The sequence below is a fragment of the Ostrinia nubilalis genome, chromosome 8 (genome assembly GCF_963855985.1).
Source record: "Ostrinia nubilalis chromosome 8, ilOstNubi1.1, whole genome shotgun sequence".
Lineage (NCBI taxonomy): Eukaryota > Metazoa > Arthropoda > Insecta > Lepidoptera > Crambidae > Ostrinia > Ostrinia nubilalis.
The window spans coordinates 1401551-1545729 of NC_087095.1; the positions used below are offsets into that span (position 1 = coordinate 1401551).

Sequence of the window (144179 nt, forward strand, 5' to 3'; positions counted from 1 at the left end):
CCCCAGTCGATGAAGCACATGATGTCATGCCCTGCATGCCCAAACAAATGCACGCAGGAAGGTTTAATGAATGCTACTGACAACGCCACTCTAGTAGCGGAGTTTTGGGCAGATATAGGTTTGTTGTCGACACGGCAAGAAGAAGAACTTCGGCCTGTACCTCTAGCATGAACAACTTTTGTCTTCGAATCGTTTGCGTATTCGATAAAATTCGATACTCAACTTTCGAATTAAACGATAACGTGACAATTTTGATTCTCACAATAAGTTTCGTGCAACCATTTCTCACACTAAGTTCACTTTACGACACGTTCACAAGGGCGCTGTTGTAGTTTTCGTACTAAACCTTTTGATAGCGATTCGAGTACGCAAACGATTTGAACTCGAAAGATTTTCGTGCTATCCGTACTGATTATCACTTTCCTTCAGGTGGGATGCAGACCAAGAGCCTTCATCTTTGGAGATAACAAAACAGATAAAAGGACAATGACCAAAAGTGGTCCAAATGTCCACCACTAATGAGACCTATATTGGCTTATGGTCCATTAAATAGAGATTATCTTTCAGTATGGGACGAAAAAAAAATAAACTGTCAGTAAAAAGTTATGACTGTATGAAAAATTGTAGTAGTTTACGCGCTAATCTCAGGAACTACTGGTCCGATTTGAAAAGTTATTTTTGTTATGGATAGCCCATTTATCAAGGATGGTTTTAGGTTATATAACATCACCCTACAACCAATAGGGGCGGAGCAGCGACCACCCGACCATAATTCCAATATTGTTGTCTTTCTTCTGAGTTTATTTTTTTTTCTTTTAGCGAGCATCTAACGGAAAACGCAGCGTGGGACGTCCACCCACAAGGTGGACCGATGACCTGATAAAGGTAGCGGGAGGGCGCTGGATGCAGGCCGCTACCAACCGTGCGATGTGGAAGTCATTGGGGGAGGCCTATGTTCAGCAGTGGACGTCCTGTGGCTGAAATGATGATGATGATGATGAGCATCTAACACGGCACACTAAGCGACATGACATAACATGCATAGATTAATCCAAAATGTGCGATGGATAGAATGATATCAAGAACATTTTTCAGATGAAAAGGTAAAAAACATGACTTTTCATTCAGTCATAACTTTTTACTGACAGCATATTTTTGATTGCGGTTTGGTTATAATGAATCAGTATTTAGTAGACTATTTTACAACATAGGTCTCGTTAGTGGTGGACATTTGGACCACACTCCATACATTTTTGGTCATTGTCCTTTTTTCATGACACGTTTTTTTTCGTGAATTCGCAATTCGTTTATCACAGTTAAAAATAACAAGAGCGTTTTATCAGTGGTATCTTTGCACAAAATATTCCTCCTGGCGCAGTCGGGTAAAAACAAAAATCCAGTGACTTCAATAGTCCGTTATCGCATCCGTAACATTTCACCCGCGGCGCAGTGGTTGACCCCACTTTCTGTGAACTCTGTCTCTTTTAACTGTTGAACCGATGGTCGGTTTGTCTGTTTGTAATTGTTTTTTATTTTGATAGTGATCTCAAATATTTTTCTTTTTTAACAAGCGTTATATTCACTTCGCTTGTTATTACTATTTATTTAACTTCATATTTAGAAGTAGACGTCATTTGGCTGTAACGAACGAAATGTATTTAACGTTTGTTATTTATCAAAACCATAGCAAAATGGGATCACTATTTTTTTAATCTAAAGTCTAAAGATTTACGAAGAAGCCCCCCGATTTGGAGGTCCTGGATTTTATTGGATGAAAAAAAAGCGATTTGGTCAGTAAAACTTGTTTTACTAGGGTTGAACCATCTTACTTTAACTTTGACCAACGTCAAACAGCTGTCAAACCCCATACAAAATACACCGGTCATCGTTAAAGTTACGGTCAAAGTTAGGTCGTGCAACTCAGCCTAAGTTACTTTAATGTCAGTAAGAACTAAACGACTCGTTTCGTTATAGAATTTAGATGTAGTTACAGATCTCATGTGTAAGAAATGTATTTTGGTATAACAAATCAATTACATAGAATGTTTTATGCTATGCAAAATCAATGTAGAGCAGCCAACCATTAGTCGTAACTGAGTATGTTCCTGATAGCATGTTCCTTATAATAGAAAATTTGTAACTACACTCGACATCAAATAAATCGCACCTCCCGCGACAAGCATTTTCAAACGTATGCATCCCCACTTCCCACCAATATTGGCACCATTTAAAAGCCTAGTTCTAACCTTCATTTCATTAAAGGAAAGGTTTTTACCTCAAAAATGTGTCTTTAGAAGGATCCAGAGTCACTTCTTCAAAAAATAGGTAGTTACGCTAAAGCCAACTTTTATAGCTATAAAACTGTTAAGTTGGGATTAATCGCTATCCATCTGTTAAAGAGGACACGTGAGATCATTATTTGGTTTTATAACCATAAAAATTGGTCTAATTGATCCCATAGGTGGGCCCAAAGTGAGGTATTTTTTCAAGTCACATTTATGGTATATGTTAATCATTTATTAAGAAATTAAATGTGTTTTTCTTTAAGAATATTTATTGGGCTTTCAAATAACACCAATATTGTTGGGGCACCATGATTGTGTCAGAAGAAAATTGTTAAAGTTCGCGTCGCGGAAGGTGCGGTTTATTTGATGTTGAGTATATGTACAGACCACGTCAAAACTAGCATCTTAACCTGTTGCAATAAGACATATTTTGCAACAAACCTGTATAGTCTGATGTGCCTCTGTTGTCAATTCCAGCCGCCAGATAGCCCGTGATTGACTGGGAGTGATTGACACCAGCTCGTGACGTACAAACATGGAGAAATATGATATTGCACCAGCTGTAGTTTAGGGATAAGTGTATAGGGAAACGGAATTTACCCAGAAGTAAATACAGTATCCTTTTGTAAAATTACAGGAAAATTGTCTCTAGTTCTCTACATTTCAGACTTTACCCGATTAGGCATAGTCATACCGTTCGTCTACTTACATATACATATAATTACCTAAACCAATCATATATTGAAATAATGAAACAATTTAGTCATAGATGAAATCTAAGATCTAAAAGATCGTTGTTACTAAATGAAATAGGCATAGAATTCAGTTATTAAATAAAATTAAAATAGATTTAACAATGTCTATAATAGTCTATAATAGGTAAAGATTAAATAGGAGTAAAGAATCCAAAGAAGTTCATTGCTGGACAAAGATCTCCCCCAAGGATTCCCATAACAACCGGTCCTACGCTTAAAAATGTACAAAAATAGGTTTAAGAAAAAATAAAATAATGCCCGTTTTCACCATCAATCCCTAATTTTTAAGGGACCTCTATGGTAACACATAACAGGAATTTTGTTTTCATAGGGGTCACTAAAAATTAGGGATTGATGGTGAAAACGAGCATAAGTCTCTCAAAAAGCTGTGTAAAACTCAAAACTATTTTCACTGGCCAAACATACTGGCATGATTTCATTGTATGTTACTAAATCAAACGACTAACAAAACTAAAGGGAGCTTTCAAACGTTCAAAATAAGAGATGTATTCCATTGTTTTGTGTATAATCAGCACTTCATATTAATGATATGGACATTTTAAGTAGATTCAGATAGCCTCTTCACACAGTAGCCGGGTGTACAGTATAATGGTGGTGTCAGAAGGAATGTGATTGCGCGAAAAATTTGACAGCTTTTCGAATCTGAAAATGGAACTAAGTTTTTTTTAAACGGCCAGCATCTATAGTGGATACTTCTCTTTTATATTTTTTTGTGAAAATGTTAAGGTTGCCAGTGCTTTGTTTAGTGGTTTTGAGCGCAGTTATAGTGTGGGAAGTGACGGCTTTGAAGGCCGGTGACGTTGGAGTATGCATGACCAAAATAAGGTGCGTGCGTACTAACGATTGGTTTTGTTATCCTTGAGCTACAAATACAATGCATTGTGAGGAAGAGTGTCACAAGTATTTAAGTACTTAAAGTATTATTCTTGGACTTTATGCTACGAGTTTTAGGTTTTTATTAGAGTTAAGATAGTCCCTTAATTTTTATTGACTACATACTTATTATCCTTATTAGCTTAACATTATGGCTCCTGTTGGAAACCAACATGAAGGTTGCAATACTTTTTACTTAATAAAACAAAAAAATAGTAATATAAAATACAAAACATAATCGACACTCTTTTGTTTGACACCTTAATATATTAATTTTAATAACAATACCTGAAATTAAAGTTCAATAGACCTTTAAAATAAAAACAAAATTTAAAATTAAATGACTTATTTTTGATCAATAGAAGCTTTGAATATAAAATGGAAAACTTTCAAGAAGAGAGAGTCGAATTTTCCGTAATTAGAGATCAATCAGAACTTGGAAAATATTTAAAAAAATATGGTTTCAATGAAATCTATTTATTACTGACTTCAAATATAACAATTACGTACACAATTACGTAATTATTCTCTGCCTTTTGGTGCACTTTTTTGGGGTAGGGTTTTTTTATCTGTATGTTAGTGCAATGCCATCAAAATACTTTAAAAAACGCAGGAAGTTTTAATGAATGTCACTCTTGTAGCAGAGTTTTGGGCTGACACTGTGTAGGTTTGTTGTCGACACGAGGAGAAGAAGAAAATTTTCAAAATACTTCATTTTCCATAGCTCCCGGACGAGCAAAAGGGTGACGTTCACGAAGCTCAGCAACAAATGGTGCGGCAAGAGAAAGTGCGTCGTACGGGTGGCCAGGATACAGGTTAGTTTAGTTACGATTACCAATTACAAAATGTAGAGCTTTAAAATTGCAGTTAATTTAATGTGTCAAACTGTTATTGAGATAAAGGTTTTTTAGATTGTTTTATAAACAAATTTTAAACTATAATATAGAATGGCCGATTTTTTCTTGAATATTTGCGAGTTAAAACTTTTAGGTTGAGTTGCACCACCTAACTTTGACCGTAACTACGAGTATAACGATAACCACCTAACATTGAATGTAACTTTAACGATAACCGGTGCTTTTTGTATGGAGTTTGACAGATTTTTTAAGCTTGTCAAAGTTAAAGTAAGATGATGCAACCCAGCCTTGGTTATTTAAACCGTTTCTGTTTTTTTTTTAAATATTTTGATCATTTTCGTGCTATGGGAAGAAACTGTTCTGTAGGAATATTTTAGAAAAATAGTGTTTATTATTATTTTCAACCGACTTCAAAAAAGGAGGAGGTTCTCAATTCGACCCGTATGTTTTTTTTTCTATGTTTGTTACGCGACAACTCCGCCAATTATGAACCGATTTGAACAAATCTTTTTTCGGCGTATAGGTAATAGCTCAAGGGTGGTCCCATTTAAATTTAATAATAGAAAAAACAACCCCCAAGGGTGGAAAAATGGGGATGAACTTTTTTATACGCAATATCTCCGCCGATTATAAATCAATTTGAACGATTATTTTTTTGTTGAATAGGTATTATCAAAAGGGTGGTTTCATGCGAATTTGAAGAAAATATTTCACCCCCAAGGGTGGAAAATTGGGGATGAACTTTTTTATACGCAATATTTTAAATTTTTAGTTTTTTTTTGTGTTCACGCATTTAAAGTCGGTTTTATTTTTTTAAAAAGTTAATTATTTTAATTTTTAGCCAGTAGTGGAGGTGCACGATCGACTGATATGCTGCAGTGGCTTCCAATACCAAGCCGAGAGCGATGACTGCGCGCCGCTGTGCACCACGGGCTGCCTCGGCGGCCGCTGCGTGGCCCCCGACGTCTGCCAGTGCGACCCACCGGCTTACCTCGACCCTGGACACCAGAACACCTGTGTCCACCCCGTCTGCGACCCCCCCTGCCTCAATGCAGACTGCACGTCCAACAACACCTGCACCTGCCACCAAAACTTCCAACCTTTCAACTCTACCCACTGCCACAACTGTGGACCAGGGTACTCAGTCGCCCCCAACTTGAATTGCAACCCCATTTGCGACCCTGAATGCGACGGGGAATGCACTGGACCCAACGTCTGCTCCTGTTCCCCTGGGTACATTGCTGCTGGACACAAGTGCGAGCCAGTGTGTGACCCAGTGTGTGTAAACTCGAAATGCGTAGCTCCTAACTCGTGCTCCTGCTTCGACGGCTACTCTGCATCGAACAGCTCTTACTGCGCACCTGTGTGCGAGCGTTGCGACGCGAAATGTACCGCTCCGAACGTGTGTGAGTGCTTCGAAGGCTATGAGCACATCGACGGGACTTGCAAGCCGATCTGCAAATCCAGTTGTGAGAACGGCTACTGTTCCGGCCCGAACGAATGCTCATGCAACGAGGGGTACAAGAAGAATGAAACCTTGGGCGTGTGCTCTAAACCTTGCGAAAAGCATTGTCCTGGCACATGTACTGTACATGGAGAGTGCCGCTGTGCTGTTCAATCAACGTGAGTATTGTAATTCTAATCTTTACTAGTATGTATTTCTATTTTATTTCCTTTAACCTTAATTGATTAAGCAAGAGGAAACTGACATGAATTTAATAATGACCAGTCCAGTCGCAGCTTTGCCCGCGTTTAAGGTTTGTCCCACAAGTACCGGGACAAAAACTATCTCTTGTTTTTCCCTGGGTTTCAAACTTCCTTTTATCAACCTTTGATCTAAATCAGTTTAGTGGTTTATGCGTGAAAAAGCAACAGGCAGATAGAGTTAGAGAGTAAACAGAGTTTTTTTTTGGCATTTGTAAAATTAATATCCATATCAGTTGTCATAAAAATTACTTGAATTATCGAAAGCCGCCGGGCGGGCTTGGTGTATAGAGTCTTTAAGTAATCTGCTAGCAATTACAATACAATGTAATTATGCGGCGTAAGATCAGGTGTCTCATCGCCAGCGTATGGCACCGCGCGCAGGAAGCCAAGATGCGCCCGCGCATGCCAAATCGTGCGCATTGTCGCCCATTACGCATATCCTGCGCGTACAGCCAGCGCCAAATAGTTTGTGACACCCAAAAGGGCCAAGAAGTAGATAACACAACATTATTCCAATGGACAATTTGACACCATTCTCCAATAATTCTAAATCACAACTTTTCTAAAAATACACTACATTCTGGTCTTAAAAACTTAATTCATTTTAAATTACCTGTAAATTACGATTTTTGGTCGCATTGTAATTGAAAAAAGTAGTTTATTTGAGTTCACAAAATAGTGACGTCATTTGCTGGTAATGCCATACAAAATCTATGGGAGAGTTTCGTTTTGACAGTTTTAAAAAGTACGTCAATTGATTGGTGGTGTCAACATGTCTATTGTAACAAAGCGCGAACATTTTGGCTACTTTGGGTGTCACGAACTATTTGACGCTGAATATACAGTGCTTCCATGCATTAGGTCACCGGCGCACAGCAAAGCTATGTTTTTGCCAAAGACATTGTTCTTACCCAAATCCGTTAGTGAAATAATTAATTTAAATAAATTTCCATAAGAAAAAATATTTCAAAATTCAATCCAGTGACTTGGACCGTGGACCAAGCTAAAAGTCGGCCAAGTCGCTGGAAGGCTCACAGAAGATAACACCTTGACACAGTGATAACCTGTCGTCAACGACTTTGAAACGTCAAGTGGCAAAAATCAAAAACTAATAACCCAGTATTAATAGTAGAGCCCTCCTGTATACAGGCTGGCCAAAACAGTGAGGTCTAAAAGAAAAATTTAGATTCCTTACATCAAGGTATGTTATACGATTTTGCTTAGTGTAGGAGATAGAGGTAATTTTGTGATATTTTAAAATTCTATGACCTAGTTAGTAGGCTTTAATTTTTTTTATCTTTTTTTGGGATCTAGAAATAAACTAAGCAAAATCGTATAACATATTACATGGGGGTGATTTAGAATTTAGATACACCTTGAATCTAAATTTTTCTTTTAGAACTAACTGTTTTGATCACCCTGTATGTCATAATTATATTAATAAGGTTGTCCAACGTGGCAATAATAGAAACTAATGATCAGTGTTGATAGTAGCGCCCTCCTGACAATGAAGGTTCAGTGTGGGACATCTACGAGTATCAATTGGTCATTGGTAAATTGCCAATGTATTTTATTTATTTACATCACGGAGGCTCACTCTGTTGATGAAACTTTGGCGAATAAAGATAATGATATTTAATAATTCCAAACATTTCCCAGAGATGGCGTCTGAAGTTTCGAATTGATGCCTTAGTTAGAGGAAAACATTAGCTATACAATTAATATACCAATAATCAATAATTAAAATATACAAATTTTATTTAAAAAAAACAATTTTGACATAAAACTGAGTTAGGTACTTTTCAATTTGTTGTATACTTTTAAATCAACACATTGTTAGTCAATTGAGTTCTCGAATTAAATGACTTTATAATCAGGTTTCCCATACAAAATCTAAAGGAATAAAAAAGTATGTCAATCAAGCGTACTAACTACCCTTATTCAAAAACTTTGAAGATTTAAAATTTAAAGGAATATGAATTGGAGCTCGAAAATATATTAAATGTAGTTCTGATCGTCTGCAAGAGATGGCGTTAGGAGTAACGAAATATGTCATTAAACCGGTAGTTAGTCGTGATTCATAATGAGGATCAGTACTGTTGTAGAAAATGCAATAAAACTAGTATCTACGTTAATCTTTAAGACATAAGAAAGATATATCTTTTTGAATTATCCAAATCGGACCATTACTTACGAAGATATTAAGTAATAAACATAGGCCGTTTTTGCCGCTAAAAGTCAACGTACACAGGGCCGCGTGACGTCACTATATCCGAATCGAGCGCAGCCGGCGTACTGCGTGGATAGAAAATATTTTTTTCTAGCTAAACTATCAGTTTTAGAAAAAAACTTTTAATAACATTTATTCATCAAAATAAAGTAACCTATCGACCAGTAATTTTTAAAAATAAAAATTGTGAAAAATAAGTATCGCTATGTCCAAAAACCACATTTTTATAGGATTCGATGGAATGCGGAGACGCGGTTGGGGTGAGTGTAACTTTATGATTATTTGTATTGAACATAATAATACTCGTACATAATATGAGTGCTTATACCCAGTTTCTGGCCTAGAGGGGGGGGGGATAAGTCATACCCAGCTTAAAGCCTGGGGGGAGGGGCAAGCCTTACCCAGCTTCTTGCCTTGGTAAGAGGGGGGGAGAGGCAAGTCATACCCAGTTTCTGGCCTGGGGGGGGTTAGTCATACCCAGCTTCTGGCCGAGGGGCCTAGCTTATGCTTATGGGCTTATGGACTGGGGGGAGAGGCTAGCCTTACCCAGTTTCTGGCCTGCGGGAAGAGGGGGGGGGGGTCAAGTCATAACCAGTTTCTGGTTCTGGCCTAGGGGGGGGGGGGGGGTAAGTCATACCCAGCTTTTGACCTAGGGGAGGGGCAAGCCTTACCCAGCTTCTGGCCTGGGGGGAAGGGGAGGGGTCAACCAGTTTCTGGCCTGAGGGGGGGGGGGGGTAAATCACACCCGACTTCTGGCCCGCCCATGGGAACGGCGAATAGATAGGTAGGTTTAACTCAGAAAAACTAAATAACAGGTAGGTATTGCGTGTACATCGAAATGATCTTCATAGCAATGTCTTGTAGCCTAGGCAGAGTGTATCTGCCTCAGCTATACTTATTGTTAGAAGTAAATAAATTAATACTTAGACATTTTTATACTTTAATTGGACGAAGATATGACTCAACAACACTTATGAACACTTTATTTGCATAAATCGCCAAATATACCACCGCGGAGACCCTAATCGCGTCTCCGCGTTCCATTGAATCGTATGAGCGTATGGATTTTTTGCGATATTTTTCACAATTTCTATTTAAAAAAAATACCTATCGATAGCTTACTTTATTCTGATGAATAAATGTCATAACAAGTTTTTCTCTAAAACTGATAGTATGGCTAGAAAAAAATATTTTCTATCCACGCAGTACGCCGGCAGCGTTCGGATCGGATATAATGACGTCATCGGTCCCGCGCCGGGCGGTCAGTGAACTTTTTTAGTAATTTGGCCATAACTTTGTCAATTTTTGTCGTAGAACAAAAATTTTTGGACTGTATATTAAGGATTTCTTAGACCTATAAATCTGCATTCACAGCTAAAAATCGAAATGATCCTCATTGAACCTAAAAGCTCACTGATGATACTTTGGTTGGTGGTTTACTTTGTAAACATTAATGATTAACTTCATATGAAGTTTTACATAAAAATGAAAAATAAAATAGATGCAGAATTGAAACTTTGTTAAACCCTAATAATATAATAGGTACCTACTAGTAGTTAAACTACACTCGGCATCAAATAAATCGCACCTCCCGCAACAAGCACTTCTCAAACGTATGCATCCCCACTTCCCACCAACATTGGTAGGTACCATTTGAAAGCCTAGTCCTAAACTTCATTTCATTAAAGAAAAGGTTTTTATCCCAAAAATGTGTTTTTAGAAGGATCCAGAGTCACTTATTCAAAAAATAGGTACCTAGTTACGCTTGAGCCAAATTTTATGGCTATAAAACTATAAAATTGAGATTAATCGCTATCCATCTGTTAAAAAGGACACGTAAGATCATTATTTGGTTTTATAACCACAAAAATTCCCAGAGGTGAACCAAAAGTGAGGCCTTTTTTTAAGTCACATTTATGATACCTGTTAAGTGTTTATAAAAAAAATAAATGTGTTTGTCTTTAAGTTTATTTATTGGGCTTTCAAATAACACCAATATTGTTCGGGCACCATGATTATGTCAGAAGAAAATCTTTAAAGTTCGCGTCGCGGAAGGTGCGATTTATTTGATGTTGAGTATATGTTTTCCTAGTACAGATAGGTCTTATCTAGCTTTGTGCTATTTACTCAATTGATAGCTGGCTGAATAATATAATTGTTTGGAAAAAACAAAATAAATGTTGTCGTATAAGCCTAGGCGCGCCGCAGACCACCGATTTTTAGTTGGCCGATAGTTGGGCCCGATTTTAATTTGAATGAAGGATCGCCCGATACCAAATCGGTGTAATGTGCGCACTTTCATACATGCCCATACTGATTAAACTAAATTAAATTACTGAAATAAATATTTTTGTACAATTTTAACATTAAGTGTAACTGAAAGCTCCTCTGCTACTTCTACGAGATGATCATCATTTAACACGTTGAGTGCGAAACCAGGTCTATAGACCTTGTGTACGTCTCGTTTACCGTGCGGCTAAGAAAATTATAGTCTTCCTTGTCGTGCGAAAGGCATAACTTCAATTGGGTCCGGTGTAGGAAAGTGATGAATATATATCTATGATGTATTCTTAAAATAGAATCCAATGATGTACCTACCTTAATACCAGGTTTTTAGACCTGGTACCGCACGGAAGTAATAAAATGTCTTCACAATGCGAAACCAGGTCGAAGCACCTTGTACCCTGCGCACCTGGTACCGCACCCCACGCTAGCTTCGTGCAGCCAGTGTTGCCTCACATTCGTAAGAAACGCACATGTCGACATGGCATCAAGAGAAACAAACAAAATCAAAACTGCAAATTGATTATAATTTAATTTGCTACACGATTTATTGCTAATTTAAATAGTTTTTCGTGACAAACATTTGAAGTTGTAACTAAATGTTATTAAATAATATGTTTTCTTTAAATATAGCTTATTTAAGTATTTATGCACGTATGTCTTATTTGTAAAATATTTAGACTAAATTATTAAAACATCTTTGTCTGTTACTTTTATAAATTTTTATTAAAACTTAATTAAAACTATCGATATTTGTATTTCACATCCCTAGAATACCCACCAGACTTCCCTACTTCAGTGCGGCACAGGGTGCATAAGCCTTGTATTTTGAATATAGCTATAATTTTTATACTAAACAAGTTATTCACGAACGCCTTCAGGTGTATGTCAATAAATGCATTATTATTAACATTCAAAGAAAAAAAACACAATATCTATTAACATGAAGCCAAAAATAAAATTAATATATCTTAAATATTACAAGGTCTTTAAGCCTTGTGCCGCCACAATGTAAGTTTTAATACCAGGTTTAATGACCTTGTACCGAAGGAATGGAAAGTATTAGAAAGTTACTGCCGCAGCAAAGGTGTTAACTCGCAGTATACCTACCAGATAAATTGTTGGAAGGACACAATATCGGCACAACGGTGTACTTTAGTTGCCAGATTCAAAATAATGCATGTAAATACATATACGTACATGTGATGCAGTCATGTTAGTTACATTGCATAACTTTGTAATTAGTCCAGTAGAATTAGCTTTTAAATCGGAAATAATTCCTACAAAAGATTTTATTGTTTTAATGGCTTCATTGGTTGCCCATTAAGACTCTCCTAAGTTTTCGACTTCGACGGAGTTGTGCTTAAGTGGTGGGGGCCCCCGAAAGGGGCATTTTCTCGGTTTTCCGGTTATACCGCGTAAAGGGCTTATCCTATCAAAAAGTGGTCTTCATGACGGTTGAAGGGCACTTAATCCTGCATTGAATAAGACCAATTTCATATGTTTTGGACAAACCGTTCTCGCGCTAAAGTTCGGCAAAGTAGAAAATATACGTATAATTAATGACCCTCTTCATGTCCAATGGTTTGTTACCCACAGGCTTCCAAGTCTTGAAAAGGGCCACCTCAACCAGTGTAACCCTATCAAGGCTTACGAGCTTGATGCGCCTATCCTTGTTCGTCCCAGCCGTTCCTTAACTGCGGTTGCTGCACCTCTTCCTGGCACTCACCTGAACGACTCTGTGTTACCTACTGTGGCTGCCCCTCTTCCTTGTATCCTCCTGCATGACTACGTTGCCTAGCCGTATGCCTGGTCTAAGGTTCGACGCCAAAAATCAACAACAACAAGTTCATATTAAAACGCTGAAGAGTTTTTTGTTTGTTTGTTTGAACGCGCTAATCTTAAGAATTACTAGTTTGATTGAAATCATTATTTTTGTGTTGAATAGCTCATACATTGAGGAAGGCTATAGGATATATACAATCACTCTACGACTAATAGAGGCGAAGCAGTAAAGAAAAATGTTGCAAGCACGGGAAATACTATTTAAACTATTTTCACTCATACGAAGTTGATTTTGTGGCGTCGAACCTTGGACCAGGCATATGGCTAAGCAATGAAATCGTACAGTAGGGTACAAGGAAGAGGGGCAGCCACATTAGGTAACACAGAGTCGTTCAGGAGAGTGCCAGGAAGAGGTGCAGCAACCGCAGTTAAGGAACGGCTGGGACGAACAAGGATAAGCGAATCAAACTCGTGAGCCTTGTTAGGGTTACACTGGTTAAGGCGACCCTTTACAAGGCTTGGAAGCATGTGGGTAACAAGCCATTGGACGTGGAGAGGGTCATTAATTATACGTATATTTTCTACTTTGCCGAACTTTAGCGCGAGAACGGTTTGTCCAAAACATATGAAATTGGTCTTATTCAATGCAGGATTAAGTGCCCTTCAACCGTCATGAAGACCACTTTTTGATAGGATAAGCCCTTTACGCGGTATAACCGGAAAACCGAGAAAATGCCCCTTTCGGGGGCCCCCACCACTTAAGCACAACTCCGTCGAAGTCGAAAACTTAGGAGAGTCTTAATGGGCAACCAATGAAGCCATTAAAGCAAAAAAATCTTTTGTAGGAATTATTTCCGATTTAATCAATTTTTGTGTTTAATTCTACTGGCCTAAATAGTTACAGGATGTTTCAAGATTAGGAAGCTTTCAGGTATACAATATTTAGAAAAGAAATGTCACTCTCTACTAGTATATATAAGTCATATAAAAGGCAGTGGGCGGGGCACATGGCTCGCAGAGTTGATGGCCACTGGGGCATAAAAGTTCTCGAATGGCGACCACGAGCTGAAAGACGTAGTGGTGGACAGGCCCCCTAGGTGGACCGACGATCTGGTGAGGGTCGAGGTGCCTGGATTCGGGCGGCGCAGGACCGGTTTTGTGAAAATCCTTGGGTGAGGCCTTTATCCAGCAGTTGACGTCATTTGGCTGAAACGAAAGAACGAAAAAAAATTAAATTAAATCAACTCTCCCATAAAACAGGGTAAATGGCTCTTTAGCGTCACTGATCCATTACCCCGGTCCAAGGACGTGTGCGTTGTTAATTAAACAGTTATCCTGTCAACAAGCTATCGCACCCATTAAAGCTTATCAAATAGGAAAAATACATAACACGTGTTTTGTTGCGGGCGACATAGCAGCTATGGTGTGTCTATGTATTCATAACCGAGTCTATGTTTTAATGCTAGTTTTGGTTTGTATAATAAAATTAGCAATGTTTCTTTCTATCGCAAATAGACTCGGAAAATGAGGGCTATCGTTTTTATACATAACAGTAAGTGGCATGTGACAGACAGGACCTTACTACCAAACTGCTTAACAATTTCAGTTTTTTTTTAAACATATTTGTTTTTGAGAAATGTAGAGATTCACCTAGTAAATTATACACAATAGTAATAATTTGGACTACAATGTTACTAATTCATGCTGTTTTGATTTGTGTATCGATATTTTTTAAATTAAAAAATATTTTAAGACAGACACCGGTGAGTGGATCGCTGAATCATGCAAAACAACTGATGATAAAATTACAACGTCCCGCATCCGGCAAAAATGTATAACTGGTTGGAGGGAATATGTTCAGATGATTAATTAAAAGTTAGGTTTTATTGTATCGGAAACAATGTAGCATACCATTACAATGAAGTGACTAATATTTGCTAGAGCAAAGGTTCCTTCCTGAATTATTGTTTCTCATGGCCGGGCCATAATTTTCTAACAAAACCATAAGTTTTCTAATATTGGACAAAATAACGAAAATTTAATCTATACTAATATTATAAAGCTGAAGAGTTTGTTTGTTTGTTTACTTGAACGCGCTAATCTCAGGAACTACCGGTCCGATTTGAAAAATTCTTTCAGTGTTAGATAGCCCATTTATTGAGGAAGGCTTATAGGCTATGAACTATAAACCATCACACTACGAGTAATAGGTGCAGAGCAAAAATGAAAAATTTTGCGAAAACGGATTTTCACGCGTACGAAGTCGCGGGCACAGCTAGTAATTTTATAAAACTTAAAGTTGAAAGATATGTTCTATAGCTATGGTCTATGGGGTTTTCAAATATATAAAGTGTGCACATTAAAAAAAAATGAAATCCCCATAGAACATTTAACTATTTGTAAGACTCTTTTATGAATATTCCTATAACCGTCTATTTATTCCTATTATTATCGCAAACTTTGACGTCATTAGTGCAGCAACACTATTCAATTATAAATGCATAACCCACAATAGGTTATTTTAATTATATTCGGTTTTAATTTCAATAATTGCAGTTCCCTTAGAACATTTTCAAAATGATGACCATGTAGGTAGTATACTCGTACATATAAGTTTATCCTTCAGTTGTCTCTATTTTCGCTCGTTTCAGCCTAAAGACGTCCACTGCTGGACAAAGGCCTCCCCCAAGGATTTCCACAAAGACCGGTCGCATCCAGGCACCTCTCGCGACCTTCACCAGATCGTCGGTCCACCTAGTGGGAGGTCTGCCCGCTATGTCTTCCGGCTCGTGGTCGCCACTCAAGAACTTTGTCTCTATTTATTTACTCTAGTAAATTAGAAAGGGTCGTGTCTCTTCAGCGGATACTAATCTGATGATGATGACGTGTACCTACTTATGAGATTGTAGTTAAAAAAATATTTGCTAACCGGAAATTCCTGTTAAGTTACAAAATAGTACAAAGTAATATTTTCTCCTTTGTCCAATTTATGTCTAATTCCATATTGTAGTCACGCTTAGATTTTAAGTCTAGTCTATAAATTATCGTCACATTTTAATTCAGGTCTCATACGCAACGCGCAAATTCAAATTTCGCTAATCGTTTTAGTGTATGCTAATGATTGTGGGTCGTAAAACTCCCGCAAACAAGCGTTGCGGCCATAAGCCCGCCTTGTGAGGATCGATTTCGCATAACGGATCGATTGCTTAGCGATCGTCTGTCCGAGTAAATCCGTAAGAGATATAATGCTACGGTTGTGCTGCACTTTTTGAAAGGAAGTCGTGCTTAGGGTTGCTATTTTCAGGAATTAAGTCTGACTCATTCAAATATCATTTACTTTGATAATTTACATCATGAAAATCCAAGAAAGGTTCAAAGTAACTTAGTTACCATCATATCGGGATATATCAGCTGGTGCTGAGAAGCCAATGCAATGGGACCCCACTCTGCAATATGTTGTGACCCACGATGAGAAGGCCACGACACTGGTTTTACTTGGCCATGGGAACATAATTCCTTGGATCGAGAGTAGAGTCCCTTTTTGCTGGATCCAGCTGAAGTCACGGGGAATGCGATTGAGATCGCACATTTTTAGTTGTAGCCAAACGTAAATAGGCTTTTAAAAAGCGCTTTTATATGTCCCATCCAGTATAATATTAACTCTACCACTGCTCAGGACAATGCTGGCCCAGTGCTGATAAGATACAGTACAAGAAGCTCAGTGGCAAAAGATACAGAAGTCAGACCGTAATTTAAAGTCAATAACACGAAAAGGCATCTCTTTATTATGAATAATATAATTAAAAATAAAAACTTTATAAACACCACCCAAAATAAGAAAATAAGAATATACAAAAGATGAAGAAGTCAGTAATTTGTATGGGTTTTTTACTATAATAATTGTTTCCAGTGGCATCCCTCGTGCATTTCAAGAGTGCCGCGGCGCCGGGAAACGCGGCAATAAAAGACATGCAAAATGTCATTGTACGCAAACGACTCGATGCGCCTGCGCTGAAACCCAATCGCGGCACGTATCAGGGCTAGTACTACGAAACGCTGTTTACGTAGTATCGACTCTATCTGTCACTGTCGCTCATGCTGGCTTCTCGCTGTGCGTGAGAGGGATGGTACTATTCGAAACTTCAGATTAACCCCCCAGAGTAACCCCCCAGTTCAAGAGTTTGCATGCGAAACGCAGTTCAAGGCGCATTCACGCGAGTCGATGCCGATATATGAGAACAACGTTGTTGTATGTGAAAACAGAAGAAGTGTTCTTACGCGGTACCTCACACTTTTATCATAGATCATTTCAATATTGCACATCCTACAAACTATATTATGCTAATGAAATGGACTTTGATCCGGGCTCTTTGTAAAATATATACTTACGGTAACTAGTACGGAACGTCTGTGTCAGGAGTCACAGGGCTTAAACTCATTATTAGTGTATGATACTATCATACTACTACGACAGTCATTTAAAATTTAAAGTATTAACTAATATTATAAAGCTGAAGAGCTTGTTTACTTGAACGGCTAATCTCAGGAAAATTAGCGATCCGATTTGAACAATTAATTTTGTGGTGGGTTTCCCATTTATTGAGGAAGACTTTAGGCTATAATAATCAAACTTCCGAAGTTCAATAAACTGTGCTGTGAGCACATTATTAGGTTCGTTCGTTCGTTCGTTCGTTTCAGCCAAATGACGTCCACTGCTGGACAAAGGCCTCCCCCAAGGTTTTCCACAATGAACGGTCCTGCGCTGCCCGCATCCAGGCTCTTCCCGCGACCTTTACCAGATCGTCGGTCCACCTAGTAGGAGGCCTGCCCACGCTACGTCTTCCAGCCCGTGGTCGCCACTCGAGAACTTTCCTGCCCCAACGGCCATCGTCATCGTCACATTATTAGGTACTTTAACTAAAATCACAAAAGTGCCGAAGACAGAAAAACATACAGCCAATAGGCGAGTAATGAAAAACGGGAAATATTGTTGAAACTACATATATTCATGCGCACGAAGTCGCAGTCACAGCTAGTGCCAAATAAAATAATCATTACCAGTTTCATTTCGAAATTCAGGGCACATTCAATCTAAATAACATTCAAGATGTTTGTAATTTTTATGTTCAGTTTTATTTCATAAATAATGGTTTTCTTATTTATTGATTAAATGACCATAAGTCCTGTATTTAACGTCCTGTTTTTCCTGTTAAGATAAGATGTGGCCAATGCCAAATATAGAGACATTTGTTCAGTATCATGACACATAACATCGAATATAATATGAAAAATGCGCTCGGTTTGACGACCGCGATGCATGTTGGCCACACTCGCAAACATTGGCCGCAGTTGATTTGCGAGTTTGTGTATTTGACAAAATCCATTCGCTGTAGTAGCACGGCCGGTGCGCAAGCGACCCCGGTCAGTTTGCGTTTCGGTGGTTTGGTGTTGTTGACGGATCGACAAAGTGGGAAATGATCTTGGTGATAACGAGTGATATCTTGTGAAAAGTGAAGTGATATTTTTGTCTATCGGAAACAAAACAGAAAAGGACAATTTGGATCCACTTAATTTTAAAACTGAACTTTAACTTTACTCGTAGTAGTAAATTGATGTCCTTCAGTCTACGCTTATGCTTAATTATCTTAAAAGACTTCCTATTTTTAGAGAATTGATAACACATTAGGTATCAGTCTTTAGATTAAAAATAATAACATAACCTCAATTTAACTGATAAGTTTTTATTATTGAAGTTTAAGTTCAAAATTGCATTGGTGAATTTTAAACATCATAATATTTAACTAAGTATTATTTGTATTTGTATTTTGTATTAAACAGCCTATACATAGATGATTATGTTTAATGCTTAACTGAGACGATACTATTTAAGTATATGTTATGTATGATAGATTATTCAAGCTATAATCACTGATATGGTTTATAGTTGTGTTAAATGCGATTTGGAACAAAAATGTGACGATGATGTGTATGTGTGCTCACGATACTGTACAGAATACAATAATATAATATTTTGAAACAACCCAAATTATTTCACATGTAGAGGCAATAAACAACTGAAATAATATTTCGTTGATAACGTATCGTCACAGCTCCATGACCGTTTTAATGAATCGCCTTTATCGCTTCAGAGGTCCAGTGGTTAGAGGTGGGCTCTATTGATCCGAAGGACCTGGGTTCTATTCCTGGGCGAAACAAAGTGAATTTTATTGTTCAAAGTTTGGTTATGGTAGGTTGGAGAAACTGGGGACACTTGATCCCCCTTTTGTTTTTTAGCCATTATTTCGTAAATATTGATCCAATTTGAAAAATCTTGGTACTGAAATAGGTTCAGCCAATTAAATTCCACGTACTGGAATTTAATTGGCTGTACTAAGTATAATAGCTATTTAGTAGTATATTTTTCACACGAAGGAAAATCATTAAAATGCTTTTTTCAATTTTGAACTGACTTTTTGCTATTTCCTGGCGTAATTTTATTAATTATTATTATAAACATTAGTATAGAAATACTTTGTTTTGACCGCAACTACAATTGAGTGGTTTAATATGACCCAAATCAACATTGTTTATTGTGCGCTTCTAGATCTAAAAACACTGTCGTAGAATCTAAACTATTAAGAACAAGTTTTTAACATAAATGCATATGAACTTTAATACCTTTACCATGAAAAGACACGAGTTCCCATAAAAAAATACTCCATGTATCCATTTATACCAAAACACTTTAGAGATAGGTTACTAGAGAGAAGGGTTACTCCTAACGCAACAAATTAATCTTACTTATCAATGAATTTCGTTTCTGCGTACAAAGACAATGCATTAATTTTATAAATATATTTGAATCGTGTGGATTGTTTCAAATTGCTGCTCAATATAAAGACTTATTGTAATGTGGTTGTGGGAACATTGCAGGAAATGATAACATATCTACGCTCCAATACATTCTAGCGAACAGTAGCAAACTGGACATGGAGGCTACTGCAGTCTATTATTAATTAATTACATGAATACACGTGTTTATATTTATTTATTTCGGACTTATAAAATAACACTATGAAGTTAAATGTGGTGGTACTTTTAATCATGTGCTGTGTTGTGCCAGTGTTGAGTGACAAACTGAAGAAAGGTGACCCGCACACTTGTCAGGAGAACTTGGTGTAAGTTTAAGAAATTCGACACACGGCTTGAAAGTATTTTGAAATAACTTCTTTGTGCTTTCATTCTAATACTCGTAATAGAAGGACGGATTTAACTTGATCATCTTTATCAGATCATTTTCTCAGAGGCAAACGCAAGTTATACTTCCCACGCCAATCGGGTTGGGGATCTAGGGATGATGTTCAAATATTTTTTTTAATCGATCGACAGTTTAAAGGCTAAATTCGACTTCTAAGAATATGTTTTTATTATTATAAAATATCTCGTATTTGGTGAGAGATTTTTTCTGTATGAAGAATTTCTGTTCAAGATCACTTACTTAGAATGTCAATTTAAAATACTTATTAATAATATTTATTATTATAGCGAGTAGTCATGCTCATGTTAACAGTTTAAAACAACTAACTACATTTTTCACGCGTAAACTACTGAACGCATTTTGATTAAGTTAATTGGCCGATTTACAACGAAAGGTGTCAAGAAGGTAATACGTTCTTTCAGTGACACACTGAATTACAGCCTTCAGGGAAGTGAAGACATGAGCCACAACTATCAGTAATAAAATTAAATATCATAAGAAGTGAGAGAATTCAACACTCGTGGGTTCTCTTTCGACCTGAGGATTCGGTTCCCCAGTAGAGGTTGTTTGGTTAGGACACAATAAAGCTGATTATTTCATGAGACTGCATTGGATATTGAAGCGAACTCTGTTTTGGTGGACATTTCGAAACTGACATAACTAAGGCTGGATTGCACCACCTAACTTTAACGATAACCGGTACATTTTGTATGGAGTTTGACAGATTTTTAACTTTTGTCAGAGTTAAAGTAAGATGGTGCATCCCAGCCTTAGTGTTCGACGTCCACTGCTGGACAAAAGCCTCTCCCAAGGATTTCCACAACTTACTACTTATAACAATAAAAAACTTAAAGCTGCGTCATTTCAAATTAATTAAATAAATAAAAAATGTATTTATTGCCTTCGAACGAATAAACAATTAACGTTTTGTTCTTTACAGTGACTTAGTTCCCAAGAAAGTGCAATATAAATGCGGCCCGAGAAAGATATGTACTACAATGAAAAAAGAGGTAATAGTCACTTTTTCCTCCAATTTCATACAAGAAGTACTTCTTCTTCTTCTTCTCCTCTATGGCTACTGTGTTTCCACGTTTGATACACAAGAAGTAAGAAACGTATAATTTTCGTAATCTTTTAACTGTATTTTTTGTAATGTTTTCAGAAAGTGACAAAAACATCGTATATTTGCTGCGACGGATGGACCTACCTTGATGGCAAATGTGTTGCTAAATGTGATCAGGTATGCCTCAACGCGCAGTGCACGGATACCAACAAATGCACCTGTGACTCCGGCTTTGTGCCTCTCAACGAGACCCTCTGCGTCCCTCCGTGCCCTCCCGACCAGTACAACGACCTCTCAGTCCCAGAATTCCCATGCAGGTCCAAATGCACTCAACCTTGCTCTAACGGCACCTGCGTAGACTTCAACAAATGCTCATGCAATTCCGGCTTTAAACAAAAAGACCAGTTTACCTGTGAGCCTAAATGTGGTGCATGTGAACATGGCGTTTGTGAAGCACCTGAGTATGAATGCACCTGCTTATCAGGATATGAAAAAGGTGAAGATGGACGCTGCGAACCGATATGTGAAGGCTGTGAACAAGGAAAATGTGTTGCTCCTAACGACTGTCAGTGTCATGACGGATATAGACGAGAAAATAATAAATGTGAGCCTGTATGCCACAACTGCGAACATGGAAGTTGCAAAGCTCCCAACGACTGCCAGTGCCATGACGGATATAGAAAAGAAAATAACACATGCGAGCCTATATGCTATGACTGCGAACATGGCAGATGCGTGGCTCCCAGCGATTGTCAGTGTAATGACGGATATAGGCGAGAAGAAAACAAATGTAAACCAGTATGTGATGACTGTGAATATGGAAAATGCGTAGCTCCCAACGATTGTAAGTGTCAGACCGGGTACAGACGAAAAAACAACAAATGCGAACCCGTCTGTGATGAAACGTGCCAGAATGGTCTTTGCACGGCACCTAATGAATGCACATGCAAGCGTAATCACTCTCACGATGCAACAAACAAATTCAAATGTAACCCCATTTGCGATAATGCGTGTGTGAACTCTACTTGCATTGCTCCTAATACGTGCATGTGCATCGACGGGTTTGAATCTTCTGGCAACAATTGGACCTGTCGACCGAGCTGCAAGTCTTGCGACAATGGACAATGTTTGGCACCCAACGAGTGTGTATGTAACAAAGGATATGAAAAAAATGATAAAGATACATGTGTTCCTGTTTGCAAATTACCATGCACTCACGGGGTTTGCACACAACCAGATTTATGTGTATGCAATCCGGGATACAAGATGGATGATATCTCGAAGACTTGTAAGCCAACCTGCGACCAAAGTTGTGTGAATGGCACTTGCGTTGCGGTTAACGAATGCGAATGTTTTTCTGGCTACGAGAAGACCGACGTCGGAAACATTTGCAAGCCAATCTGCGCACACACTTCTTGTGTGAACGGAGATTGCGTTGCGCCCGATGTTTGTCAGTGTCGCGACGGATATGAGTTCGTTAATGGAACATGTGGGCCTGTGCCGTTGTGAGTATATTACTTTTCACTTCTTAGATAACAAAAAAAAAGATCGCTTACCTATCTGTTTACATTAAAGGAACCTTAATGCACCTGCGCTACAACTCCTGTGTGACTCTGTAGTAGGTCCTGGCTACACAGGAGTTGCAGCGGTGGGAACGAGAGGTGGGAATAGTCCCGTTACATCTATTTGGTTGACAGCTTGTCACAGTGAATTTTTTGAATTATTTTTACCCAAAAAATTACTCACTGTGTGAAGTATAGGAAACTACGAGGACAGTAAATGGACACAAATCTACAATACTACGTCTCAACGAGTGTTCATACTGATTCCAGGATGAACTGCAAGGACTGCGAGGGATTGTGCAAGGACGGCGTCTGCGCGTGTCCCAACGGCTCTCTGTGCCACCAGGCCGAGTCCGCTTCTACTGACGTGGAGTCTACCCCTACGTGAGTTTGTATTTTCTGTAGTACCTTAGATTAATAACGCCTAGATGGATAGTCTTCCTTCATACAGGCGCTTCATCTTAAATGAGGCAAAAATCATACTATTAGATTAGAATAATTAACAACAGTGTTGTAACAGTGCCGAAATATCGAATGCTCGTAAATTAAAAGGAACATGGCAATCCCGTAAATAATAATTATTCTAATGTTAATGACCATGAAAGTTGAAATCAAACATCTATGTCATATTCACTAGTGTTTGACTTTGAATGTAGATCCACAGTGGTAGAGGTCCCGTTTGGTCTTTGACTTTAACAACTGTCAGAATGTATGGAAGAACTAAGCCAGCCGTTTTGTTTGAAATGCGTCACTTTTATTTATTTATCAAAGATGCAAAACAGATTACAATTAAGATTTCACAAAAAAATTATATAGCACGTAAACTTATGGGCAAAAACCTAAAACTCGGTTTCTAGGTGTTATAACTAATTCTATGGCCGATGCAACTCGGTTCAACATTGATTTTGCGTTTAACTTTTGCGTAGCAGAATAAATAGGTACTGGATTTGTAACACAACTAAATTTTTGAGTAAATATTAAAATTTCTTTTATATTTATTACTAATCCGTCGGGCTATGTCAGCGACTTTGGTTCGTTTACGGATCTCCTCATTTCTGATTCGATCTCGCAAAGAAACACCAAGCATAGCCCTCTCCATAGCACGCTGTGCAACTTTGAGCTTCTGTATAAGGCCTATAGTGAGAGGCCAGAGCGTGGGACGTCCACCTACAAGGTGGACCGACGACATCGTAAAGGTAGCAGGGAAGCGCTGGACGCAGACCGCTGCCAATCGATCAACATGGAAAGCATTGGGGGAGGCCTATGTTCAGCAGTGGACGTCCTATGGCTGAAATGATGATGATGATGATTTATTACTAAGTCATTTTATATTCTTTTAAAAAATCGTAATAAATAATGTTCTGAAGTTTTTTTTATGCATAACATTTTAACGGCACATTACGTTCTCCTACCTTATTATGGACGTGAAGAAGGTTCTTTCCCCACTGAATAGACGACGTCAAGAAGAGAGTTGGCATTTACTGGATAAAAAATCGGAAGATCGTGTTTTTTGATGGTCCTTGAGCAAGTAATAATCATTATTTTGTCCTTGCTTCAAACTTTTATCGACCGCAGGCCGATAGACCCAGCAGTTGTTTTATATCGACTGAATGATAATGATGTTAAATGTATAAGGTCGCGCAACCAGTGTTGAGGCCATTATAACATAAGCAAAGATTAGTATCTTATACGCTGTCTGTTTCTGTCTCGCTTGCAGACATTTACGAGAGCTTGGTAGCTAGTATATTTGATTTTTTTTAAATTTATTTTACAACTAAAAGACAGTTACATTGGGACAATTACATTTAGATAGCTTTAAAAACCACTAGGGTTTGATCTAAAGCTAATGAGTTTGCAGTGGGTACATTCACAATTTCACATACAGTTACATAATACAGCATTTGAAATGTGTTTTTTGTGTTCTGTATTCAAATATTATTCCGTACGTGTTCGCCTCAACTTTTGTTGAGCGATCTATAATGACTGTGTGACGTCACAGGTTAGCTGGTCTGCAGTTGACGTGGGCGCTGGGAGGGGCGGTGGGGATCCTGCTCGTCGTCATCATGATGGTGGTCATGGCTCGGATCTGGCGCCAGAGGCAAAGATACGACAAGAAGAATCCAGACAAACGTAAGAACTGCATTGTTAATGAGGGCTATCGTTTTTATACTTAACAGTTGGCACCCCTGGCGATTGACAGGACCCTACTCTACAGTGGCGCCATCTTGATGAGTGCAAATGCGATAGTCCTCCTACCACTTTAGCACTCACCAGTTGGTGCCACTGTCTTCGCTACTAGCAAGTGACAGGACCTTACTCTACAGTAGCGCAAACTGGTGAGCGCTAAAACGATAGCCCTCATTACACCATCATAGTAAATTGAAAATGGCAGATGAATCAAATAAACTAAGACAAGCCGCCTCCGGCTTTATAACCGGCTCTGTGATCTAGTGGTAAGACCACCTGCTTTAGACGCAGAGGTCCCGGGTTCGATTCCCAGTGGGAGCATATTTTTCTGTTCGGTTTGGTTGGTGGTGGGCTTGTTCTAAGTCCGCCTGGCTAGCTACCACCATCTTACCTAAGTCTGTCGCCATAACAACAATGTCAACAGCATTGTTGTGTTCCGGCAGTAGAGGTAAGATAGCCAGTTCCTCTGTGGTTGAGGATTCCGGGTGAAGCTCGTTTCCACCTTCGGCCTGATATTCACTTACCATCAGGTGAGATACAGGCCAAAAGCTTCCTCGTTGTGGATAAAAAAAAGCCCAAAATATGAACAGTACTTAGTTTATAGTGACATTTACATAATAAACGTCACTTTCAACAAGTGTTCAACGAGCGAATAACTTTTATTAGTAAAGAGGTTAGAATTGAGCCAACATCATTAATTGACCAGGACAAATTGCTTCTTATTTCCCAGATGATGCAGCCTATGGAAGCGTTCTGTATCCTCTTGCCAACACCTTGGTACCTCGGGATCCGACCGACGTGGATCCTGACTACGATGACGTGGAGCTGAACAAGCAGACCGATGTGGGTCTTCTAGGGCATATACCCACGGAAGACTGTGTCGAGAGGATATGATGACCTTGTCAACCTTTTCCCTACGGGAGGCGCCTATTGATGCCAAGTCAAAAGTCACTTCTCAAAATACGGGTGGCATCTATCGTTGTTTGGCAAAGCCAAAATCACGGTTCACGACAAAAATGAGCATGTAATTATGAAACTACATTAGTTGCAGAATTATATTTCAAATTTCAATACCGTAAGGCCCAGAACAGACGGTGAAACGCAACTGAAACGAAACTGCAACTGCTAGTTACTTTTGAGTTGTATCTAAGTTTCTGCCATAGCGTCCGTTGAGAGACCACACATGACGCGACCAGTTTGAAACTTTCAGTTTCATTCATCAGACTCATCAGAAAGTTGCAGTTTCGTTGCAGTTGCGTTTCACCGTCTGTTCTGGGCCTTAGTTGCGTACTTTTTAAAATATCTTGATGAAGTGAAGCAAAAATATTGACAGCATAAAATACCCCGTATTGAGAGGCGCACTTTGGTTTACAAGAGCCCGTAGGAAAAGGGTTACTGACTATTATTGAGAATGGCTCCAGTGTGAGTTTAGGAACTCTTAGGTAACACGGAGAACGTAAGCGGTAGTCATATTGTCACTGTTGATATCAACTACTGAAACTCCTGTGTAGATCATATCTATAAGTAGTGAGGTTTCAGTAGCATGTGAAGTTTTATGTAGAATGTAATTTATTTTTATAATGGAATGTAATTAAATTTTCAGACTGCAACATAGCTGTAAAATACGCAGTGATGTTATTACACCCAGAGTACAACGTAAATGCAGTAGAGGCTCAATTTTATTCACCAAAGTTTTAAACGAACGTACAAAAGAAGCTTAAAAGCTTTTGTATCTCATAAATGTATATTAAACGCCTATTATTTACAGTATTGTTAGTTTAATTGGTCAATAATAAAATGATTTGTTCGTCGCTTCTGTAGTAGCATACAAAATATACAGCAATTTTAATGTTGAACGTAAGATATGTACAAAAAGTTACTAAAATGTTACATAAATGTAGGTACAGTGAATCTCACTTGCGATCTTAGTCTTGTAAAATAAATACATATATTTATTAACTAACAAACAAAACGTAGAAGTATGTTTGTCATTAAAATATGACTTAAAATTGTATTATAGGAGACAATTAAGAATAATAAAATGTATTAGGTTTAATTATTGCACTATGTAAATTAAAAAAATGATGGCATTCTTTGAATGTTTTAGGCTGAGTTGCACCACCTAACTTTAACGGAAAGTATAACGATAACCGGTGCTTTTTGTACGAAGTATGACAGATTTTTGACGTTTGTTAAAGTAAGATGGTGCAACCCAACCTTAACTTTCGTTATCTCATCGATAGAATCAAAATTTTCTTCTTTGTATGTACTTAGCAGGTGGTTTTAAAATTGAATTCGAATATAACATTGAGTAAAAGACAAATATTGCATTGTTTTGTGCCATATTCATTTAGATTATATCACTTTAATGCCAAAGGTATGTTAAACTTTAGCTCGGTACCAAAAGGTCTATGCTCGGAGTTTCCCTGCGTGATCGAATTAGAAATGAGGAGATCCGCAGGAGAACCAAAGTGACTGACATACCCCGTAGAATCACAAGTGCCAGTGGGCGGGGCACATAGCTCGTAGAGCTGATGGCCGCTGAGGTAGAAAAGTTCTCGAGTGCCGACCACGAGCCGGAAGACGTAGTGTGGGCAGAGGTCTCCCATTAGGTGGACCGACGATCTGGTGAAGGTCCCAGGAGTTGCTTGGATGCGGGCGGCGCAGGACCGGTCTTTGTGGAAAACCTTGGGGAAAGCCTTTGTCGGCAGTGGACGTCTTTCGGCTGAAGCGAACCAAAAAGGTCTAAAGATTTATCCTAGTTTAATCTAAAAATCACAAAAGGCCTGTGGTCTATGTGAAGTGTAAGACCTAGAATTAGCAGATGCTGTTTTCTTCAAGTATGACGAATTCTCTTTATCTGTGGAATTACTCGCCCAAAATTTGTGGTTGAACTACGTCGGGGTAACTTTGACTTTAGTATGGTATTATTAACAGCTTTTAGTCTTTCTTTTTTTGTATTGCACATTGGAAAAAAATACCTTGTTTTTCCTATGACGTAATAATGTGAAAACATCCAAACTCTTTGTAAATAATAATCACACACAAGCATTATTGTAATAATCGACATTAAAATTAGTCGTTAAAACTTGCAAACGCAGTTGTGAAATTAATAAATAATTATAAATGTTTTATAGGTTTATCTTTTAGATGTAGGTTTATCTTTTCAATGTAACGAAACTGAGTGAAACTTGTTTCAAGTCCGTATCACAGAACAGGGCTCAAAACTCGATTCAACCTTAATCTCTTTCCCACTGGGCACGTGCCCAGGCTCACGCTGACGCACGCTGACCGTCAGCGCTGACAGCCGAAATGTATGAAGCGTCGGCGCCGAGCGATCAGCGTCACTCAGGAACGTTCCCTTCAATTACATACATATTGATCTGTCAACGCCAACGATCAGCGAGCGGTCAGCGCGATTCTAAAATCCGCCTTCATTCCAAATGAGAAGGGCCTCTCTTGGTCCTCTTGGCCCAGGGCCCCTACTAGATTAAAGACGGCCCTGTGATCACGTCAAGAGTTTTGCAAACGGTAGTGTCAAGCTTTCAATGCATTATAATCATCACCACATCGCGCTTATTTCATAGTACTTTAGGTAAGAAATCGATTGTGATTATTGACAATTCTCATAATTTATTTGTCTAAAAACTACTTTTCCGTATGTACCTACTATAGTATTAAAAAAATATTTTAACCTGAAATCTGTTTTTTAATTACAATTTCCAACTCTAGGGATACTCATTAGTTAATACTTGAATCTTGAACTTTTGTTATGCTGAAAAGGTGACTCTAATCGAATTGAAAAATAATATCGAAAGAATAAGGGGCAGGCCACCCACTAGGTGGACCGACGATCTGGTGGAGATTGCGGGATGTATCTGGATGATGTAGCGCAGGGCCGTTCGTTGTGGACATCCTTGGGGAGGCCTTTGTCCAGCAGTGGACGTCATTTGGTTGGAACGAACGAAATAATAATAAAATGGTGGAATGTCGGTGATATGAGTTATCAGTTGAATGACTGTTCGAAGAATGACTCATGTGAAACAGCCTGCCAATTTTCAGATAAAAGTAACCCTAACTAAATATATCCCTTCATGTTGTTAAAGAAGATTCACGGAAAGACAAAAAGAGGATACGTCAATTAAAGCTTTAAAGGAAGTAAACTTTTATAAATTCTTCTAGAATGAACGAGATTGAGCAATTTCTGAAAATCGACCACAGCACATCGCAGTTCCTTCACGGAATCATCCTACTAATATTATAAATGCGAAAGTTTGGATGTCTGGATGTTTGTTACTCTTTCTCGCAAAAACTATTGAACGGATTTTGATGAAACTTTACAGTATTATTGTTTATAACCCAGAATAACATAATATAGGCTATAATTTATGACGACAGGTGACAAACGAAATTTCACGCGGGTGAAGCCGCGGGTAAAAGCCAAGTATACATAAATTTCACGAATTCAAACTCGATCCGTCTCCCATTTATGACCGTTCCTTTGTTGAAGTAAATCATGAGCATTTCTGCATGTAACGTATTCTTATTAATTGATATTGGTAAAAACTTTATGAATTTCATCCATGAAGCACTGTAATAAGTATACACTTTTTGTGCTTTCTGTGATTCAACTCGGACGCAGCCAACCCATTTTACCCGACCATAAACAACGAAGATGGAAGGGGAATTATTTTAATTAGTGTCCATAGAGCCTAGATAACTCGGCATATCAATATCATCCTACACATGAATATATCGCGCCAATAGGAACTGGTAATTTTGTGAATATAGTATGATAAAAAAATGGACTGGAACGAGGTTAAACGACTGAACATCCTCATTTATTCAGATTACTGGATATATGACAAGTCGGTATCAATGCTACGTCAGCATTGCTTGTCACAAATATTGCCAGGTTTATTTGGCGCTGGTTGTACATCCGTAGAGCGCTGATACTTACCTACTCTATTTGCTCTTGCGCATTTTTTCGGAGCTTCAGACTAGAGTGTGTCTTGCCATGTGGAAGTTTGTTGTGCTTGGGCTGGTGCTGGTGATATGCCAAGTGGAATCACGAGTTGGTGTGTGTCAAACTGTGAAGACGTGAGTGTTTTTTTTATTTGTAATAGAGTAGTGCTAAATTTGGGGTGTTTGCTCATTAATAACAATTGGAATATCAAAAAGAACCTAGGAGACAGTTTAAAATCAATAATTTTACATGAAGGAGCTAAAGTTGATTGTGATAATGTGTTGTAACTAATCTGGTGAAAACTTAGATCAAGACAAATAATTTTTAAATAAATTTTGAATTTAAATAATGATTCTTTCTGTTTTCCACGACAGATACGAAAAGACATATTGGGGTCAGAAATGGGGTAGCTATGTCCAATCCTACGAATCTTGTTGGACGAGTCTGTGGTGCTCCACAAAAACAAGAATAGCTCATGGTTTTAGAGATGCTAAACTGACGGTAGGTAAATATTTTTTTCTATTAGTGGTTAGTAAGCTTATGGATAAACTAGCTACAATCCGATAGAGTTGACTACGCACCTGGTAGCCGTGACGTCACATCGACACTGGTACGGAGGGGGTGAACTCGGGGAGTGCGAGGGAGAGTCGCATTTCAGCGAGGTGCGCAGTTAACTAGATCGGGTTGTACGCCATGACATAAATATCACTTAATCATTAGTTTGTTGCGGAGCTATTTTATAACTAATGATTTTCCTAAGATATTCATAAATTAAATTATGTCAAGCAAGGGTAGGTAATTTTGTTGGAAAGTAACTACATTACATGTAACATAATGTTACATTGTAATGAATAACGTATTTACTTGGATAAGGATTAATACTTATTATGTCTATTAAAGACCTTGGCAAATAATGCAGTAACTTCAGAAGCCAATCTATACCTACTTTTTTTAAATTATTTAATTAAAAGCGTTTTATATTTCTTCTGTAATCATGCATTGCCCTGCTAAATATTTTGAAGATAATGTAATGTATGGAATAGCAATAAAGAATTTAAAATAAATTAAATTGTCCTAAAAAGTAACGCCAATCTGACTGAATATTTAATAATATTAAAAAGGCTACGCTTTTAGATAAACATAACTTGTCACAAGTAAAAGTCGTTAAGAAGTTACTGTAATATAATTATTAAATGTTAGATGTTAGGTTAATAGTCAGTGTCAGTCAGTTTTTCAAATATGTAAAATAATGATATGCTTTTTTCAGAAAGTTGGCTATAAATATGAAGATGTTTGCTGCGATGGTTACACAGGCAATCCCAAGTATGGAGGACCCTGCAGACCTGTATGCAATCCACCCTGCAAAAATGGCTTTTGCGACGCACCGAATACATGCAGATGTAACTTTGGATACAAAATGTCCTTAAGCCTTACGTGTGAACCACAATGTTCCAGGGGATGTTCTCATGGCAAGTGCGTCGGCCCAGAAATGTGCCAATGTGACTTGGGATATAAACTTTCTAAGTCCTTTACCTGCGAACCCCAGTGCTCTAAAGGATGCCCGAATGGAAAATGCATTAGCCCTGAAGTTTGTGAATGTAATGTTGGTTACAGCATGTTGGAAAATATGACTTGTGCCCCTGTGTGCACGAAGGAGTGTCCTTCTAATGGAAAATGTGCCAGCCCTGAAGTGTGCCAATGTGACCTCGGCTACAACATGACAATTGATGGCACTTGCGACCCTCTCTGCTCTGACGGATGTCCTTCTAATGGAAAATGTACTAGCCCTGAAGTTTGCCAATGTGACCTCGGCTACAACATGACAATTGATGGCACTTGCGATCCTCTTTGCTCTGACGGTTGTCCTTCTAATGGAAAATGCACTACCCCTGAAGTTTGCCAATGTGACCTCGGCTACAACATGACAATAAATGGCACTTGCGACCCTCTCTGCTCTGACGGATGCCCTTCTAATGGAAAATGCATTATCCCTGAAGTTTGTGATTGTAATGTTGGTTACAGCATGTCGGAAAATAAGACTTGTGACCCTGTGTGCACTAAGGAGTGTCCTTCGAATGGAAAATGTGTCAGCCCTGAAGTCTGCCAATGTGACCTCGGTTACAACATGACAATTAATGGTACTTGCGACCCTCTCTGCTCTGATGGTTGTCCTTCTAATGGAAAATGCACTAGTCCTGAAGTTTGCCAATGTGACCTCGGCTACAACATGACAATAAATGGCACTTGTGACCCTCTCTGCTCTGACGGATGCCCTCCTAATGGAAAATGTGTCAATCCTGAAGTGTGCCAATGTGACCTCGGCTACAACATGACAATAAATGGCACTTGCGACCCTCTCTGCTCTGACGAATGCCCTTCTAATGGAAAATGCACTAGTCCTGAAGTTTGCCAATGTGACCTCGGCTACAACATGACAATAAATGGCACTTGTGACCCTCTCTGCTCTGACGGATGCCCTCCTAATGGAAAATGTGTCAATCCTGAAGTGTGCCAATGTGACCTCGGCTACAACATGACAATAAATGGCACTTGCGACCCTCTCTGCTCTGACGGATGCCCTTCTAATGGAAAATGCATTATCCCTGAAGTTTGTGATTGTAATGTTGGTTACAGCATGTCGGAAAATAAGACTTGTGACCCTGTGTGCACTAAGGAGTGTCCTTCGAATGGAAAATGTGTCAGCCCTGAAGTCTGCCAATGTGACCTCGGCTACAACATGACAATTGATGGCACTTGCGACCCTCTCTGCTCTGACGGATGTCCTTCTTATGGAAAATGCATTAGCCCTGAAGTTTGTGAATGTAATGTTGGTTATAGCATGTCAAAAAATAAGACTTGTGACCCTGGGTGCACTAAGGAGTGTCCTTCTAATGGAAAATGTGTCAGCCCTGAAGTGTGCCAATGTGACCTCGGTTACAACATGACAATTAATGGCACTTGCGACCCTCTCTGCTCTGATGGTTGTCCTTCTAATGGAAAATGCACTAGCCCTGAAGTTTGCCAATGTGACCTCGGCTACTACATGACAGTAAATGGCACTTGCGACCCTCTCTGTTCTGGCGGATGTCCTTCTAATGGAAAATGTGTCAGTCCTGAAATGTGCCAATGTAATCTGGGATACAAAATGTCGCAAAATGCCACTTGCGATCCTCACTGCTCTCGGAATTGCCCAGAAAATTCTTGGTGTGTAAGTCCAGACGTTTGCCAATGTGAAGTCGGCTACAACATGACAATAAATGGCACTTGCGATCCTCTTTGCTCTGGCGGTTGTCCTTCAAATGGAAAATGCACTAGCCCTGAAGTTTGCCAATGTGACCTCGGCTACAACATGACAATGAATGGCACTTGCGACCCTATCTGTTCTGGCGGATGTCCTTCTAATGGAAAATGTGTCAGTCCTGAAGTGTGCCAATGTAATCTGGGGTACAAAATGTCGCAAAATGCCACTTGCGATCCTCACTGCTCTCGGAATTGCCCAGAAAATTCTTGGTGTATAAGTCCAGACGTTTGCCAATGTGACCTCGGCTACAACATGACAATAAATGGCACTTGCGACCCTCTCTGTTCTGGCGGATGTCCTTCTAATGGAAAATGTGTCAGTCCTGAAGTGTGCCAATGTAATCTGGGATACAAAATGTCGCAAAATGCCACTTGCGATCCTCACTGCTCTCGGAATTGCCCAGAAAATTCTTGGTGTGTAAGTCCAGACGTTTGCCAATGTGAAATCGGCCACAACATGACAATAAATGGCACTTGCGATCCTTTTTGCTCTGGCGGTTGTCCTTCAAATGGAAAATGTACTAGCCCTGAAGCGTGCCAATGTGACCTCGGCTACAACATGACAATGAATGGCACTTGCGACCCTCTCTGTTCTGGTGGATGTCCTTCTAATGGAAAATGTGCCAGTCCTGAAGTATGCCAATGTAATCTGGGGTACAAAATGTCGCAAAATGCCACCTGCGATCCTCACTGCTCACGGAATTGCCCAGAAAATTCTAAATGTGTAAGTCCAGACGTTTGCCAATGTGAAATCGGTTACAACATTACATTTGATGGCACTTGCGACCCTTTTTGTTCTGATGGTTGTCCTTCTAATGGAAAATGCATTAGCCCTGAAGTTTGTGAATGTAATGTAGGTTACAGCATGTCGAAAAATAGGACTTGTGAACCTGTGTGCTCTAAGGGGTGTTCTTCTCATGGAAAATGCGTCAGTCCAGAAATTTGTCAATGTGACCTTGGTTACTATCCTCGCATACCTAAAAATAATATCTGCAAACCTCTTTGTCATACAGGTTGTAGAAATGGATTTTGTGTGAGCACACTCTACTGCATATGTAAGCTTGGCTTTAGAATGTCTTCAAACGGCACATGTGAACCTAATTGCTCTAATGGCTGCCCACACGGAGAATGCGTAGCCCCAGAAACTTGTCAGTGTGATTCCGGATACAAAATAAAAAATAATACCTGTGAGCCCCAATGTTCTTCAGGATGTCTCAATGGTAAATGTGTGAGTCCTGATACTTGTTTATGTGACCCAGGCTACACATATTCGAATAACACATGTCAGCCGGACTGCCCGAATGGTTGTGACCATGGTAAATGTGTTGGCCTTGGTAAATGCCTGTGTGATACTGGATATTTGTATACGTATTCGAATGAGCATATAAACGGTACTTGTAAACCATATTGCAAAATAGAGTGTGGTAATGGGAAGTGCACAGAACCAGACGTTTGTACTTGCGCTCCCGGATACACTGTGGATTTGCAAAACAATATGGAAAATAAAACAGAGGGCCCTCTTTGCATTCCTAAATGTACTAATTGTCAAGGACTTTGTGTCGCTCCAAATCAATGTGATTGCCAGCCTCCATTAATCGCCAAGAACACTACCGCAAATGGTGCCGAGTGTGATGGTTTTGAATCAATATCTGGATTGATTATGTGCAATATGACAATTTGTGTGTTAAATTCAAGCACACATGATGACAATTATGTAACTGAAGTATTTGAATCCTCAGAAGGAATTGATTTGGAAACAACGTTTATGTCATCAATAGTTACAAACAACAAAGACATTGACTTATCAACAGCTACAAACGATGAATTAGAACAAAATGATACAATAATGTATCCTTCTTTTTATACGACCAAAGTAGACATGGACGAGTCATCAACACCAACAGATTATGAAGACTTTACGCAGAGTGAAGTGAATATTACTATCTCTTTCGTAACTACAAAGCTTGCAGAGAAAAGCTATGATAGTAAACTCCAAAATGGTTCTAAAACCAGGTAATTGATTTAATTGAATTATTTTCCATTCAATTGTTGGTCTAATAAAAATACATTTTGTAGATGGATATAGCGGGCTAGGTGTTTAAAAATCTTACGTTTCTATTCTAGGTCCATTCCAGTCTGGGTATACATTGTCGCAGCAGTAATGGCCATACTGATTGTACTACTTATTTTGATGGTCTATCTTAAAAGAAATCTTTTGATGAATTACTTTAAGCGCAGCAAATATGAAGTGAAAGGTAAATGAATTTAAATACACAACTTCATTTTAAACTGTTAAATTAACTTAGTTTTTACATAGTTGCTTTCAAATCAACTTTTTGAAGCCCCGATAGCCGAACGGTGACGGGGTCAGACTGGCCGACTCGTGATTCGGGGAACGCGGGTTCGGTCCCCGCCGCCGCTCGACTATTGTGCTGAGCTCACCCGTGATCGGTCGGGTTGTTTGTGATACTATGAGGTCTGGTTGTTTGTGAATACGGGCATTAATTGTGGTTGCCTATAATTTTCAGTAAACTCAATGTTTCAGATCACCCTGAAGAGTACAGTATTCCAACTATCCAGTTCACAGGAGTGAAGTCGGAGGATGACCGTTCTATGCACTCGAATGAAACGTATGAATGTGTAAATTAATCACTAAATTAATGAATAACACCTTAATAGGTTAAATTGTTACAAACATGTTATCGTATGGATAAAAGATATACACAAAATGTAATATTTAATTAAACCCATTCTTATTAATTATTTCTTTATTCATTGTAGTTGTTCGCGCTACTTTGTGGCCTTTTCTCACGCATAAACCGCATTACATAGCACTGGCTGGCAACTGACAGGTGGACTTCATTCGGAAGAACGTCAGCCTGTCCTGTCAAATCTACACCGCATCAGTGGGTCTAGACAAAGTGCAAATTATAATCGCAAACCAGTTGAAAAGTGGTCGAAAAGCCCCTTTTTTGTATGGAGTTTTGACGGATTCGATTTTCGATTCGATCAAAAAGTGCGTTTTGTCTAGGGGGGCAGATTCCCTCCGCATGCGCACACAAATACTTTGAGATAATTTGCCAAGCCAAGGAGGGCTCAGGAGTCGGCACCCTGCGATGGGACGGCTAGTCGAAGGTCCCGTCAGTCCCCTTTAAATCTACTATCGAATTTCCATATCCCGTATTCCCAGTAGTTCTCGTAGAAGTGTTTTTGTATTTAGGAATAAATTCGCTCACTTCGTACCTATATTTCATAAATTACTTTTCATCATAAAAACCAGTCAATGATTCTGAAAAGTTAAGTTAAAAATCAGAACTAATAACCCAGTACTGATAGTAGCGCCCTCCTGTATATGTCATAATTAAATGGGACACTTCACAAAAACCGCATTCTATTGTAAATTCAATATTTTCACTCGACATTGGCAAAAATAAACCTCCCAGATTGGTTGCCACTAAACAAACAAAAAACTAACGTTAAGTTTGTCTGTCATCTATGCCTGACACTGTGACAATTTTAGTTCTACCCCCGATTCTATGTTTTTCTCCAAATTCATTAGGTAGTCAGTTATTTAAATCAGTTTTTAAAGAGCGCTTTTACACGTGCCTGTGTCTCTTTTACTTTAAACCTGATTCGGGACAATAAATGTGTCAGTGTTGAAAAGTAGCACCGCACGAATCTCAATAAGTTTAGAGATTTTGTGGAGAACTTTAGAATGATGATTTTATGGAATTATCAGTGAAAGTAAAAAGTGATACTGAAAAGAGTGTAACGACTGGACAGAAGAAGAACTTTTATGGTAAGTGAATTTTTGTATGTTTTAATTCTTGCACATTTTCCTTTTGGATTATTAGGTTAGGATTACATATTTGAATAGTAATGTTGCTGTATTTTTAAAATATACACGCAGTTTCCTATAGTGTTTGCAGTTTGCATACAAGTAGGTATACAATTATGGAAAATTGCATCAGGTATGCGAGCTAAGCTAAACTACCTCAGCTTCACTCTTGGTCTGCGACCTGCAATGGATATTGTATTTAGAAAAGACAATGCATCTATCATAAAATCATTATAAAATATCAAATTTGTCAAATTATTATGAAAACAGCCTATAAGCCACTCGCTCAAATGTTAAATGTGTCCTATCCCGTACAAAACATGTTTTCAAATTGTACCTATTCATGCCCGCCGCCGCGCCGCGCAATGACTTACTGGATGGCTTGTATTTTATTTGCACCTACCTGCTTTATAAAAATAAAAAATCACTTTTAATAGAACTGCTACGCTAAATCGTTTTTGTATTGTTTATTATTATTAAGACAAATTAATGTTTCTCTGTAAGTGATTGCATTGTAATCTTTTTGAGAAAATAAATATCTTTAACCACATCTATTGTTTATTAATAATTTTATTGAGTAAAAAATTGTTTTTAGTCTTATTATCGAGTATGCGCTGGACCGCAAATAAAATGGGTCGGTCGGAAAATCTTCTATATTATCTTCAATTAGGTAGGTACCTGAACCAGCTTTAAGGAATAAAACGTACTGTAAAAATTTCGCAATTTTTATTTTTTATTAAATTCTTCAAATCATAAAGCTAGGTCAGGTATTTCTAAGATATTGAAAATTTTGTAACCGATCCTTCTTTGCGGTCCAGCGAAGTTGTAAAGCTGTTCAACGAATCCGTTTGACGCACACAGCATGGCCCTTGACGCTGGTGTCGCGATAGTAACCCTCGTCGCACGCGCAGGAGTGCGGCGCCGCACAGTAACCGTTGAGGCAGCCGCCGGGGCAGTGCGGGCGACACCTGGAAATAAAAAAAACTTTTATTTTAAATAGGTTTTAAAAAGCAATTTTACATGTCCCAGTATTAACCCTACCACTGCTTCGGGACAATAAATGGGCCACGGGACTATTCCCACGTCTCGTTCCCACCACTGCAACTCCTGTGTAGCCAGGATCTACAGCTTGACCGCCATAAAAACCCAACCAATGAAGGTCAAGTTTGTCCCGGGGGAAAGCTAAACTGTCATTGGACCCGCAACGAAATTAATCAGAAGAACATAGGACTTCGAAATTTAAGGTTCGACTTCCCTCGATAAACAAAGATTTTTTTTCTTTTTTATGCTAGATTAAAAAAACAGATACATACAGTCGAACATATAACCTCCTCCTTTTTTGAAGTCGGTTAATAAATGGGCCAGTGCTGAGAAGAAGCAGCGTAAGAAACTCAGTAACTATTGAGCGTTATAAATGACCAGTATAGACGTTTACATTTTTTTATATTATTACTGGCCTGTACCTACCCCTCTGCAGAGTGGTACGAGTACTACATAGGTACGAGTTACTTAAAATGTAAGACTCAGGTCAGGGGTTCCTCACGATTTGAATAAATGCGGTCTTCAAATGACAGCACGTCGAGCAATGCAGTGCGGTTTTATTTTACAATTAAAATGTACAGCTTGAGGTGAGTTGTTGACTGTACCGTTTTTGTTAGGACTCAAGATTATTGAGCTCTTTTTTGATGATGGGAATTCTATGTATTTTATGCGTATTTTATGGCTGTCTCGAATTTTGTGGTCAAGATTTTATAAGTTGACAACGATATCAATAATTTACTTACCGACTTCCGCTGGGATCATTCTCATCTGTTATGTAGCCTGGATTACACCTGCACCTGTTGTGGTCGATGCATACAGCATTGACGCAGGGCTCAGCGCACAATGTCTCTTGGACTTCGAACGTGTTCTGCTGGCTGGGGTTATAGTTCTGATAACTTGGGTACCCATTCGAGTAGTAACCTCCCTGATTTGATGGGTAATTGTTTCCCGGTTCATTCGCAGGATAGTACCCGTGCTGAGGAGTAGGATAACCGGGCCTTTGGTAAGATGGGTATTGAGGGGAACCCCCTTGACTGTCAGTAGTTGCATTCGATCTTTGACCATATTGAGGTTGCCCAGGTACATTAGACGGGTTTACTGGACCGTAAGGGCCAACTTGATTGTCAGGGTACATAGGATGAGGATAAGTCACGTTGATTGTTTGGAATGAGGGATACTGAGGGTTTGACGCTTGATTTGATGGGTTTTGTGTGTTTTGTGGATTGTAGGGGTATTGCGGTTGATTATACTGAGGATTCTGACCAATTTGACTGCCTGGAGTCAAGGGATAGTGATGAGTTCCATAAGATATGTTGTATTGAGGATTTGTTGAGTTTTGAGGGTATGGATACTGGTGATTTTGATTGTAAGGATACAATGGATTGGGTTGGGGGCCTTGATTTGTTTGTGATCCGTTTTGAGAATTTGGATACTGAGGATAGTTAGAACCTTGATTATGAGGATAAGATGGGTTCGGTTGATAGGAGCCTTGATTTGTTTGTGATCCGTTTTGAGAATTCGGATACTGAGGATAGTTAGAACCTTGATTATGAGGGTAAGATGGGTTCGGTTGATAGGTGCCTTGATTTGGGTGTGATCCATTCTGACTAGAGGGATAAGGATAATAGGGGTTATAAGAGTTGAAATTGTAAGTATTCTGTCCAGAGCCGCCTGCAGGGTTTTGAGGGCTGGGTCTCTGGCCAGGAGGAAGTCGTTCCGCGTCAGGGGACATACTGCATACATTCGGTGCTAGGCATTTTCCATTTGGGCCACAATTTCTGTAACGAAATAATAATAATTGAATTACATTTCTCTTGTCTTCAATTCTCTGGAGGAAACACACTTCACAAATATGTACTTCAATGTTATTCACGAATATTTTAGTCGATTAAAACTATATAGTTATTAATTCTGATAACATATTTATGTTATACGGCACCTATTTGGTGTTGCAGCAATTTAACTTACGCCCGCATTCACAAACATGTCTCACAGTGCGCGTGGACGCACAGGGTGACACACGAACCAATCACAGAGCTCTATTTAACGCTGTGTATGTTCGATTTGCTGCTTCACTTAAGCAAGCATCGTTTGTGAATACGGGCGTTAGATTTGAGATGTTTTAAGAGAGGGGTTAACATGGAAAGCATTGGGGGAGGCCTATGTTCAGCAGTGGACGTCTTAATGGCTGAAATGATGATGATGATGATGATGAAGAGGGGTTGTTGCTTACTGGTTGCAATGAGGCATACAGTCCCCTTGGGTGTCCCTGGCGTAGCCGGCGTGGCAGCGGCACTGGCCCCGCACGAAGTCCCCGTTGGTGCACCGGTCGATCGCCTGGCACGAGCCGTCCGGGGTAGACCGGTAGCCTGTATTGCACTCGCAAGTGTTGGGGGCAGTGCAGTTGCCTGAATGGTTATCATGTTAATTAAATTAAAGTTGTCGAAGCTTTCACACACGACTTATTTTACTGACACTTGCTAATTACTTTAATGACTTTACTGACACTTGCTAATTGGGTACTATACTGACCAATTTAGCTATATTGAAATGAAAGTAATAGAGACTTAGACTAGTTCTTTTTCTTACAAAAGTAAAAAAAGGAGATCCTTGAGTGATTGTTTTCATGTCTTCTTATCTTATGGGCTCTAGTTCCAGCGCCGAAATTTTAGCAAGTGTTTAAATTGGTGCTACAGATTCGGAATCATTATTATTGACATAAAACGTTCTTCCATATAAAATATTAAAAAAAAAACATCTAGGCTCATTTTGACACCATTTGAGATACACATTATAAAAAAAAACTTTACCTAATCCACCGCAGTTAAGCCTGCAGTTTGGCAAGCAGAATCGTCCGTCAATGTCCAGCTTGTATCCCTCTTTACACAGGCACTCTCCGCCTGAGCAGTGTCCGTTCTGGCAGCCTATAGGACAGGTGGCGACGCAGATCCCAGCAAGGTTCCTGACGTGATCAGGGAAGCAGGTGCAGGTTTCTGGAGCGGTGCAGAGCGCATTCACGCACTCCTGGCTGCAGACTGGCTCGCAGATCTTGTGGTTATACACGTTTCGTGTGTAGCCCTTGCAGCACGTCCGTATACGGCTGAGGTCCGGGCGTGACTGGAACCATTGGAGAAATGGGGTTACTGGCTGCTGGAATTGGTTCTTAAAGGAACAGGGACTCCTTTGGAAGTGCTTGCCAATGACACTTTATCAACTAAAGGAACAGTTTCTATCAGTAGTTAGAGAATTTGAACATTCCTGTTCCTTTATTGTTTTGGATAATGGTTTCCAGTTTGTGACATTACCTACAGGCTTGAATTAACCTTTAGTTAAGACTGCGGTTTTATTGACCTTGTCAGATTTTTTATAGCTTGTTATGTTTTACAATAGGGTTATCTAGTCGTTATGTAACACTATGGGATAATACTAAAACAAAACGAAATATTTAGTTAAAATTCATAAAAGAGCACAGAATTCTAATAATGTACAGACATTTCTACAAAACCAAATCGTCTGTGATTACGAAACCGAGTCACTTTGTAAGTCGCAGACAAAGTGAAGCATTTCAGGAATGCTTGTATCTCAGACTACTGACGTTACACGATCATTTGCAACGCGGGTTCCGACGGTGGATCCTCGTTATAAGAACGTCTAGAGTAAAACCAGCGAGTGTGAACGCTCCTTAGTAAATATTTGGTTAACGGAAGGAAATGTTTCTTGGAATACCACGTGTGAAACGTGATTTTTATATTAAAGTATCGAGATTTTCCAACTGTTGTGCCTTTGAGGGTAAGTATTTGCTTGAGTTATATTAATGTATCGGAAAGATAATGATCATAGTATAAAAGCTTCATTAGTTAGTTTAGTTTCTACTTATTAAGTGATACTTACTCCATTTCCGGCAGGAACATGAGCTGGGTCCCGCACCAAAGTGGCAGTACTGGAATAAAGAAGGAATTTGTATTTTAATGTTGCATGTTATACATATGTTGTACTTGTATGTAGAGACAACATCACATTAATTAAAGATTGATTTGAGAAACTTGATTAGTTGATAAGATGACGTGTTTAGATATTTTTGTGATTTCATCCTATCTCTTCTTTATTTTACTTTTGGTGTGCAGTTGTATGCACCAGCTCTTCTAAGTATTATTGATTACTTACGGCACTTCCATGTAGCACACGCCAACTTCGAAGTTGCCTGACGGCGCTTGCCCGTAGCCGCCCCCGCCACTGGTGTGGGATGACGACCCATTGTTGAAGAATCTGTGTACATATTAATCAAATTAAAATTATTTACTGCACGTTAAAAGGGTGCTCGAAATAATATAGGACAGTATGGACCCTGTCGGTGATCATCATCATCATCATCATTTCAGTCACAGGACGTCCACTGCTAAACATAGGCCTCCCCCGATGATTTCCACAATGGCCGGTTGGTAACGGCCTGCATCCAGCGCCTTCCAACTACTTTATAAGGTCGTCGGTCTACCCTGTCGGTAATCTTCTTAAATCTTGGTTTTCCGTGCATTCAGTTACCAAATCCGTCGATTCGTGTTTGAGGCCAGTTTTCCATCAAAGCGGAAATGAGAGGAGAGCTGATTTGAATAATCAAACTGGTTTCGTTATTCCCAAATCACCACGGAGTGTAAGATTCGGTTTGGTAACCTGATTGGTTATTCAAAACACATCCCTTCTCGTCCTCTCTCTCGCTTTGGTGGAAACCGAGCCTTAAGTTTGTCAGACTTTAAACAACAACAAGAAATTAGGCTACCTACCTACATACTTAGAATTAGATTGTTAGTCCTACGTGTTCACTTGTTTTGTTATGACTGGATTTATTTGGCAACTGTACAGCAGGTGCACTTGTTTACAATTCCCATAACATATGAACTTTATTTTAAGAGCCGATAAGGCTCAACTTCAACAAAATAATTAATTCCTCTGCAGTTGACTGTACTAGCTTTGTTATTGTCACCTCCAAGAAAAAGTGCTGTACGAATATTAAATCCTCCGCTGTTGACTGTAAGCATTGTTGTTGTCACCTCCAAGTACAAGTGATTCACCTGGTGACGTCACCTCCTCGGTACTGGAAGCTGTGCTGGCCTCCTTTGATGGACTGTGTGGACTGGGCGAGGTCGAATGCGCGTGCGCTGACCACCACCGCGGCTAGCAATAGAAGCCGCATCTTGCTCTGAAAAGTCCATAAAATTAACTTAAAACTAACGTAATTTTCCCCGAAGTTGTGGTAGGGCATGCTATATTGGGACATGTAAAAAGGGCCTACTTAAACTAATAAATAAATCAATAAATATCCTTGGACATTTTACACTGCGCTTCTAGTCCCAAACTTAAGCAAAGGTTGTACTATGGGTACCAGACAACGGATATAAACATACTTAAATACTTTTTTTTTGTAAATACATATTATACATAGTAACACCCAGAAATTAAAATTAATCATTTAAATTTCTGCCCGGCCGGGAATCGAACCCGGGACCTCTCGGCATAGTAGTCCGTTCTGAACCACTACACCAAACGACCGACGAAAGAAAAACTAATAAGTTGATGCAACTCAGCCTAAGAAGGTTAGTAATAAGCCCAGTTAAATTGAGAAATACAGCTACCTAATAGATATGGAAAAGGTATTTTGAAAATCTAGCCATCTCCGCGATTCTGACAAGCTTTTATTTTCGTTCTTACGAAGTACTAAGTTTTCCCATGACCATAAAAACATTGTGATCTTATTTTCACCGTGAGCAGTGAGCAGATGGAACTATGACTCTCTTAGGATGGGTTGCACCATGTTACTTTGACTTTAACAAACGTCAAAAATCTATCAAACTCCATACATAAAACGCTGGTTATCGTCATAGTTACGGGCAATGTTAGGTGGTGCAACTCAGCCTTAAAATTGTTTGGTTGCACTTTTGATTTCGCGAATAGATTTATTTTATGTAAACTAAGTTAGATGTAAAGCACATTAGTAAACATGTATTAAATTTAGATCTTATCACGGAGGTCGAAAAACATCTTCAATTCCAAGTTCAATTTGTTTATCTCTTGGCACATCTTAAACAAAAAAAACCAAGAGAGTCAAAGTTACTCGTTTTTATTTTTTTAAACTTAAGTTAGTTTAAAGAGAGTATTATTTAATACCAGAATACCTATGGAAGTGGTGGGAAAAACGCCGATTACATAATAAGAAGTTGTTACCTTTGAGTCGCGATATTATTCTGGGAATATTCCTTACAACTGGTTAAAAAACACTCAAATGTTTACCGATTTGAACTTCATTAACACTGGGTGCACGTCTATTGAGATAATCTTACCTTATATCAAATTATAGCAAGTTGACTAGTTCACTAAACGTTTGGTTGTACACTGAGATGTTATTTACTTCGAGCGATATGTTTGAGGTCAGCTTGATCTGTCAATGCGAAATCCCGATGGTTCCGTATGAAATTTTAAAATATATAAGTTCATCCGGTGTCTAAGTAGATCAGTTGGAAGAGCAGTCGCCCGGCAAGCGGAAGGTCGTGGGTTCAATTCCCGCCTTAGGCAGTTCGATTTTTTCAAGTTATTTATAATTTTTAAAATGTATAGTCCAGTTTAAAAATACTAATACCTGATAGTTTGGCCCCAAGGTTGATAGGAGGATATTGCCGAATGGCATGAAGTTCGCCTTATATGTTATGATTTATGTGCTTAAATAAATATTAAATGAATAAGTGCAACTACATAGTTTACCTATCATTTTCTTAGGTTTAGTGGGCAACTTACTTACTGTCAGTCCTTATTGAGATCCTTGTAGAGCCAAATGATGTCATTTAGAAGTTTATGGTGGTGTCTACAAAGCTTCTAAAATGATAACAATTTTTTTACTAATATTATTATAACCTCGAGAATATACTTCACAGATTTGCGATCATCTGACAAAGATGTTAAAACAAATTGGAATCTGCGCTAGGTACTCCAAACTATTTTTTTTGAAGTTGATGATTGGTGTAAGTAGTGAAGATCGACCATCACATTAATTAATTCATGCATCATTTCGCATTGAGTTTAAAGATGCTTCATCAAAATAAATTATGTCACATTAGGGCATCAAATACGAATGAATCTTGTTTACAAAACATTTTCCTTAAAATTTTCCTTAGAGCGGTCCTCGGATTCATCAGCTGACCCCTAATTCTAGTTAGCAACATGTCGTCATGCGTATATCAGAACCGGTGAGATAATGCACGCCACTTTGCATATTGGAGTATTTTGATTCATGTTGATTTGTTTTTTACGTATAAGTTTTTGTACTGTTTGCTAGCTAAGTGGTGAGCACGTCACGAACGACGATCTAGGGTAGCACTTGGATGCGAGAAACTGGACCGGTCTTTAGGAATTCCTTGGGGAGGCCTTTTGCCACGGTGATACTCATAGTAGTACAATTAGCAATTTTTATAAATATACTTACTTTATTAGCAAACTATGAAGGAATAGGATCACAGAATAAGTAATGGTACCTACCAAGGTATCTCCTTGATTACTCGTAATGGCTGATTTTCAACCGTCGGATATCTTTTATCTCAGGAATAAAATTGACATTTAGACATTTATTTTCCTGTCAGTATAACTACTGACAGGGAAAAATCGAGGGTTCCGGTGACTGGGACTGCAATTAACTAGGACCGCGGTCCCAGTTGCCGGATCCGTAAAAAATAAATAATTTTCTTCCGGCAACTGGAACTACTCATAGATAACTTAGAAAAATATATTATTCAGGGCAAAATCGGTACAGTCATACGAAAAAACATTCTAAATTATATCTGCCCTATGAGAATACTCGAGTTACAGGGTTAATTTTCTTTGTTACAGGGAGGCTGTATGTCCGTGGCTGAGCACCATGACTTCATACGAAACAACATAAAAGGGTAAGTACCTACTTACTTATTGATTTCAGCCCATCTTTTTTTTCAACTACAATTGATCCGATATTAATTAGATCCAAGATTAATCACGATAAATCGGTTTGTGGGGATCGAACCCGTGTCGTCGTTTCAGCCAAATGACGTCCACTGCTGGACAAAGGCCTCCCCCAAGGTTTCCATAATGAACGGTCCTGCGCTGCCCGCATCCAGGCTCTTCCCGCGACCTTTACCAGATCGTCGGTCCACCTAGTAGGAGGCCTGCCCACGCTACGTCTTCCAGCTCGTGGTCGAACCCGCGTAATTTTGGGAATTGTTGTTGTTGTTGTTGTTGTTGTAGTGTAGCTTCTCCGATGGGTATTCTGATGACCAGTGGAATAATTTATCGAGTATTGTTTATTGGCTCGTTATTGTGCAAATATAAACGGCTGTAAATAGGAAGTTTCGCAAACTAGATAACAGCGCAGCGTCCATGACCTTTCTTATCAGAGCTTCCATAGAATCCAGTTGGGTACAGTCGGATGCAAAAAGGTGGCTTCATTGTGTTAGTTTGGGGGTAGGTATATTTTCTGGGCAGCGATAACGTGAAAAATGCCTTTATTTGAAAATTGTGGACGAGTTTTTTTAATAAGGCCGAAAGGGATTTTTTTGAAAAACGAGGTATGAGTGGGGAAGAAATTTTTTCTTAAGATCTATTTATCTCTATTATCTTGGCTTAGACTTAAATTATGTATAACTAACATAGATAGATTGTTAGTTATGTACGTACGGACGAGCATATCAAGCTGAACCTTGCGGTACATTTTGTACCTACATAAAAATATGAAATAAATGAAATTAGGTAGATGTTTTTTTTTCAACAACTTATAATGAAAGAATAAATTATTTCTATAACCCATGACAACTCTACCCATTTCTTCATTCATCCTTTTATATGCTGTTCACTGTACTACCTAAGAGATTATTTTATTAAGCTGTGTTATTGATTAGTGCAATATTTTGGCATTGATTTTATTAATTAAATATTTTTCTACCTCCTGAAATCATAATACCTTTTACTTAGTATTTACACAGGTATATTTATTTTGTAGTTATTCCGTGAATAGTAGTGCCTCGTGTTTGACCTAATTCCTTGAGATAGTTCATGCTGATAAGTACATACCTAGAAAATAGATAAGAATATTTATCAACAAATATTCTAAATAAAACGTTATCAAGCATACTTAGATATTTAATATTATTAGTTAATCCTACATTTCTTAAGTTAAACATATAAATATCCACAAAACATTTATCATTTACTTTAACACTAAAAAGTCTTTGGCAATACATTACAAACACTTAATATTGAATTAAAAATATTATTTTGTAAAAGAGCATATCCTCAAATAGCGCCATCTGTCATTTTAGTTCTGAACTATCTTTCTGTGAAACGTTGTCGGTCATAACTCCGTGACCGCTTCACCATTCATGTTGATTATTTCTACAGCGTGCTCTGAAGGTGGTCGCCAACAAGGAATCTCGGCATATAGCGGCTCCGATTCGGCGGTGGTCGTGTCAATAACGTCTAGTTTAGCTTCGCATTTCAACGCTTCGATGGCAGACTCAGTCAGAGACGCTCGCTGTAGGTTTAGTTGCTCGCTAATCGTAATAGATGGCGTTACTGAGCACCGCATTTGTTGAGAACCAAAATCATGGCACTTACGAGGAACATCGGTAAATTCATGGCTTCGTCGCGGTAAATGGTCATAATGACATTCTAGAATACCTGAAAAATGTGAAAAAGTGTTTGATAAAGTCGGTAAAATTTGATTAACTTTTTATATGACTGTATCAATACATACCTCTAAAGTTTTCCAGCATTACAGGCGATATCTGTTGTACCACAACGGGTCTCATGAATTGTTTTAAATTCCTATCAAGAGTCGATATTGGTTGATAGTGACATTTTTCGGAATTTGGAGGATCTGCAAATAAAAATAAATGTCAATAATAAAAACAAAAATATTTCGTGGCCCATGAGGGGATCGAACCCGCGACCTTCGCGTTATTAGCACGACGCTCTAACCAACTGAGCTAATGGGCCGATGTTCTAGAGAGCGAAATTACAGTTCAAAGGATTTTTACTATTTGCTTGGCTTTGCTCTCTGGGATGTATATTTTTGTTAGACGGCTGGATCTGGATCATATTGAAGATCTTTCGCTACCTACAATAAACCGAAAATGTGTAATGTGAATGCGTAAATACCTATTAGTTAATAGATGCCACAGTTATCTAATATTTCATTTTACATTCAAATTTTAAAGATTTGTTTCGAATTTACTTAATTATAACAAGTTCCAACTTACCAGGCAATGGCGTATGAAAGATACTCCTCACATACGGAGGCGGCACGTCGTTGTTATCAATCATAACTTGCATTCTGATATCGTTGATCTTCCTCACATCTTCGTATCTGGGCTTCTTGCATCTCTCAATCATCACTATGATCACCGCTACCGTGATCACCGCCATCATCACTCCGCCAGCTATACTTATCACCGAGACAAGATCAACTGACGATCTCTCTGTACCCTTGTCCGTCATAACAGCTGTTATGTGCTCCGGCTCTGTCAAAATATGAAATGTTTCTTCATCTCCCGATGGCTTATCAGTGGTTACTGTATTAGTTTTAGAGTTAGCTGATTTAGATACAGTCGCTTTAGTATCGTTAGTTCTATCTACTTTAGTAACATTTTTCACTGTAACTGTTTTCGTCGTCGTCTGCATGATATCCACTGTTTTGTTGGAGGATTTCTTCACATCAACATGTTTATTAGGACTTACAGTAGTTGTAGCACGTTCGGTTGCTTTACTTGCATTTAGTTTTTTCACAGCTTTTTCTATGGTTATATTACGTCTATGCGAAGACGAAGGTATGTTAGTTGAAGGAATGGTTACTGTCGTTAAAGAGATAGAAGAATTCAGTTTTTGAGTGACTGCAGTTGACGTGCGTGTCATGCTATTAGTTGTATTATTTACAAAGACAGATTTGGTTGAAATTCCTTTCGTTGACGATATACGATGTGGTGTGGGCTTAGTAACATTCATAGTTGGAGTATGCGTGGTCGTAGTAAAATGAGATTTTGTAGTAACATTGGTAGAAGGTTTCGTAATAGGTGCCATTGTCGTGGTTTGGACAGACATCGCTTTGGTAGTTCCTTCAGACGACTTACTGTACGATTTGAATACTGTGACATTCTTATTAGAAATATACGACGTTGTGGACAGTGCGATCTTTTTAAACGTTGCATACGACACTGACGTGGGTATGATTGATACTATGATTGTCTTAGGCGTCGTATTCGGAATGATTTCTATCATGGTGGCATTTTTGTACTTTGTATGTGGGACCTCATGGGTAACCTTCACTTTAGTTTCAACAGTAGGAGTTTCCTGACCTTTTTGGGCTGGTCTGATCCATATTTCTTTTGGTTTGAACTTGAGAGTCGTAAGGGAAATTCTTGTAGTTTCTGTTTTTCTAGTTGTCGTGTCTATTTTTGGCGTAGCTGTAGTTGGTAATTCTTTGATTGTTGTTGAAGTTGTTGTAGTCTTAGGCATTTGAGTTGTAGTCACTGTTGTCGTTTTCGTTGTGGGTATTAATTTGATAGTAGTTACTGGTGTAATTGCCATTGTAGTTAATTGAGTCGTCGGAGGTATCAATACAGCGGAATCAGTACTTTTTCGAGTGGTTACTGGAACTTCTGTTCTATTGTAAACAAAGCTGACTTCTTTATTACTTTTAGTCGTGGCTTCTGTGTATGTGCCAAGAGTGGTCGGGTTTTCTGAAGACGTTGTTACTATTTTATAAGTACTTGTTGTCTTTGGTTGAGTAGGTAAAACTGTGGAAGTTGAAACGTTCAATTGTTTTTTGTTTGACAAAGGCCTTTGCGTCTTCGTCTCTATTTGTAATTCGGTAGGAGCTGCAGTTGTTGTGGTGGATGTCTTCACAATCATCTCTACGGTACTTCTAGAAGAAGTGATAAGCGTGAGTGCTGTGGTAGAAGGTGTAGTGGGTTTAGTAGCAGCTTTAGAAGTATTTAGTAAGTCCTCCGCTGGCGTCGTTGAGGTTGTAGTGGTAAGTAGGTTCTCGCAACTGGAAAGGATGAAAAATAAAATTGATAAATTTTGAAAATACACAAAAACTTAACCTTTGGTGCATCAAAACGTTTATAAAAAAAGCTTTTTTCTCACTAAACATTGTTAAAACTTTTTCGAACGATTAAAACCATGTATTTTATGATATCATGATACAAAATGATCTATGAAATTGGTATGAAAATGATAAGAGTCAGTAAAATAATGAAAATGCGATGACGCACCTCTCACCTTGCCAGCCTTGTTGGCAGACGCACTCCCCGTTGATGGGGGAGCAGACGCCGTGGTCAGAGCAGTCTTTGCACTCGTTCACGCAATTAGGACCCCATCGGTTTGGTTGACAGTCTGGAAAATGTACATTAGGTTGTTTTATAAGGTGTCAGTAAACCACCTCCCAAAGTTAAAAACCTACCTACTCTTAAACATTAATACTCTTCTATAAAAAATAGTCTGGAGTAACTAGGGACTTTTTATTTCGGGTTTGACATATTAATGTAAGTTCTCTATGGACTAGAAAGTTATGTCTTAGTAAATAGGTACAACAAGGACTCAAACAATCGTAGGTACAATACTATTTTCTTGTAAAGATGAAGAGAAGGTACACCTTGCTTATCAGTGTGGCATCGTGCGTCAAAATCTTATGCAGTTGTAATGGGTGCTATTTTGTAACAAAAAAATAGTCTTATGTTCTCTGTATAGTACGTCCAGTGCATAATAGTTGGCAATACCTACCTTCAGAGCAGCCAGGCCCTGTCTTTCCATTGGGGCATATGGGCACGCAAGATACCTCCTTCATTTTGTAGCCCGGACAGCACACAGCAACTTCTGCTGTACGCTCTTCAGTCTGAAAGCAATATTTTATGAAATAAAATAAATACATTTAGTAGATACTTTCCTATAAGTACGATCGCACATTAAGCAACTTACCTAGCTACTTCTATTAGAATACGAATCTCAAATCACTATATCGTCAGTTGCAGGTTCACTTGGGGTAACTGACAAAATACGGTTTTTGAGTTAAATATACAGTTTTTCTTAGTTTTTTCTGCTCTTTCGAATGGTATACGTAAAAAAATTCTAGCTTTAAAAAAAATACAATTACACGGACATTTTCAGGTGTGAACTTTTCAGATTTCCTTCACAATTTTGGTGTAACTGACATTGTAATAATTTTACCAGGTTGAATTGGTGTATCTGTAATAATGTAAAAATTTTGCTACAAAACTTTGCAATTACACTGATTTGCTAAGGTTTAAAACATTAAATAAAATAGGAATTTAGAAAGTTTTAAGGCATATTACATTATTATTATACCAGCAGTATCAGTTAAAAAAGTTAAAGTTAGCTCAACAAAAAAATTTATTGAAATTGAGCAAACTATCCAGCCAACTAGGCGTCACTGCGCGTTGCTAACATTAACCTGTTGTTACTCTGTTACTTTTACTGTTGTAGTACTCATGACCTTAATTCAACATTGCTTTAAAGAGGTGGGAAATTAAATCCATTTTGTTTTCAGTTTAAGTTGCCCCGTAGACCTAAATACGGTATTGGTAAGTCAAAGGTTAAAAAAATATTGAAATTACTTAGTTTCACAGTAATACTTTAGTTATTTTAATATTTCTGTCTTAAAAAAATTAAATACACATATTTTCTTGATTTTCGTGGCTTTTTTTATCATTTTTAATGAATAAAATAAAAGTTACTTCTAATAAAATTAAAAAAAAAATAAAGAAAACGACAAAATGTTATTTTTTTCATGAATTCTCTTATTTTTTAATACTTTTACATAAATTATACAGCAACTAAGTAAACAAAACCCAGCAAATGCATCAAATTATTTTAATTTGGGCAGTACTTACATCAATTTGACCTATGTTTTTTCCAAAAGTATGGTGTAAAATTAGTGTAACTGTCAAAAGTACAAAAATACATTGGTGTAACTGCAATTTATTTCCTTAACTAAGACAAATTAGATAATTCTTTTTATTTAATCGATAACCGCGTAGAATTCTAAGCATTTCTGTAAAAACAGATCCAAAAAAGGTTAAATAGGAAAAAAGTTATGTCCGATTTAAGACGAAAAAAAACTTTAAACGGCTCTACTGAAAAACTGTATTTTGTCAGTTACCCCAAGTGAACCTGCAACTGAATTTTAAAATTAACATTAGTATTATTTTATTGTAAGTTGCAGTTCAATAAAGTTTTAACTTTGCCCTCAAACGAATGAGGAAATACTTTCATATATTTACTTCTTGGTAAGGTTTAACACGTGACTAATTTTTATAAATGAATGGCATCGTAATTACAGTACGGGAATGTAGCTACAATTACCACGATAAGTGACAGTCTCTTTGCAAATGATCTAGTTTTCTTCAAGGTTTTCTTTAATCTTATACGTCTGCGCAAGTCTACTTGGAATCTGTTTGATAGAAATTACTATAATAACTGTTGACATGGAAACTCAGTAAATTATTATTCTAATGGCTTATTTGCAAACCTTTAATGTAGTTGTAATGATTTAATCGCCTTAGGTCTTGGCCTATCTAAATCTTTAGTTGTTAATGTTTTCCTTTGAATTTTATAATTTAATTAAGGATGCAGGCGTCCGGTTCGAGTGCAAAGTTAGTAAATCAAGTATTCATAAGGACCTACAACTACATACAGATGTATTGGTTTGAAGACATCTCTTAAGTTACGCAATCAACATTTTCTGATGATGTCTCACTTAAAGCATTAAGAAGTTAGTTTTACTCGTGATTTAAGTAGGAATATAAGAGGACCTAACCTCGAGCCTTGTGAGATCCCTCATCTCAGTGTTCCAGCGGGAACACCGCGGTGGCATAGAGAAGCACCACTCGTATGTGCGGACGGACATCGGGGCACGATACTTGATCCTTTTTGTTATGTTATACCTGAAATCAAAATATGACATACATTAAGACTCTGAAATACATTGTCTGATGCCTGAGGGATTTCTAGGTCTTGGAATTTTAAAATATTTAACAATAAGGACCATTCCCATTACAAAATTTACTACCATCATGGCTTATTTAATGCTAATAATAACAAGAAGGATTTCAATACTCATTTCCTTAAATTAAAAACTGTAATTTTACAAATACTCCTTTCGTAACTTTCAAACTTCTCTTCCTACATTACTTCAGAAACGAATCATGCTTGACTATAAAGCAAGCAAGTCTCCTTGTTAAATAGATGTAAGTCTAATTAGCGTAATAAATTCAGTTTGCCGGCGTTATGGAGATCCAAGGCACTTAGGGAAAGATCAAAGAAAATTAATAGAGCCCTAACGTCACATAATTAGCTATTTCATTACGTCATAAGTGCTCTTTGTTAAAGGATAATGTATTGCATTTCATAAACGCAGGACAAAGATCAAACCATGGTTAAGCGATTGACATTTTAAAAGGTCAGTCAGTTTTGCTAAATATATCAAACTTCCTTAAAGTCGTAAAAATATATTTGAAAGTAGTCCACTGAATACGACCTACGGTTTTCCTTTTTTGAATTTTTTTGAGTCTTTTTTGACTCGTAAAGGCCTTCGTGGTTTAGTGGTAAGAGAGTTTGTCTCTATCAAATTAGAGGTCCTGGTTTGACTCCCAGGAGGAACTATCAAATTCAAATAATTTTATCGCATATCACAAAACTAAGGGTTGACAGAACATTCGTATTGGTAGTGACGCCCCTTGAAGGCGTTGTTATCACTCTGATGTAGTTATGGCAGACACTGATGATGTCTCAATGTGTCTGACACCATGTCATATATCAGTAATTATGTCCCCCAAATGCCAAGGTAAAAAAGAGTTTCAAATGCAATATAAACAGCTGTTAAATTTTACGTAGTTCTTCATTTGCACCAAGTGTAGATAAAAGCGAATTGTCAATAAAACTGTAGATTATATTAAACTTTAGTTGTTATTTCATCATTTTCATCACCTGAAGAGATGATGATGAAATAACGAATAATAAATCTGACATAGTTACATTCACAGAGCCCTTAATAGGGCTCTAATTTCCTGTACTAAGTAACGTATTACGTTTTACTTTATTAGCAGGAGGATTTAGTATCTCTTGCATTGCGTCACTCGATACCTGGATCGTATTTCTACTCTGTATTCCTTATTATAGTAATTGCAATAATTTATATAACAGTTAATTTACTTATTACTTAAGAATTAGTTACGAAGGGATAAGGTACCTTTGCTAAAACTAGATCATTAGAAATAGTTATTAAAAAAGTACAGTTATACAATCCAATGCTCATAATGTACTTGTATATTGTTATCTTAATTAGCTAGGTCGCAGGAGGTACCTGGATGCAAGCGGCGCAGGACCGGTCTTTGTGGAAATCCTTGGGGGAGGCCTTTGTCTAGCAGTGGACGTCTTTCGGCTGAAACGAACTAACGAACGAATTAGCTAGCCCCAATCTAATTAGCGCTTGTAAAATGACTAGGTACATGATGTATCATTATTAAGTTACTCTAATGTTGGCCATAATTCTTGTGTTAATTTTGATTTAGTGTCAATGATAAAAGATAAAAACACTTTCAACCACTTTTTTGAACAAATTTTGTATCCTACTTAGACAGTAATAGGATCTCTAAGAGTAAATAATTTAGGAAACAAAGAGCTTCGTTCTCTTCTTTCCCTTCAAAGTTATTGTAAATGTTTATTTACACATTGAAATCAAAATCACTTACTTCTGTTTCACCATGCACACGTTGGGCCCGCTCAGTGCTATCGCTTCCATCACCATCATCATCACCACCGCCACCAGTATCCATGTTCGAGTCCTCGTCCACACGCACTTCACTGATATCATCATCATCACTCACTAGTTCCAATTCATCATTAAAGTTAATAGTTCTCACAACATCTTAAATTAAGTTTGCACTGGCATTGTGGATGATTTTTCAGATACTGTCTTGCAGGTTTTTCTTTACGTTACCTGTGGAAAAATAAATGGTGATTAGTTAACGTTGGAAGTTATTCTTCGAAAATAATTTTTGTTTGGATTGGTTTGGTTCATTCATTGATATTTTCATAGTTATCAACGGGAACGCACATGATGTTAAGTTTTAATAATAATCTAATAACATTTAACATAGATAGAGTAGTAACAATAGACGGGTCTATTAAATTCAGAGGATGAAACTACATTATGAAATAGCTTCGGATGGATTTAGTCTTCTTAGTTTTTTTTAGCACTGGCCCATTTATTGTCCCGAAGCAGTGGTAGGGTTAATGGGACGTGTGTATGTGCTTTTTAAAAGCTTACTTGCATAAATAAATGAGTTTTAGTGTGGTTAACCGGGGTCATATAGGTCCAGACGCCAGGGATTGATCGCAGACATAAAAGAAAGGGTTTATGTTTGTTTATTTAGGTAAAGCAGTAGCCATATCATACGAATAGTCCTATCTTACAACAGTTACGCATGAATGAATAGCAACAGTTAATATTAGTTAACTTATAGTAGCAATTCATTGCATGGGAGACGTAACTATCTCAAGTGACACCGACAATTACTCAATACCCTCTGGCGGGACTCTCCCCTCTGGGTTACTTGACCTCTCGAATGACGTATTCGGGTTATGGATGACGTGGATGGAATGAATATGGATTTAATTAAAGCTTTCAAGTGTATTGAATGTGATAATTAAAGGTTTGAATTTGAAGCTTGGGGTGATTTTGGAGGGAAAGTATCATTTTCAAATGTTGGCTTGTTATTCATTGAACTCTTGTTTATGTTCTTTGAAGCGTTAATTGATAAGTGTTTGACGGAATGGTTTTGTTGGGATGATATCAAAAGGTTTTATCAAAGTAATTTTGTAAGATTGCTTTGTTCAAAGTAATTTTTTTTGGACCTAATTCTAAAAGTGAATCTACTGGTTGAAATCTAAAATCCAGAATTTGAATGAGATGGAGTCACAAACTGTTATAGAAATTAATTTTTAATTACGTAGATTGTTGGGAAGTTGTAGATTAAGTTGAGCGTGAATAGGCACTTACAGGGCAGATATTATTATGTACCATCCTAGACTGCATCCCACTTAACATCAGGTGCGATTGTGGTCAAAGACCTGCCTTGTTATGCATAAAAAAACTTTGATTGAATTGAATTAAACATTTATCTGATGGGTTTAGCCTCTCCCATTTTTATGGAGTCTTAAAATGGTCTCGTATTTTTTTGACAATCCCATAGTATAGACTTTTCAGATCTGGTTAGCTTGTCTCAACCTACAGAGATTTGAATAATACGTCACACGCGGGAGTTCGCGCGTTGCGCCGGCGCAACAGGATGTGCCGTTTGCGCTTATCAATGCCGACGACCTCTGGCGACGAAAGCCGACGATCGCTAAACTCTTTTGTGCTGCGAAGAGTGTTAGCAATTGCTTTTTAAACTCGGTTGTCAAGTGACTATGATAATATAAGATGAATACGAGGTTTTATGAATACCTACTCATGTAAGTTTGAATTGTGATACCATTCTCGGCTATCATCAAGGATATTAGAAGTAAGGGACTGACTGCAAGATTTATCTGTTATATTATTTAATAATGATGCTATATTATATGCTATACTATAAAGCGACGGCAACAACCTTTGCGACTTTAGATCATCTTAAGCTTTTTGTATCGTTTTCATCCTAGTTCACTTATACTATTTTTTAATACTTCAACATCCTGTTTTCACAAATAATCTTTTGTTTCTTTGATTTGCGATTTGCTTTCGTAATAACGTCCTTATTTCTTTCTACCACCTCCGACCTTTCTCCATGGTCGTATATTCGTTCAAATTCGACACCAAGTTCAAAAACACTATCACAATCAATCAAACACAAGCATAACCCAGTGTTTTGTCAGCGCGCAGGCCCCAACGGGCTGATGGGTCCCCAATGGGTCTCTTCCGTCCGTCCATTACAATATTGCGCTATGAATATATTGGGACTAGTGACAAGTTTCCTCTCCAAAGTACATGGAGTGTGATAGTTCTGAAGTTATTTACTTTTAGAGCAGTTTTAAACTTTCATGGTCACTAACAGAATCATTATTATTGACGGTATTGCTACTATTATTGATTTTAAATTAAGGTACATGGTAGCAATCCCGTTGATAATAATAATTCAACTTTATCTCCAGTAGTGACTACATTGAAAAAATTCTTGACGCCTGTGTGCCTTGTGCGCCTTTTGTCTCTTATACTTTCTCCGAAAATGATTGTTAAAGAAATATTAAAAATGATTTAATGGGCTTATTATCAATTCTATTTTCCTGTAACCTTATCTGTATTTTTTTGTATTAGGGGTGGGTTCATCACAGTAGTCTAGGGGATGACTGGGTTCTAATTGCCGACATTCCAATCAGACTGGAACCGTTGAGCTATTGTAACATTTGTAACGTTAAAATAAAATTGCTCGAATAAAAACTGATTTCAAGTCATAAGAAACAATAAAACGACTAAATCCAATCCAATATGAGAAATTGTCTCAGATATCGTGAGAGTTCCAGTGACCCACTCATATTCCTGGACACAAAGTAGATAGTGGGCTAGGTCGTTAGTTAATTGAAAATCGTTAAGATTGCAGCAATCGTCCAGCTGTGAGGATACGTGATCCAGTTAGATAACGCTTACGCTATGTGATACGCAGTTCCGAGCGCAATTCTACAATAGTGCGTTTCTATTCTGCAGGGTACATAAACGTATTGAGTATTGAGGGTATTTTTTTAATGAGATTCTATGTAAAGTTCAAAAGCTTACATTTTTACAGCTACGAGTTATTATTAATTTTGTTCAATATGTTTTTGTTATGTACCTGACTGTCTACTTAATCTACCAATTTGTAGAGTACGGAGATGACATTTTCGCAATAATAGGTAGAGTAGTAAGGTTTTTATTTTTCTATTGACGACTTAGGGCTGATTTTTCAATCGTCAGATATCTTTTAACTGAAGAATAAAATTGACATTTTGACATATTTCCCATACCGGAACTGTCAATGTGTCAAACTTATTCTTCAGTTAAAAGTTAACCGACGATTGAAAAATCAGCCCTTAGGAGAATATTTAGTAAATAAGTAGGTAGGTAATTCGATATAATTTTAATTAAAGGTCACTAATAGGCACAAAGAAGACAGACTTGGATTATTTAAATTGTTAATTTTAAAATGCAGCTAGTCCTGTGTAAATATCTTACTAATTTTAGTTTTAGAATTAAAGATATTAAATTTTTATGTCTACCAAAATGCACAGAATATCAGTAGACATGTAAAATCGCGTAGTTTCGAAACCTTTTAAAGTCCGTCCTTTGCGTTACCATTCCGTCGTCCTGTGACTCGTCCAAACATGGCTTCTGTTAATAGGACATCTGTTATTTAGCTAAGTGGCCGCCGGCACGATATTTAATTGGCTTAACGATTCCACCATGCACTCCCAGTTACATAATTATATTCGGCTTGATACCCCACTCTGAAAACCGAATCCGATAAACGGCTCTATCTGTCTCTTTCAGTTGCATTGGGTTCGTGGTATGTGTGATAGAGACGGAATCTAAGAATAGGCCTTATGAAATCGTTGTAAATGGTAGACCCTCGCCTCTGTGGGAGGCGCGTAACTTTAGTTCACTTTGAAGAATAGTTTAATGTTGCGTTAAATGTAACAGTCATAAAGATTTTGAAGTATTGTAGTTGCTAATGTTGTTTTATTTATTGTTAGGTAGACGGCTAACTTATTAATATTACTCTCTGGTATCACTACAATGGTGTCAGACATCGTAAGCCACAGGTGCTTGATAAAAAAAAGTAATGAAGATCAAAACACTTTATTTCGCACAATTCGTTTGATGAAATCCCTAACCGAGTGTCTACAAGATGAATTTTCAACTTTCGTGTCCCGAAATCGTACTTATATCTTTAGGTCTATGGATTTTATCTATTAGGTAATCAATTTTAAAACAAATAGCGTATCTTCATGGTGCCCTAAAAATATTAATATTTTCATACAATATTTATTCTAAGAAAGGTCTTTGTTTTCTCTCGGTAACTCCTCGAAATTACCCCATTTTTCGTGGTAATGCGCCATCACGTTTTCTTTTTAAACAACACCTCTGTAATGTTTCCTCCAATATTTACCCTCGAAATGGGGACGCAAAATGATATTTTACTAAGCTTTTTTGCTTTGGGTTGCTATAAACCCTTTTATCCTTACAGAATGTTGAAAATGCCAGGAATAGTGTGGATTTTGTATGTACGAGCAATTTCTTTTATGATCCAGGTATATGGGTAGAAGCGATAAGTTTTCATCGAAAGGCCCATTTATATTGTTCCATAAAATACCTACTATAGGAAAGTTTTAGATTAGATTTTGCCGTTTCGGATAAGCTTTCAGGTTTGAAAAGGCGATCGGCATTTTTTATACAAAAATACACACTAACGCCCGTATTCACAAACATTACTATGAGGTCTTACAGTGCGCGTGGACGCACAGGGTGACACACGAACCAATCACAGAACTCTATTCAACGCTGTGCGTTCGATTTGCTGCTTCACTAAAGGTAGCCTTTCGAACTAAGCGTCACACACGCAGTGTCTTTAGTTTTGGTCTAAAAGGTATTCGAAGCGAGTTAGTGACGCGGCGTTGGTGGCATAAGACCAAAGTTATAGACGCTGCGTCTGTGACGCTTAGTTTGAAAGGCTACCTTTAAGCAAGCATCGTTTGTGAATACGGGCGTAAGTCTTATAAGTAAAATCAAATTCTGTTTCAACCGCGCTCGTGCACTCTGCTACGAGTATACTATTATGAAAAACTCCATTAATTTAGTATTAACAATTTTACACACTTCGAAATAATGAACACTATACCTTGATAGGTATAGAATCGAGATAATGACCACTCTCGTTAATGTCTTTATCGATTCTATTGATTCGTTCTCACGATTTGTTTTAGTTACTTTATCAAACAAATATCGAAAGTCTAACAAGTTTATCGAAGGAAGTTCATAATATTGTTTGTATAATGAAATTTCGATCACTGCATCATTATCAAAGATAACCAATTAATTAATTAGAGTTTACACAGACAATGTAGGTAGGTAATTAAAATGAAATTAATAAAGAATTGTGTTTTTACGAAGAAAATCAATCTATATTTTTAGCTCTATTAATTTATTATTTGAACACTAAATATCCGAAACTCATATAGTACTTATTTAATTAAAAAAATAGAATATAAAATTATCGACAAAGTAATTGCGACTCTTATAATAATTTTAAAATTATTTATCTGCACTTAAATAACTTTGTAAATGTTTCAATTACATATTACTAAATTCCGCTCCTTTGTACCCTTTTTAAAATACAATAAAATTCTTCCTTTATCATAATAATTAGCTCTTATATCTAATTAACATAAATAAATATTTACCTAATTAATCAAATCGGTCACTTATAGTCCATTCGCACTTGTCACAATCACAACAATGTACCAGGCTGTCAGAAACCGCGCGGGATGCGACGCGGACGGCAGTCGCCAGACGACTGGCGGGATGCGCCGGGATCGCTCTGGATAGTCAGGATAGAAAGCAATCAGCGAAATTAGGGATAATTGATATTAATGACGGATTTAGGTTAATGTTTTTTGGGGATAACTGTCGTTTTTCGGACTTGTGACGATGCTGATGCTGAGAAAATACGCTCTATCGTGTATTATACCCTATCTGCTCGTACACTAATGTTATAAAGAGGAAAGGTTTTATTGTTTGTTTCAATTGAATTGACTTCAAAACTACTGGACCGATTTGAAAAAATCTTTCACAATTAAAATCCTACTATAGTATGATGACCATAGGCGTATTTTTGCGGTATTAAATCCGCCGGGTCAGATAGTACGTCATAAAAAAATAAAGAAAATTATTTTGACTACAACTTACGACGGTAATAATGTAGAGCGACAGTAGATTTTAAGGTACATTTTCTTCTAGGCGAGACTGAATGCCTAAATACTCATTATGTCTATAGTTGCACTCTAGGGTGGATGTACCTGTCTCAGTTCTAATATCAGGTGTAACTGCTGTCAAATACCTGCCTTTTATTGCATAAAAAATATTTTACCACGTATGTTAGAATTAAATATCTTGCTTAAAATTTTAAGTCAATTACAATCGACTACATTATCAAGCATCTAAAACTAACAAGGTTATCAAAGAAAATAAAGCATGAAATATAAAATAGTAACTTAACAATGCAATTTGTTACATGACCCTTTTGAAACTGATAAGTAAATAGGTAATTGCTTTATTAATTAGCACTATGTAGTTATCAAGTAAAAGAGTCTGGGGCATAGGTCTGTTATTTGTCTTATTGTGTTGATATGAGGTTAAATCAAAATTGTTTTGATACTGATATAGTTTTAGCATAATTATTCTTAACAAGGCAATTATCAATAGATATCGTCCTTAATTATTTCTTCTTATAAACACAAAGTACGAATTTAGAAAAAAAGCTCTCTGCTGAAGAGTTTGATAGTTTCTCTTTTAACTTCTTTATTAAGACGAGTGTTTCTTTTGTCATATTTTATATGCAATCGTTTAAATAGTAAAAAGTTTTCTACTCGTACTTGTAAATAGTAAAACTCATAAAACTCATTTATCTGTAAGTAGGCTTTTAAAAAGCACTTTTACACGCCCCAGTATTAACCCTACCACTCGGGACAATAAATGGGCCAGTGCCGAGAAGAAGCAGCGCAAGAAACTCAGTCAGTAGTAAACTAGTAAGACGACAAGCGCCATCTTAAGAAACTAGTCAAACCTCTATTCCGAACTAAATGTACCAGGCGGGCAGAGATCCAAAGGCGGTGGTCACAGTGTAGACGCTCGATAAAGCCGGCGACACATTGTCGAGGGAGGGGCGCCTGTGGCAACTACTCGCATCACAGATGCAGGGGAGTGTGGTTAGTCGCATATTTTGATTTAGAACGGAATAAACAAACGATAGTTACTTAGTTATTGCTATTTGTATGGGGTTCATTTACAAAAAAAATGTTTACCTGTTAATGTTATTTTTCGTAACAATTACTTTGTAAATCGTCTCTACATGGCACAATAAAGAAATGCTCTAACAGTTACAGGTAATATTAGGTAATAATTAAGTAATAGTACCCATTTAGTATTGGAATATAATATTAAAACAATAAAACCTTTTGTAGGAATTATTTCCGATTTGATTATTTTTTATGTTTTTATTCTACTGGCCTATTTTTGCTATTTCTGTGTACAGTTTGCATGTGATAGTGTATGTATAATTGTATATTCAATCAATGTATGTGTTTATAGTGGTTTGAAATAGAGACTTAATTGAACAAGACGTTATAATTGGAAACTGGAGTCAAAATCAGTGGAAAGACAATTAACCAATTACGTAATATCAGAGTTCGGTTTTAGCTCGTAATTTAATTAAGATAGTGGAAGCGATAGTCAAATATGGGACAGAATTCTCAGACCACTTACCTAAGCTCGCTTTTTGGTGAGATAATCGTGTATAATTATTTTATAGAAATCTTATTGGATTAACAATATGTCTATAAAAAATCTAATTCACATTATTCACGATAAATGTTTGAAGCAAGTAAACGCAAATCATAAACACCAAAGGTCGATTTAGGTACTAAATGATGATTTTATTGAATGACTAGCGGCCGCCCGCGACTTCGTACGCGTGGATCCCGTTTTACCCCCTTCATCTATCTTACGCGGTTTAGATTTTTTCATACAAATGTTTTTTCCCGCTAACTCCCGATCCCGTGGGAATTTTGCAATATCCTGTTGTAACTAAGCTTTAAGTTTACTAAGATACCTGCATGCCAAATTTCAAGCGTCTAACTTAAGCGGTTTAGATTTTTCATACAAAAGGATTTTCCCGCTAATTCCCATTCCCGTGGGAATTCCTAAGTATACTATAACCCGCCCAGGAGTATGAAGAATAATCGTACCAAGTTTCGTTAAAATCCGTCGAGTAGTTTTTGTTTCTATAAGGAACATACAGACAGACAGACAGACAGACAGACAAAAATTTTATTGATTGCATTTTTGGCATCAGTATCGATCACTAATCACCCCCTGATAGTTATTTTGGAAATATATTTCATGTACAGAATTGACCTCTCTACAGATTTATTATAAGTATAGATGATCTACCTGTATGACGGATCTGGAGATACTTAGGATAGCATAAGTGTATTTTTTATTTTATTTTCTGTAAATATTTCTTTTGTATATAAATAACTGTAAATAAATAAAGTCTCATGTAACTACGTGTTTACCTGTATATCTAAGTAAATGATAATACCTAGGTACTATCTTTATTGCATAATATATCAAGATATTGTAAGTTAAGTCAAATTAATTTTATAATTCATCACGTACACGACGTCACAATACCAGTACCTAATATCAGAACTAGTTAAACTACGTAGTACCTACTTATTATTATTCTGTGCTATTACTACTAGGAAAACGAAACTATATCACAACTAAAAGTACCAGGAGCGCATAACGCAAAGGGAGCTTTCTTATACTTACAAGTAACGCTGTAAGGTTGGCGTCTCACTGTCCGAGAGTAGGGCAGGGGTCTGTCCTCCCGAGTTTACCCACAGATTAAATAAATAACTAACCGTTATTGCCAGGCGATAAGAGCGTGGGGATTAATAAATATACGGCCAAAATAGAATCTCCTTTGTTGTGTGGGGAGGGGTGAAAATAAATGCACAGTGATTCGGAATGAGGATTTAAACAGCACGTTATCTCCGTGTTTGGTGTAAATTGACAAACTAATGAGGTAATTTTAAGAGAAAAAGGTCTGGTGACGTTTTTTCTTGGGGGCGGGATGTCGTTCCAGACATATTTTTTAGTTAACCATTCGTTGAGTTTATTTCTTCAAATCAATACATAAAATTGAGAACCAAAGGTGCTATCTGGAGAGGTAACATCTTAGCTACTTAATCGACTGTAAAATCCAATTGCTAGCCATTTGAAAGTGTACCACTGCATTATACGATTTAAATTATCTAATAATGTTTTTTTCTTAAGGGCGGGATGTTGTTCCAGATAGATTTTTTAAGTGAACGATTGCTTAAATCGTTAATTTTTTTTTATCTGGAGAGGGAACATCATCATCATCTTATCATCTAATATTTTTGCTAGACATTTGAAAGTCTACATTAAGTCACAATACAATTTACGAATAAGTTAAATTGTCTAACTTTATGTTGATCTAACACAGTTTATAAACAAAGCGATAAGCGTCATAGGTGCTTCTCCCTTTTTGTCGATAATAAAATACCAGGATGGCATACAATATTGAAGATGATTGTGCCAGTGTCAACTATTCATTCGGATACCGTGCGTGTCAACACAAACACCGATGTACGTACATTACGTACATGTACACATCTCCCCTCAATACGAATACTACCAGGGTACTATCTATAATAATAGGTATGTAGATTCTCGAGCGTCACTGCGGATATTGAAAAGTAAAGTCAATTTTATGTAATTTCCAGCACTTTCCTGTGCCATAATTTCCCTTAATTCTCACTTGTTAAAGAAGAAATTTTCATTCATTTATGTAAAACAAACATCCATATCTTTTTTTTTTTCATAAAATACCCCTAGCAGAGTGTAACAGACCCCTGGGTATCGTTATATTACTTTGGGTATCAGCTGCTTAGTATACATAGTTATGCGACTATAATATCTGCTTTTAATTCCAACACATCATGGTCACAATATTTTTGTAGATAAGGTCTGGATACTACGAGTATAATGCATAACAAAACGTAGACATACAGAATGCACCAAATGCGATATTTTTGCAAACTACGAGTAACATCCCTTTCGAGTCTGTAATAAATTGTTTTAATGTGTATTTTTCCATTCCTTCCCTTTACACTGGGCCAGTATGAAGTCTACCAGGGCAGTATAACCTCCAAGTATGCAAAACTATTACAAAGCATTTTACATTCAATCCTCACCTTTATTATCAGTATTTCACTTGTGAATTTCCGCTGCCGTCCTTTCCCTTTGCGCTAGTATAAAGACTACCAGGGCATTATAACCTCCAAGTATGCAAAACTATTACAAAGCATTTACATTCAATTCTCACCTTTATTACCAGTACTAGCTTTCCGCCCGCGGCTTCGCCCGCGTGGAATTTTGTCTGTCACAGAAAAACTTTATCGCGCGCGTCCCTGTTTCAAAAACCGGGATAAAAACTATCCTATGTTCTTTCCCGGGACTCAAACTATCTCTATGCCAAATTTCATCAAAATCGGTTGCGAGGTTTAAGCGGGAAAGCGTAACAGACAGACAGACAGACAGAGTTACTTTCGCATTTATAATATTAGTTGGGATAGTTGGGATGTCACTTGTGGATTTCCGCTGCCGTCCTTTCCCTTTGCGCTAGTATGAAGACTACCAGGGCATTATAACTTTTGAGTATGCGAAATATTATGATCATTAGTTACATTCAATTTTCACCTTTATTACTAGTATTTCACTTGTGAATTTCCGCTGCCGTCCTTTCCCTTTGCGCTAGTATGAAGACTACCAGGGCGACAGACGACGCGAGTAGATTCGCGACGCAAAGGCGCCCTCTGCTCTCACAGCAATAAACACGGGGGCGGTAGTGGCTTATTTAATATGGTTGGGCTATAAAGTGGGCGGTGAGGAAATAAAGACTTACGTTACGTGTAGAGAAGATGGTGTAAAAAGTAAATCTTAATAATCATAATCATAAAGTTATAGTTATAAAAGTATAGTAGAAGTTAAGTTACTAAAGATACTGTTGTATAAAAGAAAAGTAACGATGAATACATTTTTCAACTAACGCCCATGTGATGTAGCAAAACGGCTAATGCCCGTTTTCACCATCAATCCCTAATTTTTAAGTTACCCCTATGACCACAAAATTCCTGTTAATTGTTACCATAGGGCTTACTTAAAAATTAGGGATTGATGGTGAAAACCGGCATGAGCCACTTTAATTTAGGTATAGAGTTTGTGTAGTTAGGGCTTGTAGAGTTAAAAGCTGGTGTGTGTCTCTACATAAGATCTCACTATACCTACATAATATTATTTTCACAATACGAGCCGATGGTTTCGTCTGGGAAACATTTTTTTTTGGTGCTAACTATTGTCTGGCACAAGCTTTATTAGATAGCACTGCGTAAAATGTTCAAGGACATATAAATTCCTCATTATCGTATCCCTTATGAAACTTTTGATTAATTTTCTTCAACAGCCAACTGCATGGCCCAACCTTATGATAGGGAAGGTCAACATTAGCGTAGCTTATATTGGCGGGAGCTGTATCGGGATGTTTTTACTGGATTTTATATCAGCTTTCATAGTAAACATCCATCAATCTACTGCGTAATTAAAAATAGTATTGTTTATTTAGTAATTTTATCAATTTTTTTTTTTTTTTTTTTTTTTTTTATCCACAACGAGGAAGCTCTTGGCTTGTATCTCACCTGATGGTAAGTGACGATCAGGCCGAAGGTGGAAGCGAGCTTCACCCGGAATCCTCAACCACGGAGGAACTGGCTATCTTACCTCTAACTGCCGGAACACAACAATGCTGTTAACATTGTTGTTATGGCGACAGACTTAGGTAAGATGGTGGTAGCTAGCCAGGCGGACTTAGAACAAGCCCTACCACCAACCAAACCGAACAGAAAAATCTGCCCCCACTGGGAATCGAACCCGGGACCTCTGCGTCTGAAGCAGGTGGTCTAACCACTAGACCACAGAGGCGGTTATCGGAATTTTATCAATATTTGTATTTGTACGATCTGATTAAAGAGAATGATGTTATTACGTACGAGTAGGGTTAGAGTTTTGGGGGCTAAAATGAATAAGTCAACATCATAACCATTTCTATGTCATATCATTAAATGTTCATAAATTATACCTTAGCGTAGTTTTTCATTAGGCTGAGCTGCACCATCTTACTTTAACTTTAACAAACGTTAAAAGTCTGTGAAACTACATACAAAATCACCGGTTATTTTCATAGTTACGGTTAAAATAAGTTGGCGCAAATCAGCCTTAGTATTCTTCAGATTAACTAATTGATTTGGCATACAAACTTTCAAGCGTGCTACATTCCACGCTTTAATAACCTCACTCGTGAATTTCACAAAACTCTAATCTTTGATTATTCAAAATAGGCCTTAAACATCAGCAGCAACCAACTAAAGAAAAAAAGGAGAATTGATATAGACTCCTTTCTCGTTTTTATTACACACTCATAAAGCTCTTTGTAGCCGACTCTACCGGGTCGATAAGGTGTGGTCTTTCCTTAAAAGGCAAAGGCATAAAACTGCACGTAGAATATTTAATTTTAAGCAGTTGGGTGTGACGTCATCTTTTTTGAATAGTAGCATAACACTAACTTCACGAATTCAAACTACACTCGTCGTCAAATAAATCGCACCTCCCACGACAAGCACTTTTAAACGTATACATCCCCACTTCCCATCAATATTGGCCCTATTTAAAAGCCTAGTTCTAAACTTGATTTCATTATAGGAAAGGTTTTTACCCCAAAAATGTGTCTTTAGAAGGATCCAGAGCCACTTCTTCAAAAAATAGGTAGTTACACTTGAGCCAACTTTTATGGCTATAAAACTGTTAAGTTGGGGTTAATCGCTATCCATCTGTTAAAGAGGACACGTGAGATCATTATTTGGTTTTATAACCATAAAAATTGGTCTAATTGATCCCAGAGGTAAGCCCAAAGTGAGGTCTTTTTTCAAGTCACATTTATGGTATATTGTAATCATTTATTAAGAAATTGAATGTGCTTTTCTTTAAGGATATTTATTGGGCTTTCAAATAACACCAATATTGTTGGTCCACCATGATTGTGTCAGAAGAAAATCTTTAAAGTTCGCGTCGCGGAAGGTGCGATTTATTTGACGTTGAGTATAGTTCCGTCTCCTTTTTGCGAGTGTTCCACTGATGATGTCAGTCATGAGCAGTCTGCCCATCATATCTTGTGGGAGTGTGATCTTTGGAAACATGAACGTGATATAATGCTTAATTCAATACAACATACATCTGTTTCCGCAATTTATTACACCGATCTTGTCGCGACAAGGAAAAATTTCCGTGCTTTTAAGCGATTTTGTGAAAAATATTATTGGCAGGTAGTTGCTAATTGCTCATAAGATAGGCCCCCTTAATTTAATTTATTGTCCGTGGTGCATAATCTTTTCTTAAAGGTTTTAAACTTTTGTTTGTCACCTGTCATCCGCTTTGCAATGGAGGGAAGTCGAACCTTAATTTCGAACTCCTCCTATGTTCTTCTGATTAATTTCGTTGCGGGTCCAATGACAGTTTAACTTTCCCCCGGGACAAACTTGACCTTCATTGGTTGGGTTTTTGTGGCGGTCAAGCTGTAGATCCTGGCTACACAGGAGTTGCAGTGGTGGGAACGAGAAGTGGGAATAGTCCCGTAGCATAACACTACAAAGTTGAATGTAATTCGTTAAAATCTTGTAAAATAGCGATGGAGTGTGATGAAGCATTTTAAAGAGAGTCGGATAATGTGTGAGTCCAGTCCGGTTTTACTACATAAATTACATACTTATGCTTATGATCCATCCGACCGATTTCGGCCATGGTGACCATTACGACTCCTAGCTGTCTTGGCGGCGCTGGTGTGCCCGAAGATGGCTTACGTAGCCGATATTCGCGGCAAACCCCCTCGCACATATACTACTTACTTACAAAAGTGGTTGCCACCCCCAACAATTGGTATGCCCTGTCATAACAAAATTTCTGCCTTCGAGCAATTGATTTATGGTGTCAACTGATTGAAATACATCATGATTCAGCAAGATCATAATCATTAGTCCCCCTGCCCAGACAAATGACCGATTAGTCAATACGATGACCGACAATTGACCCGCATCGGGCTACCCAAGTAGATTAATATCAATCAAGGTTTACTTGGAATAGCTGGGGTAAGTTTAACACAAGTATGTTGAAGGGAGTTTACGAATTTACATCAGTAGGGATGTGATGTGCGCCGCGATATAATTTTATCGAGACGTTTTATCGATTTTAGACGACAAGCCCATACATTTGTCGTCAAAAATCAACGATATGATTAACCGCATCCTAGGCCGGCACGAGACGTAGAGTCGTGATATGTTAAGAATTTAAAACTTTCATATTTTATTTATTTATTTATTTTAAAATGTAAATGTAGTCTCTTTCAAAGTTATTATCTTTTGAAACGTAATGTATTGGCGAACCTAATTTTCCTTTATCTTAAAGGTTCAAAACATATTAAAAGTGACAATGATAAAAAGAAAGTCGGGATCTTATAAAAAGAAATAATTTATGTGGATAATAATAAAATTAAAAGAATACACATAAAATCAAAAAGTTTTAATCAGTTATCACAATACATTCATGTCATGTTAATTCAGTTAAATATTTACAAAATAACTAAGGTCTAAATAAAGATACACTTACGTCTAAAAATATACAAAACTGCTGTTAATATAACCCTGAGAAAATTGGTTAAGTACTTATAACATTTTTATAATAACTGTGTAACTCAAAATAATAGAGCTCTGAAAATCATGTAACAAACAATAATGATTTTGATTCTTTGTAATTTTTAGTATTACTTAGATATCTCGTAAAACAAAACATATGGATATTGTAGTTTTGACAATAAATTCAAGAAAACAAATTGACAAATCCTCCTTAATAATATTAAGACAAAATACATCGCTTGTCTTTCAGACCTACAAATTATTATTTTAATCAGAGCCTGGTCACTGTCAGCTATCAGATACAATATTTACTTTTAACCATGTGGTCAGGCCGTAACAAAATTCATAGTTATCGCACGCGCATCATAACGACTGTAGTTAAGAACGAAGCGAGAAGTAGAGAGAAGAAGCTGGTGACGTCAAAGTGCCGGTGCGCTGCGTTGTAGAACCCTCCGTAGACTTGCAGACCAGCTGTCTCGATGCTGGAAGGAAGATAGTTTAGATAAAGTTTAAAAGTAAATACTGCAATAGCTATTGCATGTTGAATCGTATGAGCATATGAATAGAGTCTAAATCCTAAAGGTTTTTATAGTTCACAAAACTCTGTGTTAGCAACATAATAACGCGCATAGCTCTGCTGCGTGTCGGTACTAGAACTAGAAACGTTTTCTGCATTTTAGAATTGTGAGCGTCACTCAATTGTCTCTTGCATTGCATCTTCCAGGCGTTAAGTACATACATTATTAAATAATTCCCTTAAAAACCAGAAGACTGAATCATTATTACGCAAAATTACATCTGAAGAGCCTACTACGGAATTTGTATTCAAGAAGATGTCAATTTTCAAAAATTCAATTAACCCTAAGAACATCTTTGAACCATCTGTATGATAAGTGATCAGAATTTTTCTTAGATAAAGAAACGTATATTTATGATGGTTACCTGAACTTGCAGTAATCGCCATCATAGCTCCAGCCCAGGTACTCCCCAGTCCTGAGGTTCTCGCTCCGCAGCCAATCCTCGAGTGGCCTGAAGTAATCCCTCAGGGCTTCACCGTTAAGTCGCCCTTCGCCGATAGTCTCCTGCAGGATCTGCGACCAGGGTGCTGATGACCCTCGCTCCATGATACGTCTGGAAAGAGAAATGGCAGTGAATGGCTGATCTTATTTCTGTGTAGTTCAGGTAGAGCAGAACAGAATCACATCAGCCAGAACTAGAACCAGTGACTGGATTTCGCTGCTTGCTACTGTATTTCTCGAACACTACGTATAATCCGGGCCTTTTCAAGGCTAGACAGGGCATATATGTACCATCCTAGACTGCATCTCACCAGGTGCGATTGTGGTCAAATATCTGCCTTGTTATAAATAAAAAAGCCACTTTTCCCGTTGATGTCGTAAAAGCTCAGTAAGGTAGTAAATATGTGAACATCAGGTTTTCCTAACCCATCTGGCCAGCGTGAAAAGTAGCCAAATAAATTTTTTTTAGATTTAATCATCTGATAATAATTAGAGAAGGCTGTGCTCATGCGGTTAAAACTAAATGATCTGATGATGATGATGATGGCGGGGATTAGTGATGGTTTGATGGAAATTACCAACTGTTATAACCAGCTTTATAACTGCGTTGCTATCTGACTCATATAAAAAATGGACAGCATGTGACAAAGTTTTTTTGCATACTTTGTTTTTTACTTTATTAGTCTGCAAGCTCAGGGATTGCTAAAATAAAGTTGACATCTGTCTGAAAGTCAAAAGCTTTCAGCAAAAGCTTTTAAAATACGTCTGCTTCATCATCGTGCTCGAAAACTTTTGCTCATAAAGTGTAATATATGGTGACAACTCATATGCACAGGGAGCTTTGGTAACTTTAATTAGGAAACTGTCGTTCTATACGTGTGTGTGTTGACTTGAGAAAGTTCTGTACCTAATGAATATCATGTGGTTTTTACTAATGGGAATTATTAATTCCATCAGAATTAAAATCTAAGACAACACTTAGTTCTAAGCACTTTTAGTTATAGTAATTCCATGTATGCGTGTTTGTCTTGTTGGTTGTCCTAATAAATAAAATAAATAAATCTTACGTCGTTATTTAAATAAACGAATTTCTATGCAATAACACAAGACAACATTATTGTTGTCATCAGAATTATTTTAAGGATTGAGATGATTAGGATTGAATATTTTTGTTTAACTTATAATATGTCGTAGTTTCTTCGAGCTTAGGTGTCTCGTAAGCTCTTACGGAAAAAATACTATTAAGCAGTTATTTTTCTGATCTCTCAACTTATTGTGTACATGTCCTTATCATGGTTGGGTTTTTATGGCGGTCAAGCTGTAGATCCTGGCTACACAGGAGTTACAGCGGTGGGAACGAGAGGTGGGAATAGTCCCATCCTTATCAGTTTTTAGTATGCGAGAGGGACTAAAGAAAGGTATAGGTATGAGATATACTTATTGCTGCAAAGATTCAGGTGCTGTTCGGGAATCATCTACTTTTAAATCCAGTCGTAGATGATGATGATGATGAATTCCATATACCAGCGTTTCCCCACACAGCAGTTATTGCATTAGAAACGTCTAGAAAACACGCATCGGCTCCTATTCGGAATTATTCACAGTTGGAGCCATAATTATTAGTTGTGTGTGGATTGCGGGTCTTGTTGAACAATTTAATGTGCGGTTGGTGCGAATTTCTCGAGTATGCAGGGCAAGGCAGTTGGGTAAACAATTGCACGCGTTATACGCCAGTTCCTTGACATACTACGCATTTTATTTGTTTATTTTAAACGATATAATGACCATAATCAAGTATGTTAATCCATGATATGGCAGAGCAAAGCAAATACGAGTATAATAATTTTAAAGTTCGCTATGTGAAATTATTAAATTGACTGCTTGTTGAATTTTAGATGAGCTTTTGATGCACATACTGTGACATCTAAACAACGAAGAAAATGTTATGAGAAAAGCTTATCTTTGTTTATACTTTGGTAGGTTTAATTTCATCAAATCATTCAGAGCTTGTACTTATCAGAATAACATAAACATCTGAGATAACATTAACATAAACTTCTACGTTCGTTCGTTTCAGCCAAATGACGTCCACTGCTGGACAAAGGCCTCCTCCAAGGTTTTCCACAATGCACGGTCCTGCGCTGCCCTGACTTGAACTTCTACGACTCTACAACAGTCAGTAAATGTATCCTACTGACTTTATTAATTTGTACCCGGTAGGATTCGAACCCGCTCTGCTGAAGTTTTACTCCGGTAAGTAAACCCCCAGGCTAAGCGACCGTGAACAAAAGTGGGTTAACCAATAACATAACAGTGACTATACCGGCTCCAATTTCGTTGGAACCAGGCCGCGTAGTGCCGGAAGCCAAGTAAACGCATAACTATAGGCCTTACAGACCTAGGACTATTACATAAGTGAGCATAATGGCTGAAACAATTGACCGATGGAAATATACCGTTTGTTTGATCCATTTTTAGACATAAACTTTGACAATCTTCTTCTTCTTAGTCGGGCACTCTTGTCAGAGTGGTCGTGGTTGCGCTGAAGAGGTACATGGTGGGGTGATGTTATCTCCGAGGGTAGCCCTCCTGGCGATGTGCTTCCATTTCTGACGGTTAGAGGCGTCGCAAGTACATTGGACCATGGTGGACTCAGTGGCCTTTGTGATGGCGTCTATCCAGCGGGTTGGCGATCGACCGCGTGCTCTCCTGCCTTCCACCTGGCCCTGAACTACCAGTCTCTCCATCAAGTTCTCATTTCTAGAGACGTGACCAAAGAATTTGACAATATTAAGCCGATAACTTTAGTGAAGAGTTGAGTTTCGAGATTTGAGCGTTTTGTTTGAGATTTTGCTGAAAGCTTTTGATTTGAGAGGTAAGTCCGATTGAGTCATTTCAAATGCACCATCTTACTGTAACAGTAACTTTAACCAAAAACGGTGTTTTTTGTATGGAGTTTGACAAACTTTTGACGTTTGTTAAAGTTAAAGTAAGATGGTGCAACCCAGCCTTAGTGTGACATTGCTTGCTGTAAAGTGGCATGAGGAGTGGCAGGAACTCAAAACACAACTCATTCATAAATAAACAAATAAACAAACCAGTTCCGAAAACATAGAATCTCTTTTTGATCTCTTGGGAAAAGTAGTACATAAAGGAACTTAACCTAAAACACCCTGTATTTTAAAGCCCTAAATATCCAACCACTGACCGCTCGTTTACATAAGCGAAGCCGGGAGCAGGCATTGTCTTACGGTAGTGGTAGTTATGTAACCGAGTCCTAGTTCGGTCACGACTCGGTTGGTTAAATTCAGCGACAATCGATGAAATAAGCCCTTATTTTGAATAGGAACCTTATTTTAACCATTTTACGTATTCACTTGTATTTGGAAATACGTTGTTGTGCTGTAGGTGTAAACCAAATTTTACATTTCTCTTTGGTAAATTGGAGAGAGAATCGTGTTACTTCAGTGAAGATTATAATATGACTTATTGATGATTTATGCTGGTAGTAAGTATTATGGAAGAGACATAGGTAGATACATACTACACTTCTACAATGAAAATACACTCGACATCAAATAAATCGCATCTTCCACGACAAGCACTTTCAAACGTATGCATCCCCACTTCCCACCAATATTGGCACCATTTAAAAGCCTAGTTCTAAACTTCATTTCATTAAAGGAAAGGTTTTTACCCCAAAAATGTGTCTTTAGAAGGATCCAGAGTCACTGCTTAAAAAAATAGGTAGTTACGCTTGAGCCATTTTTTATGACTATAAAACTGTTAAGTTGGGATTAATTGCTATCCATCTGTTAAAGAGGATACGTGATATCATTATTTGGTTTTATAACCATAAAAATTGGTCTAATTGATCCCAGAGGTGAGCCCAAAGTGAGGTCTATTTTCAAGTCACATATATGGTATAATGTTAATCATTTATTTAGAAATGAAATGTGTTTTTCTTCTATCTTTTCTTCTTATTTTATCTATATTTATTGGGCTTTTAAACAACACCAATATTGTTGGGGTACCATGATTGTGTCAGAAGAAAATCTTTAAAGTGCGCGTCGCGGAAGGTGCGGTTTATTTGATGTTGAGTGTAGTATACCTATTGCACAGAAAGCAGTCACTGTGGCATCAAGTCACTTGCAACAAATTAATATGATTATATATTTATCAAACGAAATTAAAATAGCTTAAATGAATATGTAACTGTTAGAAACAAATATATCTCGGGAAAATTCAAAGCTTTCAGGCTACTAGACTTAAATTTACGCGGGTTCGGAACCAAGAAAGCAGACTTATATTTAACCAAAGTTTATTACCATCTAAACATAAATGACAATCTAAGCCTTATATTTGACATTACAATCGGCATTATTTCTACCAATATCGTAACTGGACAGTACTATTTCGATATGACATACATCTACATTTTAAAATAAGTTATCTATTGAAACACAAACATTATTTTAGACATTTGTATAAGCCGTAATTTGTGAACAGAATGTAATTGTTTGTTAATGGTCCATACGTAGTGTAATAGAAAGGTAAAATCTAGATCTCTATTTGAATTTAGTGACTAAGGGAGCACAGAGATGGAATAAGGGGAATCGAAATTGAAAAACAACAAGACTGAGAGAGACTTGATCAATGCAATGATTCCGGTAGACAGTCTTAGACGTAGCTAGAAATACAATTATGGATACTAATATAATAGGTCACTTTTGGAACTATTTGACGCTGACTTTACTACTCTAATGTTCCATAGGATTACATGACATGCTAGCTGATTTAACAGTGTCTGTAAAAATATAAGCTCAAAACAAAAAACTAACTTCAAGTTGTTAAGCTGAAAACGAGTTTTGAGCGTCACATTGTTGTGGTGACTGAGTTTGTTGCGGCGCTTCTTCTATCGGCCAAATGTTGGTCTCGAAGCGCTGGTAGGGTAAAAGGATTATGAGACATATAAAGGCTCCTTAAGAGCAAAATATTTTACCATTTTATTAGTCTAAACAAATAAAGAAATTTTGACTTTGACACATTACATTACGGGCCATAAAATCTTTATAATGTTAACCATAGATTCTAGCCTGAAGTTGGATTTCTATATTTAGATCAATTGATTGAAAATAAGGGTGTAAGTTCGGCCCTGGTCCATTACGGCCGGTCCTCGCGGTCAGAAGCATGGGCCGTTGTTTTGTAACCGGCCCATATACCCGGCTTCCTGCAGCCCGCACAGATGTAATTAGGACTGCCAAACGGTCACGTTGCGGGATAAGGGCCGGCGCTCACTTGCGATTGTCTGCTGGATAGCAACGTAAACTAATAAGCGTAATAGCAGGTACAAACTGCATTTTTAACGAAGCTGATTTTTAGTTCATTTTTAATGAACTTCTACTTAGTCGTGAGGATTTCTTACCATGATCATGATCATGCCATCTAATAGGAATCATTGAGAGATGATTTTTAAATATGCGAGTTATTTTTTTTATCTAATAATATCAGTATTTTTAAGTTGAAATATATTTTATTTGTCGTATTATTATGTAGACCTGAGCAATTTATTTAAACCTGTGAATAAAATTGGCTCCTAACACACATAAAATTCTTCTAATCTTATCCCAAAACCGACAAGTAAGCGGCGGCCCTAACTCTCGATTAAACCAATATAGTATAGAAGTGCCAGCAAATATTATGTAAACGCTACAATACGGCCGCTATCGTACATTATGTAGTTTTGCACGAATGCATCTGACGACTTAACAGGGTCTATTTATGTACTAAATTTACATTGTTGCAAACCTGGTCCTAAAGTTTAACTTATCTATTTCACTAGTTAGGTAAGACAAATATAGAATAGAAGAGAGCAAGTTATAGTGAGTGAGTTTATTGCGCTGCTTCTTCTCAGCACTATATGGTCCATTTATCGTCCCGAGCCAGTGGTAGCGCTTTTTAAAAGCCTATTTGCAAAAAATAATGACTTTAATGAGTTTTAATACCGCTTCTTTGATCGTAGTATGTGCTATAGTCCTTTCACGATACGAACGAGAAATAGTTTTCACTCTCTCAGATACTAAAAGATAGAAACTCTCAGTTTTAGTAGTGTAAAGTATAGTAAGTGTAAGTATAGTAATGACATTGCTTCAATGTATGTCTGTTACTGATAACGGAACTATTCCCACCTCTCGTTCCCACCACTGCAACTCCTGTGTAGCCAGGATCTACAGCTTGACCGTCATAAAATCCCAACCAATGAAGGTCAAGTTTGTCCCGGGGGAAAGTTAAACTGTCATTGGACCCGCAAAGAAATTAATCAGAAGAACCTATGTTCTTCATCCCTCCATTGCAAAGCGGATGACAGGTGACAAACAAAGGTTTAAAGCAACTACCTGCCAATAATATTTTTCACAAAATCGCTTAAAAGCACGGAAATTTTTCCTTGTCGCGACAAGATCGGTGTCTGTTACTGATAGTGTCTGGTTCACTCAAGAGTCTGACATTGATCTCACACAATGACATCTCAGATTCAATCTCACGACATCTCAAAAGGAAAGGGGCACAGATTCACACCGCTAGTTAAAGTAGCATTTCGCACATCACTCTCAATATATGCAATGGACACTCTCAATGCTTGGTGCCAACGGAATTAATAGAAACCCGCATCAACTAAGTGGATACTTCCTGGACACCAGACGATGCAACTGCATTCTTGCTTTATTATTCAAGTTGAAGTTTAGAAAAATGCCCTTTGGGTTTGAGGAATAAGGACGAAGGTACCTTGAGAGTTTGGCAGATTTAGGTAAATTGGTAATATTGGGCAAAATAATGCATTTGACCAAAGTGAGTTCAAGTTCATTTAGATGATTTGAAAATTTGGCGTAGATTTAAGGTTAATGCATTGAAAGGTTACAGCAAATAGAAAAGGTTTTGTTAGTATAACGTGAAATGTCAATAGATCGGTCATAAAAGACAATTGATTTGTACATTGATGGATATTTCTAGCACATACTTATTCATTTTTATTTAATTTATACGAATAATATTAAACCTAACAAAATATATTGGATAAGAAACCAGTACAAATAGAAGATTTTCAGAATCAATTACTTTAATAAAGTATCAAAGGCTTTTTAGTTTTAATTATAATGATAAAAATTACGTCACAGAGCCAAAGTCAGTAATTACATTACGTCATTGCTAGGCTAGTTGTTTGTATGACATAATTTCAATTTTATAAACTGTGTCAGAGGATCGTGGTACCTAATTGTTAATAGAGCTTGCACAATATCTGAGAACTGGTATTTATGTTTAATAAAACACAGCCCTTTTAGATTATTGGTTATGGCAACACTATAACAGGTACGAGGAGCTAATATTCTGTTACATCACTGAGTATTACGGATTTTAAGTAATTTAGTTTAAATATAGTTATTTTATTTGATAATACAGTTAATGGTAGGATGAATGAGTTTTAAAGTAGTAAGATATTATTACTTTTCTTCTTTACTTGATATTTCCATCTGGACGTCCTAGATTCTGTTTTCAGAAGGTATGGTCGAGACTAAGCACACCTAGTATGTCCTATTTTAAGATAGGATTATATTTATTTTCTGGTAGTTATTTTTATGCGATAGCAGGCCTGGCTCACTCCGCGCGGTACATCCGATAATTACCTACAGCGAAGCGCCCCGCCGGCGGGTATTATATCAGTCGAGTGTCACGCGCGCGCTCGTCAGGACGCTGGCGTGCGTTGTAGTATGATTATAATTCTATGATCAAAGTATTATTTAAAAATGGACATAAAGAGAAAGAAATATTGTGCGGCGTTCGGGTGTTTAAATTCGAAAAGTAATCTACCCGATTTATCTTTTTTTTCGCTTCCCAAAGATGCTGAAAGGTATGTTGGCCATGTAGGTAATCAATAATTCTTAGGATAGTATAGGAACCTAACCTACTATGAAGGTTTTCCATAATGAATGCATACTTACCTACATACGTACCTCATTACAAATAAGTAGATTAATTATTTTTTCACTAGACAGCAACCCTAACAGCGTAAGAAGAGTTCAGAGGCACGCGATAGAAAGAGACAAAACTTGTAGGTGAATAAAATTGTAGGTACGTAGTGCTGTGCGAGCTGAATTCCACTGTATCGCGTCGTAGCAAGACTCGCATTTATTTAAATCGTCTTGCGGAGTAATCCTTCTGTACCTGTACTATTACTTATTCTGTGGCGATAGTAACATATTATTTTGTGTCTGTATTTAACGTAAGAAAAGCAAGTTATTTATATTTTACTGATAGTTTCATTTTTGAAAAATATATCTCAATAAAAATAATACGTTACATGAATTGCGCGATTTTTCTCACCCGACCGGTACAATTGAATGAAAAAATTGATGTAATAAACGTACGATTACTACGTTTCCATTGTTCTTTTTGTTTTGTTCTATTTATTATTATTTTAAATGCTTTATCCCAGCCTTGCCGGCCCGGTCAAGGTCCCCTTAACTTATAGACATATTTTTCGTTATAATGGAGGTACATGTGGTAGGCTAGCATTGAAAATAAAAAATCTGTATTCTATTTTGTACAATATTTGACTCTTATGAATGTCAGAATTTTAAATGTATGGCTTTCCACAATGTCTCTTTATCTTTTGGGCTCATTTTAGTTATAAAGATAGTTACAAATGGTTGCTCTCTCACGTAAACATGACTGGACGAAGTTTGATCTAACTCTACATAATTAAAACTTATAACATAATAATACTAAGGCTGGGTTGCATCACCTTAATTTAAATTTGACAAACGTCAAAAATCTGTCAAACTCCATACAAAAAACACCGGTTATCGTTTTAATTACGGTCAAAGTTAGGTGATTCAAATCAGCCTATGTCGCGGGCAACAGCTAATTATGTAGTTAGATAACATTTTAGTATTGGACTTGCTGTATCAACTTCCACTGCGGTCTCACGATTAAGAATAACTTAATATCAGCGCCATTGTTGTAAAAGATATACATCTTTTTTATGCAAAAATGTATCGATCGATTGTACTTCTAAAATGTCCGTCAGAAATGTAATTCGTAGGCCAACTGCGTATCGAAGGGAGTAATGTCAGTTATTTCGATTGACCTTTGATTGATATTCGATTCGAGTTATTATTTACATTATCGGTATTATTATTACCTGTAATTACTTTACGCTTGGAAAATTTGAAATATTACATTGCAAACCGATTCATTGACAAGGTAATACGTCAAAGTATTATTATAATGACATAGTGTCTGGAGTTTTTATAAAATAGATTGTTATTGGGAGTAATAATTTATTTCCGCGTAATAGTTCGTAGCTTAAATTAATAAAACTTCAAACAAAATAACTTATTCTAAATGAAAAAGGTCAACACCTATACTGTAGTAAAAACTTTATTTCCAATTAAAAGTTGCATCGTGTTTTGGTACAGTTAGCGTCAAATAGTTCGTACCACCAGGCCTGTTCATCTCCGCGAGTTTACATCGAAAACAAAACACGCACGATGGCCCACCTACAGGATACGATTCGACAAGGCCTCACATACGAGCGAACATTGACTCACGCACGCGTATTCTTGTGTATGATGGAAGAAAATAAAGAAAATGGTGTACCTATTTAACTGTGCAGTATTTACTGCCTAAATAATAATAAAAACAGAATGTACTTTTTTAAGTTGCCTGAAGACACTGAGAGGTAAATAAGTAGTTAATATTATTCATGATAATTCATGCTAAATCATGTATTTCCTCCGCCATTTTCCGCAGTTTGGCACCTCACGTCACATCATTTACCGAAGTCAGCCCTATAGCTTCGGCGCAGTGCCGATCACTGACGTTTGTCAACAAAATGGTGCTTGACTCTTGAGACAGGCTAAATTACACCATATTGTTAATGACATTGAGCATATATTTTTTTAAATACCTTCGCGAAGTAACACTTCTGTACGTAGTACTTATTATTATTCTGTGGTACCACTCAAAGTGGCCGAAAAGTTGACAACACATCCTTATTCTAACGCCCGTATTCACAAACGATGCTTGCTTAAGGCTGGGTAGCAGAGAAAATGGCGAAAATGAGGTTTTCATTTTTCATTTTTGAGGTACTAAACAGTAAAATTAAAGACTAAGATTTTTATTGGGCATAGTTGAGGATATTTTCTAGGGCTATTAACGGATGGAAACACGATTTGATGAAGTTGACTCGATAGAATAAATTCCCAAAGTTACCTCTATTCGTTTTCTATTTATGGTTTTATTTTTAAAATAAGCGATTTGAGATTCTAAATCTTTTACTAAACTAAAGTTCAGAAATAACTTGAGGGCTTTTAACGGATGAAATTTTTATATTGCGTCTTATTTAGTTACTATGTTAAAAAATGTGGAAAAAATCGTCCATGACGGCTTGGACAATCTCAATCAGTCGCGCGGTGGCGCTTACGGAGGACGGACGCGTGTCAGTTTTTTGGCCGTGACAGTTCGCGATTTGTCAATATTTTTGACAATGATGACTTTGATGAGTCACAGTATAATAATATCAGTGTTACTGGAGAAAGCTTAAATTTTTGATAATTAAAAATTATCAATTTTGTCTACCTATTGAAATTTAAATCGTTCGCATCCTTTTAAACGAAGACTCTACTTATGATACATAGTATATTCCTCAAATATGAGCAAAACCAATGAGTTAAAATTACATTTTAATAGTGCCTACATACAATCGTCTTACACTCTTTAGAAGAGCACACCATTGAGTTATAATGTACTACGTACTAGAGAAGACATGTCAACTAGACTGTTTCTGGCACGTAAATAGGTCCACGGACCGAAATTCAATTAGTATGTGCTCAGCGGTTGCTGTGACAACACGCTTGAGTGCAGTTTTGTTTTTTGAAATATGCCATCCTATAGACGAAAATACTGTTCAAATAACTCCAGATACATATTAAGTAAAAATCAAGGAATGACTTTTTACCATTAAGTTGTACATTTATGCACTTTAAAACACTAATTTAATTTTAATTTGTTAATTACAAGGCGTCACCGCGCCGGCAGCCATTTTACGAAAATTTCAAAGAATAAAAATCGCAGACTTGACACTGACGCATAAATTAGTATACGAAAGGAAGGTTAAATACAGCAATAAAAAGATTTTTTAAAGATTATAAGCACTTTGTATTGCACAAATTACTAATAGTCCCGTCCAGCCCCTTGTGTTAAGCTAAATAAGCTTGGGTTACGGGTGGGCTCACACAATAGTCGTGCGGCATCATGGATCAAACTTGTTTGAATCTCACTGCTGTTGTTCGTATGCGACTGGTTAGTTAGTAAATCACCCTAATTATTGACACCTAGCTCACGAGATAGGCTAAAATTATAATAATTGTACAGTGTGTCTGGTCACCAGTGTCCGACCCGTTAGGGCGCAGTAATATGATCAATTTAATCGACAAATCCAGTATTAAAAAATTACAGCTATTTTATTTTTTTTTAGTTTCTGAGTCCGGATGGATTCATTTATTTACCAAATCTACCGATGTACAGGACCTATGAGTATAAAAGTGATTCGTTCGACAGCTGAAAAAGTAAGCAATACGTTGTCATCAAAAGCTTCCATTTAAATTTCTTAGAAACACTTGGTAAAAAAATGATGCTTCTTTTTAGATTTTTCAATGTTACAAAAAACTAGAAAGTTTTACATTTTTAGATGCACTAAAAGTCATTACCTAAAAACTGATATACCTTGGCTTTAAATCAACTAGTCTAGGTGCTAGCTACACAGGAGATGCAGCGGTGAAAAGGAGAGGTGGGAATAGTCCCGTAACTTCTACCTCACAGCTATTATACGTGTACTCAACCACTGAGATAGTTAACAATAGAGACAATAAAATAACTGAAAGTTTCTGACTTTCAGTTATTTTATTGGTTCTGGAGTGAAGGCGTGGGTCATCCCTAGCTTGGTTCCTACCGTGACGAGTGGGAATTTTTCTAAAATCTCAAGATGGACTGACTGAAGATAGCAGGAAGACGCTGGGTGCAGGCCACTATCAACTGGGCGATGTGGAAATCATTAGAGGAGGCCTTTGTTCAGCAGTGGACGTCCAGTAGCTAAAATGATGATGACGATGTTTCCTTACAGTATCCAATTCAATAGGCAGAAACTAAACGTAAACGAAGTGTCGCCTCTGTAATGGTATCATTATCTATAACTCATAATATTTCGTGCGCTGTTGGATGACAGTTTTAAACTAGAGATGGGTAATTTTTTTATCGAATTAGAAAATACCAGTTAACGATTCTCAAGGCGATTATCGATTACATTAGATTTTAATCGGGAAGAAAAATAATTAATGGCTTAAGCATCAGTATGAAGCCCATACGCACTTGTAGCACAAGTAACACGATTAGCCTCAGTCCCCTCAGTTGTGAATTCGGAATCGCCAGTTGTAATTTTAAAATCGCATCACAGAGTGAAGTAACTAACACCAAAAAACGGCAGAGCGAAGTGATTTCGAATGTTTCAACTGCTACGTTTTGTCACTTGTCTAGGAGGGCTAATTTTAGTCTAAGGGAGGGGAGCTTAGATTACATTACAGGAAACGCACAATATAATAAAAGAAAATAATGTAAGTAGCTGAACATTTTTGCTATTGAGCACCATGAAAATTTAACACAATTTAGCCGATTTGTTTATTTTCACAATCGTTTCACAATGTCTATGATGAGGCGACCGCAGGAACGTCACTATTCGTGCAATCCTATCAATGAAGTACGACATTTTCTGGTGCAGATTTTATCGCCATAAATTATGAAACTTGATAGTCATGGATTTGACTGACAGCTGTCCGTCAAATTCCCGCCCCGCACCCCGCACTGTACATATTTTGTTCGCGATGTCTGTTCTATACGTAGTAATATTACTTCAATGGAGCACACTGACACAAATAAATAATAAAAAATACTGTCTAAGGTCTGTAGCTAAAGGTCTGTAGCTAAAGGTCTAAGCTGTAAGATAGAAGAATCTTCTAGCCAAAAAGATGGCAGATGCAGCAGATGTCAATGGATTTAAAACTGGAGTTCATATGACTCCTTGTAGACTTGAGTCTCTAGAGCGTCCCTTCCTCCACCATGCGTAAGAATTTTCACAAAAATACTGTCTAAGGTCTGTAGCTAAAGGTCTACGCTGCAAGATGGAAGAATCTTCTAACCAAAAAGATGGCAGATGCAGCAGATGTCAACGGATTTAAAACTGGAGTTCATATGACTCCTTGTAGACTTGAGTCTCTAGAGCGTCCCTTCCTCCACCATGCGTAAGAATGTTTCAAAAATACTGTCTAAGGTCTGTAGCTAAAGGTCTAAGCTGCAAGATAGAAGAATCTTCTAGCCAAAAAGATGGCAGATGCAGCAGATGTCAACGGATTTAAAACTTGGAGTTCATATGACTCCTTCTAGACTTGAGTCTCTAGAGCGTCCCTTCCTCCACCATGCGTAAAAGTTTTCCAAAAATACTGTCTGAGGTCTGTAATAAAAGTCTAAACTGCAAGATAGAAGAATCTTTTAGCCAAAAACATGGCAGATGCAGCATATATCAACGGATTTAAGACTGGACTGGCACCACCTTGCAATGTCATCCTCTCATTGTTATCTGTAATGTAAATTATTTTTAAAATGTATTTAAAAAATAAAATGTTCGTTTACAACTAAATGTTTAAAACTACACTACACAAACACCTATGTTTGCAACTGTACTGACGAAACCTCGATATTATACCGTTCATTTAAGATGGCAAGCTTTTTGCTGCGGTAATGCACTCCAGATAACCGTGTGTGATGCTTATTGCTCATAGTGATTTTCGATACAGAGCCCCGTACATACGTTATACATAAATTATGGAAAGAAAACACCCAGACCAATACAAACAAATATGTATGCAATTTTAGTATGATATTTTTATTTATTAATAAACAAAAAGACTGAACAAAATTTATGCGTGTACTGATTAATGTAATTAACCACATGCAAAGCTTTGTGAATTGCAACAACTATAATTTATTATCCAAGTTCTAAATAATCGCTACTACGAGTAACTGATCATAAAATGTTTTTCCAATCGCTCAAGCTCCCGAGGATCTACCGATAGGTCGGGTGACGTAATCTTGAAATTCTTTTAGCCGGCGCGGAACTTCCGGAAGGTCGGGTGACGCCACGCTTCTTTGAACCGTGTTTACTTTGGCAGTTATATTCTATATTTATTCGATTCTAAAATATATTCCCAAAAATTTTGAAAGTTGTTTTAATTTGTATCACTTGGATATGATTTGTATTAGAAAGTGCTGTGAGTGTGACGCTTGAATGGAAGGAAGTCAACCTAACCTAACCAACTGCGTATTTCTATACTGTGTAGCCGCGAGAGCTCTTTGGCGCGCTGTCTTCGGCGAAGTATTGCGCGCGCAGATTTTGACAGCGCGAAATACCTACTTTAGCAGAAATACCAAGCCTTAAGTGAAGTAGCAAATCGAACGCACAGCGTTGAATAGAGCTCTGTGATTGGTTCGTGTGTCACCCTATGCGTCCACGCGCACTGTGAGACCTCATAGTAATATTTGTGAATACGGGCGTAAGTGTAATAGAGACGTTACGAACTATTAGACCAGTGGTTCTTAACCTTTAAGTCATGAGGGACCATTTTACCAAATTTCTGTTTTGTCAGCGACCACGAAAGGTTAGACAAACTTCGTGGGTGTATAGGTAAGGTCATTTTGAGAATAAGAATGATTTTTTTTTCAAATCCTATGAAAGCGGAGGTCGATTTCTCACCCACTGTGCGCCGTTTGCGTTGTGTTGTCTCTACTCATCACGTCACATCACTTGTTTCTTACGATGTCTTCGCGGACCACTTGGAATGCCTCCAGGGACCACCAGTGGTCCGCGGACCACCGGTTAAGAACCACTGTATTAGACGCTGACTGTACCACCTAAACGTTTTTCTTTCTTTACATTTTCAAGCTATCAAAATGATGTAAGTATTTTTATTACGCCTGTTATATTGTTATTGTTTTGAGAATTATTACGAATTAAACGAAATCTAATTGATTGTTTAATTGGAACGAGTGTATTATACAATGGTAGAGTGTAAAAAATTGTTATTTGATTCTATGCGGGTCAAATATGATCAATTAAAATGCTTTTTATTTATGTTTCTTAGGTTTAAAATTAAAATTATTGGAGTATTTAGCTTAGGCCCAGAACAGACGGTGAAACGCAACTGCAACGAAACTGCAACTTTCTGATGATTCTGATGAATGAAACTGAAACTGAAAGTTTCAAACTGGTCGCGTCATGTGTGGTCTCTCAACGGACGCTATGGCAGAAACTTAGATGCAACTCAAAAGTAACTAGCAGTTGCAGTTGCGTTTCACCGTCTGTTCTGGCCCTTAGAGTTAGGTAATTGGTGTGATAGTTGGAATAATCATTTATTATTATTAATTATTACTCGTATTTTCAACCGACTTCAAAAAAAGGAGGAGGTTCTCAATTCGACCCGTATGTTTTTTTTTTTTTTTTTTTTTTTTCTATGTTTGTTACGCGATAACTCCGCCAATTATGAACCGATTTGAACAAATCTTTTTTCTGCGTATAGGTAATACCTCAAGGGTGGTCCCATTTAAATTTAATAATAGAAAAAACAACCCCCAAGGGTGGAAAATTGGGGATGAACTTTTTTATACGCAATATCTCCGCCGATTATAAATCAATTTGAACGATTATTTTTTTGTTGAATAGGTATTATCAAAAGGGTGGTTTCATGCGAATTTGAAGAAAATATTTCACCCCCAAGGGTGGAAAATTGGGGATAAACTTTTTTATACGCAATATTTTCAATTTTTAGTTTTTTTTGTGTTCACGCATTTGAAGTCGGTTTTATTTTTTTAAAAAGTTAATTATATATGTTAAATATAACAATGCAAAAAAGCTAGTCTGATTTGAACAGGATTTTTAAAGTTTTTTCCTTTTGATCGTTCGCATACAGGATAACTATGTCAGTCGCGGGTTCGACCTCCACACAATACATCTTGCTTCTGGTAAATTGGAGACCGTCGTGCTCCTGCAGTGGATACGGGTGAATATCAACAAACTCGTTTTTTGCCTAATTCCGGTGGCGAATTTTAATTTCCACTTTCCAAAACTTTTTTGTGGCAGAAATAATAGTAAATAACTTGTATTATTCAATGATATGGTAGAGATCAAAATATTATTAATACTTCTCGAGATATGTCAATTTGAAATTATCAAGAGCCACCGAAATTGTATTTGAGCCACCGGAATTAAGAACCAATCCACCGAAATTTATTTATACAGCGGACTTCGGAATGTTACGGATGATTGTCTCAAATTACTTATTTATATTTTGTAATCAATTAAGTATTATTATCCAATAAAGATGTTTATAATTAAAAACAATATTCAGGCCTGTGTTGTGACCCTAAAAAAGCATCAAATCTTCCCACATGAGTCGTAATAGCCGACTAAGGAATCAAAATACTGGAGGGTGGGCTGCAGCATCTTTCCGGGTATTATACTACCATACTGGAACTACCTAAGAAGGCTCAAGGTCACCCAAAGAGCGATGGAGCGTGCTATGCTCGGAGTTTCCCTGCGTGATCGAATCAGAAATGAGGAGATCCGTAGGAGAACCAGAGTGACTGACATAGCCCGCAGAATCGCTAAAATCAAGTGGCAGTGGGCGGGGCACATAGCTCGAAGAGCTGATGGCCGCTGGGGCAGGAAAGTTCTTGAGTGGCGACCACGAGCTGGAAGACGTAGCGTGGGCAGGCCTCCCACTAGGTGGACCGACGATCTGGTAAAGGTCGCGGGAAGTACCTGGATGCAAGCGGCGCAGGACCGGTCTTTGTGGAAATCCTTGGGGGAGGCCTTTGTCCAGCAGTGGACGTCTTTCGGCTGAAACGAACGAACGAACGAACTGGAACTACCAACCAGCCTGCTAAGCATGGTGATAACGGCAAAATTCCTCCATAGAGAACAAATCCAAAACTTTCTGGCTCTAGCCGCCAACAGCCCCGTTATTCTAGAGTCATCACAAAGACATCATACATGACCCTCAAACCCAGAAACCAACTCTAGTCCCAGGAGGGCGACCAACTGCCCCAGGTTGGTGTTAGGTTTATCTTCCATAAGTAAAAATATTGGTCCAGGCTATCCAAGTTTTCATGATGGTATCATACCTATCCTATACTCAGAATTACGCAACTAATTATTCGCTAAAGACCATGCGAACTGAAGATTAAGTATGAAGATATTTCTAGATCTATACCAGCTACTGAACTAACACATTACATATTTGTGACAGGGTAATTTAACGGAAAACTATGCAAACCTAGCGACAATGAGCTAGATGAAAGTAGTACAATTAAGAAACGGAGGACTAAATCCAGCCAGCCTCATAGAGAGAGAAGGCCTAGCAAAAGATGCCAGAACTGTAAAAGCGTACTGAGCTGCACCCTAATAGTACTGCAAAAATCAAAATGTAGTAATCATTTTTAGACGAACAGGCAATTTAATCACATTTGCATTCTCCGATCACCACACAGCTTATGACCGCGGTCTATGAAGGAACACTATCTGCGGTTGCGATCCTCATCAGTGAGGGACCGAGGAAGAAGAAGAAGTCATCACCGAAATAGAAGAATGCCGAATAAAAGATGCTCAAAAGCTGTCGACTGATGAAGCCTAAGCCACGACCAGTGCCAATCCAGCTCCAAAGCCCCACGAATTTTCATCTCGAGTGGCAGAATAGATTGCAACCTACGAGACTAGGGAAATTTTAGCTGTTTCAGGACTATTCTCATCTGTTTTTAAGATTCTGCTTAGTATCGATGTATAAATAGCTATCCAAGTCCTCACGCTGATACAAAGTGTATTATAGAGACGACTTTTTTGTAATAAATCGAAAGTATGTATTTGCGAGGACCAAATTGAATATACCAACATGAATAACGAGGATAGCAGAACCATTTTGGTAAATGCCTAAGCTGCTAGGAGAGATCAAGAAGGACTACTAGTAATTAGGCTAAAGATCGAGATTATTCCGACACTTTAGCGAAGATATCCTAGACTTTAGCTTGAGTGAGATTAGAATGCCCTATTAAAAACAACAAAGTATGTACCAGGAGATAATGAAATCACAACTGAGCTTATGAAATCAGATGGAATGCTAGTACTAAAGTTCTCTTAAATACCACCATGTTTATTGGTCGATAAACCAAAAAATAAGACATGGTGGTGGTGCTAGAGACTGAAATGGAATGGACGTTGGCGATGGTCCAGAGTCAGGTGAGGCAGCTTTTTCCTGAAACATCCAGTCTCCCAGACAACCTCATTTTCGAAAAGACGTTTGTAATACTACGTACATATTTAATGCTGCGTCAAATTATGCAGAAGACTGAGGACTATAATCAGTCATTATTATTGGCCTTTTTGTACCTTCTTCGATTCGGTCAAGACCTGGGCTGTGCTACAGTCTCTTTAATGGCGTCAAATTGACTGTCGATACATGCAACTTCTGAAGTATTTGTATGAAAACTTCATCATATCAGCCCTCCCCCAAGATCAGAACTCGAAACTTATCTGATTGCTGCGAGGGTTCAGAGTTGGAGACACCATAATCTCTTAAAGTCTTCACTACCTCCCACTTAGAGGTTTTCAAGCTTCTGAGCTAGACCGAGCTCAGTATCAAGATACGGCGAGTACATCACACAACTTCGATTCACTGACGATATTGTAGTTATGACTGAGACCTTAGTAGACCTAGGTACAATGCTCCAGAGCCAATAAGACCAATTCCGACAATAGATTCGCCACCGGAGCCACCGAAATTGCGCCACCGGAATTAAAAAACTGTTACAAAATTCAAATTATAAAGAAAACTATAATTCTGATCAATAATTTCTGTATGCAGATACAACAAAACACCAAAATTTAATCATATTAAAGAATCGTTTAGCATCTAAGTAAGTAGCTTTCACTCATACACTTGCCAGCGAAATTGAAAAATTTTGTATTCCTGTGCCGCTGATACTAATATTTACGGGTCTGCTGGAAAAACAATACCACAAGTCGCAAGTCTTTATAGCCCGATCAGGAGGACATAGCTGAGTGATGCAGGGAAGAACAACTCTACGTCTCTCAAAGCTTCTTTGGAGAAGTAAGAGAGTGTCGAAATTGAGCCACTGTAATTGCTTTTTTTCGTGGGACAGTTTTGAAAGGCTATTTAAAACACTTAAAATATGAAATATCACATTTCTTTCATATCATTTGGAAGTCTTATTTAATGTATTTTATGGCTATACTATTTTTAAATTACTAGAATCCCCGAGAAAGAAGGAATAACACAATTTATGAGTAGAAATAGAGTTAGGACGCGCCACCGCTATTAGATTTTGGGTCTTTGAAAATTTTTTTAGTACATAAAATAACTACCTATTGTCCTGAAGACTTTGCTATCGTGTAAAACGCTGTATAAACTATATACAGAAAAAAAATCATCGCTCTAGTTACATTTCTCCCATCGATTCTCAGCTCCGCCGCGTAAAAAACGTGTTTGGGATATTCACCCATACAATTATTTTGAAATCTATTCCCGTTAACCCCTCGTATTAGGCTAAATATGTTAAGAGTAGATTCGCACATAATAGTCTAGCGGCGGCGGGGTTCAAACCCACATTCCCCGGATCTTTTACTCGGGTCGGCCAGTCCGACAGCTTCACCATTCGGTTATTGCCGCTTTCAAATGACCAGTGTTCTTACCATGACTGTTTATACTTGTCACTACGAATTGTACAGCGCCCCTAGCAGTTACTTTCAAGCACTAAGATCTTTATAGATTTTTTACGCACTCGCTAGTTAGTTGATGATGATTGGTACTTACGTCAGTATCCTGCCTGCTTCAGGGTTTCTGTAGATGTCGCACTTGTGGAGCGGGTGAGAAGGATCTCCCGGGATGAACTGCCCGGTGCGTTCGCAGAGTGCCCGGTAGATCTGGAACTGCAGAATCGTGCTCACGAAGTATCTGTGGGCAAAGTGAGAAAAGTTTTAGTGATGGGTGTAGAAAACTGTTCAGTTAAAAATACCTCTTGTTTATATGGGACTGCGTGAAATACAGATTTTATTTTTTTATAGTCCATTGATCGAAAGAGAAATGTTAAGAGATAGGTAAAAAAAACTGGAGCTTTCATAAAGCGATACTCATATATGAATTTACGCCCAAGAGCTTATTCGTTTAAGGGTGGATTCGACCAAACAAGAGTAAATATTAATCTCAGAATAAATCGTCAGTTTTGCATATTTCCCATACTGAAACTGCCAATGTGCCTGTTATACCAGGAGTTATTCTTAGATAAAAGTTTAGTCAAATCAGGCCTAAGTAATTAAATTCAGCTTCCTTTCTTTTCAATTCAAATCATTGCCTTGAGTGATAAGTTTGAATCGACATTCGAGTCATAATACAGGCTCTAGCTCTACAGATACCATACAGACGTCATAAGTTTTAACGTAACCATTTTTGTTTTATCTAATCACAGTTTTACTAATAAGTTAAGTAACTACATAAGCTTAAACATCCTGCACGTGTCTTTATCTAAAAAGTGTTATTATAAAAACACATAAAATTACAACCATTTAAGAAAAATAAACACGGGCATGTTGGAATTACCAAAATGTGGTTGGTTATTTTTACGTCAAATCCGTGTTCCTTTGAAACACAAGTTATTTTCGTACCCTGTTTCCCTTACAAGTAATTTTGGTACAGTCCAGTAAGTGGCCGGTCGTAGACAATTTTCCACTCTGTCAAGCAAATTAATCGGTGCACCAGTTAGCGGCGATTTGTTGGACATAATCGCTTGGACAGCTCGTGCACAATACAAGGAGTTGCAGCAGGTTGCATCTAATAGTAATCATGCGTTGTCTTTCTTACTTTTTTGTGTGACTGTTTATCTGTGTATGAAAATTATTTGTACCGCGGGACAAACTTGACCGCCACTGGTTGGGTTTTTATTAATTGGCGGTCAAGCTGTAGATCCTGGCTACACAGGAGATGCAGCGGTGGGAACGAGAGATGGGAATAGTTCCCGTTTTTCTTAGCTCTAATCTATCATTTACTGTTCAAGCACTATAACGAAATAGACTAGTGTTAATGTGGTCCTCAAGGAACTTTAAACTCTTAGGACCCACATTTTGAAATTGGAAAGCATTTCTTGATTTATTTGACAGTAACAGTAGAATGGGTACTACTCTACCCGTTGCCTGATAACATAATGAGTGAGGGATGCAAACGATCCAGGGTCAGGTTAAGTACTATCGAGGACGCTTTAGTCCAGCAGTGGATTAAAATAGGTGACTTCCTTTATCTAGGCTGTGTTTAGACTGAACGAATACGTGCGATAAAGCGAAAATGTAGAATATGAAACAAGCTAAATTGGTTTTGATTTGTTCCAGGTATAGGTAAGTTTTTTGTTACTGCTTGACTCTTGGGGTGAAATGGATCAACAGAAACATAAAATACTACTGTGTAAACTTCTATTGTGGCTTGTAGGAAGCCCGATACAAATAAATAGATATACCTTGATTACACAATTTAAATAGGAATCTGGACCATGATTCATCAGTGTATTGAGGTTGTTTAATTATTCTGTGAGAGGCATAATATTGCAAGCAGTAAAAGTGGGTTATGTAGTCCCTTGGGTGTTGGGAAGCCAACCCGGTAGTACTCAATGTACTTAGAACGAAGTTGATTTGTAATTACTATTATAATTAACCATATTGTACCTATTTGCAGTGGGTAATGTAATCCGGACCCATTTAAAGTTGAATATAGTTACCATAGGATAAAGTAATAAATAAATAAATAAATCTTTGGACAATTTCACACAGCGCCAGCTAGCCCCAAAGTAAGTAACTCAATGCTTGTGTTATGGGTGCTAGTTTAACGGATATACTACTTATATACTTTTTTTTTATTAAATACATACATATTATACATATTTACACCCAGACCCGTCACAGAAATAAAAATTCATCATTTCAATTTCTGCCCGACCGGGAATCGAACCCAGGACCTATCGGCATAGTAGTCCGTTCTAAACCACTACACCAAAAAGCCGACGTATTGTTACATTGCGTTACTCGGGACAAGGGTTTTTAGATTTGAGAATTTCGACCTTATTGCATTACAAGTAACTAGCGGCCGCCCGCAACTTCGTTCGCGTCCCCCTCCCCCTCTAAAAAATAAACTGTAGGCTTGAAAAATCTCAAAAAAATCATAATGTTTTTTCTGAACTTTCAAGGAAAACTATAACGATTATGATAGATCAGTTAGTTTAAGAGTAATAGTCGTTTATCTCATGTATTAGAAACTTTCATACCTAATAAAAATTCCTTAAAAGAAAATATTAAAAGTGACTCTAGATGAAGTAATTGCTTGCTTCTGAAATATATTGTGGTAACGACGGACAACTACAGAACCCTACACTGCGCGTTGCACGACACGCATTTGGACATTTTTTTTATCTAAGTAATTACAGTTTAATAATAAATTTAGTGATGCCTCGATTCAAAATAGCAGCTAGGTAGGTATTTGTGTATTAAATCATGTATGAAACAAAATCCAGTTTAAATATAATTTCTAGAGATGGGCCGACTAGTCGCCGACTAGTCGGGAAAGCCGACTATTCGGCATCATTTGTAGTCGGCCGACTAGTGACGACTATTCGGCAAAATATGCCGATTATAATCGGCGCATTACAAAATGAAATATGTGAATGAAATAAAACTCATAATCACCAAGATGATTAAGGTAGACCAAGGGCGTTTGTCTAAACCACTTTTGACTGCAAAAAATCAGGAAAAATTAGTGGTTTTACCAGATTTAAAATTTTGGCAATCAGTCTAAATTCATACAAAGTTAAGATTAGTTAAAATTACCAGGAAATCATCAAAAATGTGTAGGTAAAGTTTATGTAAGGACATCATCCATTTTGGTCCAAAATCCAAAATTATGACATTTTTTTCGGGGAAAATATGCATGGAATTGCATACCTATCCTGTGGGGAAGTGGTAGATTATGTGGGGCTCCTCTCATCGGAAGGATGAGGAATACCCACATAAATAATAGCCCCTGAGCTCCGTCGGCGCGTATCCTAGCCCAGCAGGAGGCGATTATAATTATTGTCACCTCCTCTAACCCCTCAGCCGTCGAAAATTATGATATCTACCTTAGGTACTGTTAGGTGATTGTAATGTTGCTTTTTATTTTTTCTCATATTAAAGAAATCTAATTTCTCAAAAAGTTATATTTATCTCTTTAGAAATCTAGATATTATTCTTCGGACAAGTAGGTTTTAGAATGATCGGCATTGCCGATTAGTCGGCCGACTAGTCGGCAATTTGAAAACCGATTAGTCGGCTAGTCGGTTAGTCGGCAAAGACCATAGTCGGCCCATCACTAATAATTTCTTAATATTTAATAATATGTAGTTTGCTTGTAAATGTTGTACGGTACAAGTTATAGCTGTCTTTACACAAGTAAGACAAATTACAATATGATTTATACTGATTTGTTTGAATGCAGCAAAAAGTAAAGCGGTTTTGCAAGTGATGTTATGCTATTTTGGTTGGTTAAAGAGGAAAAATAAATGAGTTTTATGAGCTTTCGTGAGTTTTTCATTAGGTCAAATTCAAAATTCAAATAGTTTATTCAGTACATAGGCTCTTTGTAGGGTACTTATACACTAGGGTGTCCCGAAATATCTTTTTTTATATTTTCGCTACACAAGACCCCTCAAAAGTTGCATCATGAGATGTAGATTACCGTAAAAATAATTAAAAAAATATAAAATAATGTCTCAAGGGCTCTACCGGCATTTTTATGTCTCAAAAAATCACTTAATCAGCCCTTCACTGTTTGTCATCTTTTATATTTTTTTCACCATTATTTAATTTTATTTTGTAATAACATTGGCAGTGGAACCCTAAGATATGATTTGCAAGCAATGACAGACTGTTTCGAGTGAGGAATAGGTTTGGTTCGAACTAGCAGAATTCATATTTTTACTTGTTTTTCTCAAATTTTTTACTTCTACGGCGAGGCTGTTGGTATTATTTCTGTTGAGGTTTTATTGCGATTAAATCGAAACTTGCTAACACTAAATCTTTCCAAAACTACCTTCTTACAATTTTCAGCCTCTAAGGTGCAATCTAGTGATTTTGTCATCAAAGCTCATTCTTGTGACGTTAAATTTGAGAATTCGTGCACATGCCTTTCTATTGTAAAATCCTCTTCCATTAAATACCTCGGTGTTTTACTAGATTACCGACTTAACTGGCAACAACATATTGAGCTACTTACATCACGTACTCGAAAACTCATTTGGGTTTTCAAGAGGCTAAGGTATGCGGCCAATTTAGACCTTTTGCGAAAAGTGTACTTTGCATTAGCACAATCAGTTCTTGGCTATTGTATTGTCGTTTGGGGAGGCGCCTGCAAATCTCACATGATCCAAATTGAAAGAGCACAGAGATCCTTGCTAAAAACAATGACTTTTAGCCCCTTCAGATTTTCGACTGTTGCCTTGTATCAAAAGTGTTCTGTCCTAACTGTAAGGCAACTATTCTTTTTGCGGACTATTACCAGACAACATCGTTTCACTCCATACATCGCTGAGAGAACTAGTGGGAGGCGTGTAATCAAGAATGTAATTGAAGTGCCCAAGTGTCGAACTGCATTGGCCAGTCGACAAAGTTGCTTTCTATCCATTTATTTATATAATCAAGCCAACAAACTTCTGAACTTTTATCCTGGTACTGTATATGAATGCAAAATTAAAGTAACAAACTGGCTGCTTACGCTTGACTACCAGAAGACTGAGGAACTTTTAAAAGTACGTTTTTAGCTCACACAGAAATAATTTGCTCTTACACACACACACACACACACTCCACACACACACACACACCACACACACACACACACTCCACACACACACACACACACACACACACTCACACACACACACAAACCGATACACCTCAAACTCATACACCTCACAATGTACTATTTTATCAGTTTTTTGTTTGTGAACAATGTTTAAGATTCAATCTTTATTAACACTTTTAATTTTTCTTTGTTTATGATCTGTGGAAGAGGGCGCTGATCTTCTGAGATACAGGTATTCTATACCTAGTTCGGAAATCAGAGTTCTTTTAAAGTCTCTGTATTATGTTACAATTAATAAAGAAATTTATTATTATTATTATTATTATTATTGCTGTAAGGTATCGCAACGCACTTTTTTGTTATAATATTACATACTTTTAGCATAAATTTAACAAAAATTTAGCAAACATGGTAGTTAATATACTTTTTGATTTTTTTCAGGTAAAAACTACCTAGCCAAAAATCTTTAAAATATTATATTTAAACAGAATACTAATTGACATGTTAAATAGTTTTAGCATACTATTAAATATAAATAACATTTATGTACGTTACATACACTTTCTAGCTGAAGTTTTTGTTCTGTACGCAGTTTTTTATCAATGGTGAACTTCAACGGAAGTAAAAAAATATTTTTAGTTATGAAACGCATTCATGTTATATATCAAATTAAAGACAATTTAATACACTCCTTTGGCTCGTGTAAAACTTTTAGTAGAGTATAAGACATTTTGTAAAAAAATGATTTAAAAAGTAGTATCACAACAATGTCAAAAAAATCAATTTTCCTTTAATTACTAACTAAAGGTTGATTTTATCGATACAATTTATACTACAAAATATCAAGCGCACACGTAGAGCTTTGATTTAAATAAAAAAGTAATGAAATCGGACAAATGGTTTTCAAGTTATGGTTGATTTTCTAAAATTGACTGCCATTTTTGTTAGCTTCCACTTAGAGATGCCAATCATTGTTTTATAATAGCGTAATACAATTATTAACCTCCTGTGAGAAGGGAATTGAGTATCCTCAAATTAAATCGATATCTTGGCTGACCCATGGATTAATTAGGAATACATTAAGAGCGTTGTCACATTTTTCATGCAGAAATCGAGAATTTGGCAGATTTCGAAATGATTTTAGTCATATAATTTATTGTTATAGCTTCTTTTGACTTATATCATCGTAATTATCATACGTTTTTACGGAATGTCTATTGACAAAATCTCGTTCAAATTGGATTTTTGCCTACGAAAACAGCGAATTTCGAAAGCCCGATTTCCAGGTAACTCGCGAAGGCACAACTTTGAACTAATATTACAACAAATTTATTTCTAAGTAAAAAGATAGAATGTATTCATTAGAATAAGCATACCCTGAAGAAGAAAGTGTATTGAGAAAATTTTGATGTTTAATTCATTAAAATGCATTTTTATCATGTCTAAGATAGTCAAAATTCGAGAAAATTACTGCAAGAAAACAGGCCACATCTCATAATCTAAAAGTTATTTGGCAACATAAACTACTTTATACTTAAGAAGAAACATAGTACTATTATTGTGTGAAAAAGAAAAAATATCTATCTTCAATCTTCAAATGAAAAATTAATTTGAAAATACTATAAAATCGGGTGCATCAAATGGCATAAATCAGTCGTGCTTTGGCACTCGTAGACGCCGGGTCTATGTCAGTTGACTGCCCACTGACGTATATGCGTCACGCGTGATTTTTTCGTAAATTGTAGTATGATTGAGTACTTTTGATCTGCAAGTATTTTTAATTTATTTGTTTAGGTAAATCGGACTTGTAATTTCTTTCTTTTCAAACTTTTTATTATTTTACTTACAGAATATGGGTAGAATAGATAAAAGATATTATTATGGTATCTGTTTGGTCAGGAAAAAATAAATGACTAATAAAAATGTTAACAGGGTGTCAAAACATTAGTCTATGCTATTGTGTTTCTACCAACATAAAATATACTCTTCCTTACTAATAAAAGTTGAATAGCGTCTGTATGATCACACAACGCTTCGTCATGTTTTTCCGAAAGTTCAATTACTGACGGACGACTGAATAAAAGAAATTGGTGCGTAACTATTCATCTGATCGGCCATTCTCACGATCAGGCGTTCTCAGCCTAATTACCATATCATTTTTTAAATTTGGCTTAATTGACTTAAATGCATTTAAATATAAAACACATGAAAAGTACGAATTTAACAATCGTAAAGGCGTCAAATTATTCAAAGCGGTTTTCGCGTAAATGAGATCCAAAAATTTTATGGTCACGGTAATTAGATAAGGCTAATACGTAATCTAACGGTAATTAGAAAAGATATGTAAAATAGCAAAAAAAACAACATCTTGCATTGATAAATTTGTATACAAATATATAGCGTCATAAAAAACGCTGTAGGTACACTTAATAACCCTTTGCAAAAAGAAAAACACTAATTTCTATTATTTATTGTATTTAGATACTTTCAGTATACTGCAAGAATCGAGGCTATTACAGGAACACTTAGTTTCAGCAAGAAGGGGCTACATGTCACATTTCAAATGAGAGCATTTAGCTGAATCAGAATCTTAATCATCATTTATTTGATTTAAATGTGGTACAAACGATTTAACGTACAGATAGTGGATCAGGAGGTCTCACAAATTTGACTTTTCGGATATGCATATATCGAAAAAGTAATTAATGATATAAGTAATTTTTCCTCTTTTTAATCTATCTGCGATCAGCCATCACCCATTATCAGAATAAATTGAATTTGTAATAATGACAGTTCCAGCTCAGCATATCCCATGAATTGTCACCTCGATTCTTTTACAATAAGTTTTCAGATTGATGCTATTCGCTTTCTCCTGAGCCTGAATGCAGAATTCTCAGAATTTAGAAGGGATGCAGCAAATAGTTTTCATGACGGTCTAGTCTTTGTTTGTAAGCTTTACAGGAATTTTCTACACCCTCTTTGACGTTTGGTATCACTTCAGTGGACTTTGTAAACCAAGGTACACAGCTCAAGATTTTTAATAATTTATTTTGAAAACGTTAAAGTATTTCTACATTTGCGAGGCTAAGTCGATGCCATATGTCTACATGGGTCTTAGGATGCATTTGTATGTAGTTTGTTCTCCAACCTTCTTCTGCCTAGTATCCATTGCATATCACGAAGTTTTTTCTATGCATAAAAAAGCAGTTAAGATGCCTAGGATGGTACAAAGTGACTAAACACTCTTGTCTTGAAAAGTCCCATTGTCTGTTGATTTGTTCCCTTTTGTTCTTAATGTGATCACGTCAGGTAAGTGTTACTGTTGGACAATCTCATCTTCTTAGGGCAAAGGTAATATGGATAGATTTTAATGGTATTATACATATTAGAATTAATTAATGATTTAACATGTAAATTAATATCAATGATATTAATAGTAAAAATAAGTATCTGGTACGAGACATGTTTCACGCAGGGGTGACATCTCCTGGCCATCAAGAAGCCCCGATTTCACTCCACTTAACTTCTTTTTGTGGGGTTACCTTAGGGGTTAAAATATACTCTAAAATCCAACAATCATGCAGCAACTGAGGCTGTACATCCGTCATGAAATCGAATCTATTTCGAGGTTACTCTAACGAAAGCTTTTCAAAATGTTGATATCAGATTGGAAGAAAAGTCCCTAAAGTTGTTATGCGAAAGTCTAGGTATTAGGTAGTATATTTCATATTTTATCATCATACTTATTCAATCGTGAGTGCAATTTGTAGGTAATAATTTCATACAACGGTGATTATACATATATGGTAATTAGTACATGGAAATTATAAAACGATAGTTTTTCTTCAAAATTTCCAAAATCTGCAGCGTACGCAAATACTATCTTACTACAACGTATGAAGGCCAAAGTACTGATTCTATTTAAATTAACAACGTGGATCTACCTTCAAAAATCGAGTATAAAAATAAGGACATGGTAAATAGAAAAATTGAAAACCAAAGATATGGTAATTATACTCTTACGCAATTCATCGACGGTACGCCAACGCAATAGACGTCTACTTGCTAACAGGTCTTAGAACTAACTAAGGGCTCGCGCCGCGCGCGTAAATGATGTGTCAAATATTATTATTTAGGCTTGTGTGCCCAAAAACAGAAAACGTCACGGAAATTAGGACTTTCGTTCGGACAAGCAGTTTTTTAATTCTAATTATTTACAGAATGGTTCTATTGAATAGATATTTTGCTATGCATAAGACAATCTTTTGTGCTCTTTAAAATGTTGAATGGAGTGAACAAAATCTATACGACATAAAAATTACAACCAACTTTTAACATTAAGTCGGTGTGCGGACGCGTAACGGTAATTAGAGAACACAGGTTCATGAAATTAATTAAGTCACAAATACTTAAAATAGAGGCCTATGATTTAATGCACAGCTAGATAGGGTTGTTAAGTAACATATAAAAATACTTGCATGTCTCTAATTTGTCATTTTTAACGATTTAACAGCCCGGACACGCAAAAACTAGCTCATCTGAGAATGGCCGTGATATTAAACGTTTAGTAATAAAGGGGTAGGTCAGGTAAATGGCAAATCCACCAGCGGTCGCTCGATGACACTTAGACAAATAGTTTTCTATAACGTCAACTAAGTTGGTTAGGTATTTGTATTGTAGATACTTATACAAATGAACGTATAAAATGAGTTTATTTTTAAAAGTATAGGTACAGGGTGGAAACGAGTGATTTCACTTGATTTTAATTATACAAGATACCGAGAAACTGTTTACTGTTCCTGTAAGTGCTTCATGAGCTCTTTAAAACAATAACAATAAATAGGTCAAAGAATAAACTGGATCTATGCGAAAATTCAATGTTTCCGAATTTCATACTAAATGTATGCCGCCAATAAATAAACAGATAAAGGGGACGGCATTAAGGCACTCAGAATTCTCAGAAACCATTGATTTCGTGTTTGTTTGTAACTGTATTAAATGTATGAAAGCTGGAAATAATATAGGTTTTTTGAATAGATTCAGTTCGTTCTTAAACATATTATTATTGATGCAGTTTGCTAGGTCTCATGAAGCACTTTTTCAGTAAGTAACCATTTGTTCGACATCTTGTATACCTACTATAAGAAATATTCGAGTGAGATCACTTATCGATTATTTTCGTCATCCTTATTTGTATTAAATTTAATTAAAATACACTAAGGCTGAGATGCACCACATAACTTTGACCCTAACTGACAATAACCGGTGTTTTATGTTAGACAGATTTTTGACATCCACAATTTTGATGTCAATGTATTACATAGATCTCACAACTTTTTACCGTAGAACAACTGACTAGTGAGACTTGGTTTTTTGACAAGTGTTGTTTTTGATGGGTTTGTATTACAGAACGCATGTGTACCTAATGGGATAACTGTTTAAAAACACAATTAGATAAATTTTGCTCTATGGATAAAAATCTTAAAGTTACCTCTGATTTTTTAGCATTATACGACCGTGGTTTATAATAATAAATTCTATAAAATCACAATGATATCAGTATTTACCTCTTTGATTTTCTGACTTGTTTAGATTTACAAAAACTGAATATTTATTATTAACTTTTAGATAATAATTTGAATGGCGCTTACGATGTTTAGTTACGAGCTCTTTGATGGACACAGATATTATAGATAACGTTTAAAAAATGGCACGCTCGTTTTCATACATTTCATTCTATTTATTTAACCTATACATATTTATGTGCGGAAACGTCACAAAATCAGAATAAATTTTAATTTTTCCATCCCGCATCATAAAAACTAAAAAGTCAAAAGTAAAATTTAAATAGTAAATATTTTTCATAAACAAGCTTTTGATGCTGTAAAAAGAATAAAATAAAACATAAATTCTTTCAAACCCATCAACTTGTTACTTTACTCAATTTAAAGATTAAAAACTTGTCGCGGGATTTACTAGTGTAAAAAATACATTAATTACGTAACTTGATTTTGCTAAAAGTCTGATCTGAGAAAAAATAAAATAGGTAAATTATACATTATTTCTTTATTATTATGTACTAGCTGACCCGGCGAACTTCGTACCGCCTTAGCGTAGAGATTTTCTTTATATTTTTTTCCGTAAAAACCTTGTACAGAGTATTAGAAAACTACAAAAAAAAATCAGCCAAATCGGTCAAGCCGTTTTCATGTCATGTCGTGACAACGGAAAACGGGTTTCATTTTTATATATACAGATGATGTACTGTCTTAGGTACGATACAACTACGGATTAAGATCGTTTAGTCGACGCAGCGTTGAAATTGTACAGATAAATGCAGTTTGCGCACTCACTACGCGACGTCAAGCAATAAAAACCTAAAATTCGAACGCCAACTTTTTGCTACAACGCTCTTAAAATCGCGCGCGTAAATGCCTAATTCTGGTCAAAAAGCCAATTCTGTTTTTAAAGTATTTATGGATTTATTGGTTTTTAAACTATTTTAAACCTTGCTGTGACTCATTTTGTACCCTAAAATTTCATATAAACGCTATTTTTGTATTACTTATAGTTTATTTTAGGAACCCCTAAAATAGCAATTTAAAAATTTTTAAAGGACAGGTAGAGGCCTCAAGATGACAGATATCTAATTAAATTGAATGCTAATCGTAATATATATGTCAAAACGCAACTTTTGACACCTCTTGCGTAACCGTAGCTCAAAAAAAAATTTTTCCCATACAACGACGGGACACCCTATTATACACGTCCCAAATATAGCTTGCCCTACCACCACTTCGGGACAACATATGGACTGGTGCTGAGAAGCTTATTCAATAAAATTATAAAGGTATCCCATGATATTATTTCATTTTATATTTTCAAGTCTGGATCAATTTATTTTTAAACAATTTCAATCAGTCCCTGAAGCTAATGAAAACAAAGGGAGCAAACTGAGAGATTTAGAGATTTTAGATATCTTTTGACAACTTTGATATCCACATGTTCTGCTTTTAAAAGTACTTTTACACTTCACATAGTAAAACAGTTTCTTTGGAATCAGTTATCTCTTTTAGTTAGTTAACTTAGCCATTGACGCAAACAAGCAGTACCTAACAGGTTAAGAAGGATAAACGTAACCGATCCCTGTGTTAAGATGCTAACTCATTTACATGCCCTTATATAATTGATCTACATATCCGCGAATTGCAATGATTTACATATTTAAACTCGATTACTGCATTACTTGTAGGCTTGTAGCGCAGGAAAAACTAGTTACTTGCAAATTCCTTTGATGTTTATTCTTATTGGACAGAATGAAATGTGTAGTAAATAAACTATAATTTTTTTATTACGTTAAAATACATAATTTGTGAAGCATTGGATGCGAACAGCTCAGTACGGCTAGCACGAAAACCTTTCGAGTTCGAATCGTTTGCGTATTCGAATCGCCATCAAAATATTTAGTACTAAAACTACAACAGCGCCCTTGTGAACGTATCGTAAAGTGAACTTAGTATGAGAAATAGTAGCACGAAACTTATTTTGAGAGTCAAAATTGTCATGTTATCGTTTAATTTGAAGGTTGAGTATCGAATTTTGTCGAATACACAAACGATTCGAACTCGAAAGTTTTTCGTGCTAGTCTAACTGGACCGTTTGTTGTGGAAATCCGTGGGGAAACCTTTGTTCAGTGGACAGCATTTTGCTGAACAAACGAACATAATTTAACGATTGTTTGGGATTCATGCCTGGAATGCTTCCAGCACTCCTTATAGTCAAGCTTGTATGAAGCTTTGTAAAAATATGAAAACGGGACTATTCCCACCTCTCTTTCCCACCACTGCAACTCCTGTGTAGCCAGGATCTACAGCTTGACCGCCAATAAAAACCCAACCAGTGAAGGTCAAGTTTGTCCCGGGGGAAAGTTAAACTGTCATTGGACCCGCAACGAAATTAATCTGAAGAACATAGGAGGAGTTCGAAAATATGAAAAGTATGCTTTGTTTAGTTCTTAAAATCATAGCCTGGAATAATATTAGTTATTAGTATAATAGAGAAATATTGCAATAAATCGCAACCGCGTGAAACTGGGGCTATTACCAGGCCTGTTCATCTCCGCGAGTTTACATCGAAAACAAAACACGCACGATGGCCCACCTACAGGATACTATTCGACAAGGCCTCACCTACAACAACATTGACTCACGCACGCGTATTCTTGTGTATGATGAAAGAAAATAAAGAAAATGGTGTACTAAATACTGTGCAGTATTTAACTGCCTAAATAATAATAAAAACACAGAATGTACTTTTTTAAGTTGCGTCACGACACTGAGAGGTAAATAAGTAGTTAATATTATTCATGATAATTCATGCTAAATCATGTATTTCCTCCGCCATTTTCCGCAGTTTGGCACCTCACGTCACATCATTTTACCAAAGTCAGCCCTATAGCTTCGGCGCAGTGCCGATCTGAGGTTTGTCAACAAAATGGTGCTCGACTCTTGAGACAGGCTAAATTACACCATATTGTTAATGACATTGAGCATACATTTTTTAAATACCTTCGCGAAGTAAAACTTCTGTACGTAGTACTTATTATTATTATGTGCTATTACTTTAGATTATTATTATTGCAACAACAATAAATACTACGATATAGTTCGGTCTTATCCCAATAAGTAAATCATAATTATCAAGATTCAATCTTGGAGTAAGTACAGGCATTGCCGAAAGTATGTTAACCTAAACACTGTGGACTCTTATGTCTTATGTATTAGGGGTGATTTTACAGCACAATGTGTAACCTAATGTGGTATATTTGGTACTTCGGAGTTAGTCTGTAATTAAGTAGGATTATCGCGAATAAATTTTCGACCGTCTTAAATTTAGTTGGGTTGGTTCGCCACAGAGTTTTCGAATGCGACATTATTGGAATTGATTGAATTTGAAATTAAAATAATAAATTAATTGGTGTAGAGATCTTTATCATATGAATACGCCGTAAATCAGGGGTGGCCAAACTTTTGACCTGTGAGGTCTACTTATGCTCAAAAATATTTCATGCGGTCGACTGTAAGGCACAGTTTAGAAGAGTGAAATAAAACATTTATCATTTTCAATCATTCTGTTCAGTTTACTTAACTCTTGCAGGCTACCAAAATCGTCTTCGCGATCGAATGGTAGACCGCGGTCGACCTCTTGGCTACCACTGCCGTAAATAATATATTTGAAAAGTTTGATAGGGTCACCAATCGTATTATAAACACAGATTGGTAAATCACACAAAATGTGACGTAACAAAAATACCTATATACATTTTATACATAGTTTCAGCAGACTTTTGATATCAGTTTCCCTTTAAAGTTACTTCATTGAGAGTAAGTAAATGCAGTAATTAAGTATTTGCTTCGGTTAATCCTAAGTTTCATAATAGAGTACTGACTTACGCCCGTATTCAAAAACATTACTATGAGGTCTTACAGTGCGTGTGGACGCACAGGGTGACACACGAATCAATGACAGAGCTCTATTCAACGCTGTGCGTTCGATTTGTTGCTTCACTTAAGCAAGCATCGTTTGTGAATACGGGCGTAAATGCGCCAGTGCCGGGAAGACTCAGCGCAAGAAACTTAGTCACTATTTTTAGCCTCTTTTTCAAGGGTTTACAAAGTTTCTATTATAGTATCTATAAAAGTAAGTAGTATCTATATAAGTTTGTGAATACGGGCATTTTTATGTTGTAATATTAAGTTAACTGCTCGTTAGAATAATTTTTGATTTCCTTTATGCTAAATAGCATTTCAGCCTTCTTCTAAGGAAACTACTTAATTCCATCGAACTGGTTTAGAACGTAAAACAAAGTAAGTAGATATCTGTTTATAAGTACAAGAGTTACAACATTCCAAACCAATTATGTGTATGAAAATGTCTTTGATTACTTTGTAAGTGGCTTTGCGTGACCTTAACTAATATGTACAGTCGACGGCACATCACCCTATCACAAAAAGAATTTTCCTAGACGATTTTGAATTTTATCCCTTCAATATAACGTTCAAAATCAATTGTCGTTTTTGTTTAGGTTGATATGTCGTGGACTGTACTTAATGGAGTAATGGTGAAGCCGTTGAAAGATGGTGGTTAATGTGTAACGTAAAGGTCGAAATATCTAAAATAATAATGTGTTGGAAACTCTTGTTCTGTTACGTTTGTTTGCCTATACCGCTGAACTTTTCTTATTGAGTTTTATTATAGAAATAGGTTTGGTAAGTCTCTCTCACTGAATGGGATGAGAGCACCGGAATAATTAATAATAATAATGATAGAGCCGTTTTAAAACAAAATTTTTTGCCCTTTGGGAAATCATCTGATATCTTTAGAAGTTTATCTTGTTACATTAAGGCTAATTTCCATCATCTTACTTAACTTTAACAAACGTCAAAAATCAAACTCCACACAAAAAACACCGATCATTGTTATAGTTACGGTTAAAGTAAATTGGTGCAACTCAGCCTAAGAATTCAGGGCATAGGAATTAAATCTCGTAGAAAATTAATAAAATGAATATTTCGCGACCTTACAATACTTACGATGTCCACTCCAAAACTGCATCTCTATGGCGTCCGAACAAGAAATGACTTATTTAGAATACGCAATCTGCCTACCTATCATTTCCCTGGTCGATTAGGCCGCGAGTAGTTGCACACCGCTCCAGTTGCCTGTCGAAACTGCGTGTCATTACGATGGGCCGCACTATACGGACTAATGGGGTAATAGTGGTTCAGAGCATGGTTTCCCAAACTAGCCCCCTACTAAGTGGGGGCGTGTTGGGTCCCGCCATGTAGGGCGGGACGTCCGCGGAAGGCGCCTTGGTCGTTTCTAGTACCCAAGGCGCCGACCACTATGCGGCAGAGGGAACACCCCAGGTTTTTAGTGGGTTCGAGCCCCACATAACCTGCCGTCCCCCGGCGGCGGTAGGTATGGATAGGCCATTTTCCTGGGTAAAAAAAAAATGGTTTCCCAAACTATGGGTCGCGACCCAGTGGTGGGTCGCGAGTGAACATTGAGTGGGCCCTGTCTGTAGAACGACACACCACCCTACCGATCCAACCGCTGGGCAGCGGGCGAAACCTATACTAGGTGGGTCCCGAGTTTGGGAGTTTGTATTAGATGAGTCGTAGCCCAGACAACTTTGGGAAACACTGGTTCAGAGAGCTTAAGAGACGATCATTGCCAATAATAATTATGTTTTTCTATGACTTTTGAGCAGTTTCTTAAGCCTTATCATTAAGGCGCCGATTTATTGGGACATAAGGAAAACTTAATGCCATAAGGCTAGCGACGTCGGATCCTTTTTTTGGCAAAAAGGAGTCGGAAATTAGTATTTAAATTACTAAGTAAAACGTCGTTAACATTTAATGTTTTCATACGTGAGGTCATATTCAAAATGTCGCCCATTCATACCTAGTCACTGTATCGCGAGTACTGTGCCTATGTGCCATACATTACCTACATAGTGGTCGTCCGTCACAAACTTTACGGGATGACTCTACTCAAATCTAAGCTCAGCATTGGATAGGTGTATTATAATTATGCTGTCTAATGTCGTGTCTCTAAAAGATTTTGTAGAAATTTTTAGGTACCTAGTACCTACTCTTTCGATGACCCTGCAACATTTTCACACGTTATCGCGTGTAATTTACAATTAATTAATTGTTTAACTAGACTGGTTTGGTTTGGTAAGTAGCCCGAAACTACAAATAATGATGCCTATTTAAAAATAGCCTAGTTGTTGAAGTTTTTTCGTCACTATCTTGATTTTTTTGATGCACGCAAGGCACAACATATTACAACGTTGCATAACTGTTTTATTGATGCATACTTTAAAATATGCGTTCACTGGTACTAAAATATAATTTATGGTCTCTACGATCGATGAGGCTTAGCGGGGCTATAAAGAATTGTGGACTTTATTATGACAACTCAAGTATTTAAATACTTTAGTTAGACATTATGTAGGTTACAATCAATCTTTTATTTGTTTATTATTGTGATGAGAATGACCAATAATACAGTTTAGTTAAGTTTAAGAATCAATGCCTTTCGGATGAGAAAACAAAAAACTAAGGCTGGGTAGCACCAGCTTATTATAGCTTTAAAAATGTCGCAAGTCAGTCAAACTCCATGCAAAAACATCAGTTATGGTAATAGTTACGGTTAAAGTAAGGCACTCATCCTTGAGTAGCATCAATTTACATTATACGTCATTTAATTATTACTAATCGATATAAAACGGTTGCAAAAGTACAATCACATAGAACCACCATTCTAATGTTTATGTATGATTTACAACGCTTGTTCTCCTTAATTAAAATTTAGTAACCAAATACTTAATTAATTACCCTTACTTAAGTGATCTGTGGTTGTGTATTATCTTGAAATTGTTATGACATAGTTTGATGAATTGATTCGATTGCAATACAAACATTGTTTTGATTTACAGTTACTATTGCGAAACGCAGGATTTATGATATTTAAAAGGCCGCCAAGAATAATAGAGGTTAAGTTAATAACAGTTGTACACGAATCTTTGATTTATTTCACAATGGATTAAGGATATAAACTAATGGGGGGAGAAAGATTTTAAATGTAAACGGAGCAAAACAATAGTTGCTTATTAATGGTTTCACTTATTTTGTGAAAACAAGCTCTACTTTGGCGCGGGCTGAAATGATTTTTTTGAATGAAAGAAAGAAAGAAACAAAAAAATTATTATTTGGCACCAAATTACATGCACTTTTATTAAAATATACCTACACAATATTAAACTTATTTTAATACAAAACAAAAATGTATAAAATTAAAAAAAATAGTACCTACCAAATTGGGCTGCGCTCAGTAAAGGCAATTTTCTTTTTAAATTGTATTAGATGAGTTTGCGTAGATGTTTTTTAATTGGCTGGACGAAAAACTTAAGAGATCATGGATCTATGACGCTATTTTGACTTGCTTTTATTAGTAGACTTCATTTGGCTTAATTAATGAGTTTGAGACTGGATTTAAAACGTAACTTGTAATATGCAAATTAACACTTCAATACAAGCTTTGAACGATTTAGTAATTAAAATACATACTGCAATTTTGTACGCACCAATAAAGCTCCAATTAAAAATTAGCAATACTATTGCAATTGGGAGTGATATATTAGGCCAATAGAATATCATGGCAGTTTATATTAGCATATATTGTGATGGATTGGCAAGTTATTAGCGATCTAGCCACACAATGGCGGTCAAATTGTAGCGCAGTAATGAGCGCAAATTGTAAATTATTGATACTTAGAGGCGTTATGCGGAACGATGGGGCCGAGACGCGAGCGGGGAGCGGAATGCAACTAAGATATATTTCATTAGTGACTTAGGCCGGGTCCCAATCGAAATCCGTCCTTCTACTGTAAAACTTCAATCTGTTTTTGACACTTTCATGTTGTTTATGAAAATGTAAATAAAAACCATCGAAAACCGATATTTAGACCAAAAACATTGAAAGACAGCTAATGGACGAATTTGGATTAGGATTGATTATAGCAACCCGGCGTTAACTGACAATTGAAAACGTTGTTTTTATGTTATAAACAAAAAAAAGTATCTCTCAACAAGACTGAGTAAAAGTAATATTACTCGTAATGTGAAGTTAAAACTAACTGATACATTATCTACTATTTGAACTCTTTTCAGAAATTACGAGTAACTTAATTGCTTTCAAAAACGAGGAATAAGACGAAAAATATTTTTTAAAGACAAAACTGGTAAAATGTGTAACTTATGTGGATAGCGTAGCGCAGATAGTTATAGGTATAGTACCTAATCTACAAATAATTTGAAAATAAATAGTCCGCCTTTAAATTCAAAGAGGAAGGCTTATAATATTTTCAAAAAGAGCTTGACCAAAAGACATATTATCATTTGGATAAGATAAATAAAATAAATTTAATTAAAATGAACAATCGCTTATGTTTGCACCACGACCGCTCTGCGTTTGGTCTCACGCCGCTAAACTTGATTTGTGGAGATGACAGCGCAATGCGGGACACGACCCGTTCGTTTCCTTACACCGCATTATCCAACGACCTGTTCTTTCGATATTTGTACATTAACCACTTGATTTACTGATGTTAGTATTTAAATATAATTAATCTGCGCCTATTATTGGCAACGTACTGTAGGTATGTTAGTTTGTTATATGTTGACGCCCAAACTGATGGAACACTTTTGATTAATTAGTCAGAGGGACTCCGGACACCCTAAATAGAAGAATAGAAGCAATAAAGGACTTTATTTATTTATTTATTTTATTATTTAAATCGGTGCGTCTCAAAAAAATAAAAACAGTTCATTAAGGGATCTAAGGTTCTGGGAATGTGTACACGATATTTACAGCTAATTTAACCACTTTATATTCGGACGTAACATCTGCCCTCGATTACAGATTGTTTTTTTGTCTTTTATTCACGCGTTTCGTAAATGTCCATACAAACCTTTCAAGCTACCACTAAGTACAAAAAACTATCAAAATACAAATCAAATCAAATAAGTTTATTTGCAAAACAAAATGTCATGATAATACAGGTATACCCTCCTGCGTACATTTGTCCTACACACAGTACATAAAAAATAAAAAAATCTGTTGGCTTCATTTTACTAGAAAACACTAAACTATGTAACTTTTAATGTTACTTGGCAACACTAATCTATAGTAAAAAATGAAAACGTCAACTATTATCTGTAATTTGGTCTAAAATGGCGTCCAGAGATAAATCTGTGACTTTGATTCCGCGCAAAGGTAAATAAATCTTTATTCATCTATAGAAACAATAAGTAAATATGTGTTATTTTGTGTTAAATAATATATTAGTTATATAAACTAAGGATTTGAAGTTCTATTTTGTTGAAGAAATAAATACTGTGGTCCTACCCTCAATTTCATTTTTTATGTCCTTTGAAAAGTACAATAGCACGTAATTAATACTAAAATTCTAGAGTTCTGATGTTCTATGTAAAGTACATATACGTAAATTTAAGTTTTTTACAGCGGTTAAAAAAAGATATCATTGCAGTTATCTTGATGACTCCAAATCGGACTTTTCTGGTGATGGTTCCGATGAAAATCCTGAGTTATTCCCACCAAAATTCCAACAAATAACAAATGACTATCGTATCAGTGAATCTAGTAGCTCGGATGAGGGAGAGATAGCTTTGATCACTCCTGTGGATTCTCAAACATCTTATGCATCATCAGATTCCTCATATCTACCACCAATAAGAGGACGACTTAGTATTGCATCGCGGGAGCGGGGATATTCGCGTGGCTTTAGTCGTGGCCGTACCGAGGTGTTGGTTCGCCATCGGTATCTACGCCAGATATCTATGCAAAACAATGCTAACACTCAAAATAGATGGCCAAATGACACACTAAAAACAGAAAATAAAAAAATGATGCAACCTGCCTATTTTCCAGAACGTAGTGTAAAACAATCGCGCTGCAGAAGCATTGGTTGTAATAAAAAACTACAGTTCTCTGCTAAAAATGTGGGATCTACCTGTGTTTCACTCCTAATCCCAACTTTTTCACCAATTTCCATGTAGAATTTATAAATTTGAGTCTTAAAAACTAACTATTATGAAGAACTGACTGATTTCTAATGTTTCTAATGTTTAATTATAGTGATTTTGTAAGAGAAAGTTAAATTTTGAGAATTATGTTGATAAAAATTTGAATTTCGTTAATTTTGTTAAAGAACAATAAAAATAAATATTAAACATTTAAAATTATGTTTGAAATAACCTATTATTCGTAGTAAATTCTAGATTAACCCGCAAAAAATGGCTATGTCCTTTACAAATGACATTTTCATTAAATACCGTTGTCCTTTATAAAGGACATAGTGAAAAACAAGATTTTCCAATTTGATTTTTTTTTTCTATTTTTTTTATACTAACTTAACATAATGTAGTGCACTACAAAAATTTCATAACGAAACTCCAAAAAAAGTATGTCTGGTACTCAGGAGGATACAGTATCTGAGTCAGTTCCAATTATGTTCTACCGGGGATTGTACCGGTACAGCGGTAGGTGTAAACACGTAAAAACAGAACTAGCTATAGACATATATATATATATATGTTACGGTCAAAGTGATAAATGTGAAAATTATGAATAATCGCCGGTTATTATGAATAATCACCGCATGATTTGGTAAATGTGATTAATATGAGGTCATTTATGTGTGTATAAAACTAAATAGGCGGCTTAGGGGTGGCCCAAGGGCCACCCCCGCCGCACCTTAACCTATTTTTCACTTTAAATCAAAACATTATGTTATAGGCATAATGGAAAAGTAATATTATGCAAAAAACATTCCAAACTCATTATTCCAAATTATATTAATATATGATATCAAAACGTTCAAAAGTTTGGCTGTACACGAGCACGTACACAAGATGTTGTTCTCTTTTATGAAATTTGTTAGTACTAAGGTTGAATTATTAAATAATCACTGTTAAATGTAATTAATTTATCACTTTTACCGCGACTGTCGGTAATTATTCATAATAACCGGTTATTATTAATAATTTTCAATTTATCACATTAACCGTAACATATATATGACTAGAGTCACCACATACACCAAACGGATCTCACGATTAAGAGTGGCACGGCCGAGACAATCTACGAGCGTGATAAGATGACTGATGATAAGCAATAATCACAATAATATAAACTATTAGTATATATTTGGGACTAGTACTGGATTGTGTCTGTTATTACGAATAAAGGTCCGACCGCATTTGCGCGGCGCATCGCGGCACTGCACGGCGCGACACAAACCGTCAAACCGTCTTTCAGTGATTTTGTATGGAGCATGTCTCTTTAAGACGGCGCTGCAATGAGCGTCGCGTCGCAGCACAGTTGCTTACGAGAGAATAATATGATGCGCAGTGCAGTGCTGGGCAGCACCGCGCAAATGCGGTCCGACCTTAAATCCAGCCTAACTCCAGATTAAGATTTCTTCTTCCTGTCTATTGTTATACCCTTGACGTGGCAGCGTAGCACCACTCAAATACGGCTAGATCATTATTTCCGAAAATTGAATTAATTAATAATTATGTTAGTTTTTAAAATTTCTTGAAAAAATCGAACAGCCTAAGGTGGGAATCGAACCCACGACCTTTAGCTACTGGGCGACTGCTCTTCCATCTGAACTACATTAGATTATTTTAAAAATATTTAAATCGAGAGGCGACTCTTAACGCTAGAAAAAAAAAACGTTATATTCGTTTTTTATATAATTCCTGATTTGCAAAATTCAAAGCTTGATAAAATATTACCTCATTAGCCTAAAGATGTCGTCACAAGGAAATGTAGACCATTTTGATGTAAATAAGACCATATTGGGAGATAAAAATGCAAAGAATGATTTCCTTGATGGAATCTAGATAGGAATTTACTGTTTTATGTATTCTTAATTGCATTGAAATGCCATCAAAAGTATTGGATATCGCATTCATGATAGATCCGAGAAATTGATGACAATAAAAACAATGACAGGGAAATTATAACAAAAATTTTCATTAGAATACATCGAATCAACGACTTTTTATTGGAAGTTATGGCGTCATTATGTTTATTCCTTTTTTTATGAAACATAATTGTTGAATAAAAATGGTTTTAGGAATAGATCCGTAAATAGTTTTAATGTGTAACTCAATTAGACACGATATCTAAAGTTATTTTGTATCTTTTACACCTACCAAGTCACGTGCACACTGATCGTAAATATTGAGGGGCTTTTTATTATGATTAGACTAGTCAGCTATTAGGTATTTCTTAACGTAATTTAAGAGCGTCTTCTGAGATAGACCTGTCAGCATTGGTAGACTTCCTCAATAAATAAAGGTCCACAAAAACTGAGGCTCTAAATTCCAGGATTCCTAGCCAAAGTTATCTAGAACACGACAGGTGGCGCGCAAAAAGTGGCAATTTGCTCTTTAGTAGTGTTGGGATAAAGTCGATTTTATTATTAAGATATGGAACATTCAACGAAAAAGTGTTCCTGTTTTGTGAATTTTTGTAATCTACTTACGTCTAGAACCAGTAGTTCAGATGAAGAGGTCAATAAATTCTTATTCAATGTTCTTTAGCCATGAAAACGTTCATAAGTGCCAAAATATTGGTCTAAACTGAATAAAATATTTTTGATTTGATTTAAATATTTTTGATTTGAACTTACATTTGGCAAAATTTACCTAGTCTAATAAGCAGTTAAGGCAAGAGGTCAAGTATCTACTGTCTCCGGTACAAAATAGATTAAGTAGCTAAAATACTTGAAATAATAGATTAAAAGACCAAAGATGCACATTAATATAAAATCTTTCAAATTAGATTAGAGCAAATTAGTATTAAAATGAAAATCTTATCATAATTATGTTCATAATTTTGACTTTTTCTAAACCACATTCGAAATGTGAGTATCGATACCAAATCCATCGACTATTTCCCACCACTGCACTGCTGCACTCGGCCAATTACATAAACAGTTGCATCTGGTAACGTTATGTCATAAAACATCTTCTCGCCGCAATGCGCTAAGGATAATGACCGGTGGTTATATTATACTAATCTAATTAGTTATGTGGGTTATGTAAATTTGAAATTTCAGTACTTTAATAATACCATACAGAATTAGGACGTCCACTGCTGAAAATAGGCCCAGAACATCCCCCAGTGATTTCCACAGTGGCCGGTTGGTTGCAGCCTGAATCCAGCACCTTCCTGCTACCTTTATGGAGGTCGTCAGTCTACCTTGTGGGTGGACATCCTACGCTGCGCTTTCCGGTGCGTGGCCTCCACTCCAGAACCTTGCTGCCCCATGGGCCGTCAGTTCTGCGTACTACGAGTATGTGCCCTGCCCATTGCCACTTCAGCTTGCTAATCCGTTGGTCTGTTAGTTATCTACTTACTATTATATTTACGAAATATTAATACCAAAAACAAAATTAATTTTATGTCAAACCGCTTCACGCTTGACCAGCTTCGTACCACATAAACAAACGTTGCGCGTGCTCAATTAAAACATTTGTATTGGATCTCATTAGTTATTAATTACAGCTTGATTGACCCACGATGCTGGGACGACTGCCCTTGGTGCCCTTTACCTATCTCTTCATAGAGTGAGTGCATAATAAAAATAATATAGGGTGTCGATAAAACCACTTGGATAACTTTTTATAATCTATATATATAAAAATGAAACCCGTTTTCCGTTGTCACGACATAACATGAAAACGGCTTGACCGATTTGGCTGATTTTTTTTTGTAGTTTTCTAATACTCTGTACAAGGTTTTTACGGAAAAAAATATAAAGAAAATCTCTACGCTAAAGCGGTACGAAGTTCGCCGGGTCAGCTAGTAGAGTATAAAATAAAATTATTGTTGCATAAGTAAACATTAACTGTACGAGAATATTCTTTCTAGTAGAAGGAATATTTTCGTAGTGCAGATCTAGTTATGACGGTTAATTTTACAAAGATATAATTACATAACCTCGTACCTAATACTCGTACCTAATGAACCTACATAGACTAAATATTTACAAATAAAAAATATTGAGATTGAATATTTGTAAGATCTAGTTTAATTATGCCATAATTATTATGGGACTACTGGGATTGCATCCTTTCCAAGTTTTTGACTTTTGAAGTTTAGTAGATATAGGGATCACTCAGGCATAGCAGAAACTTATTTATTTACGGACACTGTGGAATCTATGGTACTTTTAATAAGTGCGATTTTGCAGCAAACAAAACATGATGTAGTTGCCTATTGGCGACTGTACAAAAATTTAGTAGACTTTGGATCACAATAATTTTGAGTTACATTTTTACTAACTTTACACCCTGTATGCTGCTTGACCGACAAGGACAGAGCGCAATCAAAAGTTTTGTAACGACAAACTATAACTATAAGTATTGCGCATTTTGACGTATTTCAGGATGTAGATCTACAATAGGCATTCCATATTCGAATGCAATGACGTTTCCCACGGCTTAGTATTTTCGTTTAATTAATTGGAATTTGCTATGTTTTAAATGATGACAAATAACATTCTGGTAGCACTGTTTTTGGCAATACTTAGTCGGGTCATAAGTTCTGTCACATGTTTATAGTGAAATAATTGATACTAAATTTGTTTTTACGGTAATCATTTATATACCAATAGAAAGGTATTAAAACAAAGATTTTATGCTTATAAAAATTATTTCAAAATTTCGTCGCAATTATGAATACAAGGGTTCAAACTGCGCGGTCAGTGGTCTCTAGAAATACGAGCGAATTTCGTATCAATATCGGCGGCTGGTTTAATACAGGATGCCTTGAGGGACTCCAAATCAGTATGAGGCATAGAGCAGACCTTCCTCTCCAAATGTTGCCATATTTTGTAATCCAACAGATTAGAGTCTGGACTGGATGAGGGCCAGACTTCGTGCCGGCTGAGGTCAATTTTACGCCCTACGAGCGGGTTTTGTGCGCTTTTCGCTCTATGAGCTGGCTCAGAATCCTGCTGGAACTCCCAGTGTCTGTTATTGGGCATGATATGTGAAAAAGGTTCTATAAGCTTTGTGAGAACTGAATTCTGATACAGAATGGCTTTCGTTTTTATGTCTTTCATGCAAAAAATACCTCAAAAAGCCCAAGTTTGAGACATGTTACCAAACCTTGAGTGACGATAATAGCTGGCCTAGCTGGACAGCCGAAATTAAGCTGGTGCTTCTTCATTGATGTATGCATCCAACTTACCATTTTGTTTTTTTGTAACTCTCCTCCATGGTAAATAAAAACATTCGAAAAATTTTATTCAAGGTACTTTTTTCCCGCGTACCGCTTAAGCAAAACGTGGGATTTCTTCAATCTTAGGTCTTTTAAACGCGCATTCAAGTAATTTTTGATTTTTATTCAAAAAGTTTGAAGCCTTTTGTCTTCATAAATACCAATTTCACCCTGGTTCTGCTTTAGCCTACCTCCAGGGCAGGCAAAGTCTGCTAACGCATGGGATTTTTTTGAGTTCGCGCCTTCGCAGCTTTTAACGCTGCTGGAGTCCTAAACGTGCAAGAACAATTACTTTTGTTTTGTGTCTTCTACACTTAAAACTTCATTATATCGTTTGATGAAACGATAAACGTAAAATTAATATTTAATTACTAGTCCAGTCAATGAATGCCTTAACGACGGTGTAGAGAGAAATCCGTGGAACACAATTTCTGACCTCGGGACTTTATTTAGCCTAGTTAGGTGGTGAACATAGCAAAAGTCCCCGCCCTTAGCCCTTGAGCCGGCGGGGAGAGGGGGGTTTAAAGGTACCACTTTTCGGTTTTTCGCTTAATCCTCGGAAACTATACGTCCTAGTGACATGACTACTATGAACCAAAAAAAGCTTATTCAATTTGCTACAGGTGAGACCGTCAAGTTTTTCTATATCTTGTATAGTTTTTGCGGCATCTGCTCTAGAAGGTCTGAAAAATTGGAAAAATTATTGTTGTTTTACATGTTCCTTTCAGGAGAAAATCGACTAAATCAACATTGAGCAAACACTATAGACATGCGGGAGCATGTTAAGCCTAGTTCCATGGAGGGGACTGCACCGTGCGTATATTTAGACGAACCAATTAGAGTCACTTTTGACTCCTCATCATTCAAAAACTGCTGTGCATTAACACTTCAAATTTGGCTCATGTATTGAGACTTGCAAGATATACATCAGCTTCAAATTTCATAAATATACCTCAAACGGTTATTTAGGTATTGACGTTCAAAAATCGATATTTAGAGCACTAAAATCTATCTATCACATGTGAAATGTTAAAATTTACTGGTTTTTTATTTGTTCCTTTGTATTTACATAACTACCTTTCTGGATGCCAAATTTGAACCTTCGAGGTCATCTGGAAGTGGTTAGAATTTGGTCTATAGGTCAGACATGTAGATTTTTGGACGTCAATATCTAAAGAACCGTTTGAGGCATATTTATGAAATTTGAAACTGATGTATATCTTGCAAGTCTCAACACATGAGCCAAATTTGAAGTGTTAATGCACAGTAGTTTTTGAGTGATGAGGAGTCAAAAGTGGCTCAAAGTGATTCGTCTAAATATACGCACGGTGCAGTCCCCTCGCTGGAACTAGGCTTAACATGCTCCCGCATGTCTAGAATGATTGCTCAATGTTGATTTAGTCGATTTTCTCCTGATGGGAACATGTAAGACAAAAATAAAATTTCCAATATTACAGACCTTCTAGAGCAGATGCCGCGAAAACTATACAATTTATAGAAAAACTTGTCGATCTCACCTGTAGCAAATTGAATATGCTTTTTTTGGTTCAAAGTAGTCATGTCACTAGGACGCATAGTTTCCGAGGATTAAGCGAAAAACCGAAAAGTGGCACCTTTAAACCCCCCTCTTCCCGCCGGCTCAAGGGCTAAGGGCGGGGACTTTTGCTATGTTCACCTCCTAACTAGTCTAAATAAAGTCCTGAAGTCAGAAATTGTGTTCTACAGTTTTCCATCTATAATGCTTTATTGACTGGACTATACATTTTTTCAGCACATCGAAAATCTGCTTTGGCGCGTAACCGCACCAATGCAGCGTGACAACCGCTGTTCGGTCTTCTTTATGCGTCCACTACATATTTAAAAACAAATAAAATTCAAAACAGTGCACATTTTTAATTTCTTTAAATATTCTAAATTCTAATTCAATAAATATTTTTGATACCTTCATTCAAAATTCAAAAGTTATGATCATGTGACAGAACTTATGACCAGACTAAGTATATTTCAATTATTTTTAGCTTAGAACATTGGCGCTTTAATTTTAAACAAAAATTTAATACTGAACTTTTTGTATCATAAAAATAACAGAAACATTTGGTCATTGCAGTCAAATACCTGCTTTGTTCTACTTAAACTCTGTAACATCTTTATATACCATGTTTTTACGCAAATAAAATTCTGATTCTAAAACTGACAATAATAAAGTAAACTGTATTAGAGTCCATTCAGTAACTCCTGAAAGAAAAGAAAAACGGGATACGTGACGCAAATTTTCATTTTAGGTAATAGACAAATTATTATAAATTGATTCAAGAACTGGGATGGAAACTGTCCTATGTTCTTTCTCGGGACTTAAACTGTCTCTGTGCCGGATTTCGTCAAGATCGGTTCATTGTTATGGGTGTGAAAGAAAGACATACAGACATACGGACAGAGTTGCTTTCGCATTTATAATATTAGTATAGATAATACTGTAAGGTTTCACCAAAATTAGTTCATTAGTTTTTGCGTGAAAAAGTAACAAACATCCGGACATCCATTCAAACTTACGCATTTATAATAGGTATTTGTGTGTAAATGCTTTAGGTAAATTTCACCTTCACATCCTTATTCGCCCGAGTGTACAGACACGCGCTTCCATCTTTCCTTCCATAACTCATATAAGTCTTTCCCTCATTCACATACACAACACATACAAGACCAAACAGGCTACACTTACACATCCACTAGCACACTCACACTTTCACACTCACAGTCATATTTTCACACTCATTCATTTATTTTTTGTTACCACATGCATTTTTTATTTATTTTTGTTACCAGCTTTTTCTTGCGGCACTGCCCGCGTATTAGAAAAAAAAAAATAATAATAATATATATTTAATAATTAGTATTAGAGCATATTACATTAAGCTGTTCTGTTATCTTTATAATAATACTGTCAAGTAACAACAAATTCGTCCTATGGCTTTTCGAATAGATGTGTAAAGTAACAGGCAAACATCAATTTGTTTTCGCAAACTATCGCACTTAAGGGTCTTACTGCTATACTACCTTATAATATTCCACGGGTGGGGGCCTGGTGACCTGTAGAACAGGTTTTAAACAAAACCTATTTCAGGCACCAGTCCCACACAAACTTAGTATTAAGTACCTATAGCATAATGTATTTTTTACCAAATGTAATTTAACCTAAGTTTGTGAGGGGAAATAAATGATTTATTTATTATTATTTTTTAATTTACAAATAAGAAGCGCCGTCATTACACACTATTTGCAAATTATAATCAACATGTATTACAATTTTGTAATTACATATTTCAAACGCGGAAATTGCAATGCAGATTGCATCCAAGCAACGCAATGCAAGTGATGTACGATTCGCGCACATTTTGACATAGCACGTGATTAAATCATAAAAATAATGTACTTAATAGTGACAAAATTGACGGAACGAATTCGAAACCACAAAAAAGCCATTTGTGGTTCTTAATGTAGTAATGATGTGGTTTGAATTAGACAAAGTAATGTCAAATCTTGGATAAGTAGTAGGGATTTTCAATGGCACTGATAAAATTGATACCTGAACTTGTTAATTATAAATATCCTTGGACATTTTACATTGCGTCATCTTAGTTCCAAAGTAAGCAAAGTTTTTTATTATGATACTACTACGAGTAGACACAAAATATTTGAAAATTTTAACGAGGAAATATAATTATAGGGAATCTATTTCGAATTGCTCAATTCTTGTCAAGTTGTTAACTTCAGCAAGTCACTTTTTCGCAAAAATGTTCTTTTGGCATCGGATAATATTGCAAACTCCCAAAACATGTGGACGTAAGCATAATAATCCTTAAAAAGCTTCAGTAGTAATAACGTGAGCATTTTTTACCATAATATGACCATCTGTAACAGCGTACGCGTTTTACATAATTTCGCCGGTTAGTCACATGTGCGAGGCCGAATTACAGCAAACGATATTTTGCAGAATTTCTGGGAACAAATATTTTTTTGCTGGATTTAATAATAATCTGCACTGTAATAAAACTAATAAAACTCATTTATTTTTACAAATAGGCTTTTAAAAAGCACTTTTACACGTCCCAGTAATAACCCTACCACTGCTTCGGGACAATAAATGGGCCAGTGCTGAGAAGAATAATATTATTAGGTCAAAAATAAAATGTACATTAACCAAAATTTTTTTCAATTTCGACCCTGATGTAGGATTTGAGTCACCATAGGCTTGATGAAGCCTGTAATGTAAGCCGGGTGAAGCTCGCTTCCACCTTCGGCCTGATCATCACTTATCAGATACAGGCCAAGAGCTGCTTCGTTGTGGATAAAAAAATGCGGTTATACCGAGAGCAGTTACGAAAAGTATTTTTTAATTTGTGTATCACTACCACCTGGGAATCAAACCCTTGGCCTCGATCGGTAGAGAATAATGAACTACGGGCAACCAATGCAAAATCGTGGCCGTATCGATTCGTGTAAAACCCCCAAGATTCCCGCGTAATGCGACGCGCATTTATTTCTTCATATGAATTTAGTAATGATATAAATTAAAAGCTATGCCACGAAATAGTCTCTCGGTGAAGGTCGGCGAAATTGGTGGCCCAGATTTCATCAGATGTAGCCTCCGAATGCTGACGGATCCGTTACAAAACGGTCTTCGCGTTAAGGTGGCGGGACATCAAACAGGTTGCGATTAAAGGAATGTTTACACCTTGCGTACGTGTCATGTAAGCTATAAATTACTGTATTGGATTGAAAAAGAGGCTGACAAAGATGACTGAGTTTCTTCCGCAGCACCAGCCCATATGTTGTCCCGAAGTGGTGGTAGGGCAAGCTATATTTGGGACGCATGTAAGTGCCCTGGAAAGGGCCTATGTACTGAAAACTATTTCATTTCATATCGTTGCGATAAATAAGAGTATTAATGATATTTGTGTGATTAATAAAATTATGTTTTAAGTGGTCTGAAAGTTACATCGTCATTTTTTTTACAATATTTTATTAGTTTGAAACAGATTTATACACTAACTTTTAACTAGTGTTTATGCTTTTAATGCTAAAGTGTGTATCACTGACATGGTGTAAATGTTCTAAGTGACCTAAAGTTTTTTTTTAAAAGCCTTACAAAGATTTTTATAATAAAAACTTATCAAGTAACATCAATAAGTATTACAATTAGAGCAATATGTACTAATTAAACGTAAGTTATTGCAAATTAAATAATGTACAAATAGTTAATTAACGAAATAACATAAATAGTAATTTATAATATCGCACCTATTGGATAACGAATAATAATAACCCAGATATTAAATGTAACATATTTATTGCATAATTTTACCAACTAATTGAGGCGTTTTTTTAAGACTGATCCGAACATGAAATGCTCAATAAAATGTTTTCCATAAAATTTTCGCATTGTGTAAAACTGAACCCATGGCCTCAATACAGTAGGTACCCGTCCGAGTTCTCAACCACTAAGCCCAAACTGTTGTTTTAGTTATAAAATTTCTTATTGCGAACAAAATTGTTTCCTATCTTTTTGCTAATTTAAATAATTATGTTGCTGTTATATAATTTTTATGAAGCAAGTTCTGGTAAGTCAGGTCTTGGTTCTGCTCAGAATATAAAGTGTCACTTGTTCTAAGATGAAACGCATTTTGATGGCATAATCGGTTTTCCTGCAATAAGTTTATTTATGCCTTATTATGAAAGAGCTCAGGTCAAATAATTAATATTCTTGCGAAATATTTTGTAGTTATGGGAAATCAATAACTTGTTACTCATGTTCAAGAATAGCAGTGACTTTGACTTAAGGTCCTATGTCCCCTAGATGGAGCAGAGGGCATCCACAAGTCCTCCATCGCGTTCGGTCTTGAGCTTCGCGTTTGATCTCGCTCCAAGTCTTGCCGATCAAGAACAGCAGTAAGCAGAACCATTTTTTTAGGGTTTCAAGCCATTTATTTGTCAAACATGGGTGGCAGAATACAGATGGTACATAACAGTGAGTAGAGCTCTATGTTTGGGCTATGAGTGACGTCAAAGTTAACAAACAGTGAATGCCTTATAGCATCAAGTTCGCCTCATGTACCAATTTTCTATCAGGCTCTACACTTCCGAAACTGCAACGGATAATAAAACTAGTATCGACCTATTTTCAGAAGTAGAAGTCAAAAATGAAGTCATGTCATTAAATAATACTAAATCAGAAGGATATGATGAAATAAATACTAAAATTATTAAGGAATGTATTTGTGAAATTCTACCTGTTCTAACCTATCTAATAAATGCCTCGTTTTCTTCTGGCACCTTTCCTGATCTTCTCAAACGAACCATTATAAAACCTTTATATAAAAAAGGTGATAGTGATAGTGTTAACAGTTATCGACCAATTGCCCTGATACCGATATTTTCAAAAATCTTTGAAAAATGTATGCATAAAAGACTGACCGAATTTTTCGAACGATTTGACATAATCAATCATGATCAATATGGCTTTCAAAAAAACAAATCCACAACACTGGCTATATATAAGCTAATAAATACTGTTCTATCTAGTATTAATAATAAGAACTTTACAACTACTTTATTCATTGATCTCTCAAAAGCGTTCGATCACGTTTCACATTCATTATTGCTAGAAAAAATGGAAACAGTTGGAATTAGAGGACCTGCTTTGGAATGGATAAGAACTTATCTTTGTGGCAGACAACAGTGCGTCGTTATAAATAAACTAAACCAGAATAACGAAGTTACACCTCACTTTTCTGAATATAGGATTAGTGAGTGTGGCGTACCACAGGGAAGCGTTTTAGGCCCTGTATTGTTCCTTATTTATGTAAATGACATTACCAATGTAACGGACCACAAGTGCATTATGTTTGCTGATGACATTTCCATCATAGTGACATCAAACAAATTAATAAATACTATTCTTGACCACGAAAATGACATAATCGATACAATTAATAAACTGATTAAATGGCTTGACATGAACAATTTAAAAATAAATTTAAGTAAGTCTAATTATATACATTTTAACAACTATCAAAATACGGAATCTAATAAAATGAACATCCACTACAAAGACACAATAATTGAAGAAGTTAATAATGTAAAATTTTTGGGTGTAACTATCGATAAACATATTAATTGGAAAACACATATAGATAATATCTGTAGTAGAACCAATAAATTTGTTTTTGCATTAAGGCAGGTTAGAAATGTAACTAATGTAAAAACAGCCATTACAGCATATCATGCTTACATAGGCTCTATACTACGCTATGGCCTTATAGTGTGGGGCAATGGTACAGGTGTACAAAGAGCATTTATTGCACAAAAAAAATGCTTGAGAGCAATATGTGGACTTCCTCCACGCACATCATGCCGGCCATGGTTTGCAAAGCATGGTATACTGACTTTAACATCTCTGTATGTTTATGAAATTTGTGTATTTGTACAGCTTAACAAAACCTTATTTACACGGGCATCCAATGTGTATCCAAGAAATACTAGAAACTCCAATAGACTGGTTTTTAACGATATGCCTAAAACAGCGCAGTTTAGTAAGAGCTGTATAGCCATGTGCATAAAAGTTTACAACAATATACCAGATAACTTTAAAACTCTAAACAATAAATCGTTTAAGACAGCCTTGCTGAGGTGGTTACTGACTAAAACATTTTATGACTTAAAGGAATTTTTTGATGATAATAAAGGTATTCATTAAATAAGTACTAATACGAAATGGGTGCTCTGCGGAGACGATATAAATTTGCATGTCTATTTTATTCGACTAAACATGTTGTGTACTCGCTTATGAATTTTGTAATAACTATTTTCTACCATGTTTTATGCAAATAAAGATATTTATTATTATTATTATTATTATTATTATTATTTAATATCCATTCTCAATTGGGTCGAAATTGCATCTGTTAAATGGCAACGAACTGTGCGCATGAGCATATCATATGCCAAGGACCGGGTGACACGCCCGCTTAATGCCACCGCGAGGCAATAACAAATATGGGCGCTGATTCTGCTTATACATTAAAAAACTCATTTAATCACTATTTGTTTCCTGAATTTTAAAAATAAATTAAGTTTTTATGGTCATCTTACTAATATTATAAATGCGAAAGTTTGTATGGATGTCTAGATGTCTGGATGTCAACATGTTTGTTACTCTTTCACGCAAAAACTACTGAACGGATTTTGATGAAACTTTACAGTATTATTGTTTATAACCCATAATAACATATAGGCTATTATATAATTTATGACGATGTGTGAAAAAATAAATTTCACGCGGATGAAGCCGCGGGCAAAAGCTAGTTATTCAATAAGCGACAAAAGCTGAGCGGTGAAGGTGTCAGACACTTTCATGTCAAAACTCAAAATAAAAAGTAAACATAGAACCAAAAAGTAGGTTCCATACAGACTGGCTGACTGGAGATCCGAGGAACGCTGGTTCGAATCCCGACTCCGCTGGACTATTGTGGTGAACCCACTCATTAACGGAACTTATACAAATTGTTATTATTCTTAAATTACTAAAACTCAGGAGTGACGAAAAGGAAAAAAAATATCTTACTTTAAGCTTAATGAGAATTGCCGCCATCGGGCCTTCGTGACAGATCAGATACCAAAAATGACGCTAAAATTCATATTTACTGTTGAAACGATTTAAGGTAGCATTCGGATCAAGACGACCGCGACGCGAGACCGCGACTCGAGACCGCGACCGGCGACCGGTCGCAGGTCGCAGGGCGACAGCTACTTACGAATCTTCGCGACACGAGTCGTGCGACCCATATGAAACTCAGTATGTTTGCAGTTAAAGTAAAATAGTACCTATCTGTAAACAATAAAAATAAGTACCTTTTCTAATAAAAATATGTATCATTTGAACTTACTTGTTTTATTTAATGCTTTTCCAATTTTTTCCCAAATATTGTCTCTCACAGTATTATCTTTATAAGCTTGAAGTCTCGTATCGAATACAGGTGCGTTTTTACTTACTAATTCTATTAAAATTTCGTCTTCGTGCGAAGAAAACACGGCCATTTTGCATCTGTCGCGCCACGGCACTGCCTTGTGAGCGACCGAGTCGCGCGACGCAAGTAGCCGGCAGGCCACGCCCACACGTCGCGCGACTCGGTCGCTTGCATCCGTCAGCACTTCCTATTAATTCATATAAAGCAGTGGGTCGCGGTCGCCGGTCGCGGTCTCGAGTCGCGGTCTCGCGTCGCGGTCGTCTTGATCCGAATGCTACCTTTTAATCGTGCTGACAAGCAAGTATAAGGAATTGGGTCAGGCTTCCATTTTAAAATCTTATTTAAGAGTCATACTACAATAGTCATAAGGTAGATGTAAAGTTTATGTCAGTTTAAAGTGAAAAGAGCCCAATAGTCTCGGTGTCAGATTGGCCGAATCGAGATCCGAGGAACGCGAATAAAGCCTGGTCGGCGAGCACGTAGAATTTTGTCCAATGACCCCAAGCTACCCAAGGCACCCGCAGTGAGTGTGCGAGCGCGGCAGCAACATAATTACGTGCGAGCGATAAGGATGGGTAGCTTGGGGTCATTGGACAAAATTCTACGTGCTCGCAGACCAGGCTATAGAACTGGACTAACTATTGTAGTTAATAAATTACCAACAAATTACATAAGCATAGGAAAGTCTTTTCAAATACAACTGCTGGGTTCACGACCATAATAAATTAACGAAATTACTAATATTTTTTCAGAGAATCGGTAAAGGTTATCAAGTTCAAATGTGTGGGATCAACGTACTTTTGCGAGAAGGAAATGATCGTCATAATGTATGATAAAAAAGTGCATTTGTCATCACTTCATGTTTGCATATTCTGTATCATATCCTGTATTAGTTAGGCTGACAAACGTCAAAAATCTGTCAAACTTCAAAAATCTGTCAAACTCCATACAAAAAACACCGGTTATTGTCAAAATAAGGTAGTGCAACTATTTTAAGTGACCCCTGTAGTAACACATAACAGGAATTTTGTTTTCTTAGGGGTCACTTATAAAATAGGTATTGTTGGTGAAAACGGGCATTAGTCTTTGAAATTAGTTCTTTAAGTCCTTTAGAATGAGGGATTTCGCGATTGAAAAATCCGCCAGATGGCAATACGTAGACGCGAGGTCCAAATGCTGCATGATTGGTTATTTTTGACATGACATTGACAGATATGTCAAAATCCATTCCAGTGTGTTTACGGTATGGTCTGCTACTAATGACTCTACCAACTGTATTTACATAAAATACTTTGTCTTATTTCTAACATTACATTATTCCTGATTGTTCTGTAAATTTTAAACCTCATGTACTTTAGAAATTGACTGTTTTACTAATCAATATAGAGAGTATTACAGTATCTTCTTCCATTTTTAGTTCAGTGACATTTTCACTGACATTTTCACAAATTAAAAACAAAAAGTCTGACGCCCGTATTCACAAACGATGCTTGCTTGAGTGACGCAGCAAATCGAACGCACAGCGTTGAATAGACCTCTGTGATTGGTTCATGTGTCTGTGAGACCTCATAGTAATATTTGTGAATACGGGCGTTAAGCTGGGTTGCACCATCTTACTTTAACTTTAACAAACGTCAAAAATATGTCAAACTCCATACAAAAACACCGGTTATGGTCAAAGTTACGGTCAAAGTTAGGTGGTGTAACTCAGCCTTTAAATTCACGGTCACTGAAACAACCAAACATTGACGTAGGTCAAACGACCTTTCTTCGCGATAAAATAATTTGTCTACCGTATCGACACAGATAATCTCGGCTTGAATGAGGTTTTAATTGCCAATACGCATTATCGATATTGCGAGTGGCAGTGTGTCATACGCTACACGGATGTAGTAAGAGACAATTAGGAGTGGACGTGGCATTTCATTAGTTGATTATTTTTTATTCAGACGCTAGTATACACATGAATAAAGCAACTTATAAATAAATAATTATTATTGTCCCTACTAATATTGAGACGTGTGCCATAAACTTTTTCTGTGACAGATACAATTTCACGCTGGCGAAACCATGAGAAAAAGCTAGTTAATCATAAAATATGATACGTTCAAAGTCCGAAACGCTCGTAAAACACTCACAATGCGTTGTAGTCATTGTAAAATATCTAATCGCGAAATTTGACGCCTTGTGCCAATAAAGAAAAGCCATGTCGCATTCTGAGTATTAGTTTATACCTAATATGTAAACTATTACAGCTATTTAAGAAATAGAGCAAAAGGTATAGTTGATTAGTTCGCTAGATAAATTCGTTTAAATGATAAATCATTCATGGCTTCGATATTAAATAGCCCTATCTTTTCGTAGCTGCTTTAACTTAATATTAAAGACATATCCATTCTGCTTCTTGGCTCGCTGGCTACCGGAACCCACAGCCGGAGCTGGCCGAAGGGCGCCGCCGCCTCTCTCTCTGTCAACTGTGCACGTTGCATTTTTATTACACGAAATGGTTTTATATCCCTTACTGATATACATCTACCTGTTTTAATAATAAATTGTTTAACCTCAAAACAGTTAACTAGCTCTATGACAAATAGATCACAGACGCAGACTAGTAATATTGGTTCTCAAAAGCGATTTAATTTGGAACAAAATTGTAGAGTATGATGTGGGTGCAAAACGATCACGTTCTTGAATCTATACCAAAAGTTCAATTTCCTTTTTTATTTGGTTGAGATGACGATAATAAATTACTGACGTCTTTAGTCCTGTCTCTACTTTTGATAATATAGCTTGGTTAGTCTGTAAATTATTTATTACTGGTTAAATTTCGGTGCTCAAGCTTTACATTATGGTTATATAGCAGTATTCTAAGGAAACGAAGTATCTAATGTTGTTTTCTTAAATTTACCCAAATTTTCCGTTTGATTTCCATTGCAAATGATAGTCCTATCAACTTTCCCCTATATAGCCATTTCTCACACATGTCAATCAAGTGCATGCCTTAAAGCCACTTGGCCACACTAGGCACTTGTCAAGATCGTGTCACGGTTGCGACACTTGCGCCAGCGTCGGAACTAGGGTTTCTGATTTCTCGACTTATTTTTTTTCTCGAGTTTCGAGAATTCTCGAGGCCAAAGTCTCGAGTTTTCTCGGGTCTCGAGTCTTTTAATGAAAACTGCTGAAATCGGTTGAAATTTAATAAAAACACTGGGATTTTTAATCTAATATACCTACTTTTATGCACAACAATCAATATTAGAATTTTTTACCACTTATTTTGGTAAGGAAACAAACAAAAAATAAAATCTTCTTTCATATTTAATATTTACTAATAATCATAACAAAAGTCATTAAGTCGCGTGTACTTTAAGAATAAATAATAATAAAAATCTGGAGCTACAAATGAATCACTTGTTTTCTAAAGAACACAAGTCCAAATAGCAAAATTACGATAAATAGTTTTTTTTATGAACAAAAAAAAACTTTTTAATAAATTTTTAAATTTGTCACAGATAACGACTTGAATAAACTTTACGAGGAGGCACGAGTACCTAACCTAACGTCTGTTAGGTAAGGTAACTGTCTAGTTAACAAATTTTTCAGTCTTTAAATCAGTCAGAGTTAAAAACATACAAATATCATACTCGTTGGTGAACATTATTACTTAGTTTCGATTGAGATCATTACTTGCAAATCAAATCAGTTAAAAAAGGAAAGACTAGGCCAGTCTAAAAGCAACGTTGACCTAATAAATAATTAAAAACTTACTTTTGTCTAAGAAAATAGGCTTTCAAGAATATTAAAGCTTCAAAATCGAAACTCGAGAATTCTCGAGCTCCGGTAATTTTTTTCTCGTCTCGAATGAAGCCAAATTTCTCGAGTTTTCTCGAGTTCGAGAAAGCTCGAGCAGAAACCCTAGTCGGAACCCGGCCAGTTCCCCAGGAAGCCGGCGCTTAGCGCGCCTGCTGGTTGCGAAATGAGTGACATTGCCTCATTCAGACTTGGCAAAGTACTGCCAGGGTAAGGCCGATCGGTTTAGGCTGAGTAGGACCTTTGATTGGCCGGTTATGGCCTTTTGACTTTAGATGTAAGAGTTAATTATCAAATAAGTACGTGCGGAGTAAGATGCTTCTTTGCTTAAAAGGGTAAGTCAATATCTGATCAAGAAAGAAAGAAAGAAAATATTTTATTTGGTCCAACATACACGTCAGATCTGACCAAGATTGTTAGTCACATAATAAGGTTGCTTAAAGGAAGCAGAAGCCAAAGGGTGAGTTCTGTTTAGGAAATAAATACAAGTTAAGGGATGTCAAAAGAAAAAGGGATTTAATTAATCAATGAACGTTGCTAGATGCCTTGGTTACATGATGAATTATAATGGTGCGTCCAAACTGGGCGAATTTGCTCGCGCGGCAAACTCAACATCCTGCTCACTCAAGAGCAGAGTGAGCAGGATGACCAGCGTGCCGCGCGAGCAAATTCGCCCAGTCTGGACGCACCATTAGAACTACGTGTAGTTTGGCACGTAGGTCTTGATACTTCAACATTACCACAGTTTTTTAGCATTTACAAATCCGTCAGGTCTGACGGTTCGCATAATAGTTGCCAGCCATAATTATGGGTTCCATGGCACTGATAAATGAAAATGTGAGATGTGAGGAGTAGGACCTACTAAAACAGAGTCACAAAGAATGATTGAAGTCTCAAGACACTTAATTCATTAAATCCATTCTATTATAACATTATAATAGAATATTGCCTGCCTTGTTATGCAAAAAAAAAAAACGTGAGTCTGCCCTCATCCTTGTCACCTTCCTGCATCTAATTGAACGAAATGCCACCTCCTTTCAACATTCCGTACATCGCGATCGGCGCAGGCGCAGCGGAAATATAGTATTTTAGACTGCAATTATGATTGGGCTGGGAACGACACTTGGGTATGTTTTAGCTTGATATTGATGTGTCTTATGGAGATAGTAATACGGACGAAAATTCTGAATAAATATCTGCGAAAATATGGTCTAGTTTTAGATTGACACATTCAGCCGGCGTGAGTCAGGCACGACATGAAAGCGTCGTTCTTGTCCATACCAATTGCCTGAATAAATTCACAAGTGTGTGTTCGTGTGCAGTCGAGTTAACAGCTTTAAAATATCATTCTTCTTCTTCTTGAGTGAGTAAGAAGTAAGATAACCCTGATGTAAAACTTTATGATACCGAGACCGACTTAACTTCGTCGAACTTGATAGGCGCTCTAAGTCGCGGAGTCATTTATTTTTCCATTCAAGTCTACAATGTCCTGTAAGCTAGGGTTACCAGATAACAGGGTTTCTGACCAAAGGGGTCACAGTGCAGGCCAACTCTGCGTGGCATATGACGGAACCTCTTCTTCTTCCAATGAGAGGAGCTCGCTCCTCACTTATAGAGCTAATGTTTAGCAACCTGAATGCTTGGGCTTAGAAAAATATGAACTTTTCCAGGGGTTAAATATTTTACTGATTTATTAATAACTCATATTGTGATTAACTGTACTACGTTCGAAGGACGCGCGGCCGGATGCTATCGCAAACCAGACTTTGGGCGCCATTCACAAGCTCACTGGATTTGACTCTGACGTTGAGGACATGCAGTGACATGCAACTTGACAGTTTTAGCAACATTACAAATTATTCATTACTAGCTGACCCGGCGAACTCTGTTCCGCCTTAAAGGCAATAAATAAGCCATCGCAATTTTTCCTTATTTGCTCACCGTTTAGACCTACCCTGGACTACGACAAATATTTTAAATCCAAAATCAGCTCAATTGGCCCAGCCGTTCTTAAGTTTTAATCAGACTAACGAACAGCAATTCATTTTTATTTAAATAGATAGATAGATTATGAAACGTTAAGTGTGTTTGCCGGGTTTGCCGTAAATATAATCAAGTCCTGTAGGCCTAGGATGCGTGCCGCGATAAACGGTTATCACCATTATATCGATTTTGCCCATACATTTTGACGTTGATAAAGTATATCACGGCGCGCATCCTAGCCCAGCTGGTCTGGTCTAGTGCTGTCACCAGACTGCTGAGTCCTCAGTTCGAACCCAGCTGACTGGGATATCGTGGCAAACCCACTCCTAACACAAGCGTCTAAATTATTCGTTTATCTGGGGGAGTTAACGGAAAGCTTAGTAATTTTTGCTGTACATTATTCGTATTAATATTATTTAAATAAATTAATAAAATAGTCTTGTCTATTTTCAGTGCTTAACGGAATGTTAATTTCCTTTAATCAGTTTTTTGCTACAAATTCTTTTAGATTCAAATAAACGGCCTCGAGGTGACTAAGCGGCGCAGGCGCAGCGGGTATGTAAAGCGGTGCCGGTTCTCTTCCTGGCTTGGGTTATGCTTTTGGTTATATCGACATGGTAATATGATTTATTGATGAATGATTCAGATGATGAAAACGGGTATCTTTATAACTGAATAATAAAAAAACGTCGGTTTTGACATCTAAAGCTTCAACCAAACCAACGCGTGCAGATCACCATCGCTGGCGCGATCACGGCGCGATCATAGGGAAATGACAGGTCGCTTGAACTGTCATGGGTCACTGTCATTGGCCTTTGATCGCACCGGCGATGGCCATCTGCACGCGTTGGTGTAGTTGAAGCTTAACTGTCGTTTAAGGGTAGTTTAATCTCGGTTGGCCGCTGATTTGTCCTGTTGGTGCTAACAAGAATAACATATACGAGTATGTATCATAATAAGGCTGAGTTGCACCACCTCACTTTAACTTTGACAAACCTCAAATATCTGTCAAACTCCATACAAAAAACACCGCTTATCGCTGTAGTTACGATCAAAGTTAGGTAGTGCAACTCAGCCTTAATTTACCAACTTAGACCAATCTTTTACAAAATGGCACTTATAAATATGAGCCAGAAATTGACTTTTAGTATATAGTATTTTTATGCGAGCACCATGAAGTTACGAAATTCCTAAAAATAAGCGCTTAGTAACCTATACATTTAGTAATTACACAGTTCTAGGAAAGAACGGAAGCTCGCGGCCGATCGATCAAAAGGTTCACATGGTCGTTAATGGAGCTATAATTTTTGCCGCAGTACAAGTTAATTGATGTAGGATATACAGGGTGATAACTTGTTACAATAAATTGACTTTATTTTACTTTTGTATTTCATTAATCTAAACTATACGAGAGTCGTCCTCTTTCAGAGATAAAAAAACATCACAAACATAACGAAATCATATAAATAAGATATCTAGGATCAATATTCAATATTATGAAGATAGATATCGCAAAATTGGACAGTTATTATAAGTTGGAATTTGTTTTTTTTTTTATTTGCACAGAAACATGCATTGGCAGTAAAATGATTCTTCTACCTATTGCAAAAGTTAAAATAAAACCGACTCCAAAAAACATACACTAAAAAGTAGAAAAATAATTACTAATCTTATTTATTAGGACGAATTAATATTTATGTATACCATGATTGATACTTCTGGAGTCGGTGCCAAGATTATGAAACGTGTGAAGTTTGCCTGCTTGCAATTTTGCCTTAAGGCAAAATTGCCTTTGTTTTTTTTATAAAAATTAACTTATTTCTTCCTTTTTAGTTACTTACTATTTATTACCTTGATGTTACCACTGAATGTAGGCAGTACATTGAGACTATATTCTTCATGTCAAGTGTAAAATAAAAATCCCTACAAAATACAGGTTACCATATCGGCAACCTAAAAAGACCTTAAACCGTCAGCCCTAGAGATGTGCCGCTGAGAAAGTTCTCGTTCCCGGCAATATTCCCAGTGAGAATATTCTCGAGAACCGAGAACGCTCCCGGGAATATTCTCAGTGTTCTCGACAGAATACATTTAGTTTTAATTTTAATTTTGTTGTATAAATGTGGTATTATTTGTAATGCTTCGATGTTTTATTAACTGGGCGTTAAGACTAGTCGTTATAAACAAGGCATTAAACGTGTGAGTGAAATATTGCTGTCTTGCTCACTCTTTTCGTGGCGAACGCATAGCGCGGCTTTAGAACTCGGCTACGGTATTTAAAAATAAGTGTGCCTCTGAGTTTTAAGGCCCTTGCCACTCTGGTGGATTTCAAGCGGATTCAAAGCGGATTTAAAGCGGAGCGGCGACGCGACGGAGACGCCGCGTGAAAATATCGTGAAGCTTCCCGAAGGCTGTCCAACCGAGCTGGATTCGATGATTGACCTTTTTTTTTCGAAGTTGGACCTACCTAACTGGACTGTTTGTCCCAGGTATACATTGTTGTCAACAACTTCGAGTGTAGAGTCTCCAACTTTTAGAGGAGTGGGTGCAACACGGTTTTTAGACATGATTTTTAAATCTTGTCCATGGTCATTTTGAGACCCACTTGTTGAGAGAATCTATTGAGGCTATCGAGCATTGTGCCTAGATCTTCCTGCTAAATCCGCTCCAGCCCAGAAGCTTGAAAACATTTTCTAGGGCGGTGGTGATGACGTCTCCCTGTCTCACCCCTCGCTGCAACTGGATAGGTTTCGGGTCCTGATCTTGAAACGGACTGTTACTATGGCGTGTTTGTACAAGCCTTTCAACACTTCAATGTATCGATAGTCAATTTGGCACAGTTGGAGAGACTGCAGCACTGCCCATAGTGCCCATGTCTCAATCGAATCGAAGGCTTTCTCATAGTTCACAAACGCAAAGTGGCTGATTATACTACTTGATCTTCCGTATAATCTGCCGTAGCGTATATTATTATGGTCTATGGTACTAAAGCCTTTTCAGAAACCGGCTTGTTCGGGGGGCTGAAAGTTGTCAAGCCTGCTAGCGTGACAATTCGTAATGACTATCAAAAACAGCTTGTAGATATGGCTCAGAAGCGAAATGGGTCTATAATTCTTCAACAAGGTTTTGTCGCCTTTTTTGACGAGGAGTATCACCATACTTCTTTGCCATGCAGTAGGCGTAATTCCCTTGAGGATGACGGAATCGAACAGCTTCTGAAAAGCCTTTAGTACCGGCGTTCCACCTGCTTTCAGAAGCTCAGCCGTGATTACGGTGCTTTGTTGTTTTTCAGCTGTTTGAGAACCATTCTAATCACGTACAGACTAAGATCAATCTAGCTAGCACGTATTTTATATAAAAATGTGTCAAATGATCCGTCAGACAGGCTATCCACAACTTATCCAGAAGTGGCGAAACAGGCCCTTACTAAGCGACTGTGAAATATGCCCTTAATGTCAAATGTAAAGAATAGTTTGAAAAACTAAAAACACGCTTTTAATTACTAACAGGAATCATCAGGACCCTGGACATCATCAGCATTAAAGTGCTCGAAAAGACAAATCTAACGAACCCAAACTCGATGAGTTTCCACCGTTTCGTTTAGGAGTTCCTATGGCCACCTACTGACTCCATCATTAGGACCCTGGACATTATCTAGCACTTAAAGATCTCGAAAAGACAAATCCAATGAACCCAAACTCGATGTGATTCCACCGTTTCGTTTAGGAGTTCCTTTGGCCACCTTCCAGTCCCATCATCAGACCAGCTGGTACCACAATATTGTATTGTCATCTAATCTGCATAAAGTTTCATGATGATACAAGACTTAGAAATGCATGTAATTCAGATTCTAAGATTCCATTACATAGTTAGTTACATACACGACGACCTAATAAAAGCGTGTTAAAAACGAAAAAAATTACAGTTATATTATTTAATTGCATGTAAAAAGAAATTTCTGTCATCTTACATATCATTAAAACGACAATTCACGACGAAAAAAATAAAATATAATAAAGGAACAGTTGCCGAGAATATTGCCGAGAAAGTTCCCGAGAATATTCTCGGGAACACTGAGAATATAGCCTTTCTCTGCAAATAGAGTGTATTGTTCAATATACACTTATCTGTCGACTTAATTTAATACTATTTTACTTAAGAAAGTTTGTTTATTTCCATTTGATAAACATGATTCTCAACCTTTCTCACTTAGGAGAACGCTCCCGGGAGCGCTCCCGAGAATATTCTCAGTGAGGAGAGCGTTCTCGGGAACGGCACATCAATAGTCAGCCCACCTTAAAAACATGAAAGAATACAACTGTTGGTCTATTTCTACCTATAATATTTAAAGAATTATCCTTCAACTCCTAAGCGTTAAGGAGTTGTACGTATCAAGACCAGTTCATCATGATGAGATGATGACTATCTGATGCAAACACTTGAATAACTTTAGAAACTATACTTATCTATAAAATTAAAAGAATCATCCTCCAACTTCTAAGCATTAAGGAGTTTTACCTTCTATCATCAGCTCATCAATATGAGATGATGATTTCCAGAAGCAAATATTTGAATAACTTAAGAAAACGTTTGAAAAACGATATACGTGCCTATAAAATTTGAGGGTTGCCCTCGATTTCCCTAGGATCCCATCATCAGATCCTGACTTGGTGACAATGGGACCACCTCAGAAGTGTACCCTATCGAACAAAAAAAGAATTTTGAAAATCGGTCCACAATTGACGGAGTAATCGGTGAACATACATAGAAAAAAAAAAACATACATACAGTCGAACATATAACCTCCTCCTTTTTTGAGTCGGTTAAAAATTTACTTATAGTTATAATATTAGCGGTTCAAAAGTCATCATCCTGTGTAATAAATAACATAGATGTAGGATATGATCAAAGTTAACTACTTGTCGCGGTTATAAATCTATGACTAAAGGTAACGGGGTAAGGAGCTCAGTACAGTCAGGAATATACACATTATGTTGGAAATATTATAGTAAAAAAGCTTTTGACCGTTTTTGACCAATTTGACCGTAAATGACGGTCAGTCAAATTCAGCCGCTTTAGTCATTTTCAACAGTACTCGCATGAAAAACGCCGAGCTTATTTGGAGCCCTGATTGTTTTAAATAATTTTGCATTTACAATACATTCTATGTTCGTTCATGCATTTCTATGTATGTTTTTAACTATGTACGTACATAGACCTACCTATATCCATTCTCTGATAGATAGTCGCAATGGACAACACGCATAAGTTGTAATATTAAGTTAAATTATGACTTAATTTAAAGTTTAGATCACACACATTACACTAGTTTTTATTTCACCTCAATCCGTCCAGTATTACGGAAGATAGAGCCTCGAGAAGTTTACGGACCTTTTAAAATTTTCAAAAATTGCCAAAATTCGCGCGTGACGTCACAACATGATTTTGCAGCCCCCGCACGTTAACCCATTTACCACTTTTTGTCTTTTTCCAACTAAAATAAAATTTTACCTAACTGACAACTGATGTTAGTTGTCATCGTTCAATCACATTTCAAACTAGGCGCTAAAAAAGTAACCATTATTATGCCACATTTATGCACCTAAAAAAAAATATAAATTTTTTGGAAAAATAACCAAGTTTGTGTCTCTGCTCAATAACAAGTAAATAGTCCAGTTATTTGTTAATTTTACTTGGAAAGTTTTCCGGAATTTTCGAAAATTGCTGAATAAATAGATTTCGCTATGTTCTTTCCGAATTTTGTGACCTCGTTAATAGCCGCGCGCGCGCCCGCCTTATTGAAAAAAATCCGCCTTAAAAAAGGTTTTTGACAACTACTTTTTTCATTTTATAATTTTTGGGACATAGACAAGCTTAGAAGCTTTGATTAATGTGATAAATTTAATGTACTGTAAGTTAAATAGATTTAGAGCTGTTGTGAAACAGTCAAATTAACCCTCGCTGTACGAGGTGGGGTGTGACACACCCCAGTCCTTTAAAATTAGCCACAATTTTAAAAATTTGCAAGTGCTGAATTTGAACTTCTCAGTAGCTGGAATTATGACACTGCTGCTTCGATCAGCGTTGCAAAATCAGTCCAGCGGTGATTACCAACTCAGTTACATGCCTTTAAAGTGCGTGTGGGTGTCACACACCCCACCTGGTACGGGACGTTGTTAAAAAGTAAAAAAAAAAATCTAACAGTTTTGGTGTAATTTATATATTTTTAGCTTTGTCGATTGAATAAAATTGAATACAAATATTATTTTTCGTGATTTTTACGGTATCTGAAAATTTCAAGCACTTTTAGTCAAATGAGATGACTTTTAGTGCGAATCTGGAAGTTTAGTACTGAGATACGAAGATGTATGTGAACATACACTTATGGGCTACAATTTGTACTTGGTGATACAATTTATGGGCTACTGAAATGGAATAACATATTTTATAAATAAATAAAATTGTTACGCTCCCATTTTATGCATTGATCATACTCATTTTCTTTCATCAGAATTGTGGTAAATTGAAAACCGATGATCAAAACAAATTTATACCCTTCCGGTTTTTAATTTACTTTTAAATTATAAGTACATACTTGTACTTTGTTAAATAAAAACGGTTGTCATAATTAAAGGCACTAATTAAAAATTATACATAGGAAACTGATTCCTAAATTACAAGAACAACGGAAATTGTGTCTTTTTGTTTTTTTATGATAAAAATGTTATAATACATATTTTCAGCTCAGAGCATTTCTTAAACCTAATTAGCATACGTAAATAATCAATATTAAATATTAAATTCCACCTAAAAAAATGTTGAATGAAAATTTTATCACTTTGTATATTGGGGTGTGTCATACCCCACCTGGTACGGGACGTAACTTTTAGTCACCTCGTACACGGAGGGTTAATGTACCTACCTGCTAAATTGCGAGTTCTTTTTTCTTTGATCATGGCAGGACACGCTGCCGGGTGTCCTAAATATGCTGAAGTATAAAAAAATTCGCGTTGCTGAAGTATACATTTTTTTTGTCTTGTTTGTTTCAACATTACATAATTGTATCCTACTAATATTATAAATGCAAAAGTTTGGATGTCTGGATGTCTGAAAGTTTAAAATAAAGTAAAGTAATGTTTATTTCTCGCCAACATTACAGATAATATTATTATGATAACAAACAATCAGGAAAAACAAAAAGTAAGAATGTTGGTGGGTTGATACCTGAACTAGGAAGATTCCTGTGTCTCAGGTTTGTTACTCTTTCACGCAAAAATTACTCAACGGATTTTGTTGAAACTGTACAATATTATTGTTTGTAAACCAGATTAACATATAGGCTATAATTTATGCCGATATGTGACACTAAATCTCACGCGGGTGAAGCCGCAGGCAAAAGCTAGTCGTGAAATAAATAGGAAACTACTACTATGGGCCTCATAAGAAGGCTCAAGGTCACCCAAAGGGTGATGGAGCGGGCTATGCTCGGGGTTTCCCTGCGTGATCGAATCAGAAATGAAGAGATCCGCAGGAGAACCAAAGTGACCGACATAGCACGCAGAATTGCTAAAATCAAGTGGCAGTAGGCGGGACACATAGCTCGTAGAGACGATGGCCATTGGGGCAGAAAATTTCTTGAGTGGCGATCACGGGCTGGAAGACGTAGCGTGGGCAGGCCTCCTACTAGGTGGACCGAAGATCTGGTAAAGGTCGCGGGAAGAACCTGAATGCGGGCAGCGCAGGACTATTCATTATGAAAAACCTATGGAAAACCCAAAGGCCTCTTGCCTTTGTCCAGCAGTGGACGTAATTTGGCTGTAACGACGAAATAGGAAAGAATGTAATTATCAAAAATCTTCTCTAATGCAGCATTTTTCCAATTTCGCAACGAGCGCGGCAATCACACTTAACTAACAGACTAACAGAGAGCATAGCGAAATCTATTTTAATCACCAATTTTCAAAACTCTCGGAACACTTTCCAGGTAACCACGTTAATTTGTATCAAACGACTGGACTATAATTTAATTGATATAAAAATTTGGGTAGGTACATCTTCTCAAAAACAAAAGAACTGGTGCTAAAAGGGTTAAGTGACGTTTTGACATTTGTAGAGGGCCTTGTAGAAGGGGAGGCTATGGTGCTGAATGTGGATTAACTCGAGTGTCATAGTAACTTATTAGACTGCTAAGCTTGATGATAAAAAGAAAAATATTTTATTCAATGTACATAGTCTGGTCATAAGTTCTGTCATATGATAATAACTTTTGAATTTTGAATGAAGGTTTCAAAAACATTTTTTACTGAATTAGAATTAAAAAGAAAAAATGTGCGATAGTTCGAATTTTGGGTCCGTGGCCGAGTCCCCCAGTTTTCGACGCACCCGTGGTCGACGCCCCCGGTCAGTTAAATTCGATTTGAAGCAATTTTTAATCAAATGTACAGTCAGGCACAAAAATGTTTATAAACGAATAAATATTTATTAGGCCAGTAGAATTAAACACAAAAATGAATCTAATGAAATGAAAATAATTCCTACAAAAGTTTTTTGTTTCTTACTACTGCTGGTTTTGGGTTAAAATTTTGCTCCCAGATTGCATAAATAGCGTCAAACATGCATAGTTTAGTATAATAATTAGCTTGTGAAACTTTTTTCGTTGACTGTACTTAGTGCAAAAGCCGAAAAAAATATGATATTAAATTTATTTAAATCGGGGGCGTCCACCACGGGTGCGTCAAATACTGGGGGACTCGGCCACGGACCCCGAATTTTATTGTATGTGTAGGTGTAGTGGACGCATAAAGAAGTCCGAACTGCAGTTGTCACGTTGCATTGCTACGCGCCAAAGCTGATTTTCGTTGTGCTGAAAAAATTTAGTTTATCTTTTCATTAAATGATAGGTATATAATAATAGGTGTACCAGAATCTCATGGCAAACAAAAACATTGGAAAAGTGTCTTTCATATGGCAAATGTCTATGGATTTATTGTCACCTGTCAAAGTAAATCAAGTGAACTGTCAGTCGCTGCAGAAATTTTGTAATCTCTTCATGCCTATTTGTTGTTTTTGTGAAAAAGTCGAAAAAGCTCAAGCAAGTCATATTGTTTTCAATGTGTATTGTAAAATAAGAGGTATAATTCAAAGTCAATCTTTGATTTTAAAGCGCGTCGTTGAGTTGACAGTAAGTTGGAGTGAAATTGGATACATTTAGTTTATTACCTAACTGCGTCAGAAGGGTTTTTTCAACCGACTTCAAAAAAAGGAGGAGGTTCTCAATTCGACCCGTATGTTTTTTTTTAAATATTATTCTTATGATAGCTGCTTTATCGGGGGTTTCAGGTGCACCTCACAAATTGGTGCAGAGGAATGGTGAAAATGTTATTATGACCATGTAAATAAAATACAATTTGTAATAAATACCTCTTTATCTTGATCATCTATTGAAGAAAAGTGGAATCCTTGGAATCGTTTTCTATTTCTGAATGAAGTGTTTAGTTATAAGTATGATACATAATAAAATTAGTTACATAAAGTAATATACGATTTACTTATTTTTCAAGACATTTTCCTATTATGATTACTGACGAGATTGCTACCATGTACCTTAGTTTTGAGTTTCCAATATTTCGGCACTGTTACAAGCGCCATGGTCACGGAGTAACTGAAGAAATTAAAACCAGACATCGTTCAGATGGGGTGTGTAATGTATGATATAACTACATATTATAACATGCGATTCGGTATTGACGGTGGCGTCCCCCTGTTAGTGTCTCGGGTGTGGCATTTCTTAATACATTAGTTTTTAGTTAATTAAGTTTTTGATTCTGTTTAGTTTTGTGTTAATATTGTTTTCTTTTTTTGTTTTGTTTTTTTTTCTCTCTCTTTTTTGTGATCACCGTCCATAACGCCCCCTGTTGCGCGCCTTCTTGACTGGTAGCCTCAATATGGTCCCGGTCAAGAGGGTGCGCAATCCGCAATCTTCATCGTGTTGGTTCCCGCTGAAAACCAGCTTCTCGACATGGCGCTTGTTATGTCGTGAATATAGCTGAGCGGACGCCTCTTCAGCATAGCTTGTAGTTTAATGTTATATGTACTGTATTTTTATTTTATTTTTCTATGCTGAATAAAGTATTCTTATTCTTATTCTTATTCTTATACATATCATATAATACTTAGAGGATATAACATCAAATTATATAAAATCGTTTAATATAATAATTATTTACTATAATAAACGAATAATATAATTTTAAAACGAATAATTTTAAGACAAATAACTATTAACTGATATAAAATGGTTTGATATAATGAATATTTTCTATAAAACTTACAATGTATACTATTTAAAACAAATAACATTCAAATCATATAAAAATAAAAGGTCGAACTATCAAATGAGATAAAATTCTTTTCCTATAACACTTAAATCATATAACAATAATAATTTTATATAAAGTTCATTTGTTATAATAAGCATTGCATGCAGCAAGCAAGCAAGCGAGCAAGCAAGCAAGCTAGCAAGCAAGCGAGCAAGCAAGCAAGCTAGCAAGCAAGCTAGCATGCAGGCAAGCAAGCAGGCAAGCAAGCTAGCAAGCAGGCAAGCAAGCTAGCAAGCAGGCAAGCAAGCAGGCAAGCAAGCAAGCAAGCAAGCAAGCAAGCAAGCAAGCAGGCAAGCAAGCAAGCAAGCAAGCAAGCAAGCAAGCAGGCAAGCAAGCAAGCAAGCAGGCATGCAGGCATGCAGGCATGCAGCATGCAAATTTGACTAAAAACTTGAGACTTCTGTCACGGCTCCGGCACTGCGGGGCTCTGGCGGTCCCCGTCGCAGATGGCTTTCGCTCGACACCGCGTCTTCGGCTTGCTGGCCGGCTTCGCCGGCCAGCCTCAGCCGCGGCGCCTCGCTTCCAGCCACCTGCTCCTCAGCCCGCGGGCCGCCTCGCCCCTCCGTGCCTACGCGCTTCTAAATTACACTCTAGGGGTAGGGCAGACAAGACTACGTGGAGTCGGTTTTACGGCGATTCGTTTTTGTCACTAAAGTCATAAGTCAAACTAAAAAAGAACATACTTAAAGTTATATCTATCAGAAATTATATCAATTAAAGAGTATAACAAATAATATTTATTACAAGTAATGGTTATGTGAAATAATATTTATATTAAACAAAATTACATCAAATGAGTCTTAGATTAAGTAAGGTTTATATCAAATGTCTTTATGCGTTGTGATTGGTATCTGAAATGATATTATTAGAAATGATTTATTATATGAAGTAAACATAAACATTATATGTTAAAAAATTATATCAAGTGTTATTATAACATACGTTTATTAATAATATATTTTAATATGAACGTTATTGAAATGAATTTATATCATATAAACTTATATAAACTGTCACGCACCCGTTCAGATGTGCGTTCAAAAGACCTGAGATTTAAAAAAAACCCACGTTTGTGTTTTTAAACAGTAAGCGAAAAAAAAGTGACTTGAAAATGGAATACAAAATGATAAGGTATGGTAAATGATAAGTCTTTATCAATGAAGAAGCAGAAGTTCAATTTCATGTATCCTCCATCTAGGCTAGTTTCCATCGTCACTCAAAGTTTGAATGCGGTCTCAAATTTGTGCTTAATTGAGGTATTTTTTGGATGAGAGGCATAAGAACTAATGCCGTTTTATATCAAAAATTCATATTTAGAGGTACTCAACCAGGTACAAAGTATTTCCTTGTATGTTGGTCTGCCACTCTTTAGTATCTCCCGATATCCCCGCTTCGGCTCCCCTACTAACCATTCTAACCATTGTACACAGATAATATCTTACATGCTGCTTTTCATGTTACTACGTCACATTTTCAAAATCCGCGCGGAAAATCGCTCCTAGCGGAAGAGCGCACTTTGAGCTTGAATATTTCAGTCATTTTTAAAGATATCAAAAAAGTAAAAATACAGTATTCATTCTAATTTTTTGTAGTTTTTTTTGGCATCTTCAACAAAAATTGTGCGCCATGTCCATTAGTGTAACAAAACAATTTATTATTAAATTTTTGCTGACCTTGCAAAAAGAATCTAAGACAAATGCCACAAAACCTTAATAACACTAAGTTATACCATCATTAGAACGAAATCTAGATTGGGTACCATTAGGCAACAATAATCCATTAATTAATTCTTTAAAGACCTTGTGGCGGCCTTGTTAAATCTTTTAGAAGATTTGGTTTGATGATATATGGATAACGGACATGGGCGATGATTATATCGATTGTTGTGTAGGACAGTTGGGAAATTAATCGATCCAGCCCAAGGATGTGTGAAGAATTTGATACGATGTGTTAGATAAGATAAGATTCATTTGATTGTATAAATTATGACAGTCTCATGATAATAGGACATTTCGTTTTCGGAGGTTATGGTTGGACGTAAAATATGATTTATTTCAAACTAAAAAGCAATAAAAATTCTAGATTTTAGGATCACAAGACGTGATGTCAAACGAGTAGTCATTTGGACTAGCAATGCTTTTCATTAACAAAACGGTACTGTTTTGTGTGTGAAATTGAAACAAACTCGCTGTTATAGACAACTTTATATTAATCTGTTAGATAAAACTTTTTGTATTTGTAAGTAATACAAAATAAGGAAACAAACTTACATTGATGTTAAGAAGACCTCAAAGTTAATGCTCACCAACTATGCTTCTACTAAACATAACATAACTCATAGCCATCAAGATGCCGCATCTAATCTTAATTTTATGCATTAA

General features: G+C 36.8%; 3 protein-coding genes and 1 non-coding gene across 6 annotated transcripts; 1 reads left to right on the forward strand and 3 right to left on the reverse strand.

Annotated features, from left to right (window-relative positions):
- The first annotated feature begins 3626 nt into the window (after positions 1-3626).
- LOC135074108 (fibrillin-1-like) lies at positions 3627-35873 on the forward strand. Its single transcript, XM_063968415.1, has 13 exons — positions 3627-3886; positions 4659-4749; positions 5633-6414; positions 20995-21064; positions 21217-22622; positions 22950-23063; positions 24679-24809; positions 25597-25757; positions 29812-29966; positions 30207-30333; positions 31100-35145; positions 35257-35387; positions 35678-35873. Exons 1-13 carry the CDS (start codon positions 3780-3782, stop codon positions 35779-35781), a joined length of 7425 nt encoding a protein of 2474 aa, XP_063824485.1. The 5' UTR covers positions 3627-3779; the 3' UTR covers positions 35782-35873.
- Positions 35874-37527: 1654 nt separating this feature from the next.
- On the reverse strand, positions 37528-44418 carry LOC135073714 (DNA-directed RNA polymerase II subunit RPB1-like). The gene is made up of 8 exons (XM_063967857.1): positions 44344-44418; positions 43078-43205; positions 42176-42277; positions 41903-41951; positions 40822-41128; positions 40245-40419; positions 38755-39789; positions 37528-37938 (listed from the first exon to the last, which is right to left on the reverse strand). Exons 2-8 carry the CDS (start codon positions 43197-43199, stop codon positions 37806-37808), a joined length of 1923 nt encoding a protein of 640 aa, XP_063823927.1. The 5' UTR covers positions 43200-43205; positions 44344-44418; the 3' UTR covers positions 37528-37805.
- A 2728-nt stretch (positions 44419-47146) lies between these two features.
- Positions 47147-60605, reverse strand: LOC135073715 (mucin-2). 3 transcript variants are annotated; one of them, XM_063967860.1, is made up of 9 exons: positions 60506-60605; positions 54787-55034; positions 52854-52980; positions 50801-50912; positions 50293-50413; positions 49372-50066; positions 48280-48540; positions 47775-47897; positions 47147-47698 (listed from the first exon to the last, which is right to left on the reverse strand). In XM_063967860.1, the coding sequence occupies exons 2-9, from the start codon at positions 54912-54914 to the stop codon at positions 47373-47375; spliced, it is 1893 nt and encodes a 630-aa protein (XP_063823930.1). In that variant the 5' UTR covers positions 54915-55034; positions 60506-60605; the 3' UTR covers positions 47147-47372. The 3 variants fall into 3 exon arrangements, with proteins under 3 accessions (XP_063823930.1, XP_063823931.1, XP_063823929.1); XM_063967861.1 differs by lacking the exon at positions 49372-50066 and having other exon boundaries at positions 50300-50413; XM_063967859.1 differs by having other exon boundaries at positions 48280-50066.
- On the reverse strand, positions 47943-48016 carry Trnai-aau (transfer RNA isoleucine (anticodon AAU)). The gene has a single exon. It is a non-coding gene; the product is annotated as a tRNA-Ile (tRNA).
- Positions 60606-144179: the final 83574 nt, after the last annotated feature.

Excerpts from the sequence above, each read along its gene's own strand:
- LOC135074108 (XM_063968415.1), top strand. The coding sequence starts at position 3,780 with ATGTTAAGGTTGCCAGTGCTTTGTTTAGTGGTTTTGAGCGCAGTTATA. Across the intron at positions 6,415-20,994 it reads CGCTGTGCTGTTCAATCAAC|TGACTTAGTTCCCAAGAAAG; the intron begins GTGAGTATTGTA and ends TGTTCTTTACAG. Across the intron at positions 24,810-25,596 it reads CAAGAAGAATCCAGACAAAC|ATGATGCAGCCTATGGAAGC; the intron begins GTAAGAACTGCA and ends CTTATTTCCCAG.
- LOC135073714 (XM_063967857.1), bottom strand. The coding sequence starts at position 43,199 with ATGCGGCTTCTATTGCTAGCCGCGGTGGTGGTCAGCGCACGCGCATTC. Across the intron at positions 42,278-43,077 it reads CGAGGAGGTGACGTCACCAG|ATTCTTCAACAATGGGTCGT; the intron begins GTGAATCACTTG and ends ATATGTACACAG. Across the intron at positions 41,952-42,175 it reads GTGTGCTACATGGAAGTGCC|TACTGCCACTTTGGTGCGGG; the intron begins GTAAGTAATCAA and ends TCTTTATTCCAG.
- LOC135073715 (XM_063967859.1), bottom strand. The coding sequence starts at position 54,914 with ATGATGATGATATCAGTGAAGTGCGTGTGGACGAGGACTCGAACATGG. Across the intron at positions 50,067-50,292 it reads CAAGGCTGGCAAGGTGAGAG|TTGCGAGAACCTACTTACCA; the intron begins GTGCGTCATCGC and ends CATCCTTTCCAG. Across the intron at positions 47,898-48,279 it reads CTTTCATACGCCATTGCCTG|ATCCTCCAAATTCCGAAAAA; the intron begins GTAAGTTGGAAC and ends TTTTATTTGCAG.